At 40.0% G+C, this 144,179-nt stretch overlaps 2 protein-coding genes across 8 annotated transcripts; one reads left to right on the top strand and one right to left on the bottom strand.

Annotated features, from left to right (window-relative positions):
• Positions 1-28,789: 28,789 nt before the first annotated feature.
• On the bottom strand, positions 28,790-33,696 carry TPBG (trophoblast glycoprotein). Its single transcript, XM_075747584.1, has 2 exons — positions 33,548-33,696; positions 28,790-33,138 (listed from the first exon to the last, which is right to left on the bottom strand). The coding sequence occupies exon 2, from the start codon at positions 32,973-32,975 to the stop codon at positions 31,848-31,850; it is 1,128 nt and encodes a 375-aa protein (XP_075603699.1). The 5' UTR covers positions 32,976-33,138; positions 33,548-33,696; the 3' UTR covers positions 28,790-31,847.
• A 29,439-nt stretch (positions 33,697-63,135) lies between these two features.
• Positions 63,136-124,301, top strand: IBTK (inhibitor of Bruton tyrosine kinase). 7 transcript variants are annotated; one of them, XM_075747581.1, is made up of 29 exons: positions 63,136-63,320; positions 71,265-71,932; positions 75,257-75,353; positions 76,750-76,874; positions 78,014-78,124; positions 79,377-79,547; positions 80,697-80,814; positions 82,585-82,765; positions 83,977-84,100; positions 86,369-86,546; positions 88,042-88,219; positions 89,076-89,672; positions 90,981-91,067; positions 92,021-92,103; positions 92,200-92,237; positions 94,013-94,109; positions 94,502-94,603; positions 95,565-95,682; positions 97,209-97,269; positions 97,995-98,122; positions 100,243-100,355; positions 101,010-101,158; positions 101,850-102,013; positions 103,715-103,807; positions 104,970-105,125; positions 111,616-111,768; positions 119,961-120,029; positions 120,165-120,297; positions 122,926-124,301. In XM_075747581.1, the coding sequence occupies exons 2-29, from the start codon at positions 71,609-71,611 to the stop codon at positions 123,049-123,051; spliced, it is 4,074 nt and encodes a 1,357-aa protein (XP_075603696.1). In that variant the 5' UTR covers positions 63,136-63,320; positions 71,265-71,608; the 3' UTR covers positions 123,052-124,301. The 7 variants fall into 7 exon arrangements, with proteins under 7 accessions (XP_075603696.1, XP_075603694.1, XP_075603693.1 ...); XM_075747579.1 differs by having other exon boundaries at positions 104,967-105,125; XM_075747578.1 differs by having other exon boundaries at positions 97,980-98,122.
• Positions 124,302-144,179: the final 19,878 nt, after the last annotated feature.

The following is a 144,179-nucleotide window of genomic DNA, read 5'->3' as shown; positions in this document are numbered from 1 at the left end:
AAATGTCAGAGCCAGGCTTTTTTCAGTGGTGCTCAGTGACAGGACAGACAATGGGCACCAACTGAAATACAGGAAATTCTATTTAAATGTAAGAAGAAGATTTTTTTACTGTGAGGATGGTCAAACACTCAAACATGTTGCCCTGATAGGTTTTAGAGTCTCCATCCTTGGAGGTACTCAAAACCTGGCTGGACATGGCCCTGTGCAAACCTGCTCTATGTGATCCTGCTTGAGCAGGGAGTTGAACAACGACCCTGTGATTCCTACTCTGGAGGCTCCTGTACAGGACTGGCTAGCCAACGATCACTGCTGGCTTTGTCTGCTGGCACATTTTTAATGTTCCATGATAAATAATGTGAAATATACTTTAAGCAATTTTCTATTTGTTTTTAACACTGTTTCCCTCTAACTTGTTCACCACAGATTTTCATGTGGAACTTTCTAGTCACCACCAATTAGACAGGTTTCAGGCAGGGAAGATGCATTAGGCCTAATGCAACACTTGTATTGCGAAACGTATTAAATGGAGTAGGAGCTGACAGCCCACCCTTGGGAAAATATGGAAATCGGGCTTAGAGCCTCAGTTTAAACTTGGATTTCACTTGTTAAATTCCCAGCAGGTCAGTGATTCAGTGAATGCATTCAGATAAGCAGAGACACGATATCTTGAAAATGACACCTTGTTACTTACAGAATGGGAAACATGCGATGCACTATTAACTGTCCTTCCTCTTCCTCCTATTAGGTTATCTATCCCATTTTTAACTCCTATGTCTATCAAGGGAAGAAGAAAAAAAAAGTATAATACATATGTTTTTCATTATCATTCCTGTGACATGTTACAAGCACATGCACAAACTGGATCACCTCGTTAAATTCTGGTGACAGGCTGTGCTCAGATGCCTCCCAGGTCTTCACAATGCATGAGAGACCTTTTCCAGCCACTTATCACAAATGAATACAAGCTGGTACAAAACCAATACCAAATAATTGTAAAAGGATTAGCAAGCCTGCATAGTTCAGTGTGTGCTGCTCTGTCGGAGGGGCACATATCAGTCCCTCTCATGGAAAAGGGTTATTTTCACCTCTCTAGTGGCTACCCTGGGAATGTTCTCCATCATTTTCTTCTGCTGCACACTCGGTATTTGTTCACAGAGAAACTCAAGTTGTTTCCTTTCTCAGTCCTAACTTCCAGGTGGTAAATCACAAAAATCTGTGGAATTTTTTTCTTTAGTTCTGTTCTGTGTCTGTTATATCACTGCCCACCTTCCTCTTCTCAAAGTCTTCTGTTTTTGATGAACTGTGTTTATGAAAAAGAAAGTGCAAGCTAGAGTTCAATGAATAATAAAACAAACTAAATTGCAAATATTTTATTTAAACTTTTGGGGAAAATTTTCCTTCTATAAGCTGTGAAAGTAATGAAAAAATGAATAATGTATGGGAAAAATATCATTAAATGCATTGAGTGACTTTCTTGAGGAATATTATTCAATAATCCTTGGGGAAACCAAGAACATGCGTCACATGCCAAGCTTCTAACTTGACATACTCTTTCCTTCCACATACAAATCATAGAGGCCATATTTGAGGCTGTTATTGCAGAATACCCCACTGGACAAAAAGACAGGTTGGTAACAACTATTACAGGTCACGATTCTAGGAAAAAGAGGCCCCCTGCTCCTTGAAGGACATAATTTCTTTTCTTAACATCTTGCATACTGGCAGAGTGTTATACTGAGTGGTCACTCCTATCTCTGTTCCAAGGGAAATGTGAAATGATATGGGAAAACCTAAATCTTATCACAGTCATTGAAAAGATCTCCTAGTTTCAAATCCTCAAAAATTCTAATTCTTCTTAGTTTAGTATTATGGGCTATAGATATACAAAGGTGTGGTGGGTTGACCCTGGCTGAAGGCCAGGTGCCCACCAGAGCTGCTCTATCACTCCCCTCCTTAACTAGACAGGGGAAAAAAAGTACAACAAAAAGCTTGTGGGTCGAGATAAGGACAGGGAGAGATCACTCACTTATCATCACGGGCAAAACAGACTGAACTTAGGAAATTCATCTAATTTATTACCAAACAAAACAGAGTAGAGGAATGAGAAATAAAACCAAATCTTAAAAACACCTCCCCCCATCCCTCCCATCTTCCTGGGCTCAACTTCACTTCTGGCTTCAACCTCTGCCCCCCCTCAGCGGCACAGGGGGACAGGGAATGGGGGTTACGGTGAGTTCAACACATGGTGTTTCTGCCGCTTCTTCATCCTCAGGGGGAGGACTCCTCTCATCATTCCCCTGCTCCAACATGGAGTCCCTCTCACGCGAGACAGTCCTTCATGACCTTCTCAATGTGAGTCTCTCCCACGGGAGACAGTTCTTCATGAACTGCTCCAGCGTGGATCTCTCCCACGGGGTGCAGACCTTCAGGAACAAACTGCTCCAGCGTGGGTCCCCCATGGGGTCACAAGTCCTGTCAGCAAACCTGCTCTGGCATGGGCTCCTCTCTCCACGGATCCACAGGTCCTGCCAGGAGCTTGCTCCAGCGCGGGCTTCCCACGGGGCCACAACCTCCTTCAGGTGTCTCCACCTGCTCCGGCGTGGGGTCCTCCACGGGCTGCAGGTGGAATCTCTACACCCCCTCATCCTCCCTCCATGGGCTGCAGGGGGACAGCCTGCTTCACCATGGTCTTCCCCACGGGCTGCAGGGGGATCTCTGCTCCGGCGCCTGGAGCACCTCCTGCCCCTCCTTCTGCACTGACCTTGGTGTCTGCAGAGTTTCTTACATCTTCTCCCTCCTCTCTCTGGCTGCAAAAAGCTCTCTCAAGCTGTTTTTCTCCCCTTCTTAAATATGTTATCACAGAGGCGCTGATGGGCTCGGGCTTGGCCAGTGGCGGGTCCGTCTTGTAGCCGGCTGGCATTGGCTCTATCAGACACAGGGGAAGCTTCTAGCAGCTTCTCACAGAAGCCACCCCTGTAGCCCCCCCGCTACCAAAACCTGGCCATGCAAACCCAACACATAAGGACATACTTTCTGGAGCTAGAAAGAGCAGAAATACTCATTTAAGTGCACTCGTAGATTCTGTGGTTTGAAGTCTTGATCTCCCTATATGTCAGGTTTTTATCTGTAAAACATTCCTAACAGCCCTTCCTTTCTGCAGTCCTTTTCTCTTTATTAGAAACTGCAACATCTCCAGGACAAGGACTGTCTCTTTTCTATATATTTGTATATCACCTAGTGCAATGGAGCCTCTGGACATTTTAACTAGGTATTACCAGAGTGAACTCCTAGACAATGGAATGAAAATTAGTATTATCCATCATAAACCTGACAGTATTACAAACTAAAAGAGCACAGTCTGGAATCTGATATTGGCCTTTGAATAAACACTTGAGATTTGATGATTGTCTTCAAGGGGTGACTTAGTATGGGATTTGCAAGAGACAATGCAGTGGAGCTGTCTACCTGTTATATTTTGATATGAAACTAGTTAATCCTCCAATATTAATTTCTTGTTTTGCTGGTTGATGCATAAAGACTGCAGGATTTAGAGTACATATGGCTGCTTATCCCTCCTAGCTTTCCTTTTTGATCCTCTATAAAGGATCCTCTTCAAAGCTGGGCACAGATGCTAACAGCTGGTTGACTGCAGTTAGTGGCACAGAGTCAGCCAAACCTCTTTACCAAATACAGGTGCAACACTCTTTTCCAGGGAGTAATTAATGTATTTTTCAGACTAAGGGCCCAGTGTCGCTGCCGACCAGTGGTTATTTCCACCACTCAGTCATTCTTGAGAAAGGCTGTGGCCCTGTCTGTGGAGAAAGCCTCACAACCACCCACGCTATTGGCTCCCAAATGATTTTTCTCTTTGCTTTCTCACATACTTATCTACCTTTCACACTCAGCATCTTGACTTGGAGTCTGAAAGTATCTTCATGACATCAGAGCACTCTCCAGGCCATCAGGTCTACAATTAAAGCAAAGAGATCCTGAAGGGGTGAGCTGCAAGTGAGAATTTCATCTGTACCTTAGGATAGATATATAATACATCATTACTTCTAGTGTCTGCTTTTACATCTTCTTTTATGTTGTTTCAATTTTTCTTGCTTGAAACAAGACAAATATTTTCTTGGTGGACTCTTGGAGGCCCAGAAAGAGACGAAGGTTGTGGTCACCGCTGTTGGCTGAAATCCTCATTTCAAATCTTCTTATTTCAATCTACTTTTGAAGTGAGAGTAAGATTTTCAGGCAGGAAAGCCAAAATCTTCAAGGGTGATGGTTGTATGCCATCATGTAATAAAAATAGTGCAAATTTCTTAACAATCTGGGTTTTTTAAATTGATGCTTAAATCAATTACGACACTGTCTCGCTACAGCCTGTGCCAATGTGATGTAATGTGTGTTGCTTCACAGGCAGGTTACTGTAGCTAATTTTCTCTAGTGTTTTGCTTTGGCACCAACAGCATCCCTCATTAGTTTCTTTATTAGTACACTTAAACACCCTTTTAGCACCATTAAGTCTGAAATGGCTTTATTCTTCGTTCAGCAGTATTTGTGTTCAACATATTTTCTCAGCGCTCCCTACAAGGTTCCTTACAACAGATGTTATGACGCAGTTGAAGGAACGTGAACCAAATTGTAGGTAATGGTCCATGCTTATTTGTTTTGTGTAAGCAGTGGTTTCTATAGCTACTGTACATCTGCTTCATACCATTTGCCTATCACTTGCTGTAGCTGTCTCAGTCTAGATATTTAAAGCACGCTGTACTGATTCTGCTCGGCACAGCAATCTGATAACGGCTCAACACGTGAACCAAGCTACAAATTTGGAAACATGTTTGAAAACAGCTGTTAAGTCTACATAGTAATTCTCTATCTACTACCGGCACAATGTCCAACTCACCAAAAATTGCAATACATAGAGGTCCAGTCTCAGCAAAAGACTTGAAAAGATTACTAATGTTGAGAGTAATTAGGCACGGTCTCAAGCTGGTGGCTAAATTGGGCTCCTAGTGCAGGAACCCAGAGGCAGAGACAGCAATTCTCTCTGTATTCTGCACTTTTACCCAAAATCAGAAAACATCCCTGCCTGAGCTATAAAGTTCTCTTGGAGTCGGTGGAATTACCTGACAGCCACCCCAAAGATAAATCTGACCCATTGTTTTTCTATAGAAGTTTCTCCTTCTGACCTAGAAGCACAGTAGCAGCATTTTGGCCTTTCAAACTTTGCCTTTATTGAAGGAATTCCTCTTCTGTCCTGAAATAGCTGTTTCTGTCATTGAAAATAATGCTATTTGGCTAAAAGAGATGGGGTTAAAGAGTGACAGGAAGGGATAATGTTTTATAAATTTTACATAATTTGTGTACTTTTTTTTTCCTGCCACCCTCTACCAGCCCTCCTAGCTGCTGGCTTTGCTTTTCTAAGTATATAAGGGAGGCAAAAAAGCTGAATTGGTCTGTTCTGCCTTTATAGCTTACTTTCTGAAGGAAGTTGGGCTTACATCATCTGTTTTCCAGGTCTCGCTTTATAATTGTTCATATGTCTGCTAATTTCAGCTATTTTTGACCAAAAGGGTAGAGATCTCAAAGGTATTACATACCTACAAACCACTCCCTGGCTCCTTTTCCCCCCATGAAATACCCAAATTAGTTCCTCCACTGAGGAAAAGGCTGTAACACTCAGTTGCACTATCAGACAGCTGAGAATCCACCTGGGAGACAGCCTCTGGAAACAGGACCTCTGAAGCACTGCAACACATGAATCTGCTGGTTTCAGATATAGTGCTAAATGCTACTTTGCCTTTCAGGTAAAACTTAGGGGGTTTTATGAATTTTCAGCATTTTTTTGCAATTAATTTAAAGGTGTTTCTGGTCTTGATGGAAACATAATAAAGCTTTAATCAGTTACAGTGTGCAAAAGTTTCTTTACGTTTGATCAAGAGGCTCATTTATTTAAAATATGATGAGAAGGTACCCAGCACATTAATTGCCTTCAGCAACTGTCATGTAATAACTGGCTGAGTTTTATTAGTTCATAATACTGGTCTTTCTGTCATAATCTGACATTATTGATTTTCTACCAAAAAAAAAAAAAAAAAAAGAAAAGAATAAAAACAAATGTTCTCTTACTCTGTTTTCTCTCCATCTTGAATTTCAGATACTATCTGTACTTTCTTTCAACTCCGACAGAGCCCATGGAAACCGTAGCTTTTGAGAAAGTAAAGAATGCTTTATTGCATACGAGAAGTTGTAGCTCCGAGATAAATGCAAATTAGCTACAGAGGAAAAATAGCAATCAGATTCTTTACTCTGGGAAGAGTGTGAAACTCAGCAAGGAGAAAAACTTACTGAGATCTTACTTCCAGGGTAGAAGGGATTTTCTAGGACTAAATATGCGCATTTTAATCATGAAATGGATGAATTTAAGCTAAGTGTAGCCTAAGCAAGAAAAATCCAGCCTGCTTTACACCTGAGCTAGAGGCATTCAGGCTCACTCTACCTGTGCAGTGCATCGCTGTGGGTCACGGTTTGCACTACGCACACTGCCGCAGCAAAGAACATGACTGCTTTTTCCCACCTTGCTTGGAAAAGTTTCATTTTTCATTTAGAAGAAGTTTCCATGGCTCTGCTCCAGCAGTTTATAGCATTGATGCGGCAATAAAGCGGTTGTCATGCTGCTGGCAGGAGTTGCCCAAAGTTCTCGCCCTGCAGGGAGGGAGCTGGTGGCTGCGAAGGGAAGATAAAGCCAGTCCCTTGGTGGAGCTGATGACGAGACGGGGAGCAGCAGGGCAGGTCGTGAAACACCAGCCGGGCAGGAGCCGCACGCCGGTTCTCCTCCTCACGGCTGTTTCTGTTCGGGTGTTGGGCACGGACAAGTCGGCGTGTTGGGTTGGGGTGGTGCTGCTGCCGCCGGGCTGTTTGCTGCCCTCGGGATGCAGACGGACACCACGGCACGGGCAGCTTGAAGGAGTCACTGGCCGAGTGTGGTCAGTAACAGGGCTCTTCTCCAAACACAGCCCAACCCAATTATTGTCCTGTTTGCTTTTTCAGGACAAAGTATGTTAAATGTGACTAATGTACACTTGCGAGCTAGTGCATGGTTCAATATGGCAGATCAGAGAAAGGGGCGGATAATGCCAATAAACTCATATTTGCTACATGATGCAGCAACATTGACTTGGACGTGTGGATCAGATTTAATATTCACTCTTTCATTTTCCTCCTCCTTTAGCAGCATTGCCTCTAATCATAATACGTTATTGGCTAGTGCAATATGAAAATGTGTTAAATTAGGGAAAAAACAATGTTTGTGAGTCGAGTTTTTTCTTTCTTGGATGCATCGAAAATCATGGATATCATAGTTATTAAAAGAATCAAATGCATTGTGATGCTATAGCAGCACGATCTGATTTTATGACTCTCTTTACACCAGAATACAAGGAAGAAAAGTTGGGGGTTTTATATAAGCAAATATAATTCAAATATCTGAAGCAAAGTTTTTTTCTTTCCTGCACATCACTGAAGGATTTAAAAGAATTGCTGAGAGGTATCTGCTTACTGAAATTCCTAACCTCACTGAGAGAGCCCATAGTCTAATATTTTCTTTTTTTACTTCTAGTTTTTATGATACTTTACGGAGTATATAATTACAGTTTTACAGACAAATGATACAGACAATCAGTTATCTGTTAAATGATGAATCAAAAAAAAAAAAGGGGTATATTACATTTATATAAAATTCTTCCTCCAGTGCTGAGCTAACTCTCACACTTTCTCTGAAGCCAGAGAGACCATGATCCAAAGGAAGAACGGACTTAAATGCATTTACTTCAAGCAAAGGGTTATGATCTGGTTTAACTGTATCCTGGAGACTAGTTTGACTGGCAAGTATGCCAGAGTTTGCAGGGCTGGTGCCTTAAACCCCCAGGCAGTTCAATGATATCTGACACTGTATTCCCTCTGTCAGGGCTAATAAATGGCCCAGTGGATGATTACCTTTAAATATTATAGCTGTTGAAAGTAAATTATTGATGGACATCATTACCTCATTTCATTGAAGATAGCTTTTACTTCTAGTACATTAAAAACTAAACAAAATAACAGATGGACCACCATCTTTTTCAGTCAAAGGAAAAAAAAAGTTTAATTGAAACTGTAGATACTTTGTATGTGGATGCTAATCTGAATTAGAACGTTATTTTTGTCATTTTTTAATTCTTGTATTTGATTTTTGCTATGAAACCAATGTATTTTTTTGTTCCTAAAAATAAAAAATAAAAATTACCATACACATGCTTTGGTGAATCATTTGGTGAATTAAATTTGCAAACCATAAGTAGATGCTGCATAGCTTGGTGTTAAAATGTTGATATTCTGGTGCAAAGTAGGCAGTTTCTTCAGGAGGGTGATTTTTCTTCCTACTGTGTGTTTGGAAGAGTATGACCTGGGACTGAAGCTGTCACAAACACATAGGAACATCAGAGAAGGGAAAATATCTCTTTCTGACTGGCCATAAGAAATAAGAAAATGGTTTGAGGCAATCAAGAGCTCTACCTTGTCCTAAATTAGGAATACAGAGAAGGAACAACCCTTGTCCTGGAAGCAGAGCTGAGTAACTACCTCCTTGCTTAGCTGCAGGAGGAAACCTTAGGCTACGTACAGCGAGGCGGTGAGGGGCTTCAAAGCAGTGTTTGGAAACAGCTTACATACTGAGAAGGAACCTACCTGATAATAAAACAGGGAAGGAGAGCACGTCCCCATTTTGGAGCTTATATGCTTGACCCAGACGTGGAGAAAAATGTCTCTTTGCTGAGGATTCACACACCACAAACCTTCCTCCCTGGCAGGCAGCTGCAGGCACAGGGCTCAGCCCAGCCCAAGTGGGCAGAGGCTGGAGCATGGGCGAGGGGCAGAGCTTTGTAGCACGGTGGTGAACACCCACCATGATGGGTTTTGCACAATTGGTGGGGAAGCCTGGAGAGGGCACCCAGCTCTCCATCAGCCATGGCATCAGGCCTCCTCATGCCCATTCTTTCACACCCCCTGGGACCTTGCATCCCTTCCCAAGTCCCTTCGAAGCTCTTGAGCTCTTCATGCTCTCTACTGTACACTGGGACTCAGAGCCAGCACATCCTGGGACGTGGTACAGGTGTCTGCTGCTCTGGGACAGTGCACATCATGATTTTAGTACCAGAAGCACTGCTCCTTAGCACAGCTTAGAGAATCGAGAATTATGTTCCTGTGTTTTGGATACCTACGCAGGATGAATTGTCCTACAAGGAACAGCAGGAGTCCCAATAGGTGGAGAAATTTCCCCTTCCTTCCCTTCCAGAAGCAGAGCAAACCTGTGCTGCTTCTCCATATGGAGGAATGTGGGGCTTGAATTTCAGGCTTCTCTGCCTGCCTGAGACCATCGTTCATTTTTAGTGTACGTCATGTGTGTGTCATTTGCTAAGCACTGAAACAAACGGTGGCATTCAGAGTCAGAAGCTGCAGTAGCTGGGTTTCTGTGCCCGAAACCCGCCCTCCTCAATCAGTCACTCTGTGGGACAACCTTTCAGCTTCAAAGGGGGCTGAAGATAGAGAGGCATGTGAGGAATGCTGAGCTGTTAAATCACTTAGCTCCTCAGTTCATTCCTGGACCTTTGCAGCCACACTACATATAAACCATTTCTTTGTTTTGGGGTTTTTTTTGAAGCAGGGTGCATGCGTGCGTGTGCATGTGTGTGCGCATGTGCGCGTGCATGTGTCTTTTTTTTAATTCTGAGCTTAATTCTGAAGCAAACCAGTTAGTCCCCTTTAAAAGGAAACCCATGAACAGGCCATTTCATCCCACAGTCTACTCCAGGCCAGAGAGTTTGGATGTAAATCACACCAAGTTTGGCTCTAATGATTCATGACAGTCTTGTGACATCATCCCAGCAAGCGCTGGGAACACTGGTCGATCCTCTTTCCACACCTGGGCAGTGTAACACGTACCACACGCAGTGCACTGCAGCACAGACCTTCCAGTTGCTACGTGGAAATCATTGTAGTGCGGGACCAAAGGACAACCAGACAGGACAGAAACTTAACCAGTAGCAGAAGCACTATTTCCCCTTCACATGATGAAGAGATGCCACTTTACCACTTTTGCAGTAAGGCTGTATTTATTGCAGTGGGGCTGTATTTAACAAACCTGGGCACTGTGGTGCTATTCTAAAACAGGGGTCTGAGACATGGGCAGCACCTGCTTCCTCCTCGGCTCTTCTCCTGTTACTGCATTACGCACAGAGAGCAATTGCTGCTCACTCTGCCTACGCCCCTGCTTAATACACGGATGGCCAGGCCTTGCACCTACTGCTTGTGCTTGGATCAGCAGCCACAGGACATGGTGTTGCAATATTTCAGGTGCCTTCCACTGAAAAGCAGCTTAGGTTTTGGTGCTAGAGGGGCACTCAGAGGAGAGTCAGTGAAATGAGTGTGCAGCGTGGGTATGGGCAGTCTGCTCTAGCGAGTCAGGGCACCAGCCACTCCGTACCCTGGTTTGTCCTGCTCCCTTGGACAAAAGCCTTCAGCAGTGGAGGTGTAGCCACAGAGAGCAATAGTTCAGATGCTCCGAGCTGCCCTCTGAAGGTGTCCATCCCTGTTAATATGATGGGAAGTCTAGAATAGCCAGCAGGTATCAAACATGACACAAGTGGCTGAAGATATATTAGCTCCCACTGTCACCGAAACCTGGGAATCCCATGGTTACACCACCTACCTTCTCAGTGCACTACCTGCTTAGAAAGGAAGGCAAAATCACTGCAAAAAGACTGATACATTAGAAATTGCCTCTTCACTTTTTGACTGCCAATGGGCAATTTGTACGCAGTTCTGCTGGATTGTCAGAATAACCTACCGAAGGTTGTGTATTATTAAAATAATTAATCAGACAATTAAACAGCTCTTCACCATTACTTTCTGTGATACATTTCTTCTGGTATTATAGGCAATTACCTTCCAGAAAGAAATATAAGCTATGGTCACCTCTTTCCAACCATTTACTTGCCACAAAAGATTAGTTATGCACATCTCTAGCAATGCTTGCAATTCCTCATATGTATATTGTACTTTCTTTGGCATATCTGCTCTGGCCTCTCCCCTCTGTTTTTTTAGATGTTAGAAACAACAAGACCTTATCCCTCCTCACAATCTCAAGGCAAGTAAAAATAGCTGCTGCCCTACCTCCTGGGGATTGATCTGGATAACATTATCCCACATTTCTTCCCTTCTCTTGCATATCAGTACAAGCCCCAGTACTCCTATTCCCATCTTTGAAACACAGGAAAAACGTTGAAATGCTTTTCAGGACAACATTATTGATTTTAGGCATTTCTCAATACCCACAGAAAGAGGTATCATGTTCAGGATTTGACATTTCCCTTAACATAGCAGCTAGACCCCGGCTCTCTAGGTAGCAGTACTCAGCGCTGGAGAGTACTTGAAGGAGGGTAAAAAGAAGCAATGATGAGCCACATTCAAGGCTGGAAGCTGTGGCTTCCCTTTGGGTAACATCCTACCCATCAACAGCTCCGGGCGAAGCAGTGGTTCCTGACTCTTGCTGCCTTCATGCAGGTGCTCTGGCAAGCCACCACGGGTCAGTCAACTGGCAGGAGCTCACGTTGGGTTGATAGACCACACAGCAGCCATGTCCAGTGGGGTTGGAGGAACCTGCTGGGAAGCATTGCCCTTCTCATGGTTGTCCATCAGCTGTGCCTTGCCTCGGTGCAATGCCTCCTGGCACTGTGGAGCAGGCTGCTTGTTCCAAATGCCACTCTTTGGCTAAAAAATGAGACAGGGTGGTAGTTGCTACACGTCACCCATGTCTGAGCATGGAGGACAGAGGATATAGCTCATGTGAGTGCAGGAAAGCACTCGGAGTTGAGTCTGTTGTCCTAAGGCTTCTGAATCAGACCAAAGAAAGTTGGTGAAATCTCAGATAGATAGTTCAAACAATGAAATTCTGAGCACCACTCTCCAGGCTTCCTAGAAAATAGTCTTCCGGTCACTTCCTCAGCTGTTTTTTACCATTTATGAGACTATACACTCTTTTGATGAATAATTCAGCAGTTACATTTATTACAGAGCATTAGGCTCCCAGAGGAGTTCAGATGTTCTCTCTCAAATTCCCAGAGCAACCTGAAGAATTCCTTCGGGTCTACCCTCCTTTAATGTCTCCACCCTAAAATTTAATACATGCATGACTTAAAGATTATAGAAAATTACGCAGATGCAATAATATCTTCAAGCTTAGAAGGAACAAGTTTTTTAATCCATATTATTGAATTCCCAGCAAAGTATTTTTTTTTAGTCTTGCTTTTTCAGTCTTGTATTAGTTATATTGTAACTTTTACCCTATGGCTGTTTTATCTTTGCTTTGATATCTTCTTTGAAACAGTTAGTGTTTCGATCGATAGGCTGTTCATAAGACCAAAGGAAAAGGGTGGCTAGATTGTGATTCTCAGACTAAGTGAGGAGACAGTGAGCCATTATCAGGTAGCAATAAATTTCTCATTATGAATCTGAGCTTGTGATTTCTCTGTCCCCAGTATCAAACAAGACTAGCTTTGCTACTCTTCTTGGTTCTTTTGCAGAATATAATGCTTTACCTTATATAAAACAGATTGATATTGAAATACATTCAAAATAACCAGTGGAAAGGAACTCATCATCCAACAAAAATAAAATAAAATAGTGTAGCAAGTGAAGACCAGGGCTGCCCTAATCTGCATTGAAGTTCCTCTACTGCCATGCCACTTCTTATTGAAAGGGACTGCAGTATGACATCCAAGTTTGGAGACTCTGGAGAAGAGACGTAGGATCTCCAAATTCCATTTCTTCAGTTAGAAGCACGGGCAGGGTAAAATCATGCTTGTTTGTGTGTTGGATAGATTTATTTAGTCTGAGACAGAGCAGAAGCACTACCTAATATTAAGGTTTCCTGTACTATGTCCTGCTCAGCCAATGCGGCAAATCTTTCCTTGGGCATTTCTGTCACTGCTGGGAAACAAGCGATGTCATCAGGAAGGGAAGTTTACTCTTTTTTTGAAGACTACTGCGTTGGCCTAATTGTAAGAGGTGATAATAAAGCACACATTATTTCACAGCAAAGATAAATTACTTTTGTTTGTTTGTTTGTTTGTTTTTCCTGAATAACAAAATATATGGGCCTTACACTCCAGCAGCAGTTTTGCCTCACTCCTGTGATGAGCATAGAAGAGCATTGGAGGGCGTAAAAGGAAAATCCGTGCTACAGGGCTAATTGGCTCCGTGTGGTAACAAAAGAGCGAGATGAATATTGTACGGGAAATCTCCCGCCATTGCACCAGCACCAGTCAGTCTCTGCTGCGACACTGGCAGTAGGGCTCCTCTGGACTGGGACCGGGCATTCCCGCTGTTATGCTGTCTGAAACAACCCTGCGCTGGGAACTGCAAACTTGTGGGGGGAAATTAAAGGTGGGTTTCTAGGTATAAAAGGACCCAGAATTAAAGGGTTGATGGGGAACTGTGGGCCTTCAGCCTGCGTTATAGGGAGAGCAGAATTAAATGTTTCTAATTTCTTGTTGAGATTTTTCGGACTTAAACTCCCAGCAGCACCTAGCATCATAGCTTGTGTTTATGAGTATAAGAAATATCTTCTATGTTATTTTTTTTAAGCTGAAGCAGTTCACCGTGCAGTGCACCGGCCAATGCCGCTGCCTTGTTAGAAATGCGTGGGGGGACAGTGACAAGTCACACAATAAAGCTCTGGGGGTTTTTTGTACTTGGAGTACTACATGCTCTTAATTTCCATCACCATCTGCATCAGGAAACACATGAACTCACTTCTTTCGTACACATTCAAACCGGTCATAAATTTTTATAGCCACATTTACGGAACTTTCTCATATAAATGCTGCAAACAGAATAACAAAGCACACCAGTTCATGTTTCAAAGGTGACTCACACCAGCTAGCAATTTATCATGGGATCTTTCGCAGACCTATTTTTGCCCTGCTCACAATGCGCACAACCTTACTGAAGACTCCCAGGTGTTCAGGCTCAGAGCGATGCGATATGGTGGGGATTACCCTGGAACGAGCGAACACGCTCATTAAAAATGATTTCTGGTATAGAAGCGGAGACAAGCGGCAGTTAGAACGTCTCCTTGTTGTGACCCTTCTCCTCCCCGAGGAGGCAGGATGCACAAACGTGGCTCAGAGTAATGATAACTTGTTCTTAGAAAGAATGAGTGCAGGCTGGAAGCAGAGGAAGGATTTTTTGGTTTCTGCTCTGTTCAATGTGTGTGTCTACGTATTTGACTCACATAGTGAAATTGCCAATGATTCGCAAAAATTTGCATTTGTGAGTACACAAGAGGAATGGCCATCAGCTAATCAAATCAATAAAATGCAGCATCTCTGTGGGTGGATTAAAATCTAATTAAAATGGGATTTCTCCTTTAAAACTATTCCTTTTAAATACATGTCTTCAGATGGTAAAACTCAGCATAGATTTGGACTGGATATGAAATTCTCTCCTCAGATTAAGGCGTGGAACTAAATGAAAATAATTCCATTTTCTACTACGCATTTTTTTATTTTTACACAGTATGTTACTAGATTTGATTAACTTTTCCTAGCAAAAGTAAATAAAGCAGACATCCTGTCATGTGTCACAGATTTCTGTACCAACCGAGGAAATTAATGCACTGTATATGTTATTTAACTGTTTAAATGTAGATTTTACTGGCAAATAAATGAAAACAGATCTTTTTGTGGCTACGAAGGTATATCAGACGTTCTAACTGCTTATTTATGTATCACTAGGCTCTACACTTGAAACACGAGGCTTTGTCTGGTGGTTGCACTACTCAGTTTGAAACTCAGAGACAGCTGTATATGATGAAGTTTAAAAAATATTTTTAACAATATATCTTCTATTCCCATTTTAAATGGGAATGACTGCTTCTACATATTTTATTGCTTTGAAATATGTAGTTTGTAGAAATCACCAAGCTGCTAACAAAAAGCCCCAAAGCCTGATAATTACTGCGAACTTTGTCTGCTTGCCGCTTTCTTCACAGTGTATTTCTTCCAGCGAAGCATTCTGCAACAAAAACGGAAAAGCTGAAACTTCCCCTTTGGAAGCCTTTTAAAAGAGAGGTTGTAAATGTTTTATATTGCATTTCAGGGTATTATGCTGGTTCCCCAGGAGGCCAAGTCTTCAATACGCAACTCTCAAAGTGCTGTAGGTTAGTTACCTGCTTCCTCATTGACTGTCTGCATGATCATAACGTCCCTTACACTAACGACGCAGTAATGAGTGGCAAGGAGAGTACTGTCTTTGGCTGCACGAACACCTCTCGTAGAGACTATTATATTTGCAAATGAAGTGATCTTTCTGTCACCGGTAATTTTTTTACATCTTGTCGCTGCTGATCAGCATGAAGAGCCTTTACAGAGAACTCCCATTTCCATCCTAAGGGTCTTTTTCTACAGTTATTGTATTTTAACAGAAACAATTTTATAAACTAGCAAATCTCTTTTTCTCCCTCTTTACAGACACAAAAATGCTAGTAGTTTTACACCAAAATGGCCAAGCACATTATGCATTGCTCAGGTATTAGAAGAAAACTATTTTTTTTATTTTTCTTCATTTTTTTCTCTTTTTAACGTTCTACTTCTGCCTACACTGGGACTGACACCACAGCTCTTTCTCTAGCAAAAAGAGAACTCCAAGTGAGCGTACAGAGCTCTGAGTTTATGATTGATGCCTGCCACATAAGTGGAAGCATGTGTGGCAGAGAACTCATCTCCCGTGTCAGCCTAACCGTTCCCTCTGGAAAACCCAGCGCTGCCCTTGCCTGGTTCCATGTGATCCCAAAAGGCAGTTCTCCACCTCATGTGAGACCTAACTGTGCAGCACAGCCTCCAGATCCCATTCCCTCTCACTTTTGCCGCATTAGACTCTGTGCTGATATTATCGAAAAAACCAATTACATTGTAGAGGGCTGGAACAGATTTTGGACATGATATTTGCAACCCGTGGCAGTCAATAAGGAACTGAATTGTTTTTAATATATCCTGGTTACAGCTGTGATCATGGCAGGGAGAACTTTCACTGCTCTGAAAGTGACAGGTGAAAAGTAATTTGATATTACTGCTCAAATTTTAATAGTCTTTGTTAAGCTTCAGAGTTAACATCTACACCTATTAATGAGGACAGTTCCCATCTCTTAGAATTACTGCTTGCAAACTCCTCTGTCTGCATTCGAAGGTGACCTCTGTAACTGTAGAGGTAAGATATTAATGAAAGCTCATTCATTAACTAATTCATGGAAGCTAATTATGCAGGAGCTTAAAAGGACTTGCGGAACTACATATTGTGGTTGTATTACTGCATTAAACATTGAGCTCTCGCTAGTGTAAACAGGCTCAGGTCATCAGACTATAGGCAGCTCTTGTTGATGAAAAGAGATGGAGAAATTTATCACATTTCAGGATATAATTTCTTTAATAAGGTTTGGTTTAATGAACAAACCTTGTAAAAAATACATACAGCTGAGTAATAACAGTTTCATATTTATACAAATAAAAATACAGCCTTTACAATTTCATTTAATAAGTACTTTGCAAATGCTACCAGTAAAAAACTCAATGAGAATACACTATAATGAAACATGAACTGTATTTTACACCATGAAGTGCTGTTTCACGTAGCTTTGTAAAAACATCTTTTCACTGGAGGAAGCAAAGAATTTGGAACTGGTGTGATCATTTTCATGAAGAAGGACAACCTGAGGTGTTACTAAATAACTGTACTGAAAGCTGATTACCTAGGTGGTTGTTGGCTTCTTAATGGCAACTGTGCCACGACTCATAAAATCAAATTTTTCCATAGGGTGGTATGCCCAGAAGAAAGTGAACTAATGGCTCCTGTCTATCACCTATTTCACCACTTAAGAAAGATTTTTGTATAGCATTTTGGAACTGAAATTGCTATTTGTTCTAGACTTCTGCCTGTGGAAACACCCTGAGAGGCTGCTCCGACAGCGCAGAGCAATGAAGTACACATATGGGCTACAGGAACGCTGGGACAGTTCTCAGTGAAGACTTTGCATTACCAACATCCACATACTGCTGAGTGTATGATCTGGCAGCTCACTGGACCCAATTGCTTCCCTCTGCATGAGGAAGAAGAATCGAAATTCTTACCTGAAGACACTCTTCAGAAGGGACAAGCCAAGTCTTTCCAAGCCACAGAGGGCACATGGAGCCAGTCTGTAAATAAGCACCACCACAGTTCAACTACTACTTCACTTCATGGCTTTAACTGACAGATCTGCATATAGACCAGGCAAAGTCATTTGGCTTGAGGTTTTTAAGAAGCTGATGTCCCCATGACCTTAAAAAACCGTGAGCCTTCTCTGACCATTCCTCCCTTCTCTTCTGCTCTACAAGATCCCACGGCACAGCCCTCCCGCTTAAGTGTTCAGCCTCTTCCTCCACAAGACAGCAAAAAAGATGTGCCTATAGGAGTAAACTTGGGGCAAGACTTGAGTCACAGGGATGAATTTTCCAGGAGAACAACTTGGCAAGCAGAGGGTTGTAGTCGCTTGAATTTCAGTCTGCCTGTCTCCTGAGCCAATGGGTAAAACAATCCCCAAACTGCTTTAGTTGTCCTCTAAGTCACAATGTCCTGGAATTATTTCAGTCTTTCCTAAAGGGGTGTGTGTGCATAATTATATATATCTGACATACAAATTTGAAACACATATATGGAAAGCAAATTTGTGTCATAATTTGATGAGCAAATCATATTCACCTTGGTGATGGAATTTTTAAAAATGTTTAGCTGTAGTGCAAGATGAGCCTTAGGACTCAACTGGGGCCTTTGGATGATATGAAAGTCTAAAAAATCTGACATAAATCACACCATTAGAGGAGTATACTAATCTCATTTTACTAAGAAAGTATTAACAATTGGGTTTAGCAGCTTATTGTATTAAACATCTTTTCTAGTGATGAGTCAGAAGAATTATGAGACAAATTACAATCTGCTCTCAGAGAACAGAAAGTAATATGTGAATCACTTGCTCTCTCTAAGCCTTCCTCCCCCCTCACGAATTTAAAAGTATCATTGATGCAACATGATCATAAGCAGAATGTACTTGAGCTATTTCAAGATAATTGAGGCGCAGTGTCCAAAGAAAGCAAGTCTAGTTGTTTTCCTTTGGAGCGATTCAAAATTTACAAGGCACAATAAAAAAGGCTTGGGAAAACTATCCTCTACCTCCTGCTGCTGAGTGTTAAGGCTCTTTTACTTGTAAAAACTAGGCATTACTTTCTGCTTGTCAACACAAGCTTATTTTCCTGGCCAGGAACATGAATAGTTTGCTCAGAGAATCACCTGCTTTAAGTATTGGCTATACCTTTCTGAGGTACTCTCAGCTACCTTCAGATACTTCACGGGCAGCTCCCACTGAAGTGGAGCTATTACAGTTCCATAGACAGAACCAGACCTTGGGAAGTTCAGCTCTTTTGAGGAGGGTAATGCAAGGTGGCCAGCTGGAAAAAAAAGGGAGGAATGGAGCAGCTGCACACCTGCCTCGCTCAAACGCCTGCTTACAAATGCTGCTGTGTACTCAAAAGAGCTCGGCTCCTGTAGAAGATAAATATTTGTTACAGCTAACAGACATCTTTGCATAAAATTAGCACATTTGGAAGCATGTGAAAGAAAATAAATGAAAGAGAAGCAGTAGTGTTTACGTTACTTTGATACAAATACTTCAAAGCAAACTAGCCACAGCCCTTAAGATTTACTGGGCCAGAGCATCCCTCAGAGGTTTCTGCGAAGTCTCCTGCACAGATCTTTTTATCAATTTATTTATTAAAAGAAAGCTCATGATCCCCTTCACTGCTGTCCTCCTCCACGGGGAGTTTGCTATGAGCACAGGTGCTGAGATGGCTGAGGGACTGGGCACACCTGGCCGTTCCCAGGAAAGATGGCAGGGCCGGACCTCGACAAGGAGCCTTGGGCAGGGGCCGATGGATGTTCAAAGGTGCATGGATTCCAGCAGAAAGCCTATGTCTGGTACAATCTAAAGCATCTGGGATGCTTTCATCTTCCTTCACCACAGTCTTTTCACAACTTAATTCTTGGTCACTGAACAGTATTTTTTTAAAATTATTTTTTATCGGATTTCTGTCCTGTATTAGTTTTTTAGTATTTTCTTGAAGAATTGTTATGGCAAAAAAGACGGTATCTTTTTGTTGTTGCTGCTCTTGAAAGAGGCAGCCTCTCTGGCAGAGTGAATTCTCTTGCAAAGAGTTCTGTATTGCCACGGCTAGACTTCCCATACACAGAACAGTGCATTTAAAGCCAAGTCCGGTATCTCTGCATTAAACAAGGGCTTTCCCCCAGCTTACCATGCAGTATTTAGCTGTCTGAAGAAGTCGTCTTAGGCCTGTCTCCACTTATCTAATTTAAAAATCTCTTTCTTGGCAGAGCCCTATTACAACATCGAGTACTTTGTCCCTAGAAGGTGTTACTTACTCCATGCTAAGAACTGGAGGAGGAGGCTCAGGCGTTTGGGGGATTTGTTACACTATCCCAAAAGCATTGGTGCTGTTAAAGCAGTAAGGGTTATTGGGGATCTAACAAAGAAAGTGCAGCATATCAGTCTGCACAGCACTACCATTATTTATTTTGTAGTAGCATTCGGATGCTCCTGCCAGGAGAACAGCAACCCAATGTGCCAGACAACATGGAAATAGAGAACAAAGCTACTCCCTACCCCAAAAAGTTCATAATGAAAGATAACAGCATGCTTCTAAAAACATTGTTCCTAATGCATGTAGAATATCTATCTATTCTTACTTTACAATACTTTATTGAAGAGTCATAAAGTTATCATCTGACCTCCGCAAACTCCTCATTTTTGCAGTATTCACAAGTTCTACTTGGTAGTATCCGTTAGCAAAAACAAAGTTGCAAACAAAATCAGGGTGAGTATCCTGCCTTTTTTCCCCTTTTTTTAAAGGCAGCCCTATGTGTTACTACTTTGTGCCACCAAGAAACAGGCAATTGATGGGCTAAAGAGAGCTCCTGTGAATACCTTAGTAAAAATTACAACATAGAATATTTTCCTTGTCACCACTACAGCTCTGCCTCCCCGAGCAAATCTAAGTCATCTCTGCCAAGAATGATTCATCCCCAGGGCTCAAGAAAATACCTCTGAAGTTCCAGCTCTCCTTCTTGGAGTGCCCCAGGTCACATTGTAAGTCAGGCATTTTTGTGATTTTGGAATAAGGATAGAGCTCTGGTGCTCCCCTGTACTCAGTCTGGTTTACGTTACTTTATCTGTACAAAGCAGCCACAAAGCCAGGATAACTGGCCACAAACAGTGCACTGGCAGCGTAGAGAGACCTTCCACTATCCAAAATAGTTTCTTTGCCAGCCCACAGACAGCGTGACAGCCCCAGATGAAGGAAGGGCAAAGAGCCGTTACAGGACATCCAACACGACCTCCTTCACTCTGACAGGAGTTGCGAGGCGTTGGCGTAACGCGGAGGCCTCTCTCCCTTACAGCCCAGCAAAGGGGCAATCCAGGAGAAGAGCAACCCCGGCTCTTAAGTCACCTTTCATGGGGGTGCCCTCGCTCCCCAACTGCATTACAAGATGGAGACCCTGAAGTGTTACAGAGGCAGGACACGACACCTGAACAACGCACTAACCACACCGACAGCCTCTCACGAAGCATAAACCTACTCTCCCGTTGCCAAATTGCTTTGTCTCTTGATAACTATCCTGTTGTTGTTTTGACAAGAAAATTCAAGAATATCCCAGTCCCTTGCTCTTTTTCTCTGAAGGCATACCGTCAGATTTACGCAGATTTTGAGGGGAAAAAAAAAAAAAAGTGTCAAAATATTGGCAGCCTCCTTGTGCTAAAGAAGCAATAAAAACAAAGTGGAGGCAAGGGAGTATTTTGCGCTAAACTATTCACCCAGGATAGGCTTCTGTCTGACTGTTTTACAAGTTATGAATTCTAAACCTACTCACAAGACTTAATAGATGCTAAAAATTGCCATGCTAACCTATGCTATGGTTCCTGTTATCAAATGTGTTTATTGCAAAACTTGACTGCAATAATTAGTTCTAAAACATTAGACTCTATTTCTCCTATCAAGAAAAAAAACCCCACCAAAACCCCAAACTCAAACCAGTGACTGAAATATAAATAGCTTTTAATTAGCATTATTTGTAAAAGCCTGCACATGAGATAAAACCGAAATATTAGTTTCCAGCAAGAACCGCATGTCCATACAGGGAGTATGTGTTTTCATACATATCTAAAATCAGTAAGAATTTTACAATTTTAAAATGTATTACATAAGTGTGCATGTATATATATACACATGTACATATATATATTGAAAATGCATAAAATGAATTTTATTTATTTGCCATTATGAGGCAAAGATATGAAGAGCAAAACACTATGGGGATGTTTCCCCTTTTCTTTTAAAGGTAGCGAGAGCAATTCACAACATGACGAAGTCACCGGCACATCTCCAGTTTACCTCGTATTCCTCATGTACTTAAACTGCAAAGCTCAGATCAGCACATGCTAAATTTTGGCAGATGCAGAAGAGACGTTAAAACCAACCACGAGGTGCAAATATTGTGTGTCCAGGAAAGTAAGAGGATGAAATTCATGTCCTTTTAGCTGGAGGGTGGGACACTGCTCAGTCAGGATAATGCGGGCTATGGCTGTACAGTCTGCCCTAACAAACTGAGATTACAGTCAGGAATAAACCCTCTGTGTGCAATACAACTGCACCTGCAAGGAAATGAGGGGGAGACGTAGCTGACTGGTGGCAGTTTCAGGTTAGAGAGTTCTTGTCTTCTGCATCTTGAGATAAGGTTTTGGCAGGTTGGGAGAGTCGTTTTTGGGAGAGGAGAGAAGACTGCTCCTCAGGCTATTAGGGCACCTACATCTGAGAGCTTTGCGCACAGTCTGGCCTCTCGCAAAAATCAATGCAGTAGCAAACTCACAAAAGGGACCCAATAGAGAAGTGTTTGCTATTGCAACACTTTGCCCTGAGAGCCGATTAGATCGTAACACCAGGGTTTCTGCTTGGAGTGCTGTTCCTGTTACTAGGAGCAGTGGGGATGTCTGCAATGGTGTAAACTTAAATAGGATGCTTATGGAGGGAATTTATTTACTGTGATGTAGTTTAAAAACTTACTTAATTGGTAGGATCTTTACTCCTTATCTTTTCACTGTTTCTAAACAATAATTTTCCTATGGCTTTCATCATGCTCCCAAATTTATGTACAGCTTGTGTTCTACTTCCTGATGCAAAAGAAAATTTTAAGAATATTATATTCCTTTGAAAAAATGAACATTTAAATTAAAGAGGAGAAGAATTTTCTCCTGAAGACAGAAGAACAGGAAAACATTTTCTTTTGAAGCAGACTAAAGGTTTTTTGCACAGGAGACAAAACTTTCTTCGAGCAGCAGGCTTTCCAAAGGAACTTATTCATCCAGGAATTACAGAGTATCACAAAGCTAATAAACCTTCTGCTTTAAGTACAAGGTGCTTCACCTTGCTTATGACTTCTCTCAGAAACATAAGGCAAGACGGTGCATACATTGTCCCTCAGGCAGTGTACATGCTTCCCTCGGGAGGGAGAGCACAAGCACTTCATGCATTGCCAGAAGGCTCGGAGTGCAGCATAAAAATTAGGGAAAGAAAGTATATAGCACATTCTGGCATTGGTATTTTCTGGTGAGCTAGATTAAGCGTTGATACGTGAATTAGCTGTGGCCCCAACAAAAAAAAAAAAGAACCCCAACAAAAAACCCCAAAGAAAATGGAATAAATCTAAGGAACCTGAAACTTCTGAAAGAAACCATACCTTCCTCTACTTCAACATCACTAATGTTGCGACATTGCTCTTCACTGAGTGCAAAAAAATCCCTGTCATTACAGGAGATTTTTGGCTCTACCACCTTTCTTTCTCAAAGAGTTTGTTCTGTCAGAGATCTTCCCTTTTCTACTTCTCCCCTTTGCGTGGCAGAATAATGGAAAATAAGATGGGGAAAGTCCTCAGTAGCATTTCTATACTGTATGTCGGTCTCATAATGAACATTGCCTCTGCTAATTTCTGTGTTTTCAGTGTCAAATGTATAATAATGAAGAAATACGTGAAGCCAATGTATTTCTGTGACCAAAATTTCTGGAATTCTCATCAATAATGAGATCAGTAACTATTATTGCTTTGACAGATAAGACTTTTGCCTACTAATTTGTTTTATATTAACCAGTTGTTGTTCACTTCAATTTTTCTTCTAAATCAGAGAGGAGACATACAGTTTCCTGTGAGCTATTACACAACTCATATATGAACAAACCTAGAATTGCTGTGGTGGAGGAGGTGCTTCACACCTATATCCAAAACATTTTGGATATCCTTTATTTTATATCAACTGCTAAACGATAAGGACAGTTTGTGTAGCTCTCTAAAGTGACTAATAGTCTTGAGTCTTCTCCTGCCAGTTAAAATGACAATTCTAGCTGGTGAAAGCACCAGTATCATCCACGCTAACCCTGTGCACCGCAGCATCGTGTGTGTGTTTGCAATAGGAAACATCAATTTATGTTATTCAGTGTCATTTATAAAATCCTATCTGCTATGTCTGTGATTTTGATCAGAAGAATTGCTAAAACTACAAAATCTAGAGAGCTTTATTAAGGACAACAGTAACCCCTACTGGATTGTGATTGTCTCCCTGGAAACCCAGGAGAAAAAACACCGCGTACTGCTTCCTGGAAAAGGCATAGCCTGCATAACTACCATGAAGAACGAGTCATTTCTCTGCTTGCAATAAATTTCAGTGTCATCATTTCCTGGATTAAATTGGAAATCCTGCTGAATTTACACTCGAGCTTGCTGAAAGACATCTGTTTCTCGCAAATTCAAATTCAGAGCATTTTTCTGTATTTACAGATAAGTTATGAAACCAGGCTTATGCCAGCTAGTTTGTTTCTGTGTTAAAAATTACAAGTACTAGAACATATTTCTTCATGTGCCTGAAAATAAGGGCCTTCATACATGATTAATAATCTAAACAAATTACCACAATCTGCTGAATGCATGTCCTAAACTCAGCTCTTCAATCATATCGGGGGGTGCGCAGGGCTGCAGGGAGGAAAAATCGGAGCAGAGGTACCATAAGCTATTGTAATAGAAATCTCCTGATCTTGTTAAACAGCGTATATATCAGTATCACAAATTCAGCATCCTACTTCTTTCTGCATATGTAGCGTTTCTGACAAATGAAGACTATGTTAGCAAAGCTATTTTCAGTGACATTTTCTATCCTGTCAGAAAAGTTCGAGCACTGTTTCTGCAAGGTTGTTTTCTAGACAAGCATCTCAAAGTAAGATCTCCTTTTTCATTACTAGAAATCGGAATCAGAGAGTTTCTCTGGTCTATCACAGAAGTGTTCTGGTATGCTGGAAACCTAAACAGAAAGGGGAAAACAGTAAAAGAGAAAACCTGAATGAAAGTCTTAACAGATAAAACCTGATCGATTAGTTAATCGGCTTAGTGATAAACATTCAAGATTTGATTTTATGCATGACTTGTTTCATAGGAATTCTATCTTTGCTTACCAATGTGAAGTAATCAAGCTTGGGCACAACACAAAGGTGATGGAAAAAAGGTATCTGGATTATGGATGATTAAATAAGTGAGCTGGGGAAGGATATTCTGCATAGAAGGTGGTACAGAGATCTCAATGAATCTGAGAAACAACAGAGAGAGCAAAGACTGGGGAATTTCAAAAGCTCTTGTAAGTATTTATATTCTCTCTCAAGTATATACTGGACACATGCCTTTTCACACTGAAAATTGTTTTTTTCCACATTTAGTTCAATTAATCTTAAAACAGCGTGACTTTCCAAAAGGTGTTCAACAACTTTGAAAATTAAGCCCCTTTAAGCTAGGTTGAAAGCAGAACCCTAAATTGTGGCAGCTTTGTAAAATCTTGGACCATTCAGCACCAATTTGTGTTAACTTGCTGCTAATGGCTGCACACAGGAAGCCATCCTGAGCGCTTCTCAGAGGCATACCTACTCCATTTAGGAACTTAGGTCCCTTTTCCAGTGTGTGGGGAAAAAGCAGGCCCCTAAGGTAGCCAACAGAACGCACTGGAGAGACTGGTGTGCCTCAGACTCTACTCTTCAGTCTCCTAGTTTTACATTATATATATATTTGTGTGTGTGTAAAATGCATATCTGTATACATAAAATAAAAATTCTTGTTTTCTGACATGTAAGAGCTTTTACTTAGTCACCTCCAAGCTAACAAAAGCACCCACCCCTGAAAACAGGAAAACATAAAAGCACTGGGTAAAGCCACTGACTTAAATGAATTAAAATCTGTGTGTACCTGCAGGATTCAGCTACTGTTTGTTCATAAGCTGTTAAGCATGAAGACACCTACCTGAAGACGGAAATTGTCAACATAGTAATTATTTCGTTCTTCTTCAAAACAAGCTTAAATTGCTTAAATGCCCCAAAGTCGTGTCAGTTCATGACTGCTTACAACGTTCTTGCAATAAATGGCATTATTTCTTATTTTAGTATTTCACTATCATTACTTGATGCTTTTACATTGCCAGCATGAAGTATACACTGCATTCTGTTAAAATGTCTATTTGATATTTGAAAATGTCAATTTGACAAATGAGTTCTCTATTGCATAAATGCCTATGATTTCATGTAAAGCTACCCTGGGCTATGCCATAGATAAAATTTCTACTAGAACAACTGGAACATGTGAAGTAGACTGTAGACAGATACTAAGACAGATCAGTCCTACAATAAAATCTAGGACAGATCTATCAGTCACACGTAAAGCCAAACATCCTTCCGTGTTAGGTGTCCTAAGAATGTGAAAAAACCAGTAATAACAAACAACTTAGACAAAAGATTAACCAAGTTATCAGCTATGGTCCTGGGACAGCCCCCCAAAATGACTCCATCCTATTAAAATTTCAGATGTCTGCACTGGCTATCTATGAGAAGATGAAATGTCATCCTTCCTTTTGAATTTCCAATCAAAATATTTGCATTATATAAGTTGTAAGAATAAAAGAGTTTGCCATCAGAATGTTTTTTTCTCTGGAGTTCACCCTTCATTCTGTTTCAGCAGTACTTTTCTTTAATAGTTCCTTCACAGTAAGAAAACTCACACTGTCAGTAATAACAGTGCCTCTATATTTCACTAAGTAAATATGTATTTGAAGACTTTAAAATGCACAGTTTGATCTAATAATTAAAACCATGCATACATTAAAACCCCAAAAGCTATCAAATTATGTCCAAAATAACAGGAACGATTAAAACACAATCCCTTATGTTCACTGACCAAATTTCTTTCTAAAGAAATCCATCAAGCTATCTAGATGGAAGCTGCTTTTTCATTATTCTATCATGCAAATTCACAGCACAATCATCAATTCGAGCTATAGAGAATACAACTACACCTTTAGCCAAGACCTCAAGGCTTAATTACTGTGAGGATTTACGGTAATTAAATCAACAGGGTGAACATAAAACACTTATAAGCAATCTGGTAAATATTTTATTGTATTTTTCCTCAAGAGCAATTTTTAATTAAGAAATAAAACTTCAATCTGAAAAAGTTACAGCAGTTTCTTGCACATCTAAAATCTCCAGAACAGTGAAACATTCTAGAACACGAGATTTTGAACGTCTCACTGTATGTATTCAAACATTGCTAATTTATTCAGATGCTTTCGTGTATAATTACTAGAAAACACAAATCTGTTATTCTGTTAGTCTATCATCAGAAAGGAAAAGTTATCCAGTGAATACTTTGAAAAATATAACTATTTTAAATTAAAATTAAATTACATTACATTAAATTAACTGCAACATGAATACACTGACTAAAGTCCCATTTTAATGTTCTTAATAGTTCCCTTTCTCTATTTAGGCTAATGTTGGGAATGCGAAGCCTGATTTCAAGCCTACACAACAGATGACTTCTAGCATAGCAAGGATTTCCAAGGATGTGACAACACATAAATTGTAACACCTTTGAGAAAGCAAAAGCCCTTTTTAAGGACATACTTTTACTGCAAACCTGGTTCTTCCTTCTAAAAGCTTGGTGGGTTTTTTTTCAAGGTGGGAGAGGAGTGCCAACAGGTTTATTGTATCGGTACAAAGCATCACTTTTCTGCTACTCTGTATTGACTCAGGAAGCTAGCAAAGGACACTGAATTCTGTATCAGCAAAGGATCCTCTGCTCCCACATGGTTTATGTCTCTTTTTTTATGCACGTGTGAAATATCTAATAAATGTTACTTTCCCCAGACTGCTTTCTCTCCTCCTTGGTGGGCTTTCATTGTTTGATTTCAAGCCGAGGTCTTTGCAACTAGTAAGCAGCACATTTGCAAAAAAGGAGCATTAAGTTATGGGCCTGAGCTAGTTGTCACTATTAAATCAGCAGGCAATGAATTAAATTCAATCTTCTACTATGTCCCACAAAACTCTTACAGTGGAAACACCTGTATTACACATATTAGAGGACGTGACTCCACTTGTTAGCAAAATGTTTCTATTTATAGCAACAGGAAGAAATTAGAGCTCTATCCATAAAACGTGACCAGAACATAATAGACAGAATCAATCAGCAATTGTTCCTATTGCCAGCGTTGTGATTTCCAGTGCTGACCCATTACAAAGGGATATCTCTGTTTCCTTTATAAGCTTCTCCCTTCAACCTTCTCTCATAGAATACAAATGCCATTTGGAAGCTTGAAACCGAAATGTTTTTCTTACCAAACGCTATTTTCCTTCATCATACGCTGAGAATGAATGGTTCTTCTTGAACATTCAGCTGCTAAAGAGAAAGAAAAAGTGCATATCAAATTTTCATTCTGCCCACTTTGACAAAGGATCTTTTTCATGTTAAGGCTTAAAGGGAAATGAAGACGCTAAACCTCAAAATAGAGGTGCAGTCAGACTGATTTCTCTACCTGTGCAGATTCATGATACTCCTTTTAATGGCTTTCTTGAGAAAATGAGGCGAAGAAGAAATTATGCAGATGCATAAAGAGCAGAGTATACCACAGGGAAAATGCTGGTAGAATAATGAGAGTTGGAATCCTAGCGCAGTCATATTTTGAATATTTTGCCATGCCTATCTTCAGTAACATCTCAGTCAACAACTGAATACTGCTTTACTAGCTGTTATGTCACTGGGGATCGTCACCAGTGCTTAAAAGATAAATTACCCTGAAGGAAAAGATTTAAAGCAGTAGTGCAAAACTTCAAATCACTTTTTGGATGTCAAAATTATTGGTAATATTATGGCTTGCTGAGAATTAAAAAAAAGTTGGATGATCTAATAAAAGCTGCCTTGGATAAAGAAAGCTTTGGGGAATTTTCTGTTTCTTACCTGGCAACAGTGCTTATCCAGAGTACTTCAGGAAAATAATAGTAAAATTATGTCAATTCCTTGTGCTATTCTTCTAAGAAAGTTTTAAGCTTATTACAACTAATATTAGTTTTAAGCAAGCAGTTGAACCTTGGACAAACCATCCTTTCTGCTTCTTAGCTGCACAGCCTTCCCTGAAGATTTGCCCACTACTTTAGTCTAGATGTTTTCTATGAAACACCAGTGACAACCGTGTCATGCAGAACTTTGGGGGTTTATGTATACAAAACACATTTTAGAGGCATTTAGTACTGCACGTGTTTTATTGAAGAATGAATGAATAAAACAGCCTTGCTAATTAGGCTGCTCTGGAAATGGTAATCAATTGAAATTCAAGGTGTCAAAGCAGAGAAGACTATAAAATGTGCTTCAAAAGAACCCTTAAACTAATGTTTTAATGTTTTCAACCAAGTTCTGAAGCACTTTGGGAGCTACTGTTTAAGTGTCTTCTGAGTACCACTGTAACTATTTCATAATAGGAAAGGAAAACAAAATTCAAGCACTGTTTATGGAAAGGGATTTAAGATCAAATGCATCGTACAAAACACCAAAGCATTCACTGTTGGTCAAACACTGTAGGAGAACATTATCCAACACAATACTGACACATGCTGTTACATCCTAATAAATACACATGTAAGCAAATGGCAAAAATTATTCTAAAGTAGCCGTCACCAGGTCTCTAATAAAATTCTGTTACAATGAGTTTCTATGATACAAAAATAATAATAATCTTTAGAATAATCGGTATAATACAACAGTTATACTTGCTCACTATACAAATACTCAGTCTGTTGGTGAGACACTGCGATTAAAGTTGTCGCCTATCCTTACACAACTCTATAAATGCACGGCTGCTACATTAACACATCACGGGTAATTGCTTTTACTGTAGTTACTTTAAAGTATCTGTTAACAAAACCCAAGAAATTGCCCAAGAAATGGCTTGGTTTGTACATATTTTATCCATTATATTATAGGAGCATCTTAAGCAAGGATGACACTCTACTCCTCTTGGCACTGTACAAATAAGTGTAAGTTAATAATCTCCGAAATGACCAATACAACAAAGCACACTGCATAGCTATTGTAAATTCTAGCTTCTAACATAAACTATCTTATGTATACCAAGTAGGAACAGTTTGCATAGTTGCACAGTAATAGTTATTCACACTGGGGTTTTTACACTATTCCTAAAATATGGGCAGCTAACATTCAGACCAGCAGACTGCTTTTTAAGAATCCACAAACTTAATTCATATGTTGTTAACCACATATTGCTCATACATTGAAATTACAGCAGGAGAAATAGGCTATCACTTAATTTACATTAATTGTAAAATACACTGATTTATCAAAACATCCATTGTACTTTTTTTTTTTTACTTCTGAGGGCAAATGTATAAAACTACATTAAAAAGAAATCACTGCTATTAAATAAAGCCCATTTAAAGCAACAGAAAATTAGTCTGACCCAACTTGTGCTACTTGCTTTGTCTGAAGTTGCAAAGAGAGAAAAATGCATTTCAATACTACTGATGCCCAAAATAGATTACATTTCTTCTGATACTTTAAGGACTATTTTATATTTATGAGCTCTTATCAAAGGTGTATATCTGTGACAAAACTGTCACTTTTGAAAGCGAAGGGCATTTGCCAGTAATTCACAAAAATTTAGAGATGCTCAAGAGCTTCAAGTAACAGCAACCATGGAAAAAAAGCTCCACAGATATATATACTGAGAGATACCAATTCACATCACACTGTTACAGTTGGTGTATTTTTTCATTAAGAATCTATAAATGGATTAGAAAAAGTGCATTAATTATTGGTGACCGTTAGAAGGTTCTTGCTAACCTTTTCAATGTCATCAGAGTTGCATATTAAATGATGCATTTTTGAAGTTTTTCTTTGCATGCTTTATCTATTTACAAGAAAATGCATTCCCAAGCAAGTAATAAGCATGAGTAACACACAATACTGAAATGCACCTGATATAAAGCTTTAAGATAAATGTAAAGTTCCACCAAGTTACTCGATGTAGATCTCTACAGAACTTCACGAGTACCAAGAGCTTAAAATGAAACAGCAAGCACTTAATTCATTATGTGCTGCATTGATTTACAAGCCTGAAGCTCGCTGACTACATGACTGAGCTGCATTTAATTCAGTTCAGGACATGAAAGTATGTTTTTTTATAATAAACAATTCCATTCAGGTAAAATTTTCTTTAGCCTACAATCTCCACAACTTCATTTGAATGATTTTTTTTTTTTTTAAATTTAGTAGAGAAGACCTTAGGTAAATTCTATCAGCATATACCTTCCCAGCAAGGTGGACCCTAGCATCTGTCTTGACATTTTGCAGTTGTTTTCAGAGCAGACCGCAGGTTTTGTGCCCGGTGAAACTGCTCTCATCATTGACTGGTGTAATTCTCCTAGCATATTTCACAAAAATGTCAAACATTTATGTCTCTAAGCTACACATTTGTATAAAATTTTATTCAGATTACTACTGCAGGGCTATTACTTCAGCGACTATAAAGCTATCCACATTCTTAATGTCCATTCATTTCTCATTGAGCAGCAAACTTCAACACAGCAGTTCTTGTAAGACTGTTTATTGAATTTAACAGTTCAGATGGAGTTTAGATGCAGTTTGTATAAAAACCCTCTCTTTTCATGTAAACTGCAATCAAAAATAACTTTACAAAATAGTAAGAGACTTACTGAGATCGTAAGTTTCCTAACATGTAAAACTATAAAGTATTTGTGCATGCTCACTATTTGATTTCCTTCTTTGTAACAGAGGAGTTGTTAAAAGGAGTTTGTTTTTTTTAAATCTCAAGGTAATCTATGAAATTGAATCCTTGTCATCACAATTCGGATATACAAGATTAAAACTGGCACAGAGGAACATAATATTTTTTTCCCAAAAAGTTGAGGCAGCTTTTGTTGAATGGTGTCTGCATCAGTAATTTTTTATAAACTCTGGTGGCTTTGGAACATCAGAAAGAATCCTTTTTTTCTTTCGAGATCTTGAAAAAAAAATTCCCACAAGTATAGACAGGTAAGGAAGAAAAGAAGTAGCAGCTTGTTTCCTACATACAGCCCAACGCCATGCGCAGCTGCCCAGCATCTCAAAACAAAATTGAACTTGACGTCACAGGGAGGAATATCCCCCTCATGTTACAAGCACATCTGAGATTTCTCCGGGGAAAGGGAAGCAAGCACGAGGGTAAAGCATAAGTCTATTTTTTCATGCATAGCTACTGTGTGCTGCCCCACATCCGTGGCGCTTTGTCAGACATCGGAGTTGGAGCTGAGGTTTGTTAACCTGGGGTCTGCATTGATCTCATATCTGTAATGGTAGCCCTCCATGTGATCCCTACAGGCATCTCGGATGTTGTGCATCCACTTTTTGATTCCTTTTCGGTTCAAGTACAAAACCAGGAGGAAAATGGCTCCAATGAGAGCCAAGACTATCCCTAGGAAGACGTATGAAGTCTGTAGCTGGGAAGGCAGGTCTACGGGCATGGAGCAGTTCAGGTCCGAGCCATTGATCTTCAGCAGTGCTTTGCCCAGCATCTTGTCAGGGTAGGCGCAGGTCAGGGCTTCTTTGCCCTCCACCTGGTCGCTCTCCTTGAGCCAGGCCACCAGGTCCTCAATGGCACAGTCGCAGACCCAGGTGTTACGGCCCAGGCCGATGTGCCGGAGGGCAGGCAAGCCACGGAACTGGGCTAGGGTGCCATTCCTCAGCACACCCAGGGAGTTGTTGCTGAGGTTGAGGCTCTGCAGCTGGCCCAGCCCCTGGAAGGAGACATTTCGCAGGCCCACCAGGGAGTTGTTGCTGAGGTCCAGCTGCCGCAGGGCGGGCAGGGCCATGAACATGCCGGCGGGCAGCAGCAGCAGCCCGTTGTCGGCCAGCTCCAGACGGCTGAGGTTGCGCAGGGCCCCGGACTGCAGCATGGCGGCCAGGCTGAGGAGGACGCCGTGGTCGCGCAGGGCCCCGCGGAGGGCCAGCTCCTCCAGCGGGCTGCCGCCCTCCCCGAAGACCTGCGGGCTGAGGGAGACCAGGGGGTTGCCGCTGAGGTCCAGCTGCCGCAGGGCGGGCAGGGCCGCCAGGGCGCCGGCCTCCACGGTCCGCAGGTGGTTGCCGCTGAGGTTGAGGGCGCGGAGGTCGGGCAGGCGCTGGGCGGGGAAGGCGCCGGCCGGCAGGCAGGCCAGGCGGTTGCCAGTAATGAAGAGGTTCCGCACGTAGGACGGCAGGTCGGGCGGCACGGCCGTCAGGTTCCTGTTCACGCACTTCACCGTCTTGGCCGCCTCCAAGCACTCGCAGAGGGCCGGGCAGCTGCCGGGCTGCTGCGCCGAGCCGCAGCCTAGCAGGACGTGCAGCAGCAGCCCCATGCACAGCGCGCCGCACCCCGGCATCGCGCCCGGCCCTGCTCCGCACACAACTTTCCCCTCCGAGCACCTTCGGCTCTGGGCGGTGAGGCGGCTCCCGCCGGGGCGCTGCCCGCTCCGGGCAACCCCTTCTCCAGGGCCAGACGCTTTCCCTCCGGGGCTGGCTCCGCTCTGCTTCCCGCAGCGAGACCTGCGGCAGGGGAGGAAAGGGAGAGGGCAGCGGCGGGGCGACGCGGCTCCGCTCGCCCGCGCCCACTCGCCTGCCCCCGGCGCCGCGCCTCGCCCCCCGCCCCCGACACGTGGCTTGCCCGGGCCGCCCCGGCCCCGAGGCAGCGCGGGGGGAACCCGCCGAGGAACAAGTTTTTCCCCGCTTCCAGCTCACGCCGCCTCCTCCCCACCCGGCCGGCGGCCCCGCTGGCGGAGTACGGAAGAGAGGGAAGGGTCTAACCCGCCGCCCTCACACACCCCCTGCCCGCGCAGCTCCCCACCTGCCGCCCCCGCCCCGGGGCTCTCCCCTCCGTTCCGCGCCACGACCGGTGAAAACTCCCGCCCGCAAAACCCAGCGCGGAGCCGAGCCCCGTCCGGTCCCGGTGCCTCACCTCCCGCCCCGCGTCCGGAGCAAACTCCGCCGGAGCGATGCACCGCCGCCGCCAACTCCGCGCCCACCCTCGCCGCGCCTGGCCCTGCCTCCGCTGACAGGAGAAACCAACCGCCGCCCCGGCCGGGGGGAGCCGCCGGCCGCGCCTGCCCCGAGGGGCGGCCCCGCCACCGCCCGCGCCCCGCCCGGCTTCCGCCCGCCGCCCCCGCGCCCCCGCTCTGCTGCCGCCGGGAGGGTACCCTCAGCCCGCCGCGGCTCCCGTCGCGCCTTGGCTGAGGTGGTGCTGCCGGAGGCTCACTTTGCCGCCGAGCGGGACCACTCCGTGCGGAGCTCCCCTCCCGCGAGGGGAGAGCCGGCGGCGGCGAGCGCTGCCAGAGCCCCCTGCCCCCCTCCCTGCGTTGGCAGCGCCGTACCTGTGCTCGCCCCGACGCGGCGGCCGGGGCCGGGGGAGCCGCGCCGGAGCCTGGCTGCTGGGGTTTCCGCAGTTTTTCCGATCGGCGTGCTCAGGCCGGCAGGAATGGGAGATCCCGAGGGAGTTCCAGGGCGGGGGTCGCCGTGCCGGCTGCTGGCGGGGCGGGACCACCCGGCGCGGCCCCCGCCCGAAGCCCGCCCCGACCCCCGGGTGCGGGGAGGAGACGAGGGGGGTCCGCGGGCCACGGAGCGTCTCGGCGTTGGAAGCGGGGGGCGAGACCGGCAGCTGCCCCGACTCATGTATCCGGGGAAGGCGTTTCGGGAAAGGGAGAGCAACAGCAGCAGCAAAACACACCGAACAAGCTCCAAAACTAAAGCAAAACCATCCCCAAACCCGCTGGCATCTTTAGAGGTCCTAAAATATAATAAATATTAAAGAGGACCAAAAAAAAAAGCTGCAAATTGACAGCTTAAGTCTGAGATTTAAACTTCATTATGGTGAGGAAAAAGCCTACATGTCTATCTGTATGTAAAATATTTACCAGTTTCAGTCGCTACGGCTGTCCGAGAACTGCCCGGGCAAGGCTGAACAGTCTGGGTGGTACAAATGCTGTTTTGTAGATGAGTAACTCGCTTGGGTTACTCCACGGAGGAGGTATTTGAGGAAGAGGTGAATGGTGGGAGCTATCGTAGGGGCTGTATTTGGCCACTGCTCCCTGTAAAGTGATTGAGATAGTTAAATAACATCTAATTAACACAGAAGACATACCAGTATATTCAAATAACCAGTTTCAGCAATGTGAATCTGAGCGCTTTGGGTCTGTGACTCCTTTGGGCTTTCCTTACCCTTCTGATGACTGCTTACACAAGATTTCCCCAAATGTCTGTTACACTCCTTCTCCTTTCCTGATCAACTAGGTTCCTTTTTTTTTTTTTTTGGTAAAGTCAGCAGAAATCTTACAGCTGTCAAAAGCCGTAGGGGAAACGAACAGATGAATCCACTATGAAGTCTTAAGAAAATCGACCTTGGAATATGGGGAATAATGAGCTAAAACACTGATTTCTGTAGAATTGTTTTCCCCTCTCTGGCCTGATAGTGGTATTACGGTGCAGAAAAGCCCGGGGATTGGGGTGGCAGGCAGGGGCTGCCCAGCTGATAGACCAGCATGATCTTTACATGAAGATTACGGAGAAAAGGAAATATGGAGTGGCTGAAGGAACAGTGATACAAGTGAGATCTTGGAATTGCAAGTAGTTCCAGAAATTTGGGAAGTTACTGCTTTGATGTTGAGTTAGAAAAACAGTGGCACTACACTGCAGGAATTTTTGAGTTGGTTAAAAGGTATTTGTGTTCCAGATCCACATGCCTGGTTTAGTATAATGCTTAGAAAAGAAGATAAGTAAAGATATCCTGTGTTTTGTAAGAGAAAGACATGCTGTCCTAATCTATTAAAATTCTTTGAAAAAGTCAAAGAAAAAAAACCAAACAAAATTGGCCTACTCTACAACAATGAAATTCAGTGACCAGTAAGAGTTTCCAAAAGGCGACAGCTTTTAGAAATAGGTAACTGAAAATATTAACAAAAAATCTGAGATAAATCATAGAAAAAATACTTATTGAGCATACCCATAACCATTTCTTATAAATTTTTAGATGCAATGTAATTTTTAATGAGCAATTACACTTATCTGCTCATGGTGCTGACGAAAGTTGTCCTAGTAGCTCCTGGCTCTCCGTGACTGTCTAGGTGGGTCTGTGCCTCTTGCCCTGCGCAGCAGGTTAGCTTTTGGGCAGGGAACGTGGTTTAGTTCCATGTTTGTGGAGCGCTCCCTGACAGGTGCTTGCATGTGCTGCAGTAATGCAAATAATAAATAACAAATATTTTCCTATTGTTTCCTATTATTCCAGTAGTAAATTGCACCTGCTAGGCCTGCTTAAGCTTGCAAGAGGAAGAAAAATACTTGTTAATCTGCTCTCTTCTTATTTAAATAAAACAACTTTTCTCGGAGGCATACACCAAAAAGGAAACAGTACTTTCTGGTGAATACACTTATACTGAGTGGATTTCCTGGATGTGTTTGTAATCTGCGCTAGGAAAATGAAGCAAAAACCCTGATGTATTTTCAGGTCAGTTTTGGCTATTACAATTGATTGATTTGTGAGTTTGCACTGCATGGCCCATAGAATCTCAGCTCATAGTTTTTTGCATAAAGTTTATGCAAAACTTCTGACTGAGTTAAAATATACCATTTGAAAATATATCGTCTTGGCTAAAGGACTGAAACTGGAAGAGAATTTACCATAAGGAAACTGTTCCTGTGGCTGATGGGTTGGCAGAGAAGCTCACGTTAAGGAGGGGAGTTGAGGCAATGCCTCGGTCTCTTGGTGGTTCTGCTGCTCCAGGCTGAGGCTGGGTGATGTGCTGGTCATCTGGAATCATGAAGGAAACCTCTGATCATTCTTCTCCAGAAGATTAAAGCTTTCTTTGTGTGACAGTGATGAGAACTTCTTGCTTTTGAAAATCAGTACCCCAGTATTTCGGCTCCCTTAAAGTGAAAATGTGACACCTACCTGAGGAACTGCAGTCATAGGGACAACCTGTGATAACTATACTGCTTGACATTTTTGGAGTCGCTCTACCCCTTTTAAGACTCTCACCCTAGCGAGGAATAAAGTGGCATTTGTAGGTGCTCATGTCACTCCACTGTCCTTAAGAAAACCTGGAAGATTATTTTAGACACTAAAATTTAAGGCTGTTCATTAAGTTAATTGAGATGAATCTCATCCTAAATAATGTTCACAAAGCCCCTTGGCCAGATACTAAACAATGCTGGATACCTTTTATGAGATTTTGAGTGGCCTGACTCTGGCTGAGGCCCAAGGAGTTGGAGTAGTGTGGAGTAGGACTCCATGCAATAGCTATCATCTTTTTTAAAATATTTTTTTTCTTTACTGACAAGGAAATTTATGTTTCTTCTGTGAAGTGTTTCCACATTGTCTCAATATTGCATTAAGATACTCAGCACTTCATAGGAAGTGGCCTTGGAAGGGTATTTATGATGTGCTAAAGATTATACACCAAGTGAGCAGTAGCTCACCAGAATTCTTCTCTTTTACCAAAAATATCTTCCCACAAAAGTGGAAGAACAAGCTGCAGGTTCCATCTGCTTCCTCACATGGAGAAATCCAGCAGGTCCCCCAAAGGACACCTTCTGTTTCCCTCGGGACTTGGCTTCATTTGAAGAAACACCATCAGAATTCTTAAAATGGTGCCATAAAAATACTTAGGCAACCAAATGCTGCCTTGAATTCTTGTTTGAATGTTTTATTCAGCATTCACATGCTCATACCCATAAACATGCATGTTCTGGTTTTCCTTTTAGGTGCACTTATTTATATAGTTACTCATTTTTCTATAAATTAAAGCAATACAGAAGACAATTTTCAAGTAATTTATTATTGTTTTAACTTAGCCCTTTGTTCCAGACACAAAAACACCTGTCCAAATGATACGCTGATCTCTCCTGGTTTTCAGTGTCTATATGATGAATGCAGGATAAATCCTATGATTATCTATGCATCTATGCCGAAATCATGCAGCCATTAATCACTTTACAAGATAAGACCATGTTTGCATTTTCTTATATGCTATCTATTTTTATATTGAAATATAAAAAGTCAGTCTAATACAAAGAATGTTGATTTTTAGTGCCGTGGAAACATTAAACTTTCCTAGTACTAACAGAAAATGGTTTTAGCTAAAAATAACCCTTTTTGGAGGTCTTTGGGTCCTTTGGGTCACTGTTGTAAATTCTGGGGACCCCTACATGCTTTAGGTGGAGACTGAAGGCACGACAGGAGACAAAGTGCCCCCACCTGAATATAAGCAACACTGAAACTAGCAAAACTGTAAAGACAGACTGTTTACCAGCTCACCTTGTTTCCTGTGGTGGGTTGACCCTGGCTGAAGGCCAGGTGCCCACCAGAGCCGCTCTATCACTCCCCTCCTTAACTAGACAAGGGAAAAAAAGTACAACGAAAAGCTTGTGGGTCGAGATAAGGACAGGGAGAGATCATTCATTAATTATCGTCACGAGCAAAACAGACCGAACTTAGGGAATTCATCTAATTTATTACCAAACAAAACAGAGTAGAGGAATGAGAAATAAAATCAAATCTTAAAACACCTCCCCCCATCCCTCCCATCTTCCTGGGCTCAACTTCACTCCCGGCTTCAACCTCCGCCCCCCTCAGCGGCACAGGGGGACAGGGAATGGGGGTTACGGTCAGTTCATCACACGGTGTTTCTGCCGCTTCTTCATCCTCCTCCAACATGGAGTCCCTCTCATGGGAGAAAGTCCTTTACGAACTTCTCCAACGTGAGTCTCTCCCACGGGCTACAGTCCTTCACGAACTGCTCCAGCGTGGATCTCTCCCACGGGGTGCAGACCTTCAGGAGCAAACTGCTCCAGCGTGGGTCCCCCACGGGGTCACAAGTCCTGTCAGCAAACCTGCTCTGGCGTGGGCTCCTCTCTCCACGGATCCACAGGTCCTGCCAGGAGCTTACTCCAGCGCGGGCTTCCCACGGGCCACAGCCTCCTTCAGGTGCCTCCACCTGCTCCAGCATGGGGTCCTCCACGGGCTGCAGGTGGAATCTCTACACCCCCTCATCCTTCCTCCATGGGCTGCAGGGGGACAGCCTGCTTCACCATGGTCTTCCCCACGGGCTGCAGGGGGATCTCTGCTCCGGCGCCTGGAGCACCTCCTGCCCCTCCTTCTGCACTGACCTTGGTGTCTGCAGAGTTTCTTACATCTTCTCCCTCCTCTCTCTGGCTGCAAAAAGCTCTCTCAAGCTGTTTTTCTCCCCTTCTTAAATATGTTATCACAGAGGCGCTGATGGGCTCGGCCTTGGCCAGCGGCGGGTCCGTCTTGTAGCCGGCTGGCATTGGCTCTATCAGACACAGGGGAAGCTTCTAGCAGCTTCTCACAGAAGCCACCCCTGTAGCCCCCCCCCCGCTACCAAAACCTTGCCACGCAAACCCAACACATTTCCAAAAAGTCTATCTCTACACTCGGTAGCAGTTTATTGTTAAAACCTGTTACTCAAATGAGAAGGAAACGATGTTGACTTCCTCCAGTGAAGCGGGCTATCAGGGCTGGAGTCAAGAATACACTAGGAAAAACAACTTGGGAAGAGGATCTGCTGTGCTCCAGGTGCTGCCGTTGTGTGCGCACCCCTCTGTCTGTGTTCCAGCTCTGCATGCTCTGACATGTAGAGAATCTGCAACAGGAGCCAAAGTGAATAACCACTTACAAGTTCATCAGAATATAACTGAGAATTTGACATGCTTAAACAGGTCAGGCTAAACTTTTAATCCTGCTTTTATTCTTTCCTTGCTCAGGAACAATGCGTATCTTTTACTTTCAAGCTACCTTCAATAGATTGCTATATGGATTTTTAAATTTTTTTTTATTAGTTTAATTTTAACAATTTAAGGTTTAGTTCTATGACCTAGAGTAAGTTCCATGTAAGTTCTACTTAGACTAAATCACTACAACCAGTAAAACTCTTCCTTCTGCAAAATAAGTCTGATTTTAGTCCTTTTTGAAGGATCAAAAGGACCCGCCTTTTGATAACTCCTTATTCCTCCAGTTCTCACTGCAGGGAGAATTATGTGAGCAGGCTTCAGCTGTCAAACTGGGATATTGTTCGTGTCCGCTTGAGATGTCTTTTCAAGGAGCAGCACTCTAGAAGTCTGATGGCAATGCTGGGAAGTTGGCAGAGCGGATTATCTGTTGGATTAGTGTTGCTCTCTGCCGTAGTGACCTGCCTCGCTGCACACAGTCCCTCTGAGCAGATGCTGAACTCAAAATCCTGGGTTTCGGGCCAACTTGGAATTTTAGTTTAGTTATAGTGTGTGGGGAAGGCACCTGGTTGGATCGCGGTGCTGGGTTCCAGGTGACATCTGCTACTGGTATCTAGGGGACTTTTAAAAGATGGCATGGGTTAGGGCGGTCACCTAGCTACGGTGGGGGAAAGGAAGGGAGAGCTGAAACATGTTTTCCCTGCTGGCTCCGAAAAGCAAAAACCCAGATCTGCAAGGAATCTGGGCCAATGTGTTCCTCACACTTCAGATGACAGTCCCACTCGTTCCTCGCTCTGCAGGCTGTGCTGCGCTGAGGTTTTGCAGCCGGTCACGGTGCCAAGGGTGTTTCCTGGTTTGCCCTGCTTCCCCGGCGGGTAAGAGTGGCTGGCTCCAGCACCCGGGACTGCAGGAGCTCTAACCGCAGAGGACTGCAAGCTGGGAGTATTTCCATGCAAAGCCTTTTTCATGAAAACATGTTAATCTGTTGAAACTGAAAGTCTTTGTAGGGAAGAGTTGAATTTGATGAATTCCCCATTTGAAAAAAAAAAAAAAAGACACATAAAAGGCTCAGCAGATTTGAGAACATATGGGGTTTGATTCTCCACTGTCTTACACATTGTGCCGTTGTTTACGATCTGACAAAGCAGATGTAAAATGCAACCTCTCTGCCTGCTTGGGATTTGCCTCCACTTAGTTACAAGTATGACTAAAAAGCCTGGTGAATCAGTTCCCTGCTTCTTTTCCTCCATGATCATTGATCCTTTGTTGCCTCCTTTTGACCACCATGACACATGTAGGTTTACATAGTCCTTCTCTACTGAACTCTTCCTCTTTGGCTTTGCCTTCCCAGCCTTCTCCTGCCTTATCTCAAGGTCTTTGCATCTTTCTGGGTTACTACATCTCAGGTGGTTTGAAAGGAATGCATGTTTAGAAATTGGAATGGGGTGGGGAGGAACAAGGAGGACAGTGAATTTTTTGTGGGGGGTCACACATTCTGTCAGCAAAGAGGAGGATTATACTTTCCCTCCCCGTTAGCACCGGTGACTACACCTGAAATACTGCATTCCATTCTGACTTAAAAATGACAGAAAGAAAGAAAGAAAGAGAAAGAAAAAGAGAAAGAAAGGAAGAAAGGAAGAAAGGAAGAAAGAAAGAAAGAAAAAGAAAGAGGCAGTAAAAGTGATTTGGAGGCTAGATGTACACTGACATCCAGAAAGATTAAATTAACTTTAAAAAGTTTGGCCAAAGGCTTGCCCGAGCAAGTGGCTACAGAAGATACCTCTGTTTCAAAGCAACCTGTAAAACTGAGTGAAGAGGGGAGCTAGTCATAGTAATTCCAGATGGGTAAAGATGATGGGGTAAAATGCAGAAAAGAAAAATGCATGCTTGGTATAAAAAATAAGCTTGCCTACACTACAGAACTGTCTCCTTAGTATACTGTATTAGTGGTAGTTTAGTGTACCTAGTTAAAGAAAGTGCTTCAGAATTCATAGTGGGCTCCCTGTGCTGTGATCAGTTGAACAAACTAGTGAAGACACGACTCTAATTCATACCTATATTTCTGCCATGCTTGAAAAGAGTCTCAAAGACCACAGCGGCAGGTGGGTGTATGTAAATCTGTATGTATTTACGTACACATACATTTACAGGGAAAATCTTTGATTTTTCCTAACCGCTTCTTGCAGCTTTGGGAATCTCTTTCCCTTAGTTCATGGTTGTCAAAACTTAGGGGTTTTGTGCAAAGAACAGACTCTCTTCTGGCACTCTCTTTCTAATAAAATTAATGTCAGGATCAAAATACCTCAGCTTTCTCTGTCCAAGTTCATATGCTTAAAAATATGCTAGTTTTAAGGATTTAATGCAATAATGAAGCATGATGCAGTCATTGAAAGTTAATGTTACTGGGTTTACCGAACTATTTTAGTATCCTTTATGGGTACTACGTGCATTTTACATTATAAAGTCTGTTGTTATTATCAGTTTGATGTCATAAACAGTTTGAGGTCTGCCCCATTAGGTTTATTATTCCTGAATATAAACTGGAAAGAACTTCAGTGCCAGAAAAAAGAGCCAAAGTCTTCTTATGGCGTTGGAGCAAAAGTCTGCCTAGTCCAGCATTTTGTCTCTTATGGTGGCCAACACAGGTTGCTGAAGAAAGACATTAAATTCCACACAGACGTGAACTCCCCAATATTTTCTTCCAACCTCCAGTGATTTGTGGCTGAGAGACTTCCCAAGTCAGAACTAGTACTTCAGTACTATGAACAGGAACAATGTTAGCCGTATTTTTTAACTTGAAAGATTTTCCCATCAAAAGATTCTCCTTTGTTAAATTATGCATCCTTACTGTTTTGAATGTGTGGGGTTTTTTTTTAAAAAAAAAAAAGTAAAACAATTAAAAGTTTACAGTATCTCTTTTCATTTTCTAGCTCTGAAAGATTTCGATCATAGGAGGCCAAAAGAACGAAAAAAATGGAAGAGAAGCAGTGGACCTAATTAATGCAGTTACATTCTGTGGCCAGACAGAGGGAGAGACATGAGAATAAAGGAGGCAAAATTTTAAAATGTTCGAATTTGTAGTTTTTGAACTACTAAGGAGAAACAGAAAACATTTGATTATTTTAAATCTATTTTTGATCTTTCTTTCCCTACAATATAAATAACAGGTGACAAGAAAAAGTGTTTGAACATTTATCTGGGATAAACTTTTTTTAGACAAATTGTAGTTACGAAATTCTCTTGTCACCTGAATATATTTATTAACAAATATTTGTTAAAAATATTTATTAAGGAATTCAAAACTTTCTGCTCTTAAAATTCAACAGATGCCCTAATGCTGACCACTTTAATTTTAGATTTCCATATATTTGTAATGCACTTCAGAACTATAATGCATGCTTGATGATGTTGAATAAACTCTTAGAAACACACTTGCACAATATACTGCAAAGTCCCGCAGATAAAGTTGTTGGGCTGTTTCTTTGTTTTATTAGGACCTCTTTGTGTCATATTCACAGAGTAAAAATGCCTTGAAGGGGGTAAAATGGCTTTCTGAAGGTCTTTCCCTTCTCTGGCTGTAGATGACCTCCATGGAAATGTGGTATGCGCATGGAGCAGAAGGTTGAAGGTTGTACTAGTTTTCAGGGTGAACTTTGGATACCCACAATTTATTTCATGGGGATTAAGGAGAGGAGAAACTGAGACTGCTCTGACTCACATTTGGGACAGAACAGTCACAGCCTACAGCACAAAGGCTCTGGGTCCCCATGTCCTTTTTCCTACTATTCATACACCAAAAAGGTAACAGGAAAAACAAGGTAAAAGAAATAACTGAAAAAGCAGCTTCCAGTTGCTGATAACCTCAAGGCAATATGAGCGCACAGATACAAGGGTTCCCCTAAGTGGAAGAAATCTCATTCTACAAGTAACACACTTTTCTGGAAGACAGAATTAAAATATTTTTGTTATGCAATGTTGAAAAAAAACCCAAACAAAACATGCCCACAGATGCATCACTTGAAACACAGCAGAGTGGGGAATCGGTGGCAGTGCCACAACTGCCAGCCCGACCCAGTCTCCAAAGGAGGTGATGCAAGACAACGTAACAAAGGTGTTCTTGCTGAGGCTTTCCTGCTTGAAGAGTTTTATGACATGAAATTAGATCCAGGCTGGCAAAAGTTGTTTCTTTTACAACTAGGCTAAAATATTCTGAAGTTCAGGATACTGATACCAAGTAAATAAACATGACATTTTAAAATTAATGTGGTGGCAGGGAAAACGGCCAGAAAGCAGTTGTTAAGATGATTAAATCATCTTTAGGCCATACAGGGAAAAAAAATATCCCAGTGAAATTTTCAGTGCTGGATATGTTTTATTGCTTCTAATATAAATTCGCTGATGGTAGTTACTGCTGTACCTGGGAACTGATCACACTGGGTGTGGAGGTCTTGGGTGTATTTAAGCTGGGCTAAATGATACTCAGCTGTGAGTGCTTTCTTGAATGGAAAACAGTTTCAGTATTTAATAGTCATTTTAATGTGAAAAAGCCAATATTTCATATTTGCAAAAATACAGGGGCATGGTTCGTTACATTTATATATTCCTATTCCAATGAATAGGAACTGCATAATACCTTGACATTTTTGAGGCTACAGGTAAAACTTTTTTTTTTTTAATTTTGCCATTCTACCATGACAGAAAAGTAGCTTGCTCACTTTTTTCCACTTTCAGTATTCCATTTATTCCTTCTAGTCAACTTGTTCTTTCTGGCATGCTTAGACAAACTGCAGACTCATGTACCTTTACAGAACTGCTGCAAGCCAGGAAACAGAACCAGATGAGAAGACAGAAGAAAAAAAAAAAACCAACAAAAAAAAAAAGGCCAGGATGCATTCATTTGTTCTTTACTGTGTTTTCAACTGAAACTCAAAAAGTTTTACAAAGATAATCATCTATTGCTTTTACATAAAGTAGAGGTAGCTTTTATATATGCCATGACAGCTGAATTTCCAGTCAGTTGGCATTTTGTCCAGCATCTGGTATCAGTTTGAAAAATGCCTTCACTTTCCCAATCTCACGTATCCAAGTCACAGTTCAGAGTCGCAAGAGAACAAAGGCAAATTCAATAGCTGGAAAAATACAAGAGAAAAAAGACTGGCCTTGGACAAGATTTCATTTAATGCTGCTAGGAGCTCCAGCGCCGGCTAGAACTGTTTTAAAAGCCTGTATTCTTCTGCTCTTCCTTCTGGAAATAACAAGTTAGTGTACCTCAAACCCAGTGGAGCCACCCAATAGAAAACAGACTATATAATGCACACACTGCCAGATGGGGTTCTTGGTAGCTGTGGCTAGACCTACAAGTATCTCAGTTAACCTGCTTGAGATAATTCTGGTATCTCTAGCCTTACAGTGAAATCGGCAGTAAAGAGAAAGGTTCTTCTAAGTTTTGTCTTCAGAAATGACTGATATTAAGAAGCCCAAGTTTCCCAGTTTCTAAGTATTTTTGATGTTTTTGAAAATTGTACCCACATTCTAGCAAACCTACCTGTTTAGTTGGCATGTAATCTGCATGGAGGGTGTTGGCACTCGGGACAATAATGCACACAGTAACGTTAACAGACATTCTGAGATGCTCTGTCCCCTCCCCCTGCCCCTTACTTTTTGAGGGCAAACAGGATTGAAAGTTGATGGAGAAAATGGTTTTGGAAAATAAATGACAGGCTGATTTTTAGCTGATCTTTAAGTTTGCATACAAGATGTATGCTTTGGAAAATACTTAAGATACAATTATACACTGATATTTTCTGAGCATATCCATCACTCTCATGGGAGATGCCTTTTCAAAACTCTCCTTCATGCATACATCTCTATGATTTTGCAGATACTTAGCATCATTCAAAAAATTCCTTTCTCCTATCTAAAGTTAATAAAGGGCTTCAGAAGCAGAGAACCAAACTTGGGTCTTCTGGAATCAATTAAAAACTTTAAGTGTCATTAACATTACTCACAATCAACAGAGCCAAAAATCTTTCTTCATTACAGCAAAGAGAAAAAACGTTGACCATGTCATCATGGACCTTTCTGGACAAGCCTTGTCTGTTTTAGTAAATTTATGACAGCGATCAAATGCAGCTTGCAACCCTTTGTCAGCCCCGTCAACTAACTCTGAGGTTTCACGGACTGCCTGAGAAGCACGCGGCTCCCTGGACAATTTGACAGCCATAACGTGGCATCCATCCCTTGCATCCCCTGAAAGCTCTGAGTGCCTCTCAGCTTCCCACCAGGATGTTCAACTCTTTTTTTTCCTCCGCTCGTTCACATACAGAGACCTACGTGGCCATAACTGACTCCTTAGCTTGTGTATGTGCCGTCTGTCCCATGAACATTTCTCAGATCACAGCTTGACTTGTCTTTTACACCCACATAGAGGTGCCTTTAATTACTTTTATATTTCAGGCTGAACAAAAGGTTTGGCATTTTCAAGGATGCTCTTAAAATCACACTCTTTTTTTCAGTGACAGCATGTTACCACCTTCCAGGAGCACAGGAGGACTGCCAGGACTATTTGCCACAGTTTCATGAGCCAAAGATTTTAGGGACTTGGTAGGCAGTAATACTTCCCTAAAATCAGATGGATCACCGAGGCTTGCGCTTTGCCTTAACTTTCAGGACTTCATTTGGTGTCTCCTAAATCTCTTTGGAAAACCCAAACAAACCCTGGCTGTATGGTGCCTGCTGATGGAACATTACTTACTTATTTATATATTTGCCCTAGGTGGTGTGTGATTATTTTTACAAAGTGTTGACCAGTGTAGAAAATGAGCCTGTTAAGTAGAGAAGGAAAACATGTTGAAAAACTCTCAAGAAAGGCTAGGACTGGCATTTTAGCCAAGATGTGCACAAGCCAGACAATGCTGTAAAGTTGTGAAAGCCACAGGTAATGTGACACTCTGCAGATGTTTTTAATGGGAGCAAAAGCTCTGTAGCAATGTTTTAATCTGATCATACAATTACTTATGTTGCAGGCTCAGAATTAAATAGGTTTCTAATTCAGATAGGACGAAGTAATTCCTAGGTTTTATAGTTGCCATTTACACTGGTAGAGATACGGAACAGGAAAGCTAGAACAATCATTTTGTTATCTCAAATCTTTTTCAGCTTTCTCAAAAGTATGTTAACTCTTCTCATTATTTCTTCCTTGGTTAAGGTCTTTGTTTCCTTCAGGTTAATTGATAATAGGCTAATGAATAATCCATCAGCATGTGAATTCCGATTCTGATTCTGTGTGAAGGTGAATTCCTTCATTCAGAAAAAAAAAAAACCACTTCAGCAAATGCTAACCTTGTTGTGGTTCCAGGCATTTAATTTATTCATTGTAAATAACTAAATTCTCAAGTCAGAGCACTTTTTAGGACTTCTATTTCTTGGTTACAGAGATATTCTCCTCCCCAGTACTCATAGTTGGTGCCTCTACAAGGTAAATTTATACTGTTTGCAGACTCATGATGAGTAGATTAGCACTACTTAACAATGCAGGTTCTATGTATAATATCAAAATATCTACTTTGGGAATGGTGAAAAAATGGAATTAGCATTTCTTGTTGCCTAAATTTTACTATTCAGTCTTTAAGGCAAACAAAAGATATAAATTAGGTTACACTTATTAAATCTCATGTTTTACCTTGCCAAATATAGTCTTAAAGAAGGTTTATTCAGTGTTCAGGCAATGCCTTTAATAGTAAAACATGAATGGGGAGAATGTATCCTGTAATTACTTTTTAATGGCAGCTTCATCTTGGAGAAAAAAAAAAGTGCTGTAATTATTTAATCTAAAAATAAAGATAATTTGCAGAAAGCAATACTGAGTGCGTGAAAAGGTCAAATGTTGAGCTTCAGAATAAAAAAGAGCTAAATATGTTAATTGTGTATAGCAGAAGTCTTTAGTTGGATTGGGAAGAGAACTAGTTTTCATTCCATTAATTAAAAAAATAACATTACCTCAAAGTTTGGAGTAGATTTGAACAGATCATCTTTTCTTTGTTTCAATTATGTTTGCTAAAGGCTGAAACTTTTTTTAAGCAAAGATGTCAAGTGAATTTTGAGAGGCATATTTTTAGTTTGTTTGGCCTTCCATTGACTTTCTGTATCTCAGTGGTTGGCTTGTTTACCTACAGTAAGAAAAGATTCCTGGTTTTGGAAAACTAACCAGTCTTATATTTATACAATCAGGCTAGTTTATATTTTTGGATTAATACAAAACTACTTTCTCACAGACCTATGCTGCCCCTGTAAATGAGCATGGGAGCATGTATATACCTCCATCTTGCATGGAAGAGAGAAGATCCATAGCAGAAAGCCTTTGGATGTGGGTATCTTGGGCAGCAACCTCAGCCACTACACAGGTTCCTTTTTTTTTTTTTTTTGTGGCAACCATTTCCTCCCTGGCAGTGACATTTGCCTACCTGAAACTGGTCCTGATGTGTAACATGGAAATGTTATTTTTTCCTATCTGTAAGTTACGTTGGACTGTTCCACGCACTGCCAGATAGCTTTGGCAATCAATGAGGTGACCGCACTCTGTGTAAGTTTGAAGTCAACCAGAATTTTTTCTTTTATTCAAAATTCATTACTTATGTTGGCTTCTTTTGCTTTCTGTACTGTTTGTTCCTTATCAACCTGCTGTAGCTGTTTCCATTTTCCACTGACTGGAAAAGGGGGAACATAACCTCCATTTTTAAGAAGGGTAAAAAGGAAGACCCAGGGAACTACAGGCCAGTCAGTCTCACCTCCGTGCCTGGCAAGATTATGGAGCAGACACTCCTGGAGACTGTGCTCAGGCACATGGAAAATAAGGAGGTGACTGGTGACAGCCAGCACGGCTTCACTAACGGCAAATCGTGCCTGACAAATTTGGTGGCCTTCTATGATGGGGTGACAGCATTGGTGGACAAGGGAAGGGCAGCTGACGTCATCTACCTGGACTTGTGCAAGGCATTTGACACTGTTCCGCATGACATCCTTGTCTCTAAATTGGAGAGACATAGATTCAATGGATGGACCACTCAGTGGATAAGGAATTGGCTGGATGGTCGCACTCAGAGTTGTTGTCAATGGCTCAATGTCCAAGTGGAGAACAGTGATGAGTGGCATTCCTCAGGGGTCAGTACTGGGACTGGCACTGTTTAACATCTTTGTTGGCAACATGGACAGTGGGATCGAGTGCACCCTCAGCAAGTTTGCTGATGACACCAAGCTGTGTGGTGTGGTCGACACGCTGAAGGGAAGGGATGCCATCCAGAGGGACCTTGATTGGCTGGAGAGATGGGCCCGTGCGAATCGCATGAAGTTCAATGGCCAAAGGCCAACTGCAAGGTCTTGCACATGGGTTGGTGCAATCCCAAGGACAACTATAGGCTGGGCGAGGAATGGATTGAAAGCAGCCCTGAGGAGAAGGACTTGGGGCTATTGATTGATGAGAAGCTCAACATGAGCCGGCAGTGTGCGCCTGCAGTCCAGAAAGCCAACCGTGTCCTGGGCTGCATCAAAAGAGGTGTGACCAGCAGGTCGAGGGAGGTGATCCTGCCCCTCTACTCCGCTCTTGTGAGACCCCACCTGGAGTACTGCGTCCAGCTCTGGGGGCCCCAGTACAGGAGAGACATGGAGCTGTTGGAGAGAGTCCAGAGGAGGGCCACGAAGATGATCCAAGGGCTGGAGCACCTCTCCTATGAGGACAGGCTGAGAGAGTTGGGATTGTTCAGCCTGGAGAAAAGGCGGCTCTGGAGAGATCTAATTGCGGCCTTCCAGTACCTGAAGGGGCCTACAGGAAAGCTGGTGAGGGACTGTTTATGAGGGAGTGTAGTGACAGGACAAGGGGTAATGGGTTTAAGCTGAAGGAGGGTCAATTTAGATTAGATGTTAGAAAGAAATTCTTCACTGTGAGGGTGGTGAGGTACTGGAACAGCTTGCCCAGAGAGGTTGTGGATGCCCCCTCCCTGGAAGCGTTTAAGACCAGGTTGGATGAGGCTTTGGGCAACGTGGTCTAGTGGAGGGTGTCCCTGCCCATGGCAGGGGGGTTGGAACTAAATGATCTTTAAGGTCCCTTCCAACCCAAACCATTCTATGATTCTATGATTCTATGACTCTGTGATTGCTTTGACTGTGTTAATATGCTGAAACCCACTATTTTTATAGGAATGGAGTATAGTTTTTTCTTTTTTGCTATACACGTCATATAAAATACCTGGTGGCCTTAGAATCACAGAGCTGCATTATGTGGATCAGAAGTAAAAAAACTGCTTTTGTTGCAAAGGGTGGAAATTATTTCAGGTGCAATGTTAAATGCAAATTATAGAATATATTATCTTGCTTACAAGGAGGTCTTTGTGTAAACACAGTAATGTGAAAATAAGGAAAAGGATTATTTTGACAGCTTAAATGACTTAGTTACTGTTTCTTTTTGAAAAGTTAGTATCTTTGAATATTTTCCACTTTTGATGAGGCAGTTTTATCATGCTCTTTTTTGCTAAAGTAACATTTCTCCAACCTCAGATATAGCTCCTATTACAGTTACAACAGACTTAATTATAGAAAGGGAGTAACTCTGCTGGGTCAGAAAGGATTTAAAATTACAGAAGCTGCTTGACTAAATTTCAAGGCTGATTCTACAAACAGCTCCATATGTTACATTTCCATTCCTAGCTGGGTCCCATGAAGTGAGCTGCACTCCAAACTGAGCACCATCTATACAGAGACATAAAGAATATCAGCCCTGTAGTTGCATTTGTATCAACTAAAATATTTCTGCTTGCCTGTTATTCACTGTAAGAGTAACAGAAATCTAGATCCGTGGGGCAGTGCTTGTTTCTCACCCCAGGAGAAAATTTTACTTTAGGAAAACAGGTAATGAATAAGAAAGGACTACAGGTACTGGTTTAAAAAAAAAAAAACAAAAAAAACAATCCACCTATCCTGTTTTGTTCCTCTGGAAGGCACTGATTTCCATAGAAGCAGAGTTAGTGCTGAGCTCTTTTAACTCATTCCTGTCCCTTACTAGTTTCTCCCTTGCATTTCTGGACTTTACTGGGAGTCTGATTAAAGCTATTCACCAGATTTCATTGCTTAGGTCACACCATTTTATGACTGATGTCATTCCTTTTTGGTACTTTGGTATCTTAAACGTGCCTACAACTTTCATGGCACTCTCATACTGCCCTTATGGACAAAGCAGCTCTTCAGCTTTTAAAAAGCTTCTGTGACAATGTGTAGAGCATGCTGGAGATGTCCAATGCTTTTCTGTAACTCACCATAAAGAGCAGCCTCTAGGCAGTGTAACATGCATTAAGTATTAATGTTTCACAGGAATCAACAGATCTATGAACCCAGCTGAATCAGTTTTTGTTATTATCGGCGTTTCTGACGGGATAGCTTCAAAACTTACATTTTGAACAAGCTGACAGTTCCAACCTTGTGCAATTTTTTTTTCCTTCTTTCATTTTTATCTAAATACCTCATAAGGAATATTAGGATTTATGTGTTTATCTTATTTTAGACAATTAAAATGTTGATATAATTAGACATGGAAGACAGATCTAATGGAAAACAAAAAAGTATTCTGTGGTAAAATGGCTTGTGAAGGGGTTATAGCTGTAGTAGAGCTTTGAGTCAGCCCTGTTTGCATAGCTGCACATAGAAAGTCTGACAAGCATTGGTGTATAAAATTATATTACAAGCTGTATATATGTATGTCTGGACTATGCACAAACACTATCAATACCTACTGCTGCATGATTTTAGTACACATATTGGTAAAAAAAGACCAGGTAGACATGTTACAGAGTCACAGACCTGAACTTTTTCCAGCAGCTGTAGTCTTATGGGGGGTGTCATGTCCCCCAGGAGGCAAAGGACCGCAAAGGAATGCTCTCCTCTCTCCTCATGCAGGCGGCACGGGCAGCTGTTGAGAGTCTGTCTTCCTTATTCAGAAGCATTAATCTTTTCAGTACTCCTCTTGCAGCGTGAGAGATGCACTGGGAGTATTCTCTCTTGCGTTGAGAGAATTACCTCCCTATGAGTTTTTCAGGTGCACGAGGCAGAAGCCTAGCGTTTCAGCTATATTGTTATAGGCATTGCGGTGCTTGCTGTCCATAGGTAAATACTGATTACTGATAAATGCCATGTAAGCATGCTATAGAATGAATCACTACTGTTTGTTAGGGTGACCGAGCACTCTATTGAAGGTAACAGGATGACATTGGTTCCTATGCTTTCAGGAAAAACTCCTGAAAATATTTTTATGGACTTTCTTCCATTACATACCTACATTTTAGGATCTGACAAAAGCAATCCTAGGTGAAGTGTCTGAGTTTTTTTTTCCTGCTTCCTTGACTGATAGGAGAATAATAGTTTTATCTTCTGCTGTCCTAGGCAGCTGGTAATTCCTATTCTCCTTTTCTCTCTAGATTGTTTTTTCCTTTTGCAGGACAGATTGGAACCACAGACCTAATCTTCTCCTACTTTATATCCTATGCAGCCACTTACAGGTGTGTGCATACTGTCACCTTACCAAAATGGCAATGCTTTACAGAGATATAAATTAGAAAGTACGAGCAGTACAAGCAATATAAAGAGCAAGATAGGAGATAATCAAGTCCCAGGGAGAGAGAGAAACTATGTTTAAGTCTTATACCATCTGGACACAACTTTTTGAGAGTGCTTATGAGTTTAAAATATCTGTAGGTGCTGAGGCATCTGAAGGTTCAGCGGCATATGCCATTTTTATGCAAGGAGCAGCTGAGTCCCAGATCAGAGATTTACTAACTGTTAAAGGGAGATACTCCTTAAGAGACTGGAGCAGACAGATTAAGCTTCTTTTCAGAAGCTGCCTTTATAAAAGTTTTCTGTTATTTTCTTCTCCTCCAGCCTGTCCTTTGCATAAAGCTATGCCAGCTTTGGTGTTTGGCTATTTGTGAGGGCAGAGAAAATACGGTTGTGCAAGGATATTGGCTGTACTGATAATACAGAACTCTTTGTTGGAAGGAGTTGAGAAAAAGCTGTCTGTAATCTGCTCAAAACGAAAAAAGCCGAGCACAAAGCTTGAAGTTATATAAAAGCAGGCTGCAGAAAGAAAAGGACCCTGAGGAGGGCTTGTAACAGCAATGTCCCACAGAGTAACCAGTGAATCATCACATTGACTGCATGATATCATTAAACCCCATCTATTTGGACCTGTTTATTATAAAAGTTGTGTATTGTGTCTCTTCTCTTTCACAGCTGGGCAACACCAGTCACTTGAAAATTCCTTAATGGGTCTCTGATCTCAGAATACCACCTCTGAGTATCTTTTGCCCCTGCCTTGCTTCTATGTGCTTTGGTGGAAGGATAGCATAATTTCACTTAGTATAAAATGCGCCTGCGCTGGTAAGAACATAATAAAGGTTTTGTTGTGCTGCTGTATAGCTGAGCCAAGACATAAGACAATGCTGAGGTGAGACATTGCTGCAAACTCTTTACTAAGGCAACTAAAACATAGACAAAAATAATTTCTCACAGGTCAGCTCATTAAAGATGCTACTGAAGTATGGGGAAAAACAGGCTCCTGAGTTACTTTTTTCCTTTCCTTTTTTTTTGGGACCTGAACCAAATTTGTTTAATGAGCTTTGGCATGAAAAATTATCTTTCTTTCTTTCTTCCTACTATTTTATATAAAAATAGAGCTGAGGGAGCAAGGGAGAGTACCTGGCAAACAAATGGGTATGTTCAGAGAGAAACGACCATTAGTGGGGACTAAAAAGTGGCAAAATAGCTCTTCCTACTCTCCCCAACCCCTTCCTTGAGATAAAGCAAATGTCAGGGCACAGCGGGGCTGGGGGCCGGAGTGGCAGGGGCTGCCCCGGGGCAGCCAGAGATCCCACTGCCCCAGCCAGTGAGCAGGGCAGGCCCCCGGGGCTTTCTTAACCGCGTCATCGGTGGGTGAACCGATACCCAGCGCCTACAGCTCAGAGTTGCCTCAGGTCTTTTTTTTTAAAAAAAAAACCATTTTCATCTGTGAATTTTTTCTTACCTAATCTTTTTCTGTACTATTTTGCAGGACAAGGAGTCTGTGCTCTTGATACCTATTACATTTACATTGTTATTATGTGAAGCAGCTGAAATGGAATTAGTATGGTGAGCTGACTTGGAGCTTCCTGGCCGTCATAGTGATTTTGAAGTATTTTACCACTTATCTGGAAAATGTTACATACCTCTGCTAAAACATCCATTTGTGGTCTGGGCAGTATTATGCTAGTATTCCAGTGTTATTGCTGATAAGAAAGGTGTCGGAAGGGTGCTGTGAGCTGTGTAACAGACTACGGTGCATTCCGTGATGTTTTCTTTGTTGGCAAGGCTGGCCCACGAAATTCCTGCCTCTCCATCCTATCCTCTGCCCTAGACATTCATTCCCATGTCTGTGCTGCAGTTTGCTCAGCTGTGCTCAGGCAGGTTTGTGAGGCTCTGCTGAAAAAAAGATCTGGTCTGATTTGGGTTAAAAAGAGGAGTATTTTTAAAATCCACATCACTTCAGGATGTAATGTAGATTGAGCGATGTGGGTCTACAGTATTGTCACTGACCTGAGCAAATACCAGCTTGGTAAAAACTTAATCCAATCCTGCATGTAAGCTGCCCTCATAGATTTATTCTGTGTAAAAAAAGATTTTAAAAAGCACCAAGCTGGTAAGACTGTTTTTCAAAAAGTGGCAAAAACATGTTCTGGAAGCAATTTACTGGTGGCCAAACTCTGAAGCAGCAACAGCTATGGAAGATGTATTCACAGTAAAAAAAGACTTTGAAGAATGAATGAATGTCTCTGCATTTTTAACATCTTTTTGAATTTCAAATACTATAGGTTTTATTTAATTTTTTGAAGTACTGAACATTTGCTGAATTGACACTTACAGATTCTGAGCACAAGGTCTTTTATTTCCCTTCCAAATGATGCCAAATTAAAACAGCCTCCTGTTTGCTCAAAACGGCATCGGAATTACAGCAGTGTCACTGTCTCTCAGTCGGGACTTCAGGTCAGTCTCCCTGTTCTGCTAGCCTGTCTGAACCTGGAAATAGTCCCGCTGCCTGCAGGTACCCTGGCAGGAGCCGAGCAATATTTAGCACAAGGATAGCTGTTCAGATAACCACCAGAACAAACAAATGTGGGAGCGTGTGGACACATTCTGCTTCAGAACTGCACATGACTAAGGGACGATTTCAGTTTCCAAGGTCTGGAAATAGGCTTGCAAATTTGCTCTAGTCCCAATCAAATAGCTGGATGGAGTCCTCCTACTCCACACAGTATCTTCAGGGTGATGGGAGACTTCTTTTTTTGTTCCCGATTGGGAAAAGAAGGGGGAAGAATGGTCCATCTTATGGGTTCCTTTTTCTCCCAGCTGTTGGCTATTAGCTGTCTTTCATGTGAGAACGAATAGATGTTTCTCAGCCGAGCAAGGAAAGCATATATTCCCAGAGAAGGGGACCTTGGCAAAACTAGGGAAGAACTAGTATTTTTTCCTGGCCAAATTAAACAGAAATCTCATATGCCACCTTCTCTCCCTAATTTTGATTCTGTAATATTTGAATAGGCTTGTGATTGGGTGAAAGAAATTCACTCTGTCTCTAAATGGTACCATAACTATTTAAAACATACAAAATTAACTCATTTACTTGCAATACTCTGAAAAGATTATTCCCTGGTTCTACTTCAGGAAACTATACCATATTTGCTAGAAATTTTAGCTTCTTCAGTTGTATTTTCCCCTCATGTTTTAAGAATAAGGCTTTCCAAAATGCTACTAACAAATATATCTTGCCATTTTTTTCATTTGTTTTTCCTGAATGCCTTTGGAGAGGCAGTATGAAGGGAGAACAAATGTGTCTCCACAGTGTCATCTAGTGGAGAAATACATATGAGGCCCTTCGGAGAGCAGCAGCTGAGCTGGACACCTAGCCAGCACATTCTTTTACGCACTGATTAATGACCAATCCACAGATTTGTACTTTTTTCTGGAAGGCCTCTCTGCAGGCAGCTTGAAGACTTTTTCCATCCAGAACAGATGAGAGAGTGTTTGTAGGAGTTTGCACAGGAGATGATGAGTCCATCTGCGCTGCTCTGAGGAAAGAGGTCCATGCTTTTAGTTCAGTTGCTAGGAAAGATTTGCCCTTTGCACACCTAACAATGTTACCTGTGTAGTGAAACCATAAAGGGAGATAAAGAAGTTTCCTTTAAGCTAGCCTGACACAGAAAGTCAAACTACATGAGCATAAGGACTATGAATTTTTGCTTTGTAGGGAACTGGTATACTGAGTGGAGAAGAACGTTGTCTTGGTTAGCAGAGCTAATAGGAACTATTCAACCACCAGGATATTTTAAAAAAGACAGGAAAAAAAAATCATTTTTTTTTCTTTTTCTGTTTTCCAAATAGCTTTGCTTATGTTTGTGCTACTGTGCTCTGGTATATTCACTACATCATTGCAAAAATCCAGCCTACTAGTCATGAAGATGTGGATCATCATCTTGATTTGTCATCTGGCAGCATGAGATGTATCCTCTCAGTCAGAAGAGGAGAGAGGAGCATACCTATGGACAGCACACGTGGTTGCCCAGCAGCACTGAAGAGTTTAGAATGAATGTAAATATAGGACCCGGCTTGATTCTTGAGGGCAAACTTTTATGAAAATGAGATACAGTAAGTACAGTAAAATGAGTGCAGTGAGATATGCTACAATTGTATTCCGTGGGCTCCCTTTTTTCGAGGTCTTAAGTCTCAGGTGCTAGACCCAGGTCATTAAATTTACTGTCCATTTAGAAAAGAAAGCAAAAGAGAGCTGAGTGAGTTTAGTACTACTGTTGTTCAATCCATGCTGTCTCATGGGCATTTATGACCTTTTGGCCTCCAATTCTATTAAAACATCCCTTTCTACCTGCAGTCTGATACTAGGTGTTCACACTGCAGCAACCAGTGCTGGTAGAGGAGACGGAAGTCCACTTCAGTCTTCACAACTGGAAGTAAAAAAAATTTAAATACCTAATTAGAAACAATTATATCAAACTTGAGATTACTTTATCAAAATTTACAAATCAGCAGAGTGTATGAAATCCATCAAACATTATGCATCCTCATTGTGAAACCAGAACAAATCATACAAATGATCATTTCTGTCACGACTGCTAATCAACCACACCACCTAATTTTATTTTCGATAAACACTGAATAGCGTATGAAGATGCAGTTTTTTATAATGGAAGAATGCTCATAAATCTTCAGTATCCTTAAAGGCTATGACTGGAGTTCTATGGTGATAGGTCATAGAAGAATAGTATTCATTAGAATGGCAGTTCATAGATAAGCTGCTGCTTGGCCTTTGCTATTAGAATCTTTAGTGGAAACTCAGATGTATACAAGTTGCTAGAATTAATGTTGAAAGCTATTAATCAAAAATCCCTAAAGCTTTTCTTTCTAAAAAATATTCTATAAATTTCCTGATGTATTCTGTCTGGAATACAATGTACATATGCACAATCTTTTTAAAGCTGGGTAGGTTGGAATAACTTGAGAGGAAAAATGAATCTTTTTAGATTTTAAGTGGGTTTTTTCCCCCTTACAATTTGAGTATCTTTGTTTTTAAAACTGTAGAAAAAGAGACTCTACTCATACCTTTTATAGTTTCACTTGCACGTTCATTTGTATTTTCATCATACACTAAACCAAAACTGAATCTCAAATTTTAAGTACTGAAATATTTACCATTTCTTATACAGCCTGTCATTCATAGGTTTCAACACACCTTAGATAGCCCTATTTCCCCGTTTTGCAGGGGAGTCAATGACCAGCTTCATACAAGGGACTATTTAAAGCAGGTAAGTTAAGTTCCTGTTTTCAGCAGTCCTACTAGAGGAGCTTATTCTGATTCTGCATGGAGACAGACCGTGCTGGGGGTGAGGAATGCCTGACACGATATCGAGCGAGTCCCTGGCACAGCTGAGCCTAGCTCAGGAGAACTGCTTTGAGTCCTGAGCCTGCACTCGACAAGCTTCAGGCGTGAAGAAAACAGCAGTGCCGCAGTTTTTGTTGCAGAATTACTCTGCTAAGCCTGCGAGCTGCTAACCAAACAATACTGTGGTGTCATGTGAGTGTCAGAAGACTTTTTCGACTGTAGATGGCACTGCAAGGTAAGTGCAAAGGTGCATCTACTAGCTGTGGAGATTTTATTCTCTTGAGGTTTTCTATCTCCCAAACACTCTGAAATCAGTGTTCGGAAGGTTAAAAAACCTCGAGAGGTTTTTAAGGCCCAGAGGAGACCTAGAAAGAAGTAAGGTAAGGCCCAGGAGACCTGTCTGGAAGTGATGTAAAGACAATGCCACGCTATCTTTGCCAACAAACCATTTAATGCATGGCTATGCCATTTTGGAACACCTCCCACAACAGTGGTGGGTCACTGCAGAGACGGACAGGCGTGGTGACTCTGGCTGCTCCTGGCATCCCTGGGTCACACAGCTGGAGCAAGACACCCCTGGTGCCACTTCAGCTGGGCCACGACCTCCTGCAGAGAGCACACTGGAAGACTCAGAGGGACAGGCTGCGTCCCATCGTGCCCGGTGCTGTGAAGTGCATCCTGACCCACAACGCTTTGCATGGCACGTGGCAGTAGCTGGGCACCCTCTGCCACCCAGAGTGAGTGCAGCTGGACCCTACCACCAGCAGTTTTAGGGATGCTGCTGCCAGTGTGCCTGGCTCTGAGTGCCAGATGAGCGTGTCAGATGCCTTGTTCAGGGATGGCACCAACATAGCTCAAATAGCTGCATCTGGGCACGCCATGGCCAGAAAAAAAATCAGCTGTACTATAAACTGGATGTTTACCTACTCTTTACAAAAAGTTTTTTTTAAAATAGGACCCTCTTGTTTCCTATCATCAGATTAAGGCAAGAAAGGCAGTCCCTCTCTGTTACCACAAGTTCAGAAGTTATAAACAGATCCTCCGTGCCTCCTAACCAGCATGATCTTGTCTCTCCCCCGTGCATGAGACGGCCACAAGACCACCAGCGTTATTTACAATGGCTACAGAGTCTGAGATGTGGGCTGGAAAGGGCTTAGGAAGCCCAGGAGAACATCCTTGATCCTTATGTCATCCATCCTCTCCCCTCCAGAGGAGGCTGATGTGCTGAGGTAGCCTGCAGCCTTGTGCCTTCTATTCAGGGAGATCGGGGTGGAAGATGTGCAGGATAGACAGATTACAAATTGAATTTTCTCACTGTGCTTACACAATAAACTTCCCACAAAATAACACTTTGTTTAAAATTACTCTTCTGCAAAATATTTAACATCACAACAGATAACATCCACTTCACATGTACTGCAGTTTCTGATTGTATTAAAGACTATACTCCAGTCACTGCAAGTAGTTGTCCCTTGAACAGTTCCCACAACTGATTTACTGCCATTATATGTACGTTGTGCCCTTGTCCACAAGTTTTTGCAAAACTTTTTTTTTGTAAAATATGGCAATTCTGTACAAAGGTGGGACAATGCTTTCTCATCACATACACTTCCTATCACTGGTGACAAACTATCCTTTTTGGGTGTCTGGACTATAATAACAGAAAATATACCTTGGACATCAGAAATGCTCCCGAGGTCTAATAAGACAAATTAGAAATCTTATGAGTTAAAGAAGAGATGTCAGAGTATCTGCCAGGACACGGCTACATGAAAGTGTTCCCAATCTTGTGAGATGAACAACCTGCTTTGCTGAAGCCATGGTTCGTTGAGTCAAAGCTCATGGGTGCCCACTGCATCTCCATTTCCTAGTTTACCTTCACAGGGGAACTCTCAGTAGAGTGAGCAGGCTTCAGGGAGCCCCCATCCTCCTTTCCATGCTGTTTGATCCTCGGACTTCTGCTCCACATTCTTCTCAGATGGTATTGGTATATAGAATTGACTAACCCGGTCTCTTTGAGTAAGAGGAGAGGCTTTCTTAAAGCAAGATGCGTATATTTTTAATAAATCTGGAGATATTTTACTGGTGTAAAAATGCTTCTTTTGAGTGTATGGCTATCTGATAAATAAATAGTAGTCTTGGGTTTTTTTGCAAGCCTTCCCTGCTAAGAGGTGTTACACTTTTAATTCTGTATTACAAATTTCCCAGTATTTTATAATCTTTTTTTTTTTCAAGTTTATAAAAGAGAAAGATCATGAAGAACTTATTTAGTATCTGCAGAAGGTAAGCCTGGAGCAGATTAAGTTTTTCTTCAGCAGAGAGTATTACTGCTGCCAATAAGAATTATTACTCAAGGCTCCAGAGGACACTGGTAATAATTAGGCTAGCTAAGGCACATGCATAGAAATGTGAAGGAGGAAATCTGTCACTTGACACTTAGTATAGCTGAAAAGGTAAAAAATTCATTATTTTCATTTTTGAAATAAAACCCGAACTTTTTGTTACTGCCTGATAAAAGTAATTACCATCTTTTTTCAACATTCAGAATCAATTTCAGAAATCTGTTAAGAGATCATTACAGTGATAGCATAAAGTGCAGACTGCATTTTTTCCTTACTCTTACTTACATCTTCTCCTCTAATTCCTCCATTAGCCTAAGTCTGGTGCAGCAGACAAGGCATGGAACTGTACCTCAATATTTCTGCAGACTACTCTGGATGGATAGATAGGATCCATACGTCACCACAAAGCTGCCTAATGGGGTTGGGAAATACTAGCTGTCAAGCTTAGCATAAGTGTTGGCATAACTAACTTTGCGTAAGTGGCTGAATTTGCCAAAACGGTATGCCACGAGCAATGAACTTTCACCTAGATATACTGAACTTTTGCTAAATTCTTGCCTAGGTAAGTAAAAGAAGGCCCCAGAGCTGGTTTAAATTAGAAGATAAGGAGGCTATAACCATCAGCAGAGGCAGCAACCATAGAGGTAAGAAGCACAAAGACAAAGAAAGGACCCAATGAAGAACAGGAAGATCCCACACCCTAATATTTTTACTGGTCCAAACTGTTGCATGAGGGAAGGGAAACTTAGATGGTAAAGGTATAATTCCAGGGATTTCTTTTTTCAGTGTCCCTCTGGGTGGCAGAGGCACCCAGCTCAAGCTGTTCCAACTGCTGCACCACCCAAATAAATTATCTCAGGGGATTTAGAGCCTGGAACTCTGCTGTGAGAAACCCAGGGTGAGGAAACTTCCTTAATGTAGTATCCTCCTGATAGGCTAGATTTATCTCCCCTTACCTTAAATGAGTATACGCATTTGGAGCACAGTCAATCTATAACCCTTCAACACTCAATGAATAGAGATGCATACTAAGACAAAAAATATGCTCTGTAGGCTAACTAAGCCTCTCAAAATTGATGTTTCTCTTCAAACTCTGAAGATGGGTAAGTATACTGGTGTTCCTTAAGTGCTGCTCTTTCAATTTTTTTGAGGGATTTTTGACTTAAAATCTAGAGCTGCTATAAAAAGTAACAATGGCAGTCAGAGACACACTTTTTTCCTATAAGACAATTACACGTTTATTTATGATAATTCAGACTTTTTCACCACAGACTTAAAAATAAAAAAAATGAACAGTTCCTAACTGTCATGCACGTACTACATGCTTCATGAACTCACAAATCTGGCTGTTGGACTACCCAATTAAAAAAGACTCTTCAGTGACTTGTTACTGGCTTTTCATCTCCACTGCCTGCAATTTCTTCTGCAAGGCTTAAAATAGTATATTTTTCCGCAACCACGTTGTCATTTTCCACTGGTAAAAAAACAAAACAAAACTAGTAATTTAAACAGATGCTCAAGTTAACCTGTTCGAGCTATTTTTGTTTTACAATGTTACCTTATCACCTCAACATATCCCTGCAAATCGAACTATATCTTCCTGATTCTGTGAATGGTATTCAGTATTTGGCTGCTTTTGCAGAGGCAGCACGAGATAGCAGAAATTTCTATTACAGACCTATGAGCTGGGGACAATTAGAAAAGCCTGAACAATAAACAATAGGTAGCTAATATCTTATTTTTCCATGAAAACATTACAAGTTCTGCAAAGGAGATCAGACTCTTGCACAGAAACCCACTAAAAGCCTTTGATTATTCTGTCAAGGTTTTGGCTGACTCAAACTCTATCAGGTCCTACTCATGACTTAGTATTATTTTCCAACTTTTCTGTGTCCTTCCCATAGTTTTCTGTTCTTTACAGTATTATTTTCTGTGAAAGACCTGAGGGGCAGCCCAGCTTCTTAGAAATTATTTTTCTCGTCTAGAATCTGTTCATGTTGTCTTGGGCCTTGTTCTACTTTAAGCCTCTTGATCTTTCCACTGTGCTGTTTACCCCTCCAAAGGATGCCTGTCCCAGCTATTCAGTTGAATTCATTACTGGACAACAAAGCATTGTTCATGACTGACTTCAGCTGTATTTGGACCTCCTTATCTCCCCAGATGGTCATTACTGTTCTTAGGCCAGCTGGCAGCATACTTGGAGCGAGGCCACCTCTGAGGTATGCTTAGGACTGAAGCAGAAACTATCACTAGGAAAAGAATGCATAAATAAATTTCACATGGCATGCAGGGTTAGTTACAGTGGCGAATGACTGCTAGCAAACCAAACATTTATACAGTGAAATACAGAAAGCAGCTTGCACAATTCACATTAATTGGGTCAGATGGCATGGGTAAAAATGCTTGAGATTCACCTACATGCTACTTCTACTCAATCTTCCCCAAATTGAACTGGTGCTGAAGAACACACATGATTTTTTTTTTCAACTTCAAATGTTTTGTTGTTTAAAAAAATAGCTAGGTTGTTTTTAAAATCTTTTAATGCTTGCACCACACAGGGGATAAAACTGTGGTTCTAAAGAAATACATAGAAGCACTGACCTTTGACATTAATACATCATTAATATATTTCCATATGTTGGAAAAAGCGATGTGTGACTTTTTTAGTCTATATTTTACATCAGGTACTGCTTGTCTTGGTTCCCAGTATCCCACTCTAAAATGTTACACTCTAATCCCATTCCAGACTAATCGGTAATCAGTGCCACCTATTACATTACCCAAGGCATCAATGAAAAAGAATTTAATTGACCCCTCATGGAGTTTGCCTGAAACACACATTAAGTGAACTGTAAGTAATTAGAAGAGCAGCTTTTCAAATCCTTGTGCACATACCATTTGCTTAGGAGACTGCTTATGAGTTGGTGTCAAAAGCCTCATAAAAATCAAGTTGTATCATATGAATTAGGCCACTTGCTCTGTCACAGAGATAAATTACATTGGCTTAAGACAATCAGCCTCAACACAGCCTTCTCAATGCTTTCTCTCCGTTACTTTCTAGAGCTCTACAGGCTGGTTATTGGAGTCCTCCAAGAGAGGTGTTGCCTTAACGAGAAACCCATCCTCCTCCTTCACAACCGGCCACGCTGCTTCCCTCATTAAGACTGACAGAACAAAAGCACTGAAACACCTCAGCTTTCTCCTTTTCACCTGCTCTCTCCCCGTTATTGCCAGCCCCTTCCTCCGCTCACGACATACACCACCTACCCCTCACACCTGGGCGCCCATTTTGATTTAACCCTTCCACACCACGGGACAGCCCGTCATGGCAGGCCCCGCCCACTAGACCCGCCCCGCCCCCTCGCACGCCTTCCGCCACCTGATCCGGTCTGTCAGTCAATCCGGGCTCCGCTGTAGGGGGCGGAGCCGAGGCGGAAGTCGCAGCCAATCGGCGTGCGAGGTTCGGCGGCGCCGCGGCCAATCGACTGCTTGCTTCTTTGGGGGTGCGGCCGTCGCTGTCCCGACGCCCCGCTGTGAGCTGCTGGAACCGGCTGTCGTTGTTGCCGTCGCCGCCTGAGGTGTCGCGGTAGCCGCAGCAGCCTGACCCTGCCCCGGTGTCACTGAGGATGAGCCCCCGCGCTTCCCAGCGCGCGTCCCGCCCTGCCCGCCCGAGTCCATTCATCTAGCGACTGGTGAGGGGCGGGCCGCGACCTGCTGATGTGTCCGGAGGGGGAGCCGGGTCTGGGGGAGGGGCAGTGCCACGGCTGGCCCTGCCGGAGAGGACGGGACGGGGCGGCCAGGGGCTCTAGGAATGGGGAGAGCCCCAGGCAGAAGAGCCAGGAAGGGTAAAGGGCAGCCGGCCACGTAGGATGGGAGGGGATCGGCTTCGAGGCGGAAGAAAAGTGGCTCTGCCGCCTGCTTTGATAAGTCTCTTCTGTCGCTCATAGCTTCCCGGCTACGTGGACATGTGTAGTGAGAGTCAAAACGGCGCCCTTCCCCCCCCTGCGTGCCCCTGGCCTGTGGCTGGCTCTTTGAAATGCTTCAGACCTTCCCCTTCTTGACACCGGCAGCAGCCTCTGCCAGGTTTTCTTAGCTAGAGATTGCTGGGAAGCCTGTCGTGTTTCTGGCCTTCTCGGTGATACTCGTCTTGGGCTTTTGGTAGCAGCTCACAGTGCTGCTGGCTTTGAGCAGCAGCGTAAGCACCAGAGCGCTGAAATTTCGTTGTTGACTTAAAAGGATATTTCTGTGCAGTCTTCTTAGGGGCCGATCTCTGAAATCCAGCCCTTTTTTTTTGCTGACATGGTCAGTGTAATTGTCTGTCTTCACAGAAACTGACTACAATTTGTGGTTTACAAAAAAAAAAAAATAAAATCACCTAACATTTGATGTGGGTACTCTTTAATAATACTGTACCAAAAGTTCAGAGTTCATTCAGAAGTCAGCTCTTCCTAAGACTTGATGTAGTTATCTGATACAGTTTTAAGTATGGTGAAATTCTGGAACAAGTTTGTGGTTCATTGTTCTTGACTTATTTTTTATTGAAATGGATAACCTGAAGATCTAGAGCAAGGTCTCAGTGTATTGTGGACATGCCTATAACTGCACTCACTGTGTACTTTTGTGTATACCACTTTCCGTACGTTTTATTTTTACTGATAGTATTAAGTTATTAAACATAAGTAGTTTTGACTATTTCTAGGTAAGCCAAGCACAGTATTTCACAGTTTACTGTTTATGTACTATGATTCCTGACTAATAGATCTGCTCTGACGTGTTGTAGCTGAATTTAGCTACCAATGGTACTTTGGTGTTTTTTTTGACAGACGTGTCTGCCTTTAATTGGTTGTGCTTGTTAGCAGCGTTAGGAGCAAATGGATTAGAGTTGCTGGATGACTGAATGTCTCATCCTGATAAGGATTATGCTGTTGTCACTGTGAAAGGTGGAAGCTGTAGAAAGTCAGGAGAGAAACTCTAAAGGTCACCAGTGCCAAGCAGTGGCACAGAGGCCCAGGCCCGAAAAATGAAGCAGCTTGGATCTGCCATGGCCCAGGAGACATAGCGGGCATAGTGGAACGTGATATTCTTTAAACCAAGTTGGTTTTTCTCCATAGCTTTACTTCTAGACGGGTCGCATTTGTTTAAAACTTGAACAGGTTTCTTGTTGTCTAGCCCATTTTGAGAGTACCTCATTAGCATTCAGTTTATTATTTGAAAGTACTTCCTGATATATAATCTTAATCTCTTATGAAATTTAAACAAATGACTACTTATCCCATTGTCAGGGGTAAAATGGCCTAGAGTTTTGATTTTTCTTCTCTATGTAACAGCTGCCTTATTCAAAGGGTCTGTGTGGTCAGTAGAAAATGCAGCTGAAGGAGAAAATAGATCCAGTTTGCTCAGCCTGTACTCACAGGTTGTTTTGTAAATCTTTTGAATTCTAGTTGCTCTTTCCAAAGTTTTCTTCTACTTACCTGTTTCTCTTAAAACTTGATACCTGAACTAGAGACAGCGCTCTACCTGATGTTTTGTGTATTGAAAAGAATAGAACCCTTGCTTTCTGTGCCTTACGTTGCAGTGCTCCTGTAATATAGTTGAGAAGAGGCTACTTTTTTTAAAAGAGACTGTGTGGGACTTTCTGACTGCCAAACCCCTTTAAGCTGCTGCATAGCTTAGATTTACCCTTTTTTTCCTTGCATATTCAATGACTTTCCCCCATAAAATATATTGTGTATTCAAATAATATTGTTCAAGGGTTTGAAAAGCCTAGATTTATGCCCAGACTTCAACAAAAGTGCAGGGAGTTTCTGAAGAGGTTAAACTATCTGTGGATACGTAATCTCCCGAGTAGAAATTAGTAGTCTAGCTGTTCTTAAAAGCCTTGGACAATGTGCTGCTTGTAGCTGATGGGTGTGTTTACTGTTATTTATCTAGGAATTCATTTATGTTTCCTTGAGGATATGTTGCTTAATGCCAGTGCTACGTTTATTGTATTACTACCCAGCTTCAATTTGCTAGTCATTTTTGTCAGATTTAACTTTAATACGTATTAGTGGAAGTTGCCTTTAGGTAAGAGTAGGTCAATGGAAAGTCCTGGAAAATCAGTTACATGATAGCAAATTCCCATGGCTTTAATTCCGTAAGCATAGATTTTTTTTTTTTTTTTTTTTTAATAGCTTACTAATCAAGTAGTCTGCATGGTGAAGTTTGTTTTGGGTACAAATATTTTCAAGATTTCCATGCTGTTATGGTTACAGGTCTTTTGTGATGTTATGAAACAAGTGTGAATGGACCAACTTGGAGAATATTATTAAATGTCAGCATGCTCGTTTAAAAAACAAGCCCCCTTCCACTCAAACCTGGAAATCTTTAAGAACTCACAATGCCCTTTATAAGAATGGACTTAACCTTCCTGAAGTATATGATATTGTCAGTCATATCTTCATTTAGCAACTTATTATCAAAAGGAAGAGCAAATGAATTTTGGACCTTAAAAGCCATATTATTTACACTACTTTTTTTTTAAAGGAGGGGTATTAGGATTGACAAGGAAAACTCCAGGCTTCTTTTATATGGAAAATAGAAAACATTATTTACTTCCATTTTAGGATAGCCAAATACTAGGTAGTTTTTCACCAAGTGCATCCTAGATGTGACTGGTATTTAGAAAAAAATCAGTAGCACTTAAAAAATGAATACAAAAAACCCCCAAACAACAGAAGAACAGTGAGTGGAATAAGGCTATGCCAGTTTAAAGATCAAATAAGGTCTTGAGAAATATGCTCTTAGTAAAGCATCCTAAAGCTGGGTTTCAAGGCCATGTCACTCATTTGACAATGGAATTACTTCAGTGCACATGGAAGATGCAAAACCAGCAATCTGACTTCAAGTGGCATTGAATTCTAACTATCTGAATCTCTTGTTTTCTCGTTCGCTTCCATGCCAGGGCCATTGTCTCTTGTGCTATTAAGACCAAAAAAACCACAATAGCAGTTACTAATCACTGCCTCGGTACTGTTAGCTGCATCCATGTTAGCTGGATTTTGCTAGATCTAATTCTGAGTATAGGCTTTCATCAGGAAGAATCTGAATGACCACAGGTATGAATTCTAGTGTCAAATGTGTGCCTCCCAGATTGGCAGTTTCAATATATGTTTCTGGCATCCAACCATGTGGTTAGAGGTTGGTTGCTGGTTCTCTTCTGATAGCACCCTTGTACCTTTAAGCCAAGAGCACACAATATCTGTGGAAATACTTTCCAGAAAAAAAGAAAATTGGGAATGTGTTGATGGCAAACATGATCCTACAGATGTGGAAACGAGCAGTCTGGTATTTTCCTTCATGCAGTAGTTCGTGATGCCTCCGTGCTAAATATCAGTGTTCTAGGCATCAGGAAAATTTGTGCTGAATATGCTCTGCCTTCACTGGGTTTGTCTTCTGAAAGGTAGTGACTAAGAAACAGATAGGTAGTAGGTGGTCCTAAAGCTGCATGGGTATTGTCATCTCTTTCTTCTGGCTTAACTTTTGTGAGATTTCATGTTACCAGAATACAACTGATTATATATTTTTTATCTATTCTGGGAAGCATCTTGGAAAACAAAAATAGGTAAACAGAACCCTTTGACTTGAAGACCACTAAGCCACTAAAAGTCCCCTGTAAGCAGCTTCGATAAGTGGAGATATTTCTGGAACTCCACAATGGGAAGCTTCTGCCAACTCTGTTCGTTTTTCCCAATGATTGACCAAAATCCCAACTTTTCACATCTGCCCTCTGCTGTTTGCAGGAAATGATATCTACCATCATGATCCTTAGTCATTAAAGATTTCTGTTAGCTTAGTCTTACAGATGTGTAGAATCTTAGTTAATTTCATACTCGAGAGGTGTGACAGCTTTGATTTTAGACTTTTTAGCAAAAAAGTGCCAACTCTTTGCCTATTTGTAGTGACTTCTTGAAAGAGACAGATATTTTTCAGTTAGACACAGTAGGTAGAAAGCTGCTTTTTCAGCTGTAGGAGTTCTGACTCTGTAAGGTCAGATGACACATCTGACTCCTTCTTGGAGGGGAAGTGCTGAGTGAGAGGGTTTTACCTACTTACTTCCAGGAGGCAACATACCACAAATGCTTTCTTGCTTCTTAGGAATTGCTTCCAAGGTGGTTGTAGTCTTTCAAATTTTTCTGGGCTGTGAACATGTATAATAAGTGGCTCATGTCTCTAAGGGAAAATTTAGAGACCTGCTTGCTGCTGAAATAAAACATCTCTGGGATTCTCTGAATACTGCTCCAATTCCTCCATTTTTGGTACCTTTTTTTCTGTAATGAAAATGTTAATTAGGAATCAGTTTTTTAAAAGAATTTGAATTATAAATTATACCTATCGCATCATAAATAGCTAAATAAGCTTATCATCTTTCGAACATTTTTGTCTTTTAATAATTACAGCATTAGGAAGACACTGGTATTATAGCGTGAATATGATTAGTGCTGAGAAGCCTACAGAAATATCTGCAAATAAAAGCAGAGACACGTAATCAAAAGGGCACCGTATTCTAGACATTTCAATTCAAAGTTTAAAAAATGCTGGTGCTGTTCCTATTTTGTGCATATTTTAGGTGCTGATCATTCAGCTGGGGCTCCATGTTTTCATACAGACATGAGCATCAATTCACAATTTTAAAGTTTTAAGGTTTCAGTTAAGGACCTACTTTGTATTTAAAAATAGTCAAATCTGATTATTAACCCTTTTCAGATGTTGTAATAACATGATAGTGTGTGTTACTGGTGTGTTAGTCTTTATTGTGGAGGGGTGAAAACCTGATCTGCAGCCCTCTGTCTCGAAACTCAAGGTGTATACATCAGTGTACCAATATAGTATCTAGTGTTGTAATGTTTATAGTAAAGGAGGGCTGAGTTAGAATGAGTTATGAAGAAATAATTCAGCAGAGTCAGATTTCACATAGGTGCAGTAAATGTCACCATAATGGAGTTTGTGTGAGGTAGGCAGGGTTGTATTTCTATCTAGTAGCAGACTTTTTATTCATTTAATGTGTGGTGTGTTCTTCACAGTGTTTCGGCGTTTGGTGAAGCTAGAGCCCAGGTGCTTTAAAGAAGTTTTTCTCTGGCCTCTCTTTTCCTTTCTTGTAATGGCACAAGTTTCTTTGGAACCAGGATTTACTTCCTTCTGAATCATTTTCTCATGCAATCCAGTGTCTTAAATAGGTGTGTATCTGCACAAGGGAAGGTATGGCACAGGGCATGGCAGGACTGTGTCCTTGGGTGTTGATGCCATTTCATGCCAGTTTACCTAACAGATTAGTCTATTCTGTGACTCCCCTGAGTAATTTTTCTTTACGTTCTTTTTATTTTTACTTTTTTTTTTTTAAATTATTACTATTTAAAAGAGCATTTGATGCAATCTGAGTTTGCTGATAGCACTCACCTGTCACACACTGATTCCTTGGAGCAGCAAGTCGGGCTGTGTTCTTGAAACTAGAGCTTTTTTTCAAGCTTGTGACAGTGAATCACTTTTCTTTATAGTCTGAGGCTTTAGAGGAGGTGAAAGGAGAAGAGTCCACACAGGTATAGGTTAAAGTTCCTTTGTTACTGCAGAATTTTGTATGTTGGTTGTAAAATGCCTTGTATAGTGAACTGAAGCTTGCTGTGACAAATGTAAGCTAAACAGCTATGGTCAGTTTTGGTCTCTGAAATATTTCTGAATGTTGCTCCTGGTCAGGGATGAAGGGACTATACTGTAATGAGTAAAACCTACTTTTTTTCTTCATTTGCCTGCTGTTTGAAATTGTTTTGAAGGTACATACTGAACAACTTTTGATCTGTAGATTTCCATTCCAAGTATTTAATCCCTTCTGAATGAGGTGGAAAAAAATTGTTGAAGGCTTTGTCATGAGATGTTTAAATGAATACTCTTGGAGTAGAAATATTTTTTTTTTCTCAAAAGTTTAGATGCCATTATAAGTGTTTGCTCTAAACTGATTGCTTTCAGCTTGGTGGCAATCTTGCCATAGTTCTTGAAATAGGAGGAGGACTGGGATTTCTGTTTTCTTTTCCAAACAAAATCATCTTTCCCTGACATGTCTCTGTAGACAGAGACATTAACAAAATATGGTTATATATTCAGTGCCTGAACAGCAATGAAAGCTAAGCTCAATGGGTTTTTTTGAGGGGAGTGGGGTGTGCACATTTATTATGATTGCTGAGCTGGAAAGATAGCAGGGTGAGGTTTATTTGTTTGTTTTGTGTTTGTGTCATCATGTGGTGTGTCACCCCTTCTCCCCTCACCCCACCCCCCCACCCCCGAGGATTTGTTAACATTTTTAGTTTTATTTATTCAGCTTTCATGATGGCATTGTCCAACTTCTTTTGGAGTATTTTGCTCATGCGTAGACAACTTTAAAATACAGTTTGCATAGCAAGCAAAAACATCAAGGAGTGTAATGCATGATTCAGTGCTACTTCACAGTTTGCAATTTATGCTTGAAAAGATTGAAGCGTGCAAGTTTTTGGGACTGAATAGCAATTCACATTAAAATAGGCAGTGTATCAATGTTGTATACAGTTTACTGTTTCTGTTTTAGGTGGGTTTATATGTGATTTTTATGCTGTCATCTGCACTTTGTGTACTGTAACCCTTTTAAATATAACTGCATGCATTTGATAGGCTAGATGAGTGCTTCTGTCAGGTCTTCTTTACTTTTGAGAGAGTGGATGCCAGAGAAAGATGGGTATGCTGAAGATAAGTATGCATAGATACACAGAAATGCTGTATGCCCCAGCCTGTGAATATATTTTCATGAAGAATTTGTATCTTTGCCTCCTTTTCCTTTTTCTTCCTCCCTCATCCCTTCCAACCTAGACCTCCACTTCTTCCTGCCTATTTTAGGAGCTTTAGACCTTAGCCCTGCATGAGTGCTAACTGCTAACAGCCTGAATTCACATCTCTTGTACAAGTTGCTTTTCTTTGCTCTGTTGCCATCATTCCTCTCACCTTTGTCACCGGGATTGGTGGAGAGGAGCCTTCCTGTTGATTCTGCAGGAGACTTAGTAGGGAGATGGTTGGACATTCAGGGGAAAGTAAGTGGAGCATAGTCCCTTTTTTGCAGTGGTTAAGGGAAACTGTGGTGGTCCCTCCCACCTTCTGGGTGTGACTGCCAAAGCTTCTGTTAGCCAAGGTGTGCTCAGCAGCTGTAGGGATTTTTTGGTGGGTGGTTTTTGTGGGTTTGGTTTTGTTTTTTTTTTTCCCCAGCAGTCTCTTAGGTCAGTTCTTGCTTTCTGATCACAAAGTAGTGGTATAATTAGACAGTAAACTATCAGGGTCCTGAGGACCCTAAGGCTGGGAAAGCAAAATACTTTTTTGGATCCAGTTCATCATGTAGCCTCAAAGATTCATGTCAAAGAAAGGGAGGAGGTGCCTTTAGAGGCTGGGATGGGGAAGGGAGTCATGGATTTTTAAACTGACTGAATGTCTGAATATAAGCTCGGATGGCATGGGGCAGGTCAGTTAACCCTTGCCACATTGCTCCTGTACTTGCAAGTGCTAGTTTGTTATGCATTTAAATTGGTACAGTTGCTGGGGAAAGGAATTTTTTGTTTACTAATCTGTTCTGGTTTATTCTCTTTCAGGTCTCCCTTGCAATTATGGAGTTTTAGAAGAATAAGGTAGTGTGGAGGGGGAATCCCCCTCTCCACACTTGAGGTAGTTCACTTTTGGAATTTTCTATGGACAAGAATATTTGTTATATAAGATGGTGAAGTAAGACTTCTAAAAATATATATTTATAAATATTTATTTGGATCAAGTGCCAAACATAGCAGTACAAAGATTTCTAATGGCAGCTCAATAAGACTGGATTTACATCCTTGGAATTACAAATTTCTTAAGGCACTGTGTTGTGTACTGAATCGGAGTGCCTTGATACACTGAAGGGCTGTTCCCCTTAAGGACAGGAGCAGCTTTAGAAGTGAAGATGAGTTCTCTCATGCCAGACTGCACTTCAAAGTGTCGATCTCTACAGCACGCTTTGGATGTTATTTCTGTGGTAACCAGAGGAAGTGAAGGCCAGATCAAGGCCTTTCTCTCTTCTTACTGCTATAATGCTGCAACTATAAAAGATGCCTTTGGTAGAAATGTTATACATCTTGCTTCGTCTTGTGGCAAAAAAGGTGTGCTAGACTGGTTGGCTGAGACCAAAGGAGTAGATCTCTTGGCAAAAGACAAAGAATCTGGATGGACAGCTTTGCACAGAAGTATATTTTATGGATACATTGATTGTGTTTTGTCATTACTGAAGGTGAGTGATTTACAACTGTAGTTTTCCTTGGTATCTACAATTTTAGCATTGTATTTGTTATGTAAAAGTGGGTTTTCAAACTTGCCTGAAAGCAAGTTATCTTAATACTGTATTTAGATCGCAGTGCATTGATTTACTTGAAAGTTGTCTCTGTGTTCATAAAAGATGTCTGCCTTCACCCATGCAGTAATTAGGACCGAGTAAGGATCCCTGATTAATTGTGGACTTCCCTGAAGACTGGTTTGTGTGGATCATACCAGGGTCAGGATCTTAAAAGTGGAGAGTGATCAGACGAAAGATAGTCTAAAAATAGACTCTTCAGTACTTATACCAATTTGGTTTAAGAGAACATAAAATAATAAAAGCTTAAATGGAATTATAATTAGAAATTAATCTTACATTTGAGAGATAAGCACTTCAAGATATGGAGCTTTTTATGAAGTGAATCCACATTTAATTCTTATTTTAACCAGGGCTTTTGCTCAGTCCCCTTCATTCCTTTCTTGCAATTGCTGTTTCTTCCTAATCACTTAGAAAGTTGTGTGTATTTTTTGAGTGCTCTTCTGTTCCTCCTGTCCCAAATACAGCAAAGGGAAGAGCTGTGATGTTCAGGGTCACTTTAACCACGTGAGAAAATGAAATATTTGTGGTTCAGGGTTACTTAACAGCAAACCTTTTAAGGCAGAGAATTTTTCATTTTGAGTTCAGCCTTTTTAAATTGCAGTGACTAGCCATTTGTAAGCATTAAACTCTGCTTTCAACAAACAGTTTAAGCAAAATGGTTGTGAATCCAGTAGTTTTTAATTCTTGATGACCTGGTAAGTGTTACATACGGATTTCCTGTCCTGTACCCTTACATAGTGAGAATTGTGCATGATTGTGTTCTCTAGAAAACTGGAAACTGTGTATGGAATGTATGAAAAAGTATTTAGTCCTCTAGTGTGTGTGCGTATATCTGTATCGTTGGTATTTGCTTACAGGAGGCCTATGCAGGTTTCCCCACACTTACTTTACTTTTCTATCAGTTGTGTAAATGAGTGAGTTTTTTCTGATAGCTGGCTCTGCTGATACTCCTCTAAGAAGCAGAATGAAACAGCTCATGGAGAGTGCTCTGCTTCCCGTTTCCTTAAAAGGTCTCTCTGCTGTACTGCATTATAGAAAGGTATTTTAGCAACAAACAGGAAGGGATTATAGAATAGAATTATGAAATAGCTGAGCTAGAAGGAGATCTCTGAAGATTGTCTAGTCCAACCCCCATGCTCAAGCAAGGTCAACTAGAGCAGGTTGCCCAGGTCTGTGTCTAGTTGGATTTTGAATGTCTCCAGGAATGCAGACTCAAACATCTCCTATGTTCCTATCTTTTAATACTAGTCCAGTAAAAAAGTTTTTTAGGTTTAAACAGAATTTATTATATTTCAAATTGTGCCCATTGTCACTTGTCCCGACACTGGATATCACTGGGATCCCCACCCCCTGCCTCCAATCAGGTATTTATGATACACATTGATAAAACATGTCCTTCCTCTTCCCTTCAACCTTCTCTGTGCTAAGCATCCCGTCTCTCTCGACCTATCCTTGTATGTCGTATGCCTCAGTCACTATTTTCATTGTCTTTTGCTGGACTTGCTCCTATATGTCCATGTCTGCCTTGTACTGGGGGGTCCAGACCTGAATCCAGCACTCCAGATGTGGCTTGCCAGTGCTGAATAATGCCTGCTGGCAACGCTGCCTCATGCAACCCTGGATGCTTTCGCTGTTCTTAGCTGTGAGGACACATTATTGGCTTGTGGTCAACTAAGTGGTTATCCACCGGAAGCCCCAGGTCCTTTTCTGCCAATCTGCTTTCCAGCCAGTCAGCCTCCAGCTGTATTGGTACACTGGGATGTTCTTCCCTAGGGCCAGGATTTGCCTTTCCCTATGTTGAACTTGCTGAGGATTCTCTCAGGCCATTGCTCCAGCTTGTCAAATTCCCTCTGAATGGCAGCGCAACCCTCTGGCTTATCAGCTGCTCCTCCTGGTCTTGTATCATCATCAGCCTTGCTGAGGGTGCACTCTGTCCTGTCATCCAGGTCATTAGTGAAGATATTAAACAGTACTGGCCTCAGTATCAACCCCTGGGGTACTCAGCTGGTGTGGATGACAGACTTCTGTTGTGGGCTGGAGGCAGTCATGGCTTATTCTCAGACTGTGTAACTACAAGTTCTGCCACTCAGCGACAGGGGTTTGTTTTTACAAATTCAGACCATGTTAATATCACTGCAGCCTCTGTTCTGCTTGTAAATGACTTATGCCAAAGAGGAGAATATCCAGCTACCTGTTAAATCATAAAAATAGGTTGGTCTTTCTGTTATATAGTGAATTAATACCAGCGCTGTTGCTAATAGGGTTGCCTTTATAATTTGGAGAATGTATGTTGTTCTTCTGGCTAGTGTTTTTTTGAAATGAAGTTACAAGTTAAAATCTCTCCTGTAGATGTGGCCAGCTCTCCTTCTGTCATGCTTGAATAAATTGCGCTGCCTCGATTTTTGTATTTCATGTGTTTACCTCTTAAGTGTGAGATTCGGTAAGATTTTCTTTTATATTAGCCATGAACTGTGGTACATAGGTACAGCTGTGCTATCCATTAGGTTCTGCTTGGGGACACCTGCGGTTCTTCTCTTTAGGGATGTGATTGATGACACTTGAAGTCCTTAAAACCAGTGCTGGTGTAGCAGCACTTTTTTGTATTGAGAAAATGGTATTTACAGAGAATATTTACTTCTGAGTTCTAAAGCAATGACCTGTTCGTGCTTTGTGCTTCTGAAGCTTCCCTGCTGCTGTCTTGTCTGCCTGTTTGTATCCTCTTGCCTTTTCTCAGCAACTGTTCCCTGCTTGTTTTCAAAGCCATAGTAGGTTTTTTAATTTTCTTACTTCTCTAGCTAGTCAACACTGATTCTGTAAATATGCCAACACAAGCAAATGTGTTCTTTGAAGCTGGTAAATTCATTTTTGGTAAATATTTGCCCTTCCTAGATGGCAGTGCTTTATCTTCAACTGTGTTTCCTTTGTGTTTCACTGATTACATCTGATTACTCAATAAGTATTCATACAGTAAAATCCTAGTTAATAGAGCAACGTGATGTATACATGGCTGAACAGAATTGCACTGTTGGGTTTTTTTCAGATTTGCTTACAATTTACTTGAATCAGAAAATTTCCTTTTATCAATATTAAACTTCAATTAAATATTTGTTTAGCTTCTTAAATGTTTACCTGGCTTACTTCAAGCTGTGGAGTTAAAATTAATGTCTGTTCTTCTCTTCCCCTCCTCTCCTTCTCTTTCAGCATGGCGTTAGTCTGTACGTTCAGGATAAAGAAGGCTTATCAGCCCTGGATCTTGTGATGAAAGATAGGCCAGTCCATGTGGTCTTCAAGAAAACTGGTAGGAAATCAAACAGCTTCAGTTGTGTTTTACAAGGAGATATGGTTCAACAGTATATTGGTGTATGTACCAGAGTAGACAATTTTTTTTTTTGTTTCTAATTAGGCTGGTGTAAGTTATGAGATAGCTGAAGATATGAGGTCACTAATATCATAAGACAGCAGGTGCAGAATCTTGGCAGTAGGCGCAGGATGCACATGTGTAGCAAAAATGAAAGAAGAATGACTGACTTAGAGGTGGAAAAAAATAAAAAGTGATGTAATAGGTAACCCAAAGAGGTTGTGGAGATTCCATCCTGAGAGATACTCAGAACCTGAGAGAAAGTGGTCCTGAGCAACCTGCTGTAGCTGATCCTGCCTGAGCAGAGGCGTTGGACTAGATGATCTCCAGAGGTGCCTTTCAACCTCAATCTGATTTTTCTTTTTTATCTCAATTCAAGTTGTCAGAGAGACTTCAGTGTCTTTGATAGAGTAGTTTGCATCACTTCTGTGTATTTTGTGAAAAGAGGAGGAATATATTCTTGAATCTTCCAAATATTTTTTTAGACAAGATAGCTTGATACAAGCTAGTTACAGTCACTCTAAAGACAATTTCTCCAAATAGGAAATGAATATGTGAGAATAACTCTGAGTACACAAGTTTTTTCTTTTACAGGGCAATAGTTTTTCCAGTAGCTTGTATTTATTTTTATGCTTTTTTATGCTTTTCTACTCCTCTTCTTTCCCCTTTTCCTCATGTCCCAAGTTCAGTCTTGTTGTACAGTGAAATTTGTTCTTTTCAGCTTGTTACCACTTTAAGTAATTTTGGTTACACAAATTCTGAGTAAAATATGTTAAAATATATTGTGAAATATGTTAAAATTCTTCAGTCTTTTTAATAGTGGTGCAACATGATCAAATATACATTGATTTCAGTTTTTTTACTCGTCAGAAAATAGTGTTCAGATATTACTGTAACTGAGAGGTTATTTAAAAAATATAAAGTGTTAGTTTTTTACCGCACCTCTGATTTGAAAGTGTTTATGATTTTCATACATGACTGCATGATAGTTTTTTGGGAAAGACTTTTTACTAAATTGAAGCAATGCATGTATAACTTAAGGTAGTAGTAGTTGTCTTCTGAAAACGTAACAAATCTGCTGCTGAGGAATGTTTGCATTTTCTGCAACTGGAAAATATATATAAGTAATGTTGATCATCTGTACATTATTGTTAAAATATTTTGTGATAGCACCATACTTCTCATAAGAATAAATATTTATGAAGTTCAGTTTTAGGTAAAAAACAGCTTTCCTCTGCAGATTTTAAATAGAAACAGCAGGAGTTGCTTTTCAAAGTCAGTATGCACAAGACTGGTAAATTTACAAGGTGCAGAGAGAATTTTTTTTTCCATGCAGATCCCATGGAAGTCTACACCTGGGGAAACAATATAAATTTTACTTTGGGTCATGGTGGTCAACAGGGTAAACATCATCCTGAATTGGTGGACCTTTTTCCTCGGAATGGCATGTATATCAAACAGGTATTCTTAATGGTTTACGTAGGTACCTGTCCTGATTTCTGCTAGGCTAGAGTTAATTTTCTTCCTAGTCGCAGGTATAGTGTTGCGTTTTGGATTTAGGATGAGAATAATGTTGATAACATACTGATATTTTCGTTGCTGCTAGGCAATGTTTACACCAAGTCAAGGACTTCTCAGCTTCTTCTTGTGCCCCACCAGTGAGGAGGCTCGGGGCGCACAAGAAGCTGGGAGAGGACATGACCAGGACAACTGACCCAAACTGGGATATTCCATACCATATGACATCATGCTCAGTATATAACTTGGGGAAAGCTGGTCGGGGGTTTAGACTGTGACTTGGGAACTAGCTGGGCGTTGGTGGTCTGTGGGTGGTAAGCAGTTGTGCTGTGCATCACTTGTTAATACTTTTATTAATTATTATTCTCCTTTTCTGTCATATTAAACTGTATTTATCTCAGCTCACGAGTTTTACTTCCCCCCCCGCCCCCCGCCGATTCTCTCTCCCATCCCACTGGGGAGGTGGAGAGTGAGCGAGCAAGCGGCTATGTGGTTGTTTTTGCTGCCTGCTGGGTTAAACTATGACAGCACCTTTTCTCGGTGAACTTAAAGGGGTGTGTGAGGGGAAACTAGTATCAAAGATGTTACCAAGTTTTGAAAATTTATATGGGGGGGGGGGGGGGGGGGAAAAGATGGGTCTGTGGGCTTTTTGTTGTGTTTGGTTTTAGTATTTTGTTCCCTCACCCCCTCCCCCCATGTCTTTTTCTTTCTTCCTGGTTATTTCTCAGCAAGCAGTTTCCATTTATGTGGCAGGCAGCTTAGAGCAGCTGAGGAGTACTAGAGTAGGCTTGCTGTATTATATTCTTGCTGTTATATTTTAATAAATACAAACTGTAGGCCTCTTCAAGTAGGTTAAGGCAGTACATAATAAATTTAAAGCAAATATTTTGTGTTCCTTGTGGCTTGATTTGGCAGTCCTGTGCTTTAATACTAGTATCTTACTCGTATTTTCACGAACAGATCTTTATTAAAGCTGAACCTCTTCACAAAGCAGTTTTGGCAGGTGTTTTCAGATTATCCAAGAAAATTAATTTGTCCTATACGGCCTCCTCCCCACCCCTTTTTTGCCCTTTTTCTTTCAGGTAGTACTCTGCAAGTTCCACTCTGTGTTCCTTTCCCACAAAGGCCAAGTTTATACATGTGGACACGGACAAGGAGGACGCTTGGGTCATGGTGATGAACAAACATGCCTGGTATTCTATCTTATGCTATCTTGTGTAGTCTAACATGATGTTTCTTTTATTTCAAACAGCAAGTCTAAAAAATTAATTAGTTTCTGTGAGTGTACTTTCCAAACCAGTTTGCTGTTGATTTCAAACAAACTCCCTTGCTGCCCACTAAATAACAGAAAAAAAAACCTCTCCAGTGCTACTAGTGATGTGGCAGAGAGCAGAAGAATGTGCATTTAAATATATTTTAATTTAAGATAGCTTCATACTGTGGTCAAACTTCTGTGTTCTGGCCGAGTTGTTTTAAAGGCTAGCTGATGCCAGATAAGTGGAAGCAATGGTTTTTGGCTGGGCTAGCTTGTTAAATAGGTTTGTGATTCCATCTGATGAGTGTCAAGGCTGGCACAAAGGAAACAGCAGTACAGTGGAGCTGGAGTGGCATGAAAAGCGATGGTAGGGTTGGTTCTTACAAGACTTGCACAGCTTTTAAGTGAAAACTCACCTATAATTTTCATTTAAATAGTACATTGTTGCAATATGCAAAAACAAAATTTAAGAAGACTAAGATATGATGACAATACAGTTCTTAGACTTTACTATCTTATTTTGTGCCCACTACCTGGTAGTGTGCATTTAGTTTGCAGCACAATAATTTTTTAAAATTTTTAATATCAACTGTCTGGTAGAACTTGATATTATGTTCCTGGATGTTATTGTGAAGACTGGAGCTCAATTTTTTAATGCTTTGTAAAAAAATGTAATTCTCTGAAATAGGAATTTTTTGCAAATTGCTGTTTTGAAATTGGGATGTTACCCAGTTGAATGAAGGAGAACTCACATTAGTGTATGAAAAGTCAAACATACAGGACTGCTTCCTTATTCTGTGGAATTTTCTTAGGTTTATCCTGTGTTTTGGAGAGAGAGATATATCTATGGATCATGGTAATTTAAAAATAAAACCAAAAGACATAATAGTTAATATTTGTCCAGCTCTCTTGAAGATATAGTTCCCAACCTGATTTCAGAGCAGGTAGTTTAAAAATCATCTCCCCTGATAGCAGAGGACGCATTTCAAACAAAAGTAGTTTGTATTTGGTGCATTGCATGTGGTAAGTATGTTAATGAGTGTATTGTATGTTCAAATGCATCTTCATCTGTAGTTCAGTATTTGGTCGTGACTTTCTCTTGGTGCAATTTTAGTTTCATAGATGGCCGCTGGTTAATATAAAACTTTTTTTCCCTTTTTTTTTTTTGTTTGTTTTTTGTTGTCGTTCAGGTTCCAAGACTTGTGGAAGGCTTAACTGGCCATTACTGCTCCCAGATAGCTGCAGCTAAGGATCATACTGTTGTTTTAACAGAAGATGGATATGTTTACACATTTGGTTTAAATACTTTCCATCAATTGGGTATTCTTCCTCCTCCTCCCAACTGCAGTGTTCCTAGACAGGTAAAAATAACATCAGTCAGAGCTTAGTTGTTTGTTTGTTTTTTAACAGAAAGTAAAATGTGAAGATTGTGGAAATAATTTTTAAATTTTTTTAGGACAATAAAGTTGAATGTGAGTTCAGATAAAATCTTGATTCTGTGTTATCATACATCTCAATCTTAAATACTTACGTATGTCCTGATAAATGTCTTAGTTTGTAACCTGAACAGTACTAAAGTTTGTAGTGCTATGGATGATACAAGGTAGAATTGCCAAAACCCTTTTCTTCCCCACATTGTTCTGTAGCTGAAATGGCATAAAAGCAATAGGTATGTATTACATGAGATTCATACTCTTTACTCCTTTTGAATCACTGGATGATGGATCTCAGGGTTTGATGACTGTGTCCTTTGCTGGAAGTACTGTTGATTCTGGAGTCATAATACTTTGGGAAGAATAGTGACAGGGAAGAGAGAGGATGGGCATCAGCAGCTTGACTATATTTCTATGCTCAATCTAGAACTTTTTCTAATTTTTTTTAAGTACATAAGAGTTCCATTACCTTTTGTTGAAAGGAAGCTTCATCTGGAGTAGAAAAACATTGCACTACCAGTGTTATAAAAGTAGGAAAGAGTAATTGGCCAAAGTGCACCAGGATAGTGTTTTGGGGTACAATGGGATGCTCTTCATAGTGTAATGATAGCTATGTATCCACAGTATTGCTTTGATCTTGATCATCTTGATCTGGAAAATCAAGTTAAATTTGAAGTGTGGAATTAGTAGTATAGTATTCTGCAGTGTGTTTATGGCATTAAGACTTACAAGCCGAAACGTTTTAGGTGATGCTTTTGCAGCACCTGAGTCTTCTTTGGCTGCCTTACACATCTCCTATACCGTCTTGTTCAACATCTTACATATGAAGACAGCCTAAGGAGATTTCATTCTAGTTCTGATTAGATAATGCAAAAAGTTTACTTCTTTTTGTCACTAGTGCAATAGTGTCCCACTTGACAAACTTCTGAAATAATCCTGACTTATTAGACTGTATGTGGATTGATACCAATGTTTCATTCTTAATGACTTTAGGAGTTAAATGTTGTCAGAAGTTTGTACATGTGAAATTCACCTGTTGCTGCTTAATATTAAGATGTACTTTGGATTTGTGCTTAGGTTCAGGCAAAAAACCTGAAAGGTAGAATGGTGATTGGAGTGGCTGCAGGCAGATTCCATACAGTGCTATGGACTAAGGAAGCAGTGTATACCATGGGGCTGAATGGCGGCCAACTAGGTAAGGTAGAAGCGTTCTGAAAGTAAAACCCAGCCATTAAAAGATGTTACTTGTACTAAAGCTGTCATCTGCTGCTTACAACAGAAGGCTGGTTTAAGCTTTCTCTTCTCTGTCTTTTTTTTTTTTTTTTTTTAAATTAGAAAAAACCAGTCTGATGACATCATCCCTTCACACTTCTTTTGAAGAATATTTTTCATTACAACCAGTCACTTTCACATTTTGAGATGATGGGAGCTAGTCAGACTTAGCTCTGTTATTTGAACTCTTTGTAATTCCTTCGCTTTCCATGTATCTCATGTAGTCCTGCTACTGAAGGCTTTCAGGAAGCAGAATGCTCCTTTTTGTGTTGCACGTTACCCTAAGGCAGGCTTGTCTCCTTCCAGCAGTCTGGCTGGTACTGCCCTTAATAAATTTTATAAACTAGCGTTCAGCTCTCCTGCCTATGTCCTTCTTTCACCATGCACTGTAAACATGCTACTGATAACTTTTTCCATATGAACTTTGTAAACTGAAATGCTTGCCTATATAGAATTTTTTTCAACATCACCATTACCAGAATCTTCACTTAACTCAGTATTATTCTGAAGTCAAGAAAAAACCTAACGTATTACCAACTAGTGAACTTCTTGATTTGTTGTATGAATGGGCTATTTTAATTGCTTTTATCCTTTTTAATAAACAGGTATTGCAATATTGGTTTGGATTTGCATTTACACAGTTCTGTATCTGTGTGCAAACAAAACTGTTAGCTAGCTCTGGTACTTACAGTTAATCTGCATCAGTTCTGATATCAGGTTCAGACACTTTTTTGTGTTCCTATTTAAGATTGCAAAGGTATGTGAAAAAACTTGTCAGAGAAGTATCTTACTAATTTATTTTTTTTATATGTACCCATTATAGAAGTACCCATTATATAAGTTTCTTTGTGATCGCCTGTGTTGTTGAGACTATTCTGATATGCACATGGCCCAGTGCAGTACCATATGGAGACAGTAGTTGGATCGCAAGTGGTATAGTTGTGTCAGCTGGGCACTATGATAGACCTATGGTAATAAACCTTGCCTCTTCAAGATGTTTGGGGATAGCGCTGCAGTGTCCTATGGCAGGGTTGCTTCCAACTTTAGAGGTAGCCCTGATGCTTGTTCCTGGATATTTGTACCCTGATCCACTCTGTGGTGCAGACATAAGTGCATGGTTATGTTATGTATGAGATTCTTTATGTTAGGTTTCTTGATGCAGCAGAGCAGTAATGGCCTGATTTTATTTATTTATTTTTTAAAATATATTTTCAGAGAACTTACATTACAGTTTCATCTGTTGTTTCACATAATTGCGTGCCTTCATGCTTAAGTGCACTTACAGTAATTTGTATGACAAGCTTTTTTGGTATCTTCCAGTGTCTGAAATGATCTACAGTTTATGCCAGTGTGATAGTATTTCTAGTGCCTTGAATTGTAATTTGATCAAATAAATGTTCTTTCTTTGGAATCGAAGACAGTACCACTGCAGAGTCTAACAAATTAAATAGCTTTCCCTGTACAATTTACCTTACTTAATTTTTTGTGTATCAAATCTTGAATGTTTTCTGGTGTTTGTGGTGAACTAACAAGTATGTGTGATGGTACTCTAATTGTTTTGAAGATGAAATATCTGACTACCTAAAAAGTCTTTTAGAATTTAAAGGTTCTTCAGAGTAGTGTGGCAAAGTGTCCTTTAAATACAGCTTGTGGAATGGCAAATAATATTTTTGGGGTGTGTTGTATTTTCTAGGTTATCTGCTGGATCCTAATGGAGAAAAATGTGTAACTGCACCTCGCCAAGTTTCTGCTCTACACCATAAAGATATCTGTGTGTCCTTGGTCTCTGCAAGCGATGGCGCCACAGTGTGCGTTACTGAAAGGGGAGATGTTTATTTACTTGCAGACTATCAGTGCAAAAAGATGGCTTCAAAGTAGGTGTTACTTTTCTAATTTGTCATGAAGAACAATAGGTGAAGATTTCACTGTAGTCTTATACTTGCAAGCTACTTTAAAGATTTTTTTGCGTGAAGTAGAGATAGTAGAGTGTTCCCTTGAGTTTCTGTCATTTGCTGTTCTTTCATATGAACTGTGGCTCTCGTTTGTTTGTTTATTTGGTTTTGTTATTAGATGACGCTAAGATGCTAGTTGCTGTTTACCAAAAATATTTTAAAAAAACATACTAAGAGGAAATATTTTGTGTCGTAGGTTTAAAAATATTGAAACTAGTATTTCTTTGTTAGTGTGAATTTGTATAAATGCATCTTGGCAGAAGCATTAAAGATCTGCTATTCTATTTAGTTATGTTGCTGTGATTTTTGAATCAGTAATTTAGGGTCTGAATTTCATAATTAATGTGTGGATATAGTATGTTATAAAGGGTAACTTAGGTTGCAAGGGGGACCTTATGACATCATCTGGTCCATATGCTAAAACCTGAATATAAAACCTGTTGAAGAAACTGGGCCCATGACTCATGAATTTAGGAAATTATTTGATCTCATTCTCTCTTACTTTGCAATAACAGGTTAGAAAAGGTAATTAGCATTTTTGCCCAGCTAACCCTCAGACAGCTTTTCAGCTTCACTTCAAATTCTAGCAGTATTTATTGACATACTATAGTTTAATGATTATTTTATATTTCGTTTTCTAAATGGCTGTAAGTGAAGGTGCTGGCACTTGGAGAAATTTAATATCATGTATTGTGCTCTTCTACTAAGAAACTGAAAAGAGATAACTTGCATGGTTTTGATCAGGTGAAAACCAAAACCCAACAAAAACCTGAGAAACGGCCTACTGGATAGGCCTTCTAATACAAGGAGCTAAATGAAATTTATACCACTATAATTTTTGTAGTGAAGATCAAAGGTAAATCATTTACGGGTTTTCACTTATGGAATTTTGTGAAGAACTCGTGGATATGATGTGACTTAAAAGCAAAGCAAAAATTACAGTCTACTAATAGTATTTTATTAGCAGTTAGTAATATCAGTGGGGAGAAACTAAACTTAGAGTAATTTTTCAGTGTCACTACCTCGATTATTTTTTTTTTTTACTGCTTCTCTAAATGAAAAAGGTAACTATCATAGAAGCAACATCAGCACATAATGAAGAAATACTAATTTAACCTTTTGTGTTCTTTCAGACAGCTGAACCTTAAAAAAGTTCTTGTTACTGGGGGATATTTGGAATACAAGGTAGATACCCAGCATCTTAAAGAAAATGGAGGTCAGAAGATTTGCATTCTAGCACTGGATGAAGCTGGAAGAGTAAGTTGTGTCCCTAGAAAACGTAATTATATAGAAAGCTTCATACTGACGAATCGAACTTTAAACTTAAGAAGTTGACAGGACAAAATCATGCATAGAAAATACCCAATTCATTTCTGTAGAGCTTTTTTTTTTTTTTTTAAAGGGCTATGGGAAGACTACCAAAGTAACGTTTAGTAGTTTATTTTTAAATCTGTGAACATAGAATAGCTTTTCAGTGAAGGTGTAAACTTCTTTACTTTTACGTACATAAGTGGTTATATAGCATACGTGATCTGGTTTGTTTTTTCTCTTGTTCCCCCTCCTGTCTCTCTTCTCACCCTACTTACGCTGTCACCTTTATGCCCTCCAGAAACAGTCTCAGAAGTAGTCTCTGGACATGGAAGTTTTAGAGCCTTTGCTGAAAAGCAGCTATTATGTAGATGAGATGTCCTTTTTATTGTTGAAAAGTTGCAGTTAAACCCGGTGAATGGCTTAGTACTTACAGTTAAGTGTAGACACTGTTGACTTGGAACTGGAATATTATAGTGGATTTATTGTTTCCTTCCCTCATTCTTTCATAGAGTAACAGTTTATAGGAACCTTCAGAACCCTAGCCTTTTCTAGATCTGCTCACTGGGAGATCTAAACCTTCAGTGCCATCTAGTGGTGTTTACAAAAAGGTTTTGTTACTGAAATGCTTCCTTAAAGGATCTTAAAAACTGACCTTGTGTATAAAAATAGGGAGCAGTGTTGGTATTTCCTTGTCTTGCCTTGCGTTTGACAAACTATTAGGTCATTAGTTGTCTTGGAGATTACAAACTTCCAGTTCGGTACTCGTTCATGTGAGGTTTAGACTCTAGCATCTATAGTATTGATAGTGCCCCTTCAGCATCTTTGGGACACTGCTTTAGCAGTGAGAAACTACTTAGTTCCACTGATGCAGGAAGACAATGTCAACCTACATTGCATATCTTTCCATGCTGAATACTGGCAAATGCTGGGATCTTTAGTGCTTTTAGGTTTGATAAATTATTGAGTAAGAAGGCATTATTGAGGAAGAATGGCATCTTAATACTTCTGTTTCCTGAATCAGTATTTCCTGGTCTGGCTTGACTGTACTCTCTTAAAGAGAATACTGTTTAGCCTAGAAAAAAGATGGCTCAAGGGGGATCTTACCAATGTATATACATACTTAAAAGAAAGATGTAAAGAAGACGGAACCAGGCTCTTTTCAGTGGTGCCCACTGAGAGAACCAGAGGCAATGGGCACAAACTGAAACACAGGAGGCTCTGTCTGAATATCAGGAAGCACTTTCTCACTGTGAGGGTGGTCGAGCACTGGCACAGGTTGCCCATGGAGATTGTGGAGTCTGCATCCTTGGAGATGGTCAAAGGCTGTCCGGATGTGGTCCTGGACAACTGGCTTTGGGTGGCCCTGCTTGAACAGGAGCTCGGACTATATAACCTCCAGAGGTCCCTCCCAACCTCAACCATTCTGTGATTCTGTAGGGCTCAAGAGAAGGGAAAGGAAATAGATTACTCAAATTCTTTTGTCCCCTCCTTATGTAGATGTTAACAGACCTGTGCAGATACTTCAATGGGAGAAGATGAAAGCCCAGCTTTAATGTCCACTAATGTCACATCTGGGCTTTACCTTGCATGGGATTGTTGCTTCATGCTTACTTCTTTCAGACATCTACAGTATACCTTGTTGGGGATTCTACAGTGCATGTGGTTCTTCATGTTTCTGTTGAATGTTTTGAAGTTTGTGTTTGGGCATAAACTCCATTCCAGAATCTTGGCTGGTACAGAGAAACTTGAGATTTTTGTCAAACAATTAACAGGAAATGGTTTAAATTTTTGTTGTGCTAGCTTTGAATTTTGCCTGATTTATAAGCAAAACAGTGGGACAAATCTATAAATTAAGAACTAGAGTAAACTTGTTTCTTGACTTGATGACACCTTTTGCTGTCCTTTTTGAAATATCATTAAAAACTGTCCTATAGGTAACTGCTGTGAAGATGTCTGAATATTCAGAGAAGCTTTTCAAATGCCCTTCACGGGCAAATGGATCTTGATATCACAATAGATTTTCCGTGGTTTACTTGTGGATTCTTTGTAATAGATGCTCATAACACTTCAGGATATAATTTTGAAGAATGTCTTTCTCCATTTTATATGCAGCTTTAAGATGACATGTTCTTGTGTTTAAAAAAAGTAGTGTGTAATATGTACCTGCTTTTATATGATATGAGGATTTCCCCTTTCTCTGAAAAAATATTTTAGGTGTTTTGCTGGAAGTCATCTAACAACTCCATGAAGCAGTGTCGTTGGGTGTATGGCCGGCAAGTCTTCATGTCCGATGTTGCTTTAAATAGGAACGAAATAATGTTTGTCACACAGGACGGTGAAGCCTTTACAGGGCAGTGGTTGGAAGAAGGGAAAAAAATCTCAGAAAAGAAAGGTTAGCTGTGATTTCTTAATGGTTTTTAAGTACTTCAAATCAATATAAAAGTTTAATTGAATCTTTACAGTATTATGTGGTGAGTTTGTTCTTTCCTCTGTGGCTGACAATTGGTAGCATTGACCACTACTGTTCTCTTTCCTAAGTAATACTAAGATTTACTTACTTTGCAGCTTTCAGTTAACCTTCAGGTGGAGATTTCCAGGGAGAAGAGTATTTCTGAAGAGTAACAGTAGCACAAGGGTCCAGTGGAATGATCTTGTCACATATTAGATGACCAATCTTAAGAGACTGGCACTGAACAAAAGAAGGAGCTTGTACTTGCTTGCGTTACGAAGTCTATGAAACCTTATCGTGTTTTCCAGATTCCTTATCTGGGCATAATACAGGGTCCAGAGCAATTTCCACCTTATTAACTTGGTTCATATTAACTTGGCTGAGAGTAGGTCCTAATGGATTGTTTTTCTGTGAGGAAGATACCTGCCTGCAATAGGACGAGATTTTAATTGAAACTGTCAGCTCTGTTCTTTTAGGAGTCTTAAAAATCTGTGGCTAGAAATGGATTTACTTCCAACCTGGGATGTATTTGAACTTTATAGCTTTATGTTGCAGTTCTACTTCCTTTGATACTGAGATTCCACCTTTAGTTTTATCAGTCTGTTTTTGCATTCTTTCACAGCAAAAATATTTCCTCTGTTGCTCAATCTAGAATTGCATACTAGTTTTACTCTGTTGCTACTTTGTTTTATTCTACACATAGCATAGTAGTTCCCTCATCACAGAGGCACCAAACACATCTCCTTCCGCTGTTTGTCCTGGTGCTGGTATGTGTCTGTAGGCACTCTCTTCTTTCTGCTTATTGCTCCTTTTGTGGTTTAGTATCTTCAAGGACACTTCAGAATCCAGACCTGTTGTCTTGTTGAATGTCTCATTGAATGTCTCGTTGATGCTCATCACTGACTTGTAATGAATGAGAGCTTCTAGTTTTTGGAAGGTTTTAATGAATGTGGCGAATGGTGTGCATGTATTCAGTTATTCAGGTCTTGAAAAATAATCTAGTATTCAGAGAATATCATGTTTTTCAATAGTATTTTGTTAGTTTGGGTGTAATTTAAACAGATACAGTGTGAACTCTGAAGGCAATTGTCTTATATGTGCTGTAAAGTGATAAGACAACAAAACAGTCTTGTGCTGTTGTATACTGATGCGCAGCTTGTTTCATTTCAGTGTTTGCCACTTCTTCATATAAGGGAAAAACACTCCCACAAGAAGTTCTGGATAAAACCCCTCCTATATGTAACGTAAAGCCTTATTCTTAAAATGTCTCTCTGCGTTTCAGTTAAGCGAGCTGAAATCTTAAGCATAGTTTAGCCTTATTCAGTGACTCCATCAATGGACTTACAGAAGTGATAAATCTTGCCTTTTTGTTATATCAGTTACGTTTTAATTACCTGGACCTTTCTGTGTTTTTTTTAAATTTATTTCTTTTTTTTAGCAGAACTTGTATCGAGCCTTCAGAATTCTTCATGTGATGCATCTTCTGAACATGATGCAAACAGTGTATATGAAAGAATTCGACTTCAGAAGCTTACTTTTGTCCATCGAGCTGTTAGTATTGCCACTGACCCTAATGGTTGCAATTTTGCTGTTTTACAGTCAGATCCTAAAACAAGGTATAGTTAAAATATCAACAACTGTAATTTTTCTCTCTTTTTGTGTGTGTGTGTCATTGCAATTAAATTATTTTGCTTTGCAAAACCATTTTTTGGCTTATACAGAAGTCACAGTAAATGTGGTTATCCATACTGCTAGAGAATAGCACTTGTTAGTAAACAACAGTGTTGAAGTTTCCCAAAAACCTCAACTTATTTATTTGCATAATTGGTACAGATAGCATTGATTTTTTTTTTTTTTAATCTAAAGTGTTTAAGGCAAGCATTTGCAATGTATTTCTTAACACACTCTGAGCTCTAAATACTGTGGAAATTAACCCCTTCAGTAATGACCAATAATCAGCATTTAAATAGAAGTGAAAAGTGTATCTTTATTTATTTGGAAAAAATGTTTAAAGTAAAATGAATAAGTTGAAGACTTAACTGTGTTCCTTGCATTCTCATAATGGTTTCCAATACATCTGATAACTAAGTAAATATTAGCTTTTTTTCTTATTGTTTTGGATTGTAATATGAAATCAGCAAACATTTCTGTGTTTTTTCTTGTTGGACAAATGAGATGAAGATAAGATATTCTGATAATACGTATTTAATGGCTACGTTGTAAAGACAAAATACTGTATTTGATATTCTGAAGCTAGACAGATCTTACATATGTGGTTTAATTGCCTAAATACCATATTATTAGTTCTTTTTGTAAAGAATAGGACAAGAAATGTTGAGTAGTCTAGCAATGTAAGAAAAAACCCAAACAAACCAAATGGAAACAACCTCACCCTCCTCATTAAACATACTATGTAAAATTTTACTGAGCTTGTAAATAGTGGGGGTTTTGATGGATTTCATTTTGTTCTAGTCTCTATGAAATTCCAAGTGTGTCATCATCAAGTTTTGGAGAGGATTTTGGCAAGCTGTTAGATGAAACAGATGAAATGGACAGCATCCATGATGTGACTTTTCAGATTGGCACAAGAACTTACCCCGTACACAAATACATCTTGGCTGTGCGCTCTGACTTCTTCAAGAAGCTGTTTGTTTCCAGTGACAACCAGCTAGACACTCCAGATGTCTACCGTAAAGATGAAGACGCTGTTGGATGTGATCTTTATGTAATAGAGAAAGTTCATCCAGATTTGTTTGCATACCTTCTGCAGTTCATATACACTGACACCTGTGATCTTTTGACTCATGGTTATAAACCAAAAATCCTGCATAAAGGAAAATCGGAAGAATATCAGGATACTTTAATTTCTAACCTGAGCAAAATGAGTTTTGATGAAAATGTTAATGGAAAGTCTGCATTTGAGATTTATAGAAATAATCAAGTGCAAGTTATAAATGAAAAACAGAAGAGCAAATCTAAAAAAGGCAAAGTTGCTGGTGAAGAAGCTAACCTCATAAAAATGTTGCAGAGTACTGCGAAGAAATTTGGACTCAGCAATTTAAGTGGAAGGTAGGTGAAACAAAATGCATTTATATTCTGGCAAGCTCTTCACGGAGTGTTTTTATGTAAGCTGATCTAAGTTTAGTTGTTAGTGAAGTAGAAGGCTAGTTGGGGTTGATAAGTTTGCCTTTTTCTCCTTATTTTATTGTTTCTAAGTATAACAGTTTACAACACACACCGTGTCATCTGTTTAAAGCAACATCAGTTTGTTTTGATGCTTTTTGCTAAGAGAAAGCATGTATGACCTTTTCAAATAATGTTACAAGCAGACTTTCGTAACATGATTATGTACTTAAAGCAGCATTTTTCAATAGGCTTCTATATGATAGAAATGTGCTATTGGCCCTTGCTGTGCCCTAGAACCTCTTGGGCATTTGTGTATTAAACTTCTGTCCTGTGTATCTTTTGAAAGGCATGAGCTCTCTGAGACATCTGATGCAATCTTCAGACTTTCCAGAATGTCTGTCATAAAACATCAATACTTGTTTTGTTAGAGACAGCTGATCTAATTGAGTTTTAGATTGATGAAGTTTTATGCTATGGTCTGTAATCTACCAGTTTTTCCATAGACAATGAACATACTTAGCGTAAAGGAGCCCATAGCAAAGTTAAGTTCTTGTTTAACTGATGCATTTTTAATGTTACAGGATGAAACTAATGGAATTGAGACCAAACATCTCTGTAGAACTGTATTACTCAGATTTGGGTTTTATTTTCCTGCATTTGTCTTTTCCTTTCAAAGGAGGGAATGAGCCTTTTCAGGGCAGTTTTTTCTTCACTGTGTTTTTTGCAAACACTAAAATTAATCAGCAAAGATGTGAAGCTGCTGCTAAGACTGAGTTCCTAAGTAAAATTTCCATGTTAAAGTACTTTCCCTATGAAAGTGTATTGCTTCATAATCCACCAGCAGCACTCCTGTGTCTTTGCTATCCCATTCACAAGCCTCCTTGATGAATTAGGGTGCTAAAGCTTCTTGTGGTTTTGCTCAGATAACTGCCTGGTAGCAGTATATACAACTCCTGGATTTTTGACCCTGTGGTGTTGGACTTTGGCCTTGACTGTAGCAGTATAGCTTTCATATAAGGTAATAAATAAGATAGACAAGATGTGGAAAGAGTGCCAGTTATATTTTACATCTGCAGCAAAGACTTTTAAGTAACAACTGGCCTTTTCTAGTCTTCTGTGATGAATGATTTTGCTCCTTTTTCATATTCACAATATGAGCCCACTGAAGTGCTGTTACTTTGTAAAACTGTTCTTAATGGCTTGAACTGTATACTAATTGTATTACTTATTAGTAATGTTAATGATTTGCAGGTTGGATGGAGTCAGGTTAGAAAATGGAAAAATTAATGTTGTCAACAAGAAGAATGGGAACAAACCAAAGTTAAATCAGAAGAATTGGTAAACTTTTTAAATCAAGCTTCCCCTACCCCCACCATCATCTTCTTATGTCATCTTTATCTGTTAAGTGTAGACTGAGGTTGTTCAGCTGTTTTTTAACTTCTGGTTTACACTTGTCTCTATTACAGTAACTCGTGTTTGGAAGTTCTGTCTAGAAACTTATAGACTGATCTATGAATTAGTAATCTGGGATAGATTATGTATGCGATATTTTTGCTTCTTTTTGCTGGGCTTTAATGTGTTCTGTGGACTAACTGTGTCACAGAATACTAATGCCAGGAGAAATGTGGGTAAACCAGTCAAAAGCAGTTTGACTTTTGCAAATATGCTTGTTGTGACAATAAGACTACATGGATTGGAAAAAAGCAAACTTATAATATTTTTCTGATTAAGAAAATCTTTGGAATACCTTTCAATAGAAAAATTCCTTATGCTTTTATCAAAATGTTATTTGTTTTTTAGTTCTGTTGGTGTAGTTGGGTTATTTATACCCAAAGGCTTGAATAGTGTACTTGTAAAAGCTATGTTGTATAAAAGCTATGTTGTATAAAAGTAGCTTTTTCACAGAATTTGGATTACTTCACTCTTAAAATGCATTGTTAAAGCTTATAGTAGCTACTAATGTAAAAGAAATAAGTAACAGCATAGACCATTAAAATTGACTAAAATTAGCCATAATAATTTGATCATAGTAGTTCTGAAACAGTAATTGACAATGTTTTGAAAGAAATACTTGAACTGGAATTTTAAGAGTTCAACTTGGGACAAAAAATTTGTCTTGTGAAACTATTGTGCCTGTACTTTTAGGTTCATTCTATATATTATTTAAGTCCAGGTGTGTTTTATTTTAAAGGATAAATCCTAACTTGCTAAAGTAAGCATTTATTTGTAGAGTTTACAACTTGTAGCTCTTCTGAATAATCACAGTTCTGATCCTATTAAATATCTTCTAGTTCATACCTCTGCGATGTGACCCTGAAATCTTTAGATGGAAAGGAATTCCCGTGTCATAAGTGTGTACTTTGTGCAAGACTTGGTATGTGTGTCTATTTTTATATATTTAATACAAGTCATATTGTCTTTTTTAACTGAAATTTTATTGTATCTTGAACTGAAATGCCTTTCTTTACAGATTATTTTCACAGCATGTTAAGCAGCTCATGGATTGAGGTAAGCTTGCCAATAAACACGTGTGGTGGTATGTTTTGTTGCATCAAATAAGTGACAGCTTTTCAGTTTTCCTAGAATAACATATCCTAAATACTGGGGAAAAGGAAAGACTAGATTCTTGGATCCTTTTTGCAAGAACAAAACCCTCAGATTTTTGATTGCTCTATATTGGTACTATAGAGATTGTGTATTAAATGAGAATAATATATGTAATAACATAACAACATAATAACATCAAAGGAAATTAAAGTATTACTTTTGTTTTAGAGTTTATTTTGAGCTAGTTCATGGATTTCTAGAAGCTGCTGGATTGTTCTTATGCAATACTGCTTTGGATGAATTTTCATTTTCTTTCTCTGAAAGATCTTACAATTTAAATAGTATGCAGTATGGAATAGCTTTTCATATGTACTGAGTGAAAGATGCAGCAGAATCAAGAGTCAATGTGTAGAATCTCAAGTTAACTCTTACTGTTAATGAAATAGAGGGTATCAAGGACTATTCCACTTAGTCACCAGCTGCTGCTTTACAAGGTGTAGGTCTTTTATTTGTCTTGGTTCCTTCTTTTTAGCTGTGTATCAGTGCCCTGGTTGTTCCTGGACATCGTAATTTCACTAAATGCCTATGTTTAAGTATCTGAATACTTTTGATAATGCTCATTGAAAGAGAGGAAAGGTGTAAATGGAGAAGAATTTTTCAGAGACTGAAAGCTGAAGCAGTGTGCAAGAGCCTTCTCAACTTTCATAGCTTTTTGGTAATACGTAAATTTAACAAGCTGGCAAAGTACTGGCAGTTCTCTTCTGCTGTATAACAGAACTTTATCTGTCCTCTTAAGTTACTGTGCTGCCTTTTCCTCAGTCATCCCTGAGGAAACATATCCAAAACACTGTGAGACAAGTGATTGATTGATTTGGGGTTTTTTTTAAGTGTCAAATGTCCATTTGTATAATTGATTTCTGTATCAGTTGTATGTAGTTTGTAAGTTATTTATTATTTTGTAAGTAAATCTAAATCATAGTAAATTCGTAAGTAAATATTTTGTGAATCAAGTGCTCTAGATGTTGTATAAAAATCTTAATGTCTGTAAGAGGTTTTTAAACTTCAGATGGGACCTATGTCAGTTCCAGTAGCATGTTCTGAAGCAAAAGAAATCTTTTAGTATAAAACTTTGCTTCAGTACCACCTGAAATAAACCAAAGTTGTTAAGCAGTGTTGTTGCATAAACTTGAATGGTGACAATTACATGGTTTAATGGCTAATGTTTGCTTATACAAAAGCTTTGCCTTAGTGGTTAAGGTGGTTCTTCAAATGGAGGGTTTGCTGAGGACCTTGTTTTCCGAGGGATTAACAGTAATGGCTACTTTCATTTTATTCTTGCATGGGAACTTATGTTTTCACTAGATGCTTTACCTTGAAAGGAAAGCAGTTCAGTACTTGCATAGGGGATTCCTGTTCTACTTTTAAACAGTTGAGGGTAAAGTAATGTAATAATATTGTTGGAGAAGATGCTCAAACTGATGGAACACTGAACTGTTTCATGGATATTTATTCAGAAGTTTGGGCAGATTTTAATTGCTCTGCTACAATCAATTCTTAATTGAAGAGCTCTAACAGATTTTGAGTAAATGCTTAAATAATTGCTTAACTTTGAAAATATGACTCTCAGTCTGAGTCATTTTCTAAATATAATTGCTGTCTTAATTTTGTATTTTATTCCAAGTAGTCAGCTTCTTTTATTATTTTTGTTTATTTTTTTTAATCCTTTTGCCTTTTAGGCTTCCTGTTGTTCAGCTCTGGAAATGCCAATCCATTCTGACATACTACAGATAATTGTAGATTACCTATATACAGATGAAGCTCTTGCGATAAAAGGTGCCATTAATATATTTTCAACTCAACTGTAGCTCCTGCAATTTTTATATTTTTAAGTAGAAGTTGAGTACTTAATATGCTTGCATTGAAGTCTTATGTAGAGAATCTGAATTTTTGTGACTCTTGCTGTATATTTCGAGGTGATAGCTGTACCCCAGGCCTTTTTGTACCTTTTCTTTAGTTTGTCAGACTGCAGTTTTCCTTTTCCCTCCTTGTCTTCCTTCAAAAAAATGTTTATTTGTGTTCTTCTAAGCTATTCCTTGTGCTGTGAAAATCCCATCAAAATTTGCAAAGTAGTTACATTTGTCCTTTGGTAAAATCTCATTGAAGCTGTATGTGTAATAGTTACTTTTAACTTGCCCACAGTGTTTACATGATGCTTTGTTTTCCAGATTCTCAAAATGTGGAATTCATATGTAATGTTCTTGTGGTAGCAGACCAACTTCTTATATCCAGACTCAAAGAAATCTGTGAAGTAGCCATTGCAGAAAGACGTGAGTTCTTCCACTTGTATTATAAAGGGTTAGAGAATAAAAAAATGGGGTTTTTTTTAGATGTTAGTGTTCTTACCTATTTGAGCACAGAATTATTTGCTTATATTCCTTTGCTCTAATTACCTTTAGCTGTTCATTGCATAGCTGTTAACAGTTGCTTCTTTAGTCTGGGTGATGTTTTGGGTAGCATAATCTTCCATATGCTTACACTCTTTTAAAAAAGAAAAAAAAAAGTAAAAAAAAAAAAGAAAAAGGCAAAAAGAAAAAAAAAACCCCAACCAAACCCACTACAGCAAATAAACCAAACTTTTATAATACTTTTATTTCATTGAATTCAAACTTCTTGTCTTTAAAACATGATAAAATGAATTCTATGTTTCTGTTTCTGGCCTTGTATTTAGTTCTGCTTGTTCTTCTGTTGTTTGTTTGAAACGGTGCTGTTTCTACATGGCTATAAAGATCTGTCTCTCCTAGAAAACACTAAGTGTTGTTGCTTGGTTTCATACAAGAAGTCAGCATACAATTTTTGCTTGGCATTTCTTAGTGACTTCTATTTTCTCTCTCCCTCTCCCCTACCCCTTCTCCCCCCTTTTTTTTTCTTTATCCCTGCTAAAGGGACATTTGGAGGTTTAAGAACTGTTCATGCTGTATATGAAACTTTCTGGTTTTAACTTTATTTTCCCTTTCGTTTTGGACTGCTGAATTTCAATATATCGAAACTGATAAGTTTGTAGATAGAGCCTTTCTATTTCTGTGAAGCAGTCATTGCATTCAAGCTGCTACAAAGTTTTGTGGAGCTTGCTGTAGTTTCTGGTCATTTCAGCATTAGCATTTTTTTCTAGGAATAGAGAAATATATGATATGTTTCAATAACTAGGTCACGCTGCACAATGTCTTAAAAACTGCTGCATGATATTGCAGCACATTATCCAATTTAGTTTGTTGTGTTTCTTCTTTGCAGTTACTTTAAAGAATGCTGCCGAGTTGCTGGAGTTCTCAGCTATGTATAATGCTGAACAGTTGAAACTGTCCTGCTTGCAGTTCATAGGACTCAATATGGCAGCTTTGCTTGAAGCAAGGTAAGGAGGAATGCAAATGTGTTCATGTACTAGCTGTTAAATTCAAACATCCCCAAAAGGAAAGGGGTTGAAGAATGAATAAGAGCAGTTAAATGTTAAAATGCAACTGAATGCTGCTAGTTTAAAGGGAGGCTCATTTTTGGCAAACAGGGAGAGAGAAATTAGTTAAGTACCTGTACATAGTGTACCAGTTCTATAGTACAAAACCCTATGTTATAGTCTGGCATGAAGAGCCTGAATTAAGGGGAGAAACCTCTCGTGAATTCAGTGGGCTTTGTCGTTAGGCCTAATCTTAATTGGGTTTTGTAAATTGGTTTTGAAGATGCATAAAACTGCTGTGGTCTTTTTTTTATGTTTTTTGTTTGTTCGTTTGTTTTAACATGATAGTTACTATGCAAATTGAATTTAAGTAGGTTTATTATAGCTGGTACATTTTCCAAAGAGGGTGGGCCTGCCTTCTGGTAGTCTCCTTGCTTTAACTGTCTGCAGTGAGGGCTGAACAAATTAATTACCCTTGCTTTTGACAACGATTCAGCTAGCGTTCTGAGAAGTTGAAGGTGTGCTCCGGCCTTCCTTCTCTTGATGCTTTCAGACAGGGCTTCAGGTTTCTTCTAGGGTACATATCTTCTCAGAGCAAGCCTTATCAGCATTGATTGAACTTCTTTTTTAGGAAAGACTTAAAAAACACCCCAAAAACCCCAACCAAACAAAAAAACCCCATCTCTGTTACTGATCCACTCTGTCCACTCCTAGCCTTTTTGTCATGCTTCCCTTTACCTATAGAAGTTCTTGGAGATCTGAACCAGTTCAGAATGCCAGCACTTCATTGCTATGTCACGCAACTGCTCTGCTTGTATAACAGATACAGGAATTCATTCATATTAGCAATTTTCCTCTTTGCATCTTTATAAAGTAAAAACACTTAACCTTTGATTTTGGGGAGAAGAGTAAAAATGTAGTAATATTGCCTTAAGTATTATTCTGAATTCAGTAAGACTGTATCTGAAAATCTGAAAATGTCATTACTGGGTAGCAAGACTATTAATCTGACACCTGAGACAGATAGAACTTAGTCGTGACAGCTTTGTGTGAGAAGAGCTGCTCAGGCGGGCAAGAAAGTTAATTTTTTTGGCATAAATGTCAAGGGGTATTGCGTACGAGTTTTATAGAAGAATTTGTGTAGACTTGGAGTGTTGGATACATGTCAGGAAGACTCGAAAATATGCAGAAATAGGTAAAGTAATGATAAGTTCACAGTAACTTAAATATATAGGTCTATATTGGCTTTGGCCTTAAGTAAAGGTAGGCTGTCTGGAAAGGTTGTGAGTTTAATCCTGCCTTACAACAAGGGCATTGACTAGTTTATATTTTGTGTGTGTTTTCTTCCTTCTGACTGTGACCACCATGAATAGGTAATAATGTCTGTAGGTGAGATTCATCTAAAAGATTTGTTTAAATTTTTCATTAATGTGATGTTGTTTTTTTTTTTTTAAGCTGGTAAGATAAATTTGTATTTATTTTTTTAGGACTTTGGATGTCTTAAGTGATGAAGTTGTAAAGGATCTTTCTGTTTATTACAGGAAAATGGTAAGTTGTACAACTTGAGTGTAAGCTGATTATGTTTAAAATGAGAACAGATGAGTAATAAATACATACATGTAGGGCCTGTAGATGACAGGCTGAATGTGGAACATCTGACTCAAAAACTAAGGTTAGCTGCTGCTGTTATCACTCTCTTAGAGCTCATATGTCATTATTCACTAGCCACTGCTGCAACAGTGTATTAAATATATATATAAATGTATTAATGTTCTATAACAATTTTTACATGAAAAAACATAAGCAAAACCTATGGAAAAGAGTATCTGTTACTTAGAAGAAAGGAGAAGAAAGCAAATTAGACTTCTCCAGTGGGAAGTTCAGGGTGATCATATAGATCTTAAAAGCAGTAAGAAAAATAACGTGAAAGTTGAACTTTAATGCAAAGGGGTAAACCAAGGCACATTATAATCCAGTTTTCTTTAACTGTACAGTAATAAAAGATGAATGATTGCAAACCTTGATGCATTTTTTTCTTGTCAGGAGTCATAGGCAGCTGAAACATAGGCATTCTGAGTCTGTCAAAATAATTCTCCTGTTTTGCTTAGAGATGTAACTTAACTTGATAAGTTAAATAAGCTTGTTAAATAATTATTACTTGATCTGTAAAAATGTTTTAAATGACAGTCAGTTTTGGTCCTTTTACATGAGATGATATATTTGCTAGCATACAACTTAAGAGAAACTTAGTGTAACAGCTTTTACAACTACAGATTCCGGCTATGGTCAGGAGAGTAATTACTCCGTATCCAGATGGACCTGATATAAGTTCCTTTGAGCCTGAAGATGGAGAGAACTTTATCTTTTTAAGGGAAGAAATGAATACAGAACAAAATTCTCAGTAAGTATTTATTTTTCATCAATGTTTGTAGCTGAGTGAGCTGTATATGATATTTATCCCCCTTTGGATAGTGCCTGACTCCCTTTGGGTTCAGAATTGAAATATTAAGAAATAGAAGACATGGAGATTTCAAAGACTTTTCTCAATTCCTTTAAGTATTTTAAAATGTTACAGAACTGCAGTAAAGCACTTTTTTCAATTTATAAGTAGCATGTAAGTAAAGGTAGCAAAACAAGCATTCACGGTAATGTTTGGGAGTTGGGTGTGTGATGAGAGTACCTGTGTATATGTAAGACCAACTGGAGTTCATTGAATTTTCATGAGAAATCACAAGGGGAAAAAACATATTTTTATAGATCTGTCTGGAAAATTGTGATAATTTAGATTTCTTAATATTAACAGAATTTTCATATGAAATAGGAAGTTTTGTAGCATGAGTTTTTAATCTGTTAGTTTAAAGTGGATTCTGTCTGGATGTAGAATAGCAAAACAAGCAACCTGTGTTTTAAGAAGTGTTAGAAAATGTGATCCAAACAACTGTAGATCAGGTAGTTTGGCCTTGGTAGTTTTGTGGACTTCTGTTATTCTGTCTTTGAACATTGTTCTGAAGACATAGAGGTGAGAGCAATAGAATCTGTAAGACTAACTTAATATGCTGCTTTTCTCTGACAAGCAAATAATGATATTACAACTGCTTTTTTTTGGTACAGTTTTTAAACTGGAGATATTGACTATGACATCACAACTAGGAAAAGTTAATTTGATAGGATGACTTGGTAACATGCTTCTAACATGGGTAGTGAAATACGATGTCACTGTGCAGATGAGACCTCACCTGCGGTATTGTGCACTGTTCTGACCACTTGTGTCAAGAAAAGTTACACTGAATGAATTAGTATAGATAAGGACTAGTAGATCAAGGGAACTGAGAGGCTGTTTTGTGTTAGAGTTCAAACCTTTCAGTGTTTTTAAAGGCTAGGTGATAGCCTTTAGGGCATAGGGCACTCCAAGGATTAAAAGAACTCCCAAACATTGTAAGGTTACAGTATTGATGCAGGAATGACTATGTACGTGTATAGTTATTCCAGAAGAAGCTTTTTTTGAAATAGGGTAAATGTAGCTGTGATACAAATAATTCTGAATTTCTAGTAGTTTTATTAAAATGAAAGGTACCTCTTATTTGATTCCACTCTTCCCAATATCATAGAATCATAGAATGGTTTGGGTTGGAAGGGACCTCAAAGATCATCTAGTTCCAACCCCCCTGCCATGGGCGGGGACACCCTCCACTAGACCAGGTTGGCCAAAGCCCCATCCAACCTGGCCTTGAACACTTCCAGGGATGGGGCATCCATAGCTTCCCTGGGCAACCTGTTCCAGTGCCTCACCACCCTCATAGTGAAGAATTTCTTCCTAGTATCTACTCTAAATCCACCCTCTTTCAGTTTAAAACAATTACCCCTTGTCCTTTCACTACACTCCCTGATAAACAGTCCCTCTCCAGCTTTCCTGTAGGCCCACTTTAGGTATTGGAAGGCTGATAATATATAGGCACGCATGACATTTTGGTAACAGGACCATATACCTGCTTTATTGTAGCAATAGTATCATCTTGGAGGCAATATTTGTGTTGGGGAAAAATGAGACCAACTGTGGAGTTTATTGAACTTCACTAATTTAGGAGAAATCAAGACAGAAAAAACTGCAGACTTGGATGTAGTTTGCTTGCTGTGAGCTGCAACCATGTGTAGCAGGTTTAACCTGACCTAGGTGGTAGTGCCAGCCTATGCAGCTGCTGTGTCTTCCTCTGTCTCAGCAGGTGTCTTTGTGCAGTGTACTAGACCTGAGACTAGGTCTAGATTGGAAAGAATTTTTTTCTCTTCCTCCTGGATTTCTGCGCCTCTTCCCCCTCCATCCCGAATAATTTACTGAATAGTTGTGCCAGTGCATAAGCAGAGCAGGAACAAGCAGCTAGTGACAGCTGGTGGGACAAGGTATTACTACTTCAAGTAGTAATACCGCTGCTGCTGACTGAAAAACTTGACATTGACACTGATAGTTCTGAGGCTCAATTTCTTTGGCTTTAATCCATCTTGGGTTTGTTTGTTTGTTTTTAATAGGGAAGCCCTTTTCAAAAGAGCAAAAACTAAAGCGAAAAAGAAGCCACGAAAACGGTCCGACAGTTCTGGAGGATATAATCTATCAGATATTATTCAGAGTCCACCCTCTACAGGTCAGTGGGACAAAGGTTCCTTTTAGGTATAGAAATAGAACATAACGTTTAACATGCAATACGATTTCTGTACTTCAGTAAGGAAATCTTGCAAAGATTATGGTGTTCACTAGAAAAGAAATAGTAGACTTTGAATGGTGAATTCTTAAGATTAAGTTTTGTTTGAAAGGATGTTTGTCATATTAAGCTTGTGCCTGAAGTTTAGATTCTGTAAAAACATCTATTTTATTAAATAAAGTTAATGGACACTTTCCCATGTGGTTTTAGTAAGCGGAACATTTCTGTTAATGTGGTTTTTTTGGTTTGTTTTTTTTTTTTTTTCTGGAATATAAATAAATCGGTCACTGTTCATTGAAAAGATGTAGAAGCCTTCATTTTCAACAGAAAACTGTCAGTGTTAGTTCCTGAAACTGTATTGTGAGAAAGAGAAGGAAAACTGGGCATAATCTTATTCTGAAAATATATTTAAAATAGTCTTAAACTTGCTTATACTTATTACAGTCTAGTATACTGGACTAGGTAAACTTCTGGTTATTTTGTATGCATCATATAAAGTGAATGAATGACTTTTGGGGTTTTTTGGTTGTTTGGGTTTTTTTTAAGCATTGTTTAGTTGGGTTCTCATGATTTAATAGTTTTACTCTCATTTCTTAGGCTCAGTAAAACTGGATAAAACTAACTCTGTGGAATCACTTCCAGAACTGTTAACATCTGACTCTGAAGGTAGTTACGCAGGAGTGGGTAGCCCCAGAGACTTGCAGTCCCCTGACTTCACAAAAGGATTTCATCCAGAGAGGACTGAGGTTGGATTTCTTTGTTCATAGCAATTTAGTTGTTTGTGTTTATCTAGGCCATCAAAAGCAGAGTTTGTATTTTGGAGTGTTTCTGAGAAGCTGTTGTCCTTAAAATGGAGTAGACAACTTCAAGTAGTTACTGTTTGTCTGATAAAGCAAATATAAATAAGTATTTCTTACTAAGCCTTCTAAGGGTAATTTATTCATGTAGTACCGTAATTAGAATTTTTATATGCTGTAGTGTTCAGAAAATTTCAAACCAAAAGAGCAATTATGTAAAGTCTTTATCTACTTCATTTAAAATGCAAAGCACATCTGAAGTTCAGAAGCCAAAAAAACAAAAACAGAAGCCAAAAAACTCCAGGAAAACCCTGCTGTTCTTCAACTACTGTAGTTGGACAGAGGTATGGTCCAGGATAACTGAGGCATAACTGGCAAAGAGAAATAAGTTTGAGAGAATTGTACCTATTTTAAGTGTTAAAGCTTTAGAAGTGAAATGTGAAGCGAGGGGGGAAAAAAGTACAAAAAAAAAAAAAAGGTACAAATAGCAGACTGATCAGGGATTCAATGTGTTATTGATATTTTTGAGGTATCCTTTAAAATCTTTTCACTTACATGTCATTCAAGTTTGTAGCATCACTCTTTTTGCTAAATGAAAAAATGTGAGAATATTTATTCCATATTTTTCTGTCTTTTTTAGATGAAGGACAAAGCATGCAGTCAGGGTGTGAAACCCTCTCAACCTAACAAGGAGATGAAGTCATATAAGGGATCATCAGCATTGACACAGTCTGTTCCACAGTCCATTCCCAGTGCCAAAAATAATTCTACAAGCTCTCCCAATTGGGTAGCAACCAGTTTCAGGTAGAGTAATAGTTGTGGCGCCTACCTAACTTACAATCACTGTTCCACACTTGGTAGTGAATGCTAATAATATTCTGTTCAGACTAAAAAGCTATCCGCTCTTCAAAAGGATCATACGTTATTTGACACATGAAGTAAAGATTTTGGTAATTTAATAAAACTGGTACCTTTTTTTAATTATTCTTTGAGAAAGACACTTTTTTAAATACTTTGCAGTTTTTTGTAGAACGAGACCATGCTTGAAGCCATTGGAAGCTCTATTGTACTTTGACATTTTTAAGGCATGCCTTTAGACTTAAACGGACTGTGAAAATCAACACCATAGGTTTAACTGATACAGCTAATAGAAAATTGATCATTAAATTTATCTGTAGCAGTATCTGCATGTGAAAAAGGAGCAGTACTGTGATAGATTGATATTCTGTCTTACCTGGTGTCCTGTCTCTGACAGTTGTCAATAAAGGTTTAATAGGTTTTAGGGAAATCATATAGCGAGACTTTCCCAGTTTTCCCAGGCTCTGTTGGTTTGTGGCTGACTGGCTTTGTTACTAGGGGTGATACAGCTGTAGAAATTAAAAGTTGCAGCTCCGACGTCTGTTGTTTGGTGAACAGGGTCCATTAGGGATCTGTGTATTTTTGTAAACCTAGTCTACGCAGAGAGGGTAACATATCCCACAACCAACTCTGGTCTTTCGACTGGTTGGAAGAAGCTCCACCTTCATCTGCTGTCTTAAGAGTTCTTTTCAAATGCAGTTTAGAGTATTGCATGGAAGGGGAACAAACAAAACCATAGGTCTTTGTTGTAATGTCACTGTACTTTTATGGGTTTACCTGGTACTCTTTCTTCACTTTTTCTAGTATTGCTGGTGTGATGCTAAGAAAAAGCAGGCAGCGCTGTTTAGAGTGTTTAAAGGATTAATACTGTAGTATATTTGGTTGAACTACTGTGGAGGAGCAGTGACAACAGGGTTGGGTGTGACCTCCCAGTGGTTAATTCACTAGTTAGTCTCTGGCAGTTGGGTTTATGTAGGGAGAGAGAGGGAGTGCTGCTTATGTTTTATTTCAAAGCCTGTCCTTGAATCTAGTTGTAACAGCTTAGTTTACAAATGCCTTAAAGTACACAGGTATTAATTTATAGTTTTATGTAAAGCTTGGAAGTGTCTGGATTCAATTCATGTTTATTTCTGTGGAAGTTTAAAATTAGGTCATTTATGAAAAAAACCCTGATTCCTAAAGTTTGACAACATTACTGGTGTTTGTATAGAGCTCTAATTTTGCAGAGTGTTCTGCCATGTGAAATAGTTTTAATCCTGTTCTTTGAAGAAAGATCTGCTTCAACCTTCATGAAAGAGCTGTGAGCAATGCCTCTCTAATACTTAGCATGAGTAGCTGACTACTAAATAAGTATCCTGGATTTAGGTATCTAATTTTTTTAAAGTAATCATAGTTCACATCTTTTTGTTTCATAGTATAATGAGTCTTGAAAGTATTTTTATAGTGTGCTCTTAAATATGTATGTATTTATAAAAGTTTTGTCAGAAACATTCTATTTGAGGTTTGCCATAATTGAGGAAACAGACATAAATTATACATCTGTTTACCAATCTTATGTATGATTTAGAGGATTTCAGTGAAGGCTGGAACTGTGGAATGTAAGTAAAAATGAATGCCTTGTAAGGTAACTTTTTATTTTTCATTTAGCCCTGCCAGCCCTCCTGCTATGGATCTAAGAACCATCATGGAAATTGAAGAAAGTATGCAGAAATGTGGAACCATGCCAAAAGCAAATTCAGGGTTGGTAAAAAACCAAGATCTATAAAAGAAAAGTGTGATAGACCAGCCTATTATGAATTTACTTAGTGGTTCAGGCAGCTCAGAGTTTAAAACAACCAGGAGAAAAGTTGTCCTATTTGTTTTTGAACGACTTTGTTTACTTCAGCTCATTATGGTGTTTTTCTGTGAGCATACAAAATTTATGCCTTTATTTTACTGTAATCTTGTTTGGTCAACTACTGCAAAAAGATGTCTTAGCTGTTGAAATTTGAAAGAAAGAGCTAGTAAACTAGTATCTTAAATCAGAGTGGCCTGCTATGCTGAGCTTTCTGATTTCCAACCAAAAAGAATTAAGTCTTGTCCCTAGCACTTTGGAAATTACTTGTGGACTACTACTGTAATTGATCCTGAAGTTTGTTTCTTGTCTGACCTCCCCCAGCACCCGTGGGTTGATAGTGACAATTCTTCCTCAGTAAGATGCAAGGGTGGTTCTTGCTTGCAGAAGCATCTCAAAGACACAGGGAGAGTGATGTACATTTTCAGGAGGCAGTGGATTAAACCTAGTGTTTCTTAAGTGGTGACATGTGGAAGAGAACTGGAGGTGGCTTTCATGACCTTTGAAGTGTAGCATTCTTGTAAAGGAAAGCTCGGACAGTAGTCCTGGAGTCTAGTAGACAGCTGTTGGCTAAGTAGATTCAGAAGCTGATAACAGCCAAGACTGAAGAATCCAAATAACTTAAAAACCCTATCATTACAAATAGAAAAAATGGCTATATTATGTTGAATACACGTCTTATGCATTAATATTTTTGGTTTAAGGAGCTAAGCTGCTGACAGTCTCTAAAAAAATAGCAAAATTAGAAAATAGTCTTCATCTGGTTCTACTCCATCAGTTTTGGAGTTTTGATTCCTACTCTGCATGTTTTCATTTGTAGACATCTCTGTGAAGAATAGTTTTATGATGGTTTTTTTTCTGTCACCTTTGATATTCATTGATCCTCCTTTTGCTCCCCAGCCATCCAACCCCTTTCCCCCCAGCTGTACTCCTCTTTTAGCACTCTAGACAAAGTATTTTAATTTAGGAAAGAAGTATTTCTCAGTTTAATTTGCAAGATTAAAGGTGAGTCATCTCAGAGGACGCTGATCTTACATCTTCTCTCTTTGTAATATCAATTCACAGCAGAATAACATCTCATGGAATCAAGCTTTCTCAGAAGCAAAGGAAAATGATTGCCCTGGCAGCAAAAGATAATGGATCAGTAACTAGCAGCATGGAGCCTACTACGCTAATAACCACACCAGCCCCACCTATGAAAGTTGCAAAACTAGGGAATGCATGGTATGTTACAAATCAGATACCACTTTTTCTTTGGAGGATTTTTACGTTGAATAGTCTCTTCAAAGCAGTTTCTTAAATAAAAATGGCCTAGGTTCTGTTCATTAAAAAGACTGGCATTGAACTATTTGTATCTACATTTGGTAGTAATCTAGAAATTCAAAGGGGGCAGGGAAATGCAATGGTTGCAGTTCTTTGAAATTTTGCTGTAGTGAGTCAGAAGACAGCATCCATCTGGTTCTCGCATGTGTGTGATGTGGTATTTGCAGATGGTATCAAAGTGAAGCATAGAAGAAGAAGAAGGATGAGCACAAGCTCTGAAACTTAGTCAGGAAGAAGTTACTAAAAACCATTATAAATGCTGTTTTTCTTCTGTCAAAAACATAAAGAAAAATGTTAGCCTGCCTGGGGGAAGGGGCTAGAATGACTTTGGAGTAGAGCAAAAATAGACCAAAATTATAGATAATAAAGTTATCTAGGTGGCTAGGAGCTGGAGAGAGTGACAGATGCTGTTAACAATTCTTACGGTGGAAGGATGCATAATGCGTTTAAAATGTCTTTTACTGCTGATTACACACAATTTAAATGTTCCAGTTAATATCACTGTATCAAATAGAAAAAAAATGGTTTATTGTCTGTTCAATGAACTAGGTTTACAACAATGAATGTAGTGAGGCGCTAACCCACGTCATGCTTTGTTCTTCACATTTGCAGTTGGTATTGGATGAAAGCATAAAGGTGTAACTGTAAAATTTGCAACCTATGTAAATTTAATATGTTTAATTACTACACAATAAATACCTAAGTGCATGCCCTTAACTTGAGGTAAATGTTGGACAGTTCTCCCCCTTTCCCTGTTCAAGAAGGTCTAGACTTTTATTGCAGCTTGCTTCTGTACTGGTACCCTGGAAGAATCGTGAGTCAGTCTTCTCTCTCTAGAGCTTACCTGTTTGTGCCTCGGTGGGAACAAAGCTTGCTGCATACCCACCACAGTCACCCTATTTTAAATGAAATATTTTTTCATCCAATTTAGCTGTTTTAAATGCTATTGCAGTAGTTTTCCTTTTGCATTGAATAGATTTCAAAGTAAAATAGGAATCTGCCTTTCAAAGGGTAGGTCTATTTTCCACAATTGGAGCCATCTCCCTCTTGTGTTTTTTGACTCTGTTTCCTTTGATCCTTTACATAAATTTGCTGCTCCTTTCAGAAGTAAGAGTAGTAAGCATCTGCTGGAATCTTTGCCTTTCTGCTATGCTCCTGCAAGTTCAAAATAGACATGTAGCCTGTTAGCTATTTAATGAGTGTATAGAGAGAAAAAAAAATCACATCACTAGCTGACTGAGGAAAAGGTAGGCTGCTTCCTTGCAGCAGTTGCTTCCTGAGAGGCTTTCTGTGTCAAAAGGTTTAGGGTAATATCTAGAATTGCTTGCTTCTCTGCTCCATTTCATTTATCTGTTACATCTTTCTTTTTTGGATGGATGCTATTATGATCAGCACCTTGAATTTGAAGTGCCTTTAGATTTGAGATTCCACATAGGTCTGTTCATATGCTATTATCTTACTAAGACCATAGTAATAACAGTAATGTCCCAGACCATAACAATGGTAAAATAGAGCTGGTGTTCAAAATATTTATCAGTAACGTATGGGGAAAAACTGTGAGAGTATGTTCTAATCATCCCAGTGCATTATAAATCAGATAATAATTGATTCTAAAATGGTATTCTTCTTCCAGTTATGACGCCAGAACAAGCTTTGCTTCTCTAGTGGACACCATGCAGTACAATCAGCTGTATGGTTAAAGGGCTTTAGTATTTTACAGGGCCTGTCAAGGATCACATCAGTCTGATCTGAAATGGGCAGTTGTTCGGTCAATTTGAGGTAGTGTGGTGTGACGTGTCCTTCAAGTAGTGATTCTGACAGTGATGACTGCGATTCCTCTGAGGGTCAGTGAAAGTAGGAACAAGAAATCTTCTCTGTAGGCATCTGTATATTATGGGTTGATAACTAACTAAAAAAAATAGTTATATGCCATATATTTCTAGTGTCCAACTTACAAGTTATAGAGGTATGTTACTACAGTAGTTACTTACAAAAATGAAATGCCTAAGATGTTTTGGTTTTAAAAATACCCAACACGTAATGTTTCAAGTGAATCTAAGAAAAGTTTGAATTATTTTGATTTATACAATCAGGACTTTGAAAACAAATAGAGATGACAGATATCTACCATGTACACCTAATACCAAAATTAGGGTCTCATTTACTCCCCCCCCAGCGCCCAAAAGTTATTCTGATAAAACATTGGGCAAAGCCCACAATTTTGTCTTAAAGAGAAAAATAGAATGAGTTCCTTTGCACCTAAGGATTCAAACTCTACCTGACTTCTGAACTTTAATTGAGATCTTCACAATAGGACAAAGTTTGCAAGATTTATCTTCTGAATTCCAATGAGTTGATGAGTTTCAGAATCCTTAACACTGATCCTCTCAAATGCTCCAAAGAACATGCTACCTGCTTTACACAGGTGACTGCAGGTCAAGCAGCAAGTTATTTGGCTTAGCTGCTGGAGGTGCCACAGGTATAGCTCTGAGGCTTAAAATTTGCTGAGAGACTGATGGTTGAATCAGATGGTGACCAACACAGGAAATGCTGAGTTGTGCTATCCTTTTTTTACATTAAAAAATATTCCATCTACTATTTTTAATCTTACTACTAATGTTATAATTATGCATAAACAATATGTAACCTAATATCTACAATGACGACGTACAGAGTCTTACATACACAACTTGCACGGGCTCATTCACACACTAATTTACACATTGTTACAAACTCACCACCTTTCTACCTATCAGTGACCCAGCGTGGCAGCCACGCTCTTGTGCACTACCCAATGTCTGTGGGTGTCTGTGCTGATGTGGGAGGACGGCTGCAGCTGGCCAGGGGGGCCACTAATGAAGTGAACTGGGGCCTGCATGAGTCAATCCTTTTCCTCAGGCACCCAGCAAAGTCAGGGGCCTTTCTGTGATCAGTGGTCACAGGTGGGTCTTCTCTGGAGTCTTCAAAGGAACTTCCCCAGACCTGCCATGCTATGGCTTGGGCTGATGTTAGGGATCACTGGTGTAGGCATTTTGTCAACCAGTCATCTTAAATATCATCAGTTAACTTCCTTTTTTGTTTTACTAGCCACTTTCAAGCTGAAATTTTATTTATTTGTCTCTGACAGACTTCGGGTATCAAGGGAAGGGGCTATGAGAACTCCTCTGCAGGACGATGTTTGTATAGTGCGTCTGTCTTTCTCCAGCTTGGTCTTTCCCTTCTCCCCTTCAAACACAACTTTTAGATACAACAAAGCCTGAAGTAGGTTTTGAAGGACATTGCATAGCTTATCTAATTATCTGGGCTTCTTCAGAAGTTTTGTTTTTGTTTCGTTGCTGAAGTCTTATTTTTCAGTGTAAGATAAATGACTGTTTAGAAGTATTTGTACTGATTGACCTAAGCACATGAGCTAGATGCCTCTAGTTAAACGATTTACTTCTTAACATAGGAAATAAGGTATCAGGAGAAGCTCTGATAAAAGGCATATAAAAGTATAGGGCATGACTTCCTTGTTCTGACTTCTGAATAGTTTGACTATTCATGCTATTAATCTGCTGTTTGATAGATAATTCCTTACCTCTTGGGTGTTATTTAATTTTAAACTACCAACTGCCTATGTACTATTCCTTGCATTTAAAAAGCAAGTATGGACTAATTTTTGAATATGCTTGGATAACTGTTTCCAGAAAATATATTGTGCTCTTAAGGTTCTGATTAAACAGGTTTTGAAAGTAGCTGGGTTGTACTGTGTTGCACAAACCATCTTAAGTGGAAAGGCCAGGGTGTACTTCAGGAGGATGGAATCCAGTCTAACGCTCATGTGGTCACCATGCATGATTCTGTGCGTTCCTCTGGCTGCTCATCTGGAAAATGCTGGTAGCTCAAGAGTTCAAGCAAAGAACCAGTGGGAAGTATATGAATATTTAAAATTTTGCCTAGCTGCTGGAAGGGAGTATTTGTTGAATAAACTTTAAGCTGCTTTAGGCAAGCCATCATTTATTTGATTGTCCCTGCTAGTTGTTCAAAGAATTTTTGTATGTAAGGTAGAATGGTGTTACTCATCTGCTCTAATACTATATTTGCAAAGTTGTAGTCTGTAAATTCACGATGGACTGTTGGAGTGCATTTGGCAATACATCGAGCTTTCCACGCATGCAATATAGTCAAAGCCATAGAACTTCAGTTCCCATGAAATAAGATATTCATCTTGGATGTGCAGTAAGCACACTTGCCAGAAGGGTGTGGGACCTTCCGGCTCTTTTTTGGTTGACTGAAAGACAGAGTCTGTCATGCACAATATCCTACCTTTTCCATCAAAAGAAACCTCCGGTTTCATAGTTTGTGGGGGACTGAACCTGTGTTCCTCCTTTGAAGAAAAGTGGTAATTAGAAGGGAGGGGTGGTGTGGAAATCATAGTAGTAATATTTTGAGAGTATGTCATGCAAGAAGCTAGGTGTTAACTTTATTAGTTCTCCAAATCTACTTTGATTGAGGGAGGAGGGTGTTGTATATTTGTTTTATTTTTTCTTTAAGTTCAGGAGAGCCTATGGCTTTTCAAGAGTGGAGCCATAATTAAATTTGAAGTCTCTCTTGAGAATTAACAATTGTGTATTTTAATGTCCAGCTTGTCAGTTTCTCAGTATTCCAGCTCATATTGAAACATCAACAGCTGTTTTGGAACTTCATGCTTTGATGTCTTGTAGTTACAGCTTAGAGAAACTTAGTCATATTCCACTTTTTTAAAAAAGATGTATAAATTAGTTCTTCTGATGCTACAAATTAGAGAGAAATGACAGTGTATCAGGCAAGACAAGCTGAAACTTAGAGTTGTTATTATTAGGAAAATTTGTACCATTTTAAGCCACCAGTAATTGTTTTGGAGGTTCACAAGGTTTAAATGACGCAGGGTTGAGTGGTTTTGGGGGGGGGGGTGTTTGGAGGGGGTTTTGGTGCTGTGTTGCAAGTGGATCTGATTGCAGTACAGAATTTTCATTAAAATGGGTAGGCTACTTAAATTGTTAGTAGCAGAAGAAGCTTCTGTGACAGCAAATCCGAAGAGAATCATTTGCCTACCTGATATAATAAGTTTAGGGAAGTTCTAGTCAAACAGTTGCCCGGACTCCTGTCTGCCAGCTGGTAGCAGGAATAGAGGATGTACAGAATGACTCTGAGCCCCTGCATCTGGAGGTTCCCATTCTACTTTCCATGCCTTCTGTGCTGCTCATACAGCATTGAAAAAACCACCGACAAAAAAACCCCCAGCACTTAAGCCCACCTGGTTTAGCATGGGGTTCAGGTGTCATACATAACTTTCAGATGCTTTCGTTGTAAGATTTCAGATACAATGTTGCAATGTTTAAATTACCTCGTGTTTGTTTTCTTAAATTGTATACCACATAGATGTAGTTTCAAAGTCTTTGGCTTCAAATACTTCCCCTCTTATGGTAGCTGCACAATTCGGACTGTATAGAAAGCTTGTTTTACTTCAGTAGTGCTTGTAATTGATCTCTTATTTCTTTGCGTAGATAATGAGCAGAGCTATTCTTCTACTATGTATTTTGTATATTTGACAGTGTGTGGGACTACTATGCTGAGTAAAGTTAAATGTAAGCAAATGTATGAAGAATTAATTCCAAAATCTTGATAGGTAAGGCAAAGACTAATGGTAACTGCCTTGAATTCTGTAAATGATAAGGCTTTTGAATCAGAAAGTGTTCAGTATAGCTATGATGCTAAATTGCTATATTTTCATACTGGTTTATTTTTGAAAGATAATATGCAGTCTTTAGCTCAGTAACAGTACACATTATACTTGGGCAAGTAAAAGAAAATGAAGCATATCAGTTTTATGAATTTCGTTGTGGATTAAGTGATTTATAGAACCTGCAGCAGGTATGAGTAACTCATTCAATATCTTGGGGAAAGAAGATCACCTATACTTGACTTTCGTGGTGGTAAACGAACAGTATTAGAACAAAAGTATTAGGGCATTATGTGATTTATGAGAATACTTTTCAAGGAATAATACTGTTAGAAAAGGTACAGCTTGTCTAAGACAAGGTCTATATGAAAATAAAACTGCTTTTTAAGAGGATGAGTTGGGGGTAATACATGGAGGGCTGGTGTTTTGGGTTTTTGTGGTTTTGGTTTTGTTTTCTTTCTAATGAAACTTCCATACTACTGGCTTGTTCTGTTCTCGTAGGTATTTATTTTCTGATGTTTACCTGTTTGACCCAAAGTGACTTATTTTAGTGAATGGGGTCCAGCAATCATAATGGTGAGATACAAAAGCCAAGTAACTGAAAAGGCCCTCTTTGCTCTCAGAATTGTAGAACTGGAGTCTTGGAAAGTGCCAGTATACAATGAGTTGTTGGGTTTTTTTTTTTTTTAGGTCATCTTCATTACATTCTGCTTTGCCAAAGTCATTTCGTGATCTTGTAATGGAAGAAGAAAAATGTATGAGTGCGAATAATTCACCTGGTACTGGTATCAAAAGAGGTGGATATAAAGGAACTGAGGATTCATCAGCCCAAAACACCATAAGGTAAAAGACCAGTCTTTTCCTAATTAATCCACCATTATACAAGAACCACAATAACCTGTTTAAATTCTGCTGAAATAAGAAAGGATAAAATTGTCATTTTAAAAAAAAAATAATCCTGTAAGCATCCTATTAATAGAATCATTACAAGAATTTTATGAACAGAATACTCTTACAAATAGGAGACTTAAAGACTAAAGCAATTTAATGCCACTGCTAATATTTTGTTTGATGTTGAAAGTGTTTGTGTCTATATATACGAACATGTGTATATGTGTGTGTGTATATATATGGATACAAACATGGCAGACTCCAAACAAAATATGTACATGTGTGTGCGTACACTTGTATATGTATGTATATATAAAAATGATAAATCTGTATTTTCTAACTTCTGTAGAAATTAGATATTCTTTAGCATTCAGATATGGCATGCATGAAACAGAGTTTGCTTAGTAGTGTTTCTGTGTAACCACTGAGTGGATAAAATCAGTTTATTCAAACACAGTTCTGGCATTTCCTGATCTGAGGTTTTTTTGTAAGCTGACTTAATTGTTTAGGTGCAATTTTTCATGGATGAAGAGGGCTTACTTAAATATTGATGCATCGGTTATGTCTGTGTATTGTAATTACTGGGGAACTATAATTCTAAGGACAAAAATAACTTGTTCTGAGGTGCACGTGAATTGTATGCCTAGTTATTAGACAATACTGCTTTTTGGTCAAACTGTTTTGGCCACGCATTCTCTTGCTACCTCCAATAAACCTCTGTTTTGGGTTAAAATAACTGTCTAAGCTGAGGAGAGAAATCTCAGCCTTATTCCTGAAAGTCTGTATGACTGAGTTGTCCACTCACCTGCATCTCTTCCTGCTATCATCAGTAAGTTTGCATGCTGTGCATTTCAAAAATATTTACAACACAGAGGTCCTAAAAATCTTTCAGACTTTCCCACCCACCGTCTGGAAGCAGTACAGGCCAGCTGCCCCATGGTAGTAAGGGAGCCAAGGGTGACAGCAAGACTGGCTGGGCAGTGGCTTCCCTGGCCAGGGCACAGCCGCGCTGTGCTGGAGTGAGGTGAGCAGGGCAGCTCCGTGACAGAAACCAGGCTGAGCTGCAGACAGGTTTATTGGGATGAGGCAGGGTTGAGGTCAAACATGCAAGTCAAGTCAGGGTCAGGTACAGCAAGGCTGGGCTTGGGCGTAGCTGCAGCATTGCTCAAGAAAGGCCTAAGACTGAGGGACTGAGCTTAAATACAGCTCCTGAGTAAAGAGGGGGAGCCCTGTGAGCCTTTGCACAGCTCTTCATTGCAACTCAACTCTGTTCATAGCAGCCTGACTCAGGTTTACATGGTTGTGCTGAGGGAGAAGAGTTGCAGAGCCTGTTGGTGCACAGGGAGCCCTGACACTCATTACCTGCTAGTTTTTCTTATGAACTCCTGTTCTATCCTTCTCCAAAAACTGTCCCCTCCATAAGGAAAGGTAAGTTCTGCTGAGCCTTCCTCTTAGTTGCTCAGCTTGTATAGAAACTGGTGTTTCCCTAGGACAGAAGTAGTATGTGTCCTATTGGTAGATAAAGACCAAAATGAGGGTAGAATTATAGGAACATTGTGTGTGGGATGGTGTTAGAGGAGAGAGGTAGGAGGGATTTGGAGAGTGTGTGTGATGGGTGGGCATTCTTCAGGAACAGAGGGATAAAGCTGAAGTTATTGTGATGAGTGGAGATGTAGGGACATGAAGCACAAATCTGCAGAAAACCAGGTATCATTAATTTTGTTGCAAGCAAAATAATAAAGCTTCTCGTCATATGGGAGATGGCAGGGGCTGGTAATAAGGGAATTTGAACTGGATACTATTATTAGCTTTGTCACACCTGCTCTGCGATCTTCGTAAAGTCATTTCTTTTCCTTTTGCATTGCTCTGTCTAGTTTGTGCAGTCTCCCAGTCTGTATGCTCTCAAAGTAGATTATTTGAGCTGAATCCAGGTCTAATACGTTAGCTGTCTGAAAATGATACATTAAGCTAGTGGAAGCCTAGATGACTAGATTGACTATAATGAGTTGGAAAAGATGGCACTTTCAGAGCCATTTCAGGTTGTTTTGAATTGTGTCTGAAGATGCTTATTTCTCTTTATTAGATATAAAGAGCCTAGGTGACTAGTTCATCCATCTGAAAGTTAGAAGTTGAGTTTCTAGTTTGATGTAATTTTATTCTTTGACTGTACAGTTCCTGTCACAGTAGGCTCTGATTTTTGCCTACGGCATTCAAGGGCTATTTCTGTGAAGATAAATTATCCACACCCTTACCTCTTCCTTTTTAAGGAAAGGAAATTGCATGTGCATAGAGCATAAGTAATCCTCATCTGCTGATGTCAGACTCACTGATGGGATGTTAAAAATATTTGCATGGCTACTGTTCCTGCTTTGTCTTTTTTCTTTTGATAAACTGTGCAGTAATTAAACTGACAATTTTCTTAAGTCGCTGGATGAGGGGTTTTTGGTGGTTGCATAAACGCTCTTTCATATACTGTCACCTTCCAATTTATGCAACCCAGAAATTTTCTGTAGATGAACCATGTCGTGAATGTGAAGATGTGAACTGGATTCAGTCCAGAGGCAGATCAGCCCAAAAGCTGGGCCGTGTGGATGTGGCTGCATTGTTTCCAGGGACAGCTCAGCCTTGGGAGTTATGCTGTGCAGCTGTGCATGTGTTGCTCATAGTCCAAGCTAAAATCATAGGCCTGCCATGACTTAACTTTGTTGTGGCAGCCTGGGTTGTCTTCACTGTGTTACTCCAGGGAGCAGTGAAGAGTCTTAGTGGAAACAAGTCTTTGTGGCTTTGCGTGGGAATGGCCTTGTTCTGGCATGGCTAATAATGAGCTAATAAGTAGTATATGACTCAAATGGTACAGCAAAACCCAAGAGGTTCTGCAGAAGACCAGGCTTTGTGTTCCTTTTCTGAGAGCAGTCATTAGATCAGGGAGGCACTGGACCTGAACTGGCTTCAGATGTCAAATCCTCAAGAAACACTGGGGACCTGAGTGCTGGGACATCTTGGTGGCTGTGCAGGAGTCATGCGAGTTCAGCCAACTGAGATAATCAGGTTGGTTCAGTACTGATGATACTTGGCTGGTTTTTTTTTTCCAGGCAGAACCACTTACGTGTCTGCATCAGTCTTTAATTTTCAAGACTTCCAGGTTTCCAAGTTCTATATTTTTGAGGCTTTTTTTCAATTTTTCTGTATATGCTAGCTTCCCCTTTCCTGTCTGTTCCATTTCTTCTAGTTATTTTGATGCCAGCTGAGGAATTAATCTAGCATGTTGAAATATCTGCAGTTGATTTAATATCTGGACTGAGTGCCTTGCTAGCAAAAACCACAGATGTATGTATGTACAAACAGCTACAAAATATCTGAACTGCTTCCTACAATTTAAAGCCACATTTAAATTGAGGGAGATGATACAGGTATTTATCTTTTAATTGATCACTAGAGTGTGCTGTGACACTGGAACTATTAACTCCAGTTTTTGGAAATTTCTGTTGTGGTGGTTTTTTGGTTGTTGTTTGGGTGGGGTTTTTTTTGTTTAGAAGTCTTACCTGGAAAGAACTTTTTATCTGTATTGAAACAGGGTTGTTAAGTATAACAATCTACTTGGATACATTTCTAGTAGTGCTGTGAGTTCTTTGGATTGTGAGTGGGAGGAAGAGCACGGCTGTCAAATGGGCTGGATTGGTGTTGGTTACTGTCAAATGTGCAGGAAGGTGAGCATTACTAAAGCAGGTGAAAAAAGAGATAAAGTTGAGAGATGACACCAGAATAAAGGCATTTAGTAAGTTGTACAAACATGCTCTTAATTAAACAAACCAGCAAGCAAAAAACTGCCTTCATCTGCAGTCCTTCCTTCCTTCCCTTTCTCTGGTTCTTTCCTGCTTTTTATTATGTTATTATCTTTCTGAAGTGCAGTAGAAGCTGGAAGCTGATTTATCTAGGCTTCAGCTAAAAAGTCATTCCCTGCTGTTGAAATCATAGAATAATTTAGATTCTCTAGTTCAGCCTCCTGCTCAAACTAGATCATGTTGCTCAGGGCCTGGTCCAGTTGAGTTGTGACTGCTTCCAAGTATGAAGATACCCCAACTTTTCTGGGTAACATATTCCAGTGTATGATCATCCCCACAGTGCGATTTATTTAATTAATTAATTAATTAATTTTCCCCTTGCATCTAACTGGGATTTCCTATTTTGCAGCTCCTGTATGTTGCCTCTTATTCTGTCACTGTGCACCTCTAAGAAGATTCTTGCTGCATCTTTTCTCTACCCTCCAGTTAGGTAGCTGAAGATAGCAATGAGATCTCTCCTTTGCTGCCTTCTTTTAGGATTAACAAAACACAGTTCTCTCTCGTGTGCTCCAGCCCCTAATCTTGGTAGCCCTCCACTGGATTTCTTCCAGCCTGACAGCATCCTTCTTGTATTGAGGAGCCCCAAACTGGATATGATAGTCTGTACATAGACTAACAAATACAGCATAGAGGAGAAGAATCACTTCCTTTGACTGCCTGGCTACACTCTCGCTAGTACAGCCTAGTATGCAGTTGGCCGCCTTTGCTGTAAGGGCACGTGCCGATTCATCTTTGACTTGCTGCCAGCCAGGACTCTGCAGCTCCTTCTCTGCAGAGCTGCTTTCTAGCCAGTCAGCCCCTGGCCTGTATTACTACGTGGAGCAATTCTCTTCCAAATACAGGACTTTGCACTTGCCTTTGAAATTATGAGTTCTTGTTTGCCCATTTCTCCAGCCTCTTGAGGGCCTTCTGAATGGCAGCATGGTGTCCAGAATGTGGACTGCTGCACCCTCCCCACACACTGCCCATCGATCTGTGGCCTTGCTGAGAGTGCACTCTGTCCTACCGAAGATGCTAAACAAGATTGGTCCCAGTATCAGTCCCTGAGAACCACCACTGGTACTTGGTTTCCGGTTGGACTTTGTACAGCTAATCCACAATCCCTGAAGCCCTTCAGTCCAAACCATTTTCCACCCATCTAGTAATCCATTTGCTCAGTCCATATTTTTCAGACTGAGTATAAGGATATGATAACAGAACATGTCAAATGTCTTGCTGAAGCCAAAGAACATGACATCCACTGTTCTCTGCAGTCTGAAGAGCCTGTCATCCTATCACAGAAGGCAATCAGGTTGATCAGACACAATTTGGCTTGTGTCATAAATCCATGCTGGCTATTCCTAGTTATCTTCTTGTCCCACATATGCTCAGAAACTACTTGCACAAGGATTTGCTCCACAACCTTCCCCAGGATTGAGATGAGACTGATCAGTCTGTAGTTCCCCGTATCCTCCTTCCTGAAAATGGGTGTAACATTTAGCTTTTTCTAGACATCAGGAAACCTCCGTAGCTGGTTGGTTTGTTTTTCTTCTTGCTAATATAGAAGCCCTTCTTTTCGTCCTGCACATCCCTCAGTTGTTTCAGCTCCAGCTGAGCATTGGCTCTTAACTCTGTTGCTGTACACAGAAGTAATATTTCTATTTTCCTCTGGTGCAGACTGTCCCCTGTTCCACTGTCCTTTTTGAATTTGAAGTCCATCTAGAGTTGCTTGTTCATCCCTGCCAACCTTCTGCCACACTTGCTTGACTGAAGGCACATTTAAATGATCTGGTTTTCCGTTGTCCTTGTATATCAGAAATCAGTCCAAGTGCTGCCTCTATGAAGTGTAGTCATTCTCTCTAGGTTAGAGATAATTTTTAGTCTTCTCTCAGAAGATGATCGGTGGAAGACTCAGTATCAGTTACTCTTCTCTGCATCTATGACAGTTTAGTCTTCCTTGAACCTAAGAGACCAAAACTGAAAGCTCGTCCAAATAAGCTTTGTTCATTGTGGTATGTGTTGGCAAAAGTATTTGTATCAAATGGAAACAACTCTGTTTTTTTCCCAGCCACATACTTCTGATTCATTATCATGATCACTACACCCTGGATTCTCCTTTTTCTCTTCAAACTGAAAAAACTCCCAGCTTAGTTTACTACAGCCTTCACTTCACACAGTCTTTTCTTTCGTACTTCTGAATTTCCCTTCCCATTGCTTTGTTCCACAGTCATACTGTTCATTTTTATCCTTTGCTAAATTAATAGCATCTCTTAATATTGTCTACTGATTTGAGCTTTGCTGCTTATTATGTCCACCAACATTAAAAACTCAGTTATATTTCTTTTAGTTAACTTATCCTCTAAAATAATGATTAACCCAGCTGTAAAGTGGGTAAGGAATTAGCTATGTAGGAGAAATATGAGAAACTGGTTTTAAAAAAAAAAAAAAGGTTATATGGCACTTGTCTCAGTGTCATACAGAATTCCTATATTCATTTATCACACTTATCTGGCATGGCGTGATACATTTCTTAAATAAAATAGGATTCTCTAACCTGCCATTGGTTTTCTTTTACCAAAGATAAAACAGAAAAAAATTACAATATACTGATTTTCTACTTTTTTTCCCCCATTTTTAAAAATTCTTCAACACATCCGGAAAAAGCATTGCATATTAATGAGGTCAAAATAAAGGAACTGCAGATTGAGACTATATCTGGAGAATGGTACGGCAGATGTGAGCACTCTTGTCATGGAGCTGTTGTTTCATGTGTCAGTTCTTTCAAAGCTCTGGAATAGTGGTTATTTGGCAACATCCAGTTTGGAGAGTACCACACCTTTTTTGGTTTCCTCTCCACCCAGGGTACCGTGGGCTGACCTGCCAGTGTCTGATATGATCACCAGTACTGAAAATGGAGGGGAAGGATCATCTTGACTCACATGAACTGTGCTTTCCTGGTGGAAACACAGAAGTAATACACCTTCTGCCAGGTCATATCTGCTGGGTTTAATTCAAGGGAGTGACACTGTAGAAAGCCTCTTTTGAAGTCCAGCATTATGCCCTGGCAGCTGTTGCTGCAGATTTTCTTTTTTTTTCCTCTGAGCAGTTAAACTTGGTTCATTTTGTTCCTTGGGTAGTTGACTGTTTGATGGGCAAAATTATATTTTGTGACAAAAAGCTGGGCATGGTTCATTTAAATGCCTTTTTTGATGATGGATGTTGCATTTCAGATTTTTTGAGATTTTGCCTTCATTGCTTAGTGGTAGGAATCGTGATTCTTGTTGTCTTTGGAATTGTGTTCTGGGGAGAATATTCCAGGCAGAGAACCTAGCAGTTACTGGAATTCTCTTAGCTTTCTATAGATTTTTCCTCTTTTCCAAGAGTTTGTGGCCACTTACAGAGGATTACCAAAGCCTTAAAGAAAACTGAGACTGATTTATTGAAATACCAACACCCTTAGAGGTTTTTACAGTGCCATAGAATAATTCAAAAAAGTCTGCTAGCATTTCATAGTATGCTGTAACATTTTTTTAAGAGCTCTGGAAATTGCAAAAGTTGCCAAAGATAGGGACCTATTCTCATTATTTACTATCTCTTTCCTTCCAGATGTAGGATTTTTCTGACAAATCTACTTGTTTCTTAAGGCATACAATATACCAAATGTGACTTCTTTTTGTTGAGAGTTTAACATTTTGCAACTGAACAAAGTATCTTCCTGTTGGGAACTCTTTATTGATATTTCAGGGTTGGTTTTTTTTTCAATTCTGTTAATTCTAGTTTTATGTTATTCTTATGAATGTGGGAGGTGGTTGCAACATATGTACTGAAAGTCCGTAATTTCTGGGCTTATACCTGAGGAAATAATTTACTAGTGCACTTTTAGCACTGTTTTTTTCACACAAAACACTTAATTTGAATACAGGACAATTGTTTGGTTTTTTAAGTTGAAGCCATTCTTTTCATATTAATTGCAAATGTTTATAGGCAATGCTGTTAGTGCATAACTCAGTTGACTATTTTACATGTAAAAAACCCTTTTTTATTTTTAAAAAAGCACCTCAGTTCAAATGCTCAAATGTTAGGAAATGCCAGAATTAATGCCCAAGCTGAAAATCCATTGAGTTCTGGTAGTCAGAAATGAGCATCAGTGTCTTCTCTAGTCACAGTATCACACTTAGACAAATTCGGCATTACATCCTAATGCCTTTCCCCTGGAAAAACCCTACAAACTTGTAATTGCCTACTGTAAATTTGTACCTCACAGTACAATGTAGTAGAATGCTCTGTCGGTGGCTTTCACTCTCCTTTCCTACTTTTTTCTAGGTGCACCACTAGAAGTAGCCCAGGTCTGGATGACCATGTACTGGATTCTCCACAGCTGGAGAGTCATAAGTAAGTTTGACAGTGGCTTAGATTCTGGAGCTTGTTTCTGTGTGTTGTGCTGACCTTGTTCTTGATGATGCCTCATAATGTCATATGTTGTGGGGTTTGGTTTTGTTTATTTTTTTTTTTTTTTTTTTTTTGCAGTCCTTGGTTAGCAACATCACCAACTAGATCCCCTGTGATAGCACCTGTCATGTTTTCAGCTATTGTAGAGGAAGAGCTCCAGCAAGAAGCTGCTCTGATTAGGAGCAGAGAAAAACCTTTGGCTTTGATCCAGGTAAAGCACTAAGTACTGCAGCTGTGAAGTTACACAAGGAGTTTCCAATGGCTGTTTCAGAGACCAGTTTCTAGGATTAATTATGTATTTATATGTGTAGTATCATTTACATAATGGTATTAAATACCATTTAATAATAACTTTACGTTGCTGTTTGATAAGGTAGGCCTGTATTAAAGTCAAATTGATGACTGAGTCCATGATTAAAGCATTCATAGCATCAGAGAATGGTTGAGGTTGGAAGGAACTTCTAGGAAATTGTCAAATCCAAACCCCCTCTCAGAGCAGGGTCAGTTAAAGCAGGTTGCTCAAAGCTGAGTCCAGGTAGCTTTTGAATATCTGCAAGGATGGAGACTCCATGGACACTCTGGGAAACCTGTTCCAGTGTCCAACCACTTTCACAGTAAAAGAGAATTTTACGTTTAAATGCAGTTTTCTGTATTTCACTGGGCACCACTGAGAAGAGCCTGGCTCAGTTGTCTTTGCTCCCTCCCATCAGATATTTATATACTTTGATAAGACTTCCCTGAGCCGTCTTTTCTCCACACTAAACAACTGCAGTGCTCTCAGCATCTCTTCATGTGTTAGATGCTCCAAGTTCTTAATCATTTTTGTATCCCTTCACTGGAGTCTCTCCAGTATGTCCAGGTCTCTCTTGTACTGGGGGGTCCAGAAGTGGACCCAGCACTCCAAATGTGTCTCACCAGTCCTGAGTAGAGGGGAAGGATCACCTATCTCAATCTGCTGGCAATGCTGTCCCTCATAGCTGTCACTCTTCTGTGCCACATGAGGACATTGCTGACTCATAGGCAGCTTGTCCACCAGGGCCCCAGATCCTTTTATGCTAAGCTCTTTTCCAGCCTGTCGGTCCCCAGTGTGTACTGGTGCTTGGGGTTATTCTTCCCAGGAGGTGGACTTTCCATTTTTGTTTGTTGAACTTAATGAGGTTCCTGTTAGCACATTTCTCCAGCCTTTCTGGGTCCCTCTGGATAGCAGGACAACCCTCTGGTGGGTCAGCCACTTCTGATTTTGTATTGTCTGCAACCTTGCTGAGGGTGCACTCTGTCCCATCATGTGAGTAATTAATGAAGATGTTAAACAGTACTGGCCCTAGTCTCAATCTCAGCATTGGTGCTAGTGACTAGCCTCTAGCTGGACTTTATGCCACTGATCATAACCCTTTGAGGTCACCAGTTTAGCCAGTTTGCAGTCTGTCTCACTGTCCGTTTCTGTAGTCTGTACTTAAGGTTGTGAGGATGTGGGACACAATGTGGAAAGACTTGCTAAAGTTGAAGTAAGCAACATTAACTGCTTACTCCTCATCCACCAAGCCAGCCTTCTCACCATAGAAAGCTACCAGGTTTGGCAGGCATGATTTCCCTTTCATAAATCCATGCTGTCTATTCCCAGTGACCTTCTTGTCCTCCATATGTTTGGAAATGACTTCCAGGAGGATTTGCTCTTTCACTTTCCTAGGGATCAAGCTGAGGGTGACTGGTAAGTAGTCAGCCAGATCCTCCTTGCGTTTCTTGAAGGTAGGAATGAAATGACATTTGCTTCCTTCCAATCCTCAGGAACCAGCCCTTATTGCCACAACCTTTCAAAGATGATTTTTTTTTTTTTTTTTTTTTTTTTTTTTTTTGGCGAGTGGCCTTGCAAATGATATTGGCAAACTTTGATCTCAGGGGCCTGGGATTGCTGAAGGCTGGTCTTACCACTAAAGATAAAAATGAAGAAGGCTGTTAGTTCCCCAGCCTTATCCATGTCCTTTGTCATTCAGCAGTGGGACCATGTTTTCCTTGCTGCTGTAGAAGCCTTTCTTGTCGTCCTCCATGTCCCTTGCCAGATTCAAGTCCAGTTGGGCTTTGACTTTCCTAATTCTGTTCCTGCATGCTCAGACAATGTCTCTGTTTTCCTTCTGGATCGCCTGTCTCTGATTTCTTTTTGTTTGAGTTTTGTCAGGAGCTTTTTTTTTTTTTTTTTGTCCGTGCAGGCCTCCTGCCACTCTTGCTTGGCTTCCTGCTCATTGGCATGGACAATTCTTGAGCTTGGAGGAGGTGATCCTTAAAATCAACCAGCTCTCCTGGACCCTTCTTCTCTTCAGGGCCATATCCCACTATTTTTTCCAAGCAGGTCCCTGAACAGATCATAGTCTTCTCTTCTGAAGTCCCAGATTGTTATCCTGCTGTTTGTCTTGTTTCCATCTCTCGGAATCCTGAGCTCCACCATCTCATGGTTACAGCAGCCAAGGCTGCCCTCAACCTTCTCATCCCTGACCTGTCCTTCTTTGTTTGCAAATATGAGAGCCAGCACAGTGTCTGCCTTCATCAGCTCCTTGATCATCTGTGTTAGAAAGCTTTCACCAATGCAAACCGCCTGGAGTGCTTGTGCCCTGCTGTGTTGCCTTTCCAGCACATATCAGGGTGGCTCAGGTTTCCCATGAGGAGCAGGACGTGCAAACATGAGGTTTCTTTTGAGTTGTCTGAAGAAGGGCCTTATCTACTACTGCTTCCTGATTAGGAGGTCTGTAGCAGACACGCATTCAGGACTAGTAAAGCCAGATCATAATTGTGCTACTGGTGTAAATGTAGATCTGGCGCTGACATACATGTTATGTTTTCCTTCCAGATCGAGGAGTGTGCTATTCAAGATTTATTAATCCACTATGAAGCTTTTGACAACCCTGATGAATTTGTGACTGTTGAAAGGGCTCCACAGGGACCTATAGCTGCACCTATGTGGAACAAGCACTAATTTATACTCTTCACAGTCCATGTTGTACGTGCACTTCTGAAGTTCTAATTCTCATTACAAGTAGAACGGGACTGGAAGAACAAGAATCATGTAATTTTTAACATCAACGTTCAAACACTGCACATAATCACTAGATATTTGTTAGAGAGAATGGAAATAATGTGTTCACTGTGTCCTTCACCCACAGTATATATTGTACGTATGTTTTGAGAGACTTTCCTTAACAAGGCATATTATTAGTAACGTTACATGAAGCTGTAGATTGGAAATGCATTTGCTGTTCTTAAATTGTGAGGGTTTTTTGTTAAATTCACAGGTGGCTGAAAAATGAGTGCTTATTTTGTGACTTAATGTGGAATTGAATGTGCAGAATTATACATCTTTAAAGTCTGGGAGGGGGGATATATTCTTCAGAGCTTTCTGGCTAATATGGACTATTGCAAAAAGTTTGTGCTTGAACTTCACATAAAGTACAGTTTGATAACGCAGTTTTCCTTAAGTTATGTGTGTAAGCACTGGTTCTCTGATTGTTGCAGCCAGTATTTTTTACTGTTGTGCCCCACGATGAACCTCTGCGCTGTACCGAAGTGCCCTGCGATTGCCTGCTCTCAGTTCAGTTGTGCATGTTTTTTCACTGTCGTGAGGCTGGCCTTGGAGCAGTCAGCTCTGTTGTGAAGTAAAGCACACAGTTGAATAGAACGTGGTGGCACTTAGTTAGCTCATCTATAGTCTTATTCTGATAAATATGGTACAGTTTTAGAACCACTGTGTTTAAAGTACAATTCACTTGAAGTGCTGGGGAAATAAAAGATCTGTGTATTCATTGTTAATGCTATAGGGACGAATGCTTGACTGTGGAATTTGCAAACACCTAACCTTCAAAGATTATCATAGGTGGCTTTCAATATTGTGTGTTCCAAAGTTCTCTGTGCCTGGTTTAAACAAATTTATATACATATTAAAAAAAAAAAAAAGTAGCCTTACCTGCAATATTCTGTCTAGTCTGTCTGTTTGTATAGGTGTGTTTGAACTTGTACTTTTTCAATAGTGTCAGTACTCATGAACTCTGGAAAACTGGAATTGAGAGCTACAGAAGATGAATGTAGAGAATTGATCACTGTGTGATAAAAGAGTTGAATCTTGAAAAAACCTTTGTAGATATGTCTAATGGTTTCAGGTCAAGCTACACCAAAAAATCCCCCACAAATATTGTAAACAAATGCAATAAACCATAAAATGATTTACACAAAGTTAGTGTGCTTTTATGTGCTGTCTATATATAATTAATGCTTTAGGTAACTATAGAGTAATCTAAAAGTATTTCTTTTGTATATGAAACAAGAACTATAGGCGTTTTGAAGTTATACAGGCAAAGGAAGACGTAGCTTTTAATTCTATTTTAAATTCTACTGGTGATTCATTCACTATACTAATGAGAATACTTGCAGTAAGTGCTTCACTTGATGCACTGCAGGACCTTCAAGCCTACTGAAACTGTCCTTCTGAACTAAAAGAAAGCTTATGTACTGTGAAAAATAGCTACAAAAGCAGTGGGCCTTTCCAGGTGTGAGCCAAATTTGCTCTCAAATATAAAATTATTGTAAAGTCACTGGTTCATGTTTTGATTCCCCCCCCCCCCCCCAATTTGATCAGAATATGCTGTTTGAAATATTATTGTCCTGTCATTGTAAGAGGATTCATGCTTCCACAGTGCCCAAGAGCTTGACTACTTTTTAAATTCTGGGTTTATTGCTGCATTTTGCTTATCGGTTGTCACTGATTGTACTTCATATTCACAAAACAAAGTGAGGAATAGTCAGTGTACCACTCTTCTGAAATTGAGAACCTTTTTTAAACTGTTGTGTTATAACAGCTTATGGTTAAAATGTGTCACAGAAAGCTGTGTAAACTTACAGATTCCATTTTTATTTAACTTCCTTGGAAATTAATAGAGTTTAAAATCTCTGAATTGTACTTAAAAAACGTCAAATTATAGTGGAAACAAACCCAAAAATTTCTAAATCCCTGGATACACTCTGGGGATAGCTTATGGTACACATGAAAACCCAAACAAAAATCCAGAACAAGGCAGTTGCATCAACAGATGTAAATATCTTTCTGTGGAAGTGGTAGAACTTTAAATTTTCTTCAGTTGCATACTTTGATCAAAAAGTATCGTTTTGCAGTATTAATGTGAGGTCAATCTATATACATATATATATATTTATATATACTTGCATAGACTTGACAATTGCATCATCATCAAGATTCCAAGCAACCTCTGGAGAATGCCCAGTCCAACTCCCCTTGCTCAAGCAGGCTCAGCCAGGGCAGGTTTCTTCATCCCTGTCCAGTCAGGTTTGGAGCATCTCCAAGGACAGAGGCTCCACAAGCCCCTTGGGCAACTGCTTCTAGTGTTTGGCCATCCTTACAGTAAAAAGGTATTTTTATATTTAAACAGAATTCCTTGTATTTTGGTTTGTGCCCTTCCTTGGCTCTTGTCCTGTCAGTGGGTACCGCTGAGGAGAGTCTGTCTCCATATTCTTCCTGGCCCCTCCATCAGGTTGTAGGATCCTTCGAGCCTTCTCTTCTCCGGGATCAACAGTGCTAGCTCTCTCGGCCTCTCCTCGTGCGTCACACGCTTCAGTTCTCTTTGTCGTCCTTTGCTGGGCTCTCCAGTATAGGTCAGTGCACACCATGACTATGATTTTACCAGATGTCTTCTGGAAAAATATGTAGGGTTATTTTTAAGAGTTTTAAAGCATAAACAGGGCTGAACAGAATTATTTAGTGGTAGATCAGCATTCATCTAGTGGAATGAGTTGAGACTTGTGACTCCATTCAACGGTAAGTGGGTGTCCGCTGATTTTAACGATCTTCGGAAATGTGCCTGTGGCCATTGCACTGGCTTTTCCTCTTCATGGATTTTCATATGACCTCCTGCGAAATGAGGTCCCTTTTTTCTTTTTTTAATAATGCTACTTTTTTGTTTTATTCTGTCAGAATTCCTAAGGCTAAAGAAATAAGTATCTCTATTAATAACTGTATAGGGAGATAAAAGTATAACCATTAATCTGGCTAGAGATCTTATATGTGTCAGCTGAGTGAATATTCATAGTTTGATTTCTTCTGGTTATTTTTCCTCCACAGGGAGGTTTTACTAGGTATTGAAACTTGCTAAAATTGTTTTTACGTGAAGCAGTGATATCCTGAAATCTTAGTTTAAGTTGTTACTGTCAGGTATCCCTACCCAAACTTTGTGTATAAAGTAACATCACATTTTAGTTGTCTCTGCAACTCTTCCTTTGCATCCAGTCTGCATGAGGGAAATACCCAGGGTTTAAGCAACTGCATCCAGAAATTCAACCACCTTGTGTGCATATGTTAACTTTGCATCCACACAAAAAACCCTGGTGTTTTGTAGCTCAGCTGCCTGAGTTTGCGACCTTTTGTGTAATGCTAAACATTAATTCCATCTTCGCTTGTTTAGCTCTAACAACATCTTGTCATTTCTGGGCTTGTTAACTCCTTTAACTTGCACCAAAAAACTTGTGAAGTCAAGGGCAGAATTCCTGGTCCTAATGACCATAAAGCAACACCTCAAAGTTCGCAGTGAAAACAATATTTATATAATTTCAAGGAGATGGATGTATTACAGCTCGCTGGCTTAAGAAACAGTCAACAAAAGGTTTCTAGTGAAATATTTGAGATATACCAAACAAACCAACCTCCAAACCAGGTTCTTGAACCAATAGTAAGCATTTTGTCTTTTCTCCTTCGTCACTCACTATCTCAAACTTCAGTCACTTTTCAAAAAAATGGAGGGATAAGTAAAACTTGCAAATGTTTTCACATTAAAATGGAGACAAAACTATATCTAATATTTTAATAATACTGCAGTGTCTTCAGCACTTGCTGTTACAGTCACTGCGTCAAGGGATTTGAGGAATGTATAACTTTTCTGCGTTGTATATTGAAATGAAAATGCAGGGAAAGTAGGTGACTTCAGTCAATTAGAGAACCTGTAACTAACCCATGCCTTTGTTCCCAAAGAAGAGAGACTGCTTTTAGTGACTAAACTGAGTGTAGAGTATCATTAAATGGAATCTCTGCGTAAAGACCAATTTCTGCAACTTTTCATGGAAAAGCACTGATAAAAAATTACTAATTTGACTTCTGGTACAAATCTTGATGATTCCATTCCTTCCTACCATTTGCATGTTAACTGCATCCTCCTGCCCCCACTTGGTAAGTCAGGTGGCAACAGGAAATTGTAATTACAGATTCTAAAGTGAAAGTATTCACAAAGGCTCTACCCAAGTTTTCTGCTATAGTGAAATGATGGAACCAAACTTCTTTAAATGTTTTGGCACTTTAAATGATTTTGTATTTCCACCTCCCCCCCCCCCTTTTTTTCTTTAATGCTTACGGTAGGGAAATGATACAGACAGTGACTCCTCCAGCTCTCTTGTCAATGGTCAACTTGAGATGTTTATTGATTGTTCTGTTATTGGAATAATGTTCCGCAGCCCCTTAGCAATCTGAATGTTTTCCCTTGCCTGAAGAATTGGTTGTTCCAATGCAGTGGCAACTTTAAGTCAGAACAGAACACTGGATTATTAGATCTTGTTCTTATTATAATGGTGAAAGATTTATATTGGAGTAAAGTCACTTTAACTCTTGATTTGCATGATGTCATCAGAGAACAGCAAGGTTTTTCTGAAGACCTTTGCAGTCTTCAAAAATCGGGAAACTGGTTAATGAAGGTATTAAATGATCTCGGCATGGATTCCTCCCATCGTACTCCAAGAAAAGTCTGTAAAACTCCACCAAAGAGCCTGTTAGTTCAACTGAAGGGAAATTTTTCCCTCTGAAATCTGATGCACTTCATCCCAGTCATGTGAGATGCTGATGAGGCATCCAAAAGGCGAGTCCCTCCTGTCAAGGTCCTAGCTGCGGCAAACCTCAGCACTGCCACGAGGGAAGGGACCTGCCCTATCTGGCCAGTTGTGCACTGGAATACAGAAATCTCTGACCGCTGGGCAGTGATGTGGAATCTGAAACTCTGTTATTACTGTACTCATGCGTCTGCAAATGTTTAAACCCAATGGGAGCAGTGTAGGTAATACTTCTGTGAAAGCTCCTGAAGGAATGTTATGGGCAGGATCTGTAGATTCAGGACCAGAAGGGTGGTGCCTGTGACAGCCAACCTGGTTCTGAGCCTCAGAGCATAAATGTTCTTAGAAAAACAGCTTTCTCGCCCCTCACCATGGTGATTCCAGTGGTAAGTTGGGTGTCTGCATCTGTGCTGCAAGTGAGCAGGGGTAATTAGCCTACCTGGTCAAAGAGTAATGAGAGTCATTACCCAGCAATCTTGAACACTGCAATACCGCTCTCTGCTCTCATTCACATTGCTATCTAGAAGAAGGTTTTCACATAGGAGCCATGAGAAACCGTGCCTAGCAAGGGACATGTTCCACTATCACTTTGTATGCTTCTTCCTGCCGCAGCTTTTTAAAAAATTTTTAATTTTTTTTTTTTTAGCTTATAGTGAATACTTGTGCTCCTGGAACTATTTCTGTAGTGTTGTTTTAGGTGTCTAACCTTGAGAAAGAACTTACTAATTGTGGAAAGTCAACAAATTCACATGCATAAAATACATGTTGTAAATAAAAAAGGTTTTAGTAATGGTGCAGCAAAGGAAACCTCTGAGGTCAGGGAGTCCCTCTCACGGCTTGGGTGAGATTTTTCTTGGACGGGAGAGTGGTGTCTGACACAAACTCTACCTAGACAGCTTTTGATCTCCAAACCACTACTTCCTGTGCTCTGGTGTATATCTCGGCACCAAACCTCCCCGTGTTTGTAGGAGCTTTCGGGTACCGGCCCGCTGGGGCTCACACTGCACTAGCGCGGCGGCACGAGGAGTTTTGAAGGCCTTGCCTGGAGGAGGGGAGTTGGATGTGAACAAAGAGAGATCTCCTGGAGATGAAGCTACCCCTCAAGTGTGCCATCTTCATTCTTGCAGCAAAGAATATGACTTTTTGTTTTTCCTCTCCTTTTTTCCACTTTTTCCTTTGTTTTTCCACTAGAGGTACATACAGAATGCTATTTCTTTAGCATGGCCTGTCTTTTTCTTTTTCTTTTTTCTCTCACATCACTTGAATAAAATGAGAAAATAAATTAAGCAAACTTTTGCAAAGGCTTCAGATAAGGATTAGCAGGAACTAATACTAATATATATAATGCTAATACACGTCGAAACTGCTCTTGAAGGTCAACCTTGAAGAATTTACCCAAGATTATCAAGGTGGTGTTTAAACCACATTTTGTTTCCTGTAATTCGAGTGACTGAAATGCTAACAGTTTTCTGTTTTGTTGCAATGCATATGGATTTCAGCTGGAGCCTGAAACCTGAAATTGAGCCTCAGCGTAGACGCTAGGTGACTGAGCTCCTGTTATAGTCAGTAAAGTGTTAGGCAATGGAGTCAAGGGAGTGTGGAGATCCTGGAGTGGGCTCCTGAGGACTGCTTGGTAGGGTTCTCCCTAGGCTCTGGTGCCTACCTTGGCTGGGTCTCCACCAGCTCCGTTCAGAGCTGAGAAACTTGGCACATGAAGGTGCCTGAACTTGCATATGTCAGCCTTAACAAAGAGGTCATAGAACTTCTTGGTTAATGTTTTTATGGGAACACCATCAGTTTGTCAAATGCATAAGCTTTGTGCAAGTGCGTTGCCTTTGAGTGGCTCTTCTAGGTGGCTGCATTTGACTGGAAAAGTCCAGTTAAAATCAGGCCCGTCTATAGGATCAGTAACGTCACGGAGCAGGAATTTGAACAGGGAGAGCAGTGTTCTTGTTTGATGGCAGCTGAGGGTTTTGGGGAGAAATGTGATTGGAGTTAAGTGATGGTTCAGAACAGATGATTGTGCTCTCCTCCTTGATCTTGATTTAAATGAGCTCTTGCATTTTAAAGCAATTCTATTGACCAATGTAGTTTTAATATTAGGGGTCAATTCTTCTAAATCTTGCGTGAGATTTTCAGAGAGCAAAGGTAATAAAGCTGTTAAAATCCTGGCCTAAAGTATTTCTGCCTACTTTAAGCTTTCTTGCCTTTTTTTTTTTTTCCTCTCCTCCTCCCCCCCCCCCCATATAAGTTTATTCCAAGAAGATATGGAGAATGCAACACCTGATGTTGGGTTCTCAACTAATTTCTTGTGGTGGTAAACCGTTTATAGATCTCTGTCTATATATAGTCTCTGTCTCAGACTGAAGTGCCATTAAAGTAGAAGATGAGTCTTCCTTCTTCATCTAGTTATTTCACCATCCTGTAATTCTGCAGGACTACATCATGTACATTTGTCAGCCGGTGAACAAGGAAATAGCTGCCTGTCCCGTGGGTTACACAGTTTGAGGTGGGAGGATGCCAGGTGCCCTTTGCTTTAAGCACAGCAACTATATCTGCTACGTGAGCCTGGCTATAATCCCTGTACGGTAGGTGAAGAGGTCGTGAGAACTGCACTGGGAATACAAGCTACCTGCTCCGGCTCCACTCTCGCCAATCATCGTGATTCATCAGCTGTGACTGCCTCGCAGTCTGACTGAGCTTCTAGGGCTATTTTTTTGTCTAACGTTATAGGTTTGTTCCAAAGGGTACCCTACCACTTCTGCTAAATGTCACTGATGGCAGCACAGCACTTCATTGTGAGAACTGTGCTCGTGCCATCTGCTGACACAACGCCTGGAACCACACGTGATACATTAGCAAAAAGAAAAAAATATAAGGAATGTATTAAGTTGCCTTGTGTTTTCCTTATGCATACATACAGATATTTCTGTTTGTTCTGCCTTCTGTATTCTGCCTTTATTCCAACAGAAGGGAAAAATATGCAGAATCTTCATCTTTTTCCCCACTGTGTATTGCAAGATGTTTACAAGACACACCGCCCACATTCGTGCATACTGCGAAGATGGAATTGAGCTGTAAGGCTATGAACACAGCGGGGTTTTCAGGATCAAATCTTTGTATTGCACAAATAGCTGATAGCATCAGGCCTGAAGGAGAATGTGTGTGCGTGCATGTGTGCGTAGCCATAACTCTTCATTTGATTTGTTTGCGGTTGTAGAATTGAATTATATTGCACCACATCAGCAAATAGAGTTAACGTTATCTCTTCTCTCCATCTGTATGTACTGAGTGGTAGTGAACCTTTTCATCTGAACTTTATCTCTGCACTTTGCAAATGTTAACAATTAAGCCTCACTGTATTTGTGAGGTACAATAACTGTGACCTGTTATCCTACTTCCAGGCGGTGGCTATCAACACACAAGTAATACGTTGGTTAGTCTAAGGTCAAGCAGTAAATTTCTGGTCATGTCCTGAGGGAGAACCTGGGAGTCTCTTCTTCCAGTTGCCCATTCCAGCCCCATGTAGAGCCTGTAGCTTTTCTGGGATCAGCTATACAGAAATTCCTTTCAACCAGGATCTTTTCCTCTCTCTGACCGTCTTTCTGAAGCTGCCAGAATGTTTGGTAATATCTGTTTGTTCCTGTTCTGAAGGGGCTGGAAGTCGTTCACAAGCTGATCAGGTCATATTTCTCTTTTTGTGTCCATGTTCTTGAGCAATTGCTTGTCTTGTAAACTAACGTTCTTGTAAAAAGCGCCTGACCTGCTATTGGCAAGTCTATGATGATTGTTACCTTCAAGTTTTAGTGTGATGATTTCACTCTAAATAGGGAAGCTTAACTAGTTGAACTGGTGGTGGTGAATTCCTTGGGGGAAGGCACACTAGCGTAAGGCAGGAGCTGCGCAGAGTAGCATGAGCCACCTGCTTGGAGAAGTGATGGGGCTTACAGTGAGGTGTCTAAAGGTGAGCTACAAAGAGAAGAAAAATGAGCTTACATCCTCTGCAGTTTCTTGTTCATGGCAAAGAAGTAGTTTCTAGTACATCTTTTATGTATTTCTTTTTGCATTACAAGTTCAGTCCATCTCTATGTTAAATATACTGTATTATCTTAGAACTATCAAGACAAGAAAAAAGCAAAGAGAATGTGAAGATTTTAATCACAGCTTGTATTAACCTCAACACGAGTATTTCTTTCCAGGTGTTTAACAGGCAACATCTTTCAGCTAACCTAACAGGCAATAAGTATCTTTTGAGTCTAAAATGTCCAAATTTTTTTACAACATGAAGTCACTTTTTACAATGTGTTACAAGTTCCCACAGATACATCTTTACTAACACTTTAACACCTTGCTTGGGTATTTCTGTGCCTGTGCGGTACCCCTTGGTGCAGATTTCATTATCTACCCCTGAGCTTGCTGAGATGCACCTGTGGCAACTTGGGCTGAGGACAAGAGAGAATTAGAAGTGCAAGTTACAGGGATTTTTTTCTGGTTTTGAACATATAACAACCAAGTATTTTCCTGTTGTCAGTATTATCTTGATAATGATTTTTTTTTTTTTTCTGTTCTTGTTTGTGCAGTACTGTGTTGCTATATCACAGTTGCATTATTTTCATGCATAAGCATGTGCATGCATGCACACATGCGTGTACACACACGTGCAGCCACAGCAACCTACCGTGAATATTCTAGTTGAGATCTCGACCTGCTGTAAGCTGAGCCACAAGCAGAAATCCTGCTGGAGGGTAATGGGCAGCCTTGGAGCCACCACGAGTAGCATCAAAATGCGACTGTTATTTGTGATATACTGATAGCTGCTACTCATTCTGCTGTCACAATGGTATTGAGTAAAATTACAGAATCACAGAGTGGTTGAAGTGGAAGGCCCTTGGTTAGAGACTCTCTAGTATGTTCATGTCTCTCTCGTACTGAGGAGCCCAGAACTGGACACAGCACTGCAGATGTGGCCTCACATGTGCTGAGTAAAGGGGAAGGGTCACCTCTCTTGACCTCCTGGAAACTCCCTTCCCAATGCAGCCCAAGAGGTTGTCAGGCTGCTTAGTCACAAGGGCACGTTGCTGGCTCATGTTCAACCTGGAATCCACCAGGGCCCCCAGGTCCTTTCCCACAAAGCTGCTTTCCAGCCTGTCCCCTCCCAGCCTGGGGTTGTCCCTTCCCAGGGGCAGGACTTTGCACTTCCCTGTGTTGAAGTTTCTAAGATCCCTGTCAGCCCATTTCTCCAGCCTGTCCAGGTCCCTCTGGATGGCAGCACAACCCTCTGGTATATCAACCGCTCCTCCCAGTTTTGTGTCAGCAGCAGCCTTGCTGAGGGTGTGCTCTGCCCCATCATCTGGGAACCTCTGGGTGAACCTCTCATTTGTGTTCTAAGTGTGTTGAACGCTGCTGTGAGTTTTGTGGAGATTAATTTTTGATTTTTTAAATTTTATTTTTATTGTAAGCTGAGTAATAAAAATGCTGTTGCTTTCATCAAAGCAAGATCTGAAGCCTCCAGCCTCTTTGTCTTGTCTTGTTTTGCCAGTGGTCAGCATAGGTCAGCTGTCTTCTCCTAGTACCTTTCTGTCACATGGTTTTCTCAGTCATAACAGCCACATCTGCAGTCTAGGGTCCTTCTTGGCAAACTAGTCATCTCACTAAAGGAAAATTAAATGCCCAAGCCTTTGGACTGTCCAGGAACTTTTAAGGGGCAAGCTTTCCAGTTTGAGTGCTCCGAGGCTGCATTCAATGAGATCTTTGAAGGGGAATGGTCCTAAATTTGGGGAAATGCACCAGTGGAACAGGTAAGTAGAATATAACTGGTACTGTTAGCCTTAGTCCATCTGACTCCTTTTTGTTTGATGACAAGAGTGTTCCCATTTTTCTCCATTTAGGGGATGTACCACCTTGCCTTTCCTTCCCCACCGTTTGGATGGGACACCGGTGATGGATCAAAGGGGTCTTTACTGGTTGTATTCAGCTGAGGCCTCACAACCTACTCACCTCCATGTTTCTGTGTTAGAAAGCTGCCGGAGTTCATTTACTGCTGGTGGCTTTGCTTATTTGTTTCAGCTGTTTCATGAGTGGGAAAGGAGCTTTCTCTGTTCATCACCTCTCCCCAAATCTACATTTATACATCCTCCTCAGCTTTGCTTAAAGGAGTTGTGGACAGGGAATGTCAACACGGTCAGAATTATCTTTAAACACTAGTTTAAAGCAGATTTACCGTGTCATTAATTGTATAACCTTATAAAACACATATCGTCATTGCTGTGATTCTGTGCTTGCAGTGAGGTCTTGACCAGATTCTTAGAAGCCTTTGCTGCAGGGACAGAAATAAGGAAGTCCAGGAAGCTCTTAAAGCTTTGTTAGCACAAAATGTGCTGAATGTTAAACAGGAAATGAAATTATTTTATGAGCTATTGAAGGCAATCTACTTTGGGTAGGACTTCTTATCAGTACTATTGTAAGATGGGTATACTGGAGATAAGGAGCTCTGAAAAGAGGATTTCTGTGTCAGCTATTTTTAGGCAAGGAAAACACAGGAGCTTAATCTTCCCATGTAGCCATTGTAAGGAGGTGGATGCCTTTGAAAGGAGCAATTTAGTGGGCTGGAAATCAATGCTTTGCTTTATCACATTTATACTTATTGCTGCTTCTATGCAGTGCTTTTGGCGTCGCCTAACTGGGCTCTCCTGAAGGACTGTGAGGTTGTTTTCTTTAGTAGTTTCTGGCTACACAGCTAAGGAATATTTTGAAAAATCAAATGTTTTGGCAAAATAGTTCTCTGTAAAACCTACCTGCTTTAGACTGCAGCTTCACAAGCTTGTTGCACTGAAGCATCATGATGGGCCCCAACTTATGTGGTAGGCATGTGGCCATGTGGAAGTAACATACTTACACGTTCTGCTGTTTAACATGGTCCTGTAAACAACTGTGGACTGCGTATCATGGCCAGACATTCACTAAGCTATGATGTATGGATCATGACCTGTTTTTTTGGGTTTATGACCTGTTCTTTGGGATTTTTTCCCTTTGTATTGTGTGTGTCCCCCTCAAATGAAGGTATAGATGAGAAATGAGAAGTATAGACACATCTGCTCTTGTTAGGGATTGTGTATTGGCATATAGAGTCTCCTCTCACTTCAGTCGAAGGAAAAATTTGGTTAACCTATGCAGGAGTAGGATTGAGTTATGCCTTGCATTACTGTTTGTGTACTTACTTTCAGCAAGGATGATGAGATTAGGTGAAAACTGTTGGCAATGTCACTCTCTGTTTCATTTTTGTCAATTCTGGCATTTGGGAAGAAACAGGAACAGTTCCATGTTTTCATTCTGGAAACATTACTAATAGCTCATAGCAGCTGGAGAAGATGCAGTGGGTAACACAGGAGAGCGCAAACACATTGCAATTGCAAGGTTTATCATAGAATAAAAGCTGATGATCTTTTATTTATTGAGAACTAGTTTATCAATGTCCAATCTGGAAGAAGGAAGATTTTATGAATAGAAATTTAATATTTCTTTAATTAACTTATTAAAAATGGCACCACTAAGCTCAGAGTTGGATGTTTGTAATGCTGCTTTGGACTCTGAAGCAATATGCTGACATCCAACAGACCCAAGAACTGGCTTTTTGACTCTTATTCTTGTCTAAATATTTCTAATGTTTTTAATAACATCTCTTTTGGATTCTACTCCTGGCAGTGTAATGATGATTCATGTCAGTTACTGGATGTTAACTTCTTTTTAACCTTGTTGAGCAGTTCATGGGGAGAGAAGCTAAAACTTAAGTTTTGTGAAGTTCAAGTGTAAAGCAGGGTGGAAAATGAATCCATAGAGTCCTATGTCCTGTTGAGCTATACACATAGAGTATTTCTCTTGCGGCTTCCCAGAATCAAATCAGACACTAGCTTGCCAGCCCTATTTTCCCAAAAGTATCTGTGCCTCGAATATCTCCAGAAAGTACGGCTGCTTCTTCATGTACTCTCCTGTGGTGATGCAGCTGTGATACAGTGCAGCTGTGCTATGGTTCCACATGCAATATGTCAAGCTTGAGCCTTTGCAACATTCCTGGTGTTCTTCTATTAATTTAACACATTTTGGATCAGGCTGAGAGGCAGAAAAAAAACCAAAAGCAAGTTGCATATATTTCAATGCATTATGCAAGTCTGACTGGAACACTGCCTTGCAGTAATAACAACATTACCAAGGACTGGGTTAAGGTTGTCTGACGATATTTGATAGCAAGCATAAATTATATAGTACCAGAAAGCTTGCTTGAATAGAAATGGAAAAAAATAGAATTATTTTCTCATTGAACCATTTTATGTTCTTGGTCCCTTGACATGAAGGTTACAGTAACTCCTAGACAATGGTATGGAGGTAGATGCAGCTAAGCATGAAAGAGCAGGATGGAGAGCAGACTGAAATCAGGAACCATTTCGCTTCTCATGTGCCTTCACACACTCACATCCGTGACAGAAAATGCTTTCAAATGAGCAGAGTAAATTCCAGGCAAAATTGACTTGGTCTCCTGTGGCTAAAAGCATTTAAAGTAGGTAAGTTATCCCATAGACTCTTTCAGTTCCCTCTTGTTCTGTGTGTGACAGGAGTGAGATGCGAAAGTGCAATGTCCTGGTCCTGTTTCTTCTTGCACATGTGCTGTCCTCACCAAGTAAAAAGTCCTGAAAGTTGTTTCCAGTTTCTTTATGCAAGATCACAGCACCCTGTACGGGGAGACCACGTAACTTGTCCCTCTGTCACGTTTGTTTGAGTCAGTAAATTTACAACCAAATAACATTGCGTTAGGGTAGATTAGCTGACTTCATTATAGATTTGTCAATAAAAAAATTATCTCTAACCTGAAATAAACACAGCACTATCCAAACTAATGGTGTTTCACTGAAGTGCTCAGGCCTTCTACACTGAAGGGAAATGAGAAATAAGCTCTTCCACCATGTAGTGATTTGTGCCAGTGAGCAGGACTGATGCTGATGAAGTCTGTATTTCCAGCAGGCCTGGACTTCTTGGGCACTTTGCAATCATCTTCATCCTGAATGATCAGTCCTACTGTTGTTTCTGTAGACATTCTGGGGCCAGTGAGCTCCACAGATAATATATGTTTGTCTTGATGTCACGTGTTGATAGTTTGGCATTAATGTTATTGGGGGAAAATTTCTCAATCCAAAGGTGAACTTTTTTCCTTTCAATTTTAAAAATGCATTCTTTGGGATTTTAATTGAAGATTTGGTTTTCCTCCTTATGTGATGATGATATGGTGGCAATGTGATATGCACATATTTCTACAAACTCACTGCAAGACAACAGCCAGTTTGTGATACTGTTCCACTGAAATGCTGCTGGTATATTTTCTTTTTTTTCTTATTTTTTTCTTTTTTTTTTTCTTTCTGTAAAGATTTCTCTGGGACCAGCAATATTTTAAAATCTCAATTTTGAATATCATTTCACATTATAGAGAGATGGATCCATTTAGTTTTGCAGCAAAATCATATTTCAGCTTTGTTTCATGACCTGGTGCTAGTGCTACGAGCTGTTATTATCTCTGTGCCACTTAGCTTGACTTCTGCAAGTATCATGACCACTTACCCCAGTGTCCTTGGCGGCTGAATTTGTCAACTCTAGCTTTTCAGAAATAGCCTCTCTGACGGTGGCTCTGATTTTCGACAACACCTTTGTTGCACTTGACCTTTTAAGTAACGCTTCCAAGCTGGCTCAGCTTGTCTCTGCGTTTCTCATCTTTATGGGCACAGAGAAGCCTTCCTTCCCCCGCAGGGTCAGCCTGACAGAATGACGAACACAAGCGCTTGGATACCTCTGCTTTATTTTCCTGTTTCCTTCTAGTGCCTGCCTTAAAATTCTCAATTCAGCAGGACAGCTGGCACTTTGGATTTGACTGTGAGTTCAGCCTTCTTGTTCAGTTGATGTGTTTTCATATAGCAATGCCACTCTGTCTCGGCAGTTAGCTAGCTACCTCTCAGTCACTTTAGTGAAGTACCTGTTTTGATTGTGGTATTTTTTGTTAAAAGCAAAACAAAACAAAAAAAATACACCACCAATTTCCCACAACTCACTAACTGAGCGAGAAAGAACAAAAACAAAACAAAAAGCCTCTCCTCAGCAGCTATTATCCTTTGCTAATAGTTTTCACCTACTCTTAAAAATTCTGGCTAGACTTTTATCAAGCAGACTTTTCTTTTAAGATGTTCTTTCCAAGTATTGCTTGACCATCTGTTGATAATGAAGCTGACGTGCAACTCAGCAGCTCACCGCTGTTTGCTGGAGTGCTACTTCTGTTCCGTCTGGCTGATCTCACGCCGTATGCTGACTGCCTTTTCATTCACCACTTTTTATTTTTCAGGATGTGGTAGCTCCAATCAACAGACAAGTAACAGTGTGCTGAGGCAGTATCCTGTAGAAACTTACTCCATTTGTTGTCTCAGGTGGTGAACGCACTTGGAAGTCTTTGAGAAAATATCAGATAGTTTAAAATCCTAGTTATTATCCCACTGATAATGCTAAGGATGGATATCTGCAGCAGCATTTTTACGTCTTCAGGGTCAGTGATAAACAAGTGTGTCACTTATGAACGTGTGACTGACTCCTAATCATCCTGGTTTTATTCAATTTTACATTTACTTGTTGTATGTCTTAAGTTTAGTGCAAGTTAATAGATGCACTTTTTTTAGTTGGAAGCTGTGTCCCCTATGTGAAATTTCAATCTTTATACTTTTCCATGTATCTAACTGTTGTTTATAATAAAGATCCCAGTCTTGTCTTATTGTACAGTTTTAATTTGCACTATTTAGTACAGACTTTAGCATGGAAAAAAAATAATCTTATCTTCTCTCTTTGGCTTCTGATTTCCTGCTGTCTTAATTTTTACTTGGGGCTGACAAACCTTTACTTTTTATTTTTGCGTTTCATTAATGTCTTATGTGAGAAATCTCAAAGTCACAGACACTGACATGAATTTGTTTCCATAACCCTCGACACAATGATTCTATGTATAAGGTTTTTCCATTAACTGTTCTACACAACATCACTGGTTTTCTTGTATTCTTTTTGCATCTTGTACATTTGCTATTGACTGACTGCTGGTTTATTTTCCGTGTCGCTCACTTGCCTCTTTCTTCTCAGTGTCTTGTCTCTGCCCTTGTTTGATTTGCGGCTTGTGTTTGCGTCCAAGCTTGTTTATCAGGTTTGTGTGAGTCTCTACTGTTTGGTAGAGTTTGCGTCAACTTTCTGTACTTTCATTTCAGCTGTCGCCTTTTCCATTTCTGTTACTCATGCCATCTGTTCATCTCTGGAAACTGGGTAACTATACGAGTCTCTCGGGTTTTTTGTAGCTTGACGAAATAATATAATTGTGTGATTCCTTCAACTTCTTGTTAACATTGTTCAAAAATGTCTTACTCACATGCCATTTTTTTTTGTGGATTTCAACTGCTTTTGGAGAATTCCCATGATTTCCCTCACCCTCTGCAATCTTCCATTTTATTTAAATGCTCTGGAATTGTGTAGCAGCATTTTTTAATTGCTGCTCCTTGCTCTGCTGCACTTGGCTTCCCCCCATCCCGTCATTTTTCTCTCTTCTTCCTGCAATTTCATAGTGTGTCTCATTATCTAGGGAAACATTACTTATTAACAACTTCCCTTTAAAGTTCATCTGCTTGGAAACAAGAATCTGATCTACAAACAGATTCTCATTGGTTATATTTTATTTATAAATTCCTTTGCAATATTCATAATATCTGATTTCATGCCTGTTTCCAGAGTGTTGTATCTAGACGTGCTTATAGCTTTGCTTCACCATGAAGACAGAATCACCACCTTTTTTTTTTTTTTTTTTTCTTTCCCCAAGCCTTTTTATTAGATCTGGATGCAAACAGTTGTCTTTCTTTTTTAGCCCATATTAAGTTGTGGGGGTTTTAAAATACAATTTAGAAACTGGATTGAAGTTTCTGTGCTTCTGCAGGGGTCTGTAAAACTGCAGTCAGCTGCATCTCTGGAAACAGTTTTCTGTTCCCACAGTATTTTGCTAATTGTTAGCCAGTGCATCGGACAATCAAAGCCATTTCATACCCACCTGGTATGGTGGTGGGTATGATACCCTTATCTTACACACTTTAATGTACTACCCCATACATAAGTTTTAAGCAGTTAGTGCTAGTGTTTTAAGTAGCTTAATTATATATCTGTGAAATCAAATTAAGAGAAGTCAATGAGAGTTGAGTAAGATAAGGCAAATCAATAGAGGAACTCTGCCAGCCCAGGAAAGTGAAAGTCTCAGTTACTTCTAGCAGCAAATCGCCAGTACCAAGCCTGGTTCCTGCATCCTGACTTGTACTAACTGATGTAATTTTGGAGAAAGGGGATGCAGGTTTTTGTGGGCAGATGCTGGAGAAGCATGTGTAGAGCTTGCTGTGGGAAGCACAACAGCATGTATCTACCTTGGGAATGGTGCCTGGCCACACCACGTGCACAAACGGGCAGTTCAGGGGAAGGTCTCTGCTGAGTTGTCTCTTCTTGTGGGCCTTACTACAAGACTGTGGTATCAGAAGAGGCTTTCTCACATGCAATGTGATGCTTCAGAGGAGGTCAGAAATGCTGCTTTGGGTGGCATGGCAGCACGTTGTTCCAGTCCGAGAAGAAACAAGGAAGCACAGAGGACTGCGAAGCTTTGTTGGTTGTCAGCAAGGCTCATATTTGAGTTTTGTTTGTGCTGTAGATGGAGGCTGGAGTCAAATCCTATAATGATTTTGTTTCCTCTCAACTCTGTTTTTTAAACTCTTCTCTACCTATTCAGTATTTTTGCATATGAAAAAAATCCTACTTTTCTTGCGATGAAAAAGACTGGAATCGAGCTTCTCAACTCTAAAAATTTCAGTGGCTCTTCCAATATAAAACTTCATATTCTGAACAAAGAAAAAATGCTGTATATTAAAATTATAGAGTGACAACAACCCAGTGAATTAAGGATTTCAAAACTCAGCAAGTATGGAAATTATTACATTAACCTAATCAAGTCTTGATACAAGTGCAGCTCCTTGACATTTAGTCAACTGACAGATCTATAGGTCCAGTGAAATACTCTGAGCAGTCTTGTCTCCTACACTAGTGGGCTGAATTGACTTTGAATCTTATTTCCTTAGCTTCAGCTTCCAGTCGTTTGTCTCAATACTGCTTTGTGCACAGGACCTCAATGTACTTATGATCCCAAAAGATATAACTTTCTGAACCAAATATGCTGGATTCCTTTGATGCTTCTCATCTTTTCGTTATTTGAGCAGATCTTGTTTGAAACTTTCTGGATTATTTTTTTAATTCTTAAAGTCCTCTTTGAAATGTGAGTATTTGGGTGCCAGGGTCTGATACAGCTCTCCACTGAAGTCATAGTAGAACCAAATGCTGAGATATATCAAGTTTCCCTGCTTTTCTCATCTGACCTGTTGACATGCACAAAAATCCCAGTAGGACTTCAACCTAGTTGCATACTGAGTGCTTATGTTCATCTCAATATCCCTACTTTTTCCATCATCACTGTTTTCTTGGGTAATCTCTCATACTGACATGTGGCTTTCATTTTTAACTCTGTATGTATGATTTTACATAAATGTATGGAGTCATGCATTAGGTGCTTGGACAAAGGGTGCCTGTTGCTTTCAGAGGTCACAGTGGGCTTTTGGAGCACGTCCTGCTATGTCTCTGCAGTAAAATGATATATATGAAAGTTGGCTGGACTTGTTTTTCTGTGCAGGTTTCTGGCTGAGATGGACACGTTTTCTACCAAGAATCATTTCAGGTGTAGAAAATTTCACCACTGAGGAAGGAGTGGAAATATTAAAGTTGTTTAGCCTCAAAAAAGAGTAGTAATGGATCTTCCAAAGCAATGGGAATATACTGCACAGGGGGAAAAGTATCACCACTTGTTGATGGTAAATAAGGAAGAAATAAGCTGGACCATGAAGGACTCAGATAAACACTGGAAAAATTATAATAGCAAGGGTGGTGAAGCCTTGCCATGACTTCCCTAGGCAGTTTCAGCCACTGAAGTCTTTAAGAATAGGCTGGATGAAGGTAGGTGTAACTAATCCCAACTTGGGATAAGGTGAACTAAGTACCAATCCAAGCCATTTCTTCCACTGCTCATGCAGATACCCTCCCGCTTAGCAGTTCGACTGCAAGCATGACCAGCATCCTCCTAAAAGGAAGCACTTTCTGCCACTGCTGACATCTGTATGAAACAGAGACCTTTGCATAAAGACAACTATTATGAGAAAAGGTTCTGCATTAAAGAGTGTTATTACTGCACTGAACTTTTAGTATTTTTAGTGAGGAATTCTTATTAACAGTTGATATTCATGAATCATGCAGCTAAGCACTCAGACTTCCCACTTATCAATAGCACTGACGATTTTTTCAGGACAAAGTATTTCAGAGTAATTGATAACAACCCCAGAGAGCTATCAAATCTCATCAAATCAATGCTTGAAAGGAAAACAATTAAAGAACTAATAGGCATCAAAACATATATCCCATGTGCCATGACTGAATAACAAGATTTGACTATCAATTTTACTGCTCTGAAATGACTTTTCTTTAAGCATAATCAGAATTTATTTTGATTATTTCAGTTTATTTCAGCAAGTGGCTTTTAATATGCATCTATGTACTTGAAGTGCCATTCAAAGCAGCTAGAGCTTGGTGTTGTCTCAATTAAAATAATGTACTAATGCTACTATGCCTGTGTGAATTTATGTAAAACATCCATTTTTAAAACCCATTATGTTCTTAAAAAAGGGTGACTGTGATTTGGAAATTCTGGTAACTGAAGAGAGAGCCAGGTGCTTTTATCTTGGCAATCAGAAGGATAAGTGTAACACATAAGTGCCTGGCTTTTAGTGGAGATGTACAATAGCTGTATGAATGTGCAAATGTGTATGAAAAGTAAAGCAGACTGACGCAAATACCTGATTGCATCTGCTATATTTTACATAGTTTATAGCAACTGCATGATCTCTTTAGCCCTGATCTTCTTCATATGCTGTCCCTAACCCCCTCAGTTACTGAACATTAATTATTGGAGACCTTCTTAGCACCTTCTTTTGCGTCAAACTGTCTATAGAAACAGAAATTAAGCCATTCTACGAAAAGTGCTCTGGAGTGCTGAACCTCTTAATTAGGGATAGTAACTGTGGGTTTCAGGTTAAATTAATCTTTCCCAAATAAAACAGAGGATATGAGACTCTTTTTGGTAAGAAGTTGCAAGATCTTTCAGAGTTTAGACTCAACATAATAGTTGACTTTCTAGTGACCTTTGCATGAAAACAAACAATAAAAGAAAAACCTTTGTTGAAAACACAGTGATCGAGTCTCAATCAAACTGTATTGTGATATTTTTAGTTTAACTACATTTCTTGTGGTGATGGTTTCCCAAAGCTTTTTGTACTTGTTAGCAGTTACGGTTAGCTCAGTCAAAGTAACTGTAGCCTGGATGATTTTAGTTTGGTTTCTTTCCCCCTTTTTCTCAATAAATTGACCTTTCTTGAGAAAAGCAAGAGCAAAGCTGAGTAGGCATTGAAAAAATGCATTGTTTCAATTTGAGATTGCTTGGGCTAGACACCATTGCAAGAGAGAGGCAGTATGCAGCACCTGAATTTAGTGCTATAGGCTCAGCTTTTACAATATGTACAATTAATATTAGCCCAGCACTATGTGATCAACTTATTCTTGATGTCAAAGTGGATGGGGGAATACTCATGTTGCAGTAAGGAGAGGATGTTTAGACCTCTTACAGTCCAACAGAACATTGTGTTGGTCTATGGACAAGGCAAGTTTTGAGTAAGAGCAGTAGCTAAACAACATGCACAAAACAAACCAGTTTTGAATAAAAAGCAAAGTCTACTGTAAAAGCATCCTCTCCACCTTGAGGAAAACTCTCTGCCTTCAGACCTCTTGTGCTCTCACCCCATTTACCTCCTGTACATTTGAACTTGTGTCTTCCCACTAAGAGCATCTCCGTGTCTGCACTTCATAGACCTGTTTTTTGGGTTTTTTTTTTTTTCCCTTTATTGTGAGAATTATATCCATTGCCAATTCTGGAGAGATTTATTTCCTGGTTTATCTGATGAAGATATTTGTGAAGAGCGGTTACAAGATGTAGTTTCCCATGATGCCTCATCATATCTTTTGTGCCTTCCTGTTCAGCGGACC

The sequence above is a fragment of the Balearica regulorum genome, chromosome 3, assembly GCF_011004875.1.
Source record: "Balearica regulorum gibbericeps isolate bBalReg1 chromosome 3, bBalReg1.pri, whole genome shotgun sequence".
In the NCBI taxonomy this organism is placed as follows: Eukaryota; Metazoa; Chordata; class Aves; order Gruiformes; family Gruidae; genus Balearica; species Balearica regulorum.
Note: the sequence above shows the minus strand (reverse complement) of the source record. Positions and strands in the feature narration are given on the sequence as shown.

Bases quoted from the DNA above. Each gene is read 5' to 3' on its own strand.
- TPBG (XM_075747584.1), bottom strand. From the start codon at position 32,975: ATGCCGGGGTGCGGCGCGCTGTGCATGGGGCTGCTGCTGCACGTCCTG.
- IBTK (XM_075747576.1), top strand. From the start codon at position 71,609: ATGAGTTCTCTCATGCCAGACTGCACTTCAAAGTGTCGATCTCTACAG. The intron at 75,354-76,749 runs GTAGGAAATCAA...TTTTCCATGCAG, and splicing joins TGTGGTCTTCAAGAAAACTG to ATCCCATGGAAGTCTACACC. The intron at 111,769-119,960 runs GTAAAAGACCAG...ACTTTTTTCTAG, and splicing joins TCAGCCCAAAACACCATAAG to GTGCACCACTAGAAGTAGCC.